General features: G+C 38.1%; 5 protein-coding genes and 2 long non-coding RNA genes across 8 annotated transcripts; 4 read left to right on the plus strand and 3 right to left on the minus strand.

The window, feature by feature from the left end:
• Positions 1–934: 934 nt before the first annotated feature.
• Positions 935–11,826, minus strand: uckl1b (uridine-cytidine kinase 1-like 1b). Of its 2 annotated transcripts, none has more exons than XM_087780790.1 (15): positions 11,525–11,826; positions 9,303–9,496; positions 8,421–8,527; positions 7,468–7,638; positions 7,165–7,236; positions 6,340–6,529; positions 6,140–6,201; positions 3,797–3,816; positions 2,404–2,502; positions 2,252–2,345; positions 1,905–1,967; positions 1,699–1,821; positions 1,528–1,635; positions 1,290–1,446; positions 935–1,231 (listed from the first exon to the last, which is right to left on the minus strand). In XM_087780790.1, exons 1-15 carry the CDS (start codon positions 11,590–11,592, stop codon positions 1,158–1,160), a joined length of 1,602 nt encoding a protein of 533 aa, XP_087636916.1. In that variant the 5' UTR covers positions 11,593–11,826; the 3' UTR covers positions 935–1,157. The 2 variants fall into 2 exon arrangements, with proteins under 2 accessions (XP_087636916.1, XP_087636917.1); XM_087780791.1 differs by lacking the exon at positions 3,797–3,816 and adding an exon at positions 5,355–5,371 and having other exon boundaries at positions 11,525–11,825.
• Positions 11,827–14,945: 3,119 nt separating this feature from the next.
• znf512b (zinc finger protein 512B) lies at positions 14,946–40,434 on the minus strand. Its single transcript, XM_087781147.1, has 16 exons — positions 39,760–40,434; positions 37,534–37,662; positions 29,506–29,585; positions 28,925–29,100; positions 26,474–26,739; positions 26,324–26,395; positions 25,199–25,336; positions 24,969–25,096; positions 23,024–23,116; positions 21,763–21,861; positions 21,257–21,391; positions 20,020–20,343; positions 19,842–19,943; positions 19,696–19,758; positions 19,534–19,632; positions 14,946–18,007 (listed from the first exon to the last, which is right to left on the minus strand). The coding sequence occupies exons 2-16, from the start codon at positions 37,658–37,660 to the stop codon at positions 17,696–17,698; spliced, it is 2,214 nt and encodes a 737-aa protein (XP_087637273.1). The 5' UTR covers positions 37,661–37,662; positions 39,760–40,434; the 3' UTR covers positions 14,946–17,695.
• A 3,385-nt stretch (positions 40,435–43,819) lies between these two features.
• Positions 43,820–96,207, minus strand: LOC148059728 (sterile alpha motif domain-containing protein 10-like). Its single transcript, XM_087780801.1, has 5 exons — positions 96,068–96,207; positions 69,655–69,839; positions 57,715–57,883; positions 51,391–51,531; positions 43,820–44,971 (listed from the first exon to the last, which is right to left on the minus strand). The coding sequence occupies exons 1-5, from the start codon at positions 96,078–96,080 to the stop codon at positions 44,949–44,951; spliced, it is 531 nt and encodes a 176-aa protein (XP_087636927.1). The 5' UTR covers positions 96,081–96,207; the 3' UTR covers positions 43,820–44,948.
• A 2,768-nt stretch (positions 96,208–98,975) lies between these two features.
• LOC148059729 (uncharacterized) lies at positions 98,976–99,403 on the plus strand. The gene is made up of 2 exons (XR_015709489.1): positions 98,976–99,013; positions 99,077–99,403. It is a non-coding gene; the product is annotated as an uncharacterized LOC148059729 (long non-coding RNA).
• Positions 99,404–104,511: 5,108 nt separating this feature from the next.
• Positions 104,512–111,671, plus strand: prpf6 (PRP6 pre-mRNA processing factor 6 homolog (S. cerevisiae)). The gene is made up of 21 exons (XM_087780952.1): positions 104,512–104,724; positions 105,508–105,670; positions 105,740–105,858; positions 105,933–106,011; positions 106,249–106,425; positions 106,709–106,837; positions 106,938–107,032; positions 107,113–107,269; positions 107,361–107,523; positions 108,166–108,284; positions 108,375–108,593; positions 108,712–108,834; positions 108,903–109,024; positions 109,118–109,256; positions 109,327–109,446; positions 109,893–110,069; positions 110,155–110,288; positions 110,397–110,488; positions 110,941–111,055; positions 111,144–111,270; positions 111,340–111,671. The coding sequence occupies exons 1-21, from the start codon at positions 104,537–104,539 to the stop codon at positions 111,490–111,492; spliced, it is 2,910 nt and encodes a 969-aa protein (XP_087637078.1). The 5' UTR covers positions 104,512–104,536; the 3' UTR covers positions 111,493–111,671.
• A 426-nt stretch (positions 111,672–112,097) lies between these two features.
• On the plus strand, positions 112,098–113,175 carry LOC148059731 (uncharacterized). Its single transcript, XR_015709368.1, has 5 exons — positions 112,098–112,177; positions 112,261–112,395; positions 112,471–112,521; positions 112,632–112,772; positions 112,885–113,175. It is a non-coding gene; the product is annotated as an uncharacterized LOC148059731 (long non-coding RNA).
• Positions 113,176–115,867: 2,692 nt separating this feature from the next.
• On the plus strand, positions 115,868–118,899 carry aar2 (AAR2 splicing factor). Its single transcript, XM_087780953.1, has 3 exons — positions 115,868–116,917; positions 116,975–117,204; positions 118,284–118,899. Exons 1-3 carry the CDS (start codon positions 116,152–116,154, stop codon positions 118,449–118,451), a joined length of 1,164 nt encoding a protein of 387 aa, XP_087637079.1. The 5' UTR covers positions 115,868–116,151; the 3' UTR covers positions 118,452–118,899.
• The last annotated feature ends 25,280 nt before the right edge of the window (positions 118,900–144,179 follow it).

Here is a 144,179-nt window from a genome sequence, read left to right on the forward strand (position 1 = left end):
TTATTTACACATCCCGCAAGAAAAAAACCTCAAATAAATCTTGAAAAAATGTAAAAACAGTTTGTCTGTTAAAGATTAAATCACACAAGTTACGGTTCTTACCTACACGTGTGACACTCCTGAGACCACCGGCAGGAAGAGAGTGAAGAAGCGAGAGATGCTCTGCCACAACTTTCCATCTCTCTCTCTCTCTCTCGCTCACTTCTACGAGCATCTTCCTGTTTTTTGGACGTCTCTGAACTTTCCACTGACTTCTTCAACCACAAAAGCAGCAGTTGATTCTCAGGAGCTCACAGTTAATTTGAACACTCGATTGTTCAAATTAATTAATTAGTTTGACTGGTCAGTAAAATCTCACCCTTAAAGTGTTACTGGATAGACATGAGTTACGGTCACTCTCTGAAAGACGACAGTATTCTTCCTGTTCTGCCATTTTTTTTAACAGTGAATGGAAAAATCGTTTTTTTCTTTACTGAATACATTTTATTAAATTCTGTGATTTATATTTTGTGTTACAATTAATAATATCTTCGAAAATTAGATGGTATGTTGGCGTTAAACCTTTAGCTAAAAGTATTTTGCAGATTTAAACTTGTCATTAAACTACATTTTAGAGTTAGAAAAAATACACACTCAGTGGAAATATTGCACTTTTATTCAAAAGCAACAGTGGCACACAAAACAACAACAGTGACAATCTTATTTTTGCAGGACAGCAGCTTAAATATGAACCTGAAGCATCAAGTTTGTACAAATAAAAGCAATAAATTATTATTATTATATGAACCAACTTCCAGGTGCGTTGATGGACAGAGGAGTGAAACTTTGAAACATGGACGAGTCACTCAGGCACCGACCGGAGCATCAGGCACTAACTTTTCTAATCGATACGCCGACGAGGCTAAACATTTGTGCAAATCGCCTTTTTTAAAAAAAAAACAATTTTCAGATCAATCTAGATCAAAAACTCAACAGTAGTAAGGCTGGCAAACATCCTTTCGATCTACATATAAAAATATCTTCTTCATCAAAACATAATCAGGTAAAAGGTGAATAATTTAACTGTACATTTACATTCCACGATTGGTCGCCCGTCTTTGGCCTGAAAGAGATCGTTCTCCATGTGGCGGGTTATTGGGGGGTTCACCGAGCAACGGTCAGTAGGCCATGTCGTCGTCGTCGCTCCAGTCGGGGGGCGCGTCCGTCCCGAAGTAGCGATCCCCAAAGTTCCCTGTCGAGGCAGAGTTAGCGAGGGGACATGGGTTCGGACGGACGGAAAGGAGTCTCACCGATGCCGGGGATGATGTGGAACAGATCGTTGACCTTCTTGTCGACGGCCGTGGTGATGATCTTGACCTGAGGGAAGGCGTACGCCACCGAGTGGACGCCCATCTCCGCCATCAGCAGAGACACCAGGAGGATCTTGTCCTCCTGCACGTCGTGGTCCTGGAAGGCGGATAAACAGGCTTTGTTGAGCGGCTCGGTAAGGTTTTTATAATGGAATGTGTACGATGTGTGATGCGTCACCAGCAGGACTCGCACGGCCATCATGGCGGCCGCTCCGGTGGACACGGTGCAGTCCATCAGAATCACGTGATCCTCGCTGATGTCTTTGGGAAGCCGCAGGTAGTGGAGCTGCAGAGAGAGAAAGCGTTTCAGTCTCGAGACTTAAACGGACATAAAAAGTCGTCCCCGTACCTCTGGCTCTCCCGTGTCCTGATTGGTCTGGATGAGGATCTTGCCGATGCGCACGTCTTTGCACACGGCCCTCAGCGCAGGCTCCATGGTCTCCCCGGCGCGCAGGATGGAGACTCCGGTGATCTGGGTAATAATAAAAGCAGGTTAATTGCATCAGCTTCCTGCGCCGATGACAGAGTTAAACCCAAAAGGAATCTTCGACTCACTCTCTTCCCGTGGAAGCTCCGGCCTTCGTAATCCTCCCCCTGTGGCGTCTTGACCGTGTGGACCTGATCACACCCAACCATAAATCAAGACGTTAAACCTGTTCGCGAGCGATAAAGTTTAAAAGTTGCGTTAATGGACCCGTGGGGGAAACTTTACGATCCGAGGGAATATTTAACACTCAATATTTTTACGAGGGAATACGAGTGGGTCGGATTAAAAAATGGTTAATAACTTTAATTAAACTTTTTTTTAATCGATCTTAATTAAAAATATAAAAAAGAGAAAGTATCAAGCTTTAAATTCAATCCCTAATTTTGATTCTCCATCACTACAGTTAATGTCGCACCTGTGAGGGGAGGAAGGAGAGCGCTCGCTCGATCAACAGTCGCATCAACCTCTTGGAGTAGAAGATGAACTCATCTCGGCTCGTCTCCTTGTTCCTGAGTCACAACACAAGTCGTCAGATTTCAACTTGCAAATAAGCCCATCTTGACCTACCTGATGATGGTGTGCATGCCCCGGACCTGGGGCGTGCTCTCCAGGACGCTGAGGGTCTGGGGGAGCGGCTGAGCCTGGTGGGCCGAGGCCAGGGCTGCCCTGTTACCGCGGCGACAAGCGGACACAAAAGGTGGGAGAGAGAGAGTAGAATTTAGAAAGATGACCAGGAGTGAGGAGGAATCTTCACTCCAGAGCAGTGTGTGAGAGCAGGATGAAAACCAAACACACACTTGATTAAAGTTCATGCAAAGTATCCGAGTGACCATCTCTGGGCGGGTGTTGAAAGTGGCATCACTGCTGTGAGACCATAAAGCAACGAAAAACCAATCCGTTCAGCACACAGTGACTGAAAAAACACACCTCAACTTAAAGTTGCTGATGGAAGTAAATCAGTGCTGTCAGAATATTGGGATTTACATTTGAAATGTTGAAGCATTAAATTATTTTTTAAATACAATTTAAATCCATAATTTCTATATAAAAAGGCCAAATTTGTTTTTGCTTTGTATAATTGAATTAAAATAATGGAATATTTTCAAAATAATTAATTTTTTTATACAGTGTTTGAAATTCTCACATCTAATAATTCAAAAATATTTCCTTCTCTAAAATTAACGTTTTTTTTTATTGTTGCCTTTTAAATTTGATATAAAATTATTGGTTTCACCAGACAATAACAAAAGAGCACTGAGAGCTACTAGAATCGAAATTTCAGCCAATCATGGTGGCACAATTGTACCATATTTTTAATGCATTTAAAAGGGCACCAAATAAAAAATATTGCATTTTGTTTTTTTTTTCTTGATAAGAATAACAAATATCAAACTATTTTCGTGTAAAAAAAAAACATTTAAAAATGTTTTTTGAATTTATTTTTTACATTTAATTATTACAAAAATATTCTACTTTTCAACCATCAAAATATTGAATTAAATACTTATCAAAAAATCCTAAAAAACAATTGCCATAATCAACAACACACTGATATACTTCCTTACAGCAGGTGACAAACACACCCGTCATCAGTGTGGACTGGTATCACTGTGTGCCGACCCAAAGAAACACCACAATGCAGATTAGGGCTGAAAGATTAATTGCTTTTGTGATAAAATAATCACATGTTTTTTATATTTATATAAGACTGCGATTTAACTTAATTTTATGCCGAGCAGAACAAGTAAGAGACGTAAACACTCTTAATGAAATAAACAGAATGCAGTGAATTATTTATTGTATCAGAGAAAAAAAAGAATAAAAAAGAGGGCATTGAAAAATAATCGCATATTTAATTGCAATATTTAGGAAAATAGTCACAATTATATTTTTGTTCAATAATCGTTCAGCCCTAATGCAGATGCAAAGAACAAAGAGGAATCGTAACAAATCTGCTCACATATCCCAGCGGAGCTTCCTCTACGGGGGGAGAATGAGGGACAATGACAGACAAAGAAGGATGGAGGGAAGCACATGAGAGGAAGAAAAAAATAAATAAATCATCAGCTGGATGAAGGGACGATACATGGTGCAAAGTGTGACAGATTCCACTAATGTAAGCAAACACAAGCTGTGGTTGCGATGGATGTGTGAACGTCACAGCGCGTGGGAGGTTCACACACTTCGCTGTCACTCTTTAACCATGAACAACACAGAAGTTGGTATTTCAGTTCACAGGCACTTCCTGTGTCTAAAGTCAGCCACCGAGCTCACTTCCTCTCTGACGCTTCGTGGAAAAGACTCAGCGTATTGGAAAGTTTGTGGCTACCTTTTTTTTTTTTTTTCTTCTTCTTGCCTTCTTTTATCGTCTTTCATTCGAGCTGCCACTGGAGGGGGGGGGGGGGTCAGTGACTCGACTATTTTTAGACACAGAAGGCGCGACGACAGAAAGAGAGGAACACCAACATCTGTCTCAGCCAGTGCTGACTTTACACTTCAATTCTCTCGCTCGGATTTTCAATATTTCTCCACGTCTTGAGTCAGAAGTCACAGTTCAGTGGGAATAAACTGACGGAGAAGTCAGTGGTTAGACGAGTATTGAGCATTTGATTTTTCACTGTTTTTTTTTTTTTTTCTTCTTTCCATTTTGGCGTCTGCATTTAAAGTATTTAGCTTTTATATCATATAAATAATAAAGTGGTCCATTGCAGTCTCACTGATTTTCTTCTTTTTCTTATTCTTATCAGATCAACCTCTACATCACCACAGAAACTAAAAAGGAGGCGCTAACTATCCACTTTACTTATGGTGCCAAAAAAGTTCTAAGTCAATATTGTAAATGGAACCATTTTCCATTCACGTGCTGTAATTATTCATAATTTAATGTAGTTTCCTGTTTTTTGAGCGTGTATAAAGTGTGCGAAAATGTGTAAAATGTTAGAGTGTTTGGAAAAGTTTTATAAAGAGGGCAAGGAGGCCCCAACATGCATTTCAATAGTTAAAATTATACGTGAAACATTTGTTTAATGTGTTGTTGTTTTTTTTACACGTAATCCCTGCGATAAACAAGGAACCACTGTATTGAAAGTATTTTCTATTAAAACTTGTTTTTTATTTTATTATTAAAATTTATTTCCCATCAAGTTAAGGCTCTTTATTGAGCTTGCCTTAAAGCCATAATGTAAACAGTGCATTTAGGTATCAATTAAAGAGATATTTGTATTTAAACACAGAAACAGTTTAAGTATAAACGTTCTTACTAGTAAACAAAATTTAACAATCTCTAGTTGATTTTTCATGACTATAATCTGAAGTGAAAAAGTGAACTGTGACTTGTATGAACCGTAAATCACCCGAGTGTATCGAGTCAGTAACGTTTACAGTCAGCATGTCAGTCCCAGGCAGACGTTGGTGTCGCTCACTCTTGTTTCTCTCCCTCCCGGTGAAGACAAAGGGGGAAACGGTGAAGATGATGAGGAGGAGAGAGAATTGAGACATGATGATGAAAACTACTCTACCTGACGCTGAGCTCACGCTGTGTGCCGTTTTGGGATGAAGGGGTAAAGGGGGGGGAGACAGAGTGGGAGAGCAATCCATCAGCATAATGTGTGTTAATAAAAGCACTTTAATCGGAGATGAGGCGGCTGTTAAGCTGCTTTCCCTGTTCGCTTTCTTTTTCCGGCTGAAACATTATGACCATCGGCAACCAATACACAGAGTATACCACTTTTCAAATAAACAAAAATGATTTAGGGTTAGGCGGGTGATTGTAATTTATACATTATTGGCTATAGATTAATTGTATTATCGCTGCTTCTCTTTTTTATTACAGTACACAGTACAAAGTTTTTGTTAAACACATACAGCATTTACTCTCCATCTTATATTAAGCAACAATACATAATATTTACAACTACTTATTAATGTTGTCCATGTTGTCCAAACAAGATAACATCCAAAAATAGTGGCAACAAAATTGTAAAACAGGATATGTTTGACTCAGAACAAAAACTAAACTAAGATGTTGAAACTCCATTTTCTCTGATTTTGAAATCATAAATATTATTATATTCTTTTAAATCTTTAAAAGTGTCGTAATATATTATTTAATCAATTAATCAATTTAAAGACACGGAGTCACAAGCCAAAGTGCGGTTCATTAGGCAACCACTGGAGGGAGCTGTTTAACGTACTGTAATAATTCACCTCCTCAAGAAAAAGTACAGTTTCAAACAGTAAATTAAACACTTAAACGAGGAGAAAAAACAAGTTAAGTTGAAGATGCAAGTGTGAAATCCCTCACCTCCTCAAGCTGACTATGGACGTGTTGCACAATCAAATCGATAGCCACCATGTTTCCACCACCTGAAGTCATGACAACAACATAGATTAAACAACATTAATCCAATAATAATGTGAGACATGAATCAACATTGGAGCTTCTTGTCAGTAGGGGTAAAAAAAAAGAAAAGCACATGGCATGCATCCACAGAATGTTCTCACCTCGGGGCACAACAATGTCTGCGAGTCGCATGGTAGGTTCGATGTACTGCTCGAAGGCAGGCTTGACAAACTTGTTGTACTGCTTGATGACTCCCTCGATCTCCCGGCCCCTCTCGGTGATGTCCCTCCGCAGCCGCCGCACCAGCCGGATGTCGGAGTCCGTGTCCACGAAGAGCTTCATGTCCAGCAACTGACACGGAAGATCAGGAATAAGTCAATCGTGGCGATTAGTCAAGTCTCTTGGAATCGGGCTGAATATCAAGATAAACATCGTCTGTTGAAAACAGTCTACTCTATTGACAGCCAAGAACAGATAAAATATGGTGAAACTGACACACCCGAAGCATCTCATAACAAGGATCACACCCTTTTTTCTCATACCTTCATCTAAATTACACACTGCATATCGTCGTAAACTTGTGGATAATTACTTAGATTTCTATGAAGTCTAACCAAAAGACATGTTAGGACGACTGCATAAACTCTTTATTTGATCCCAGACACCTCCAATGATAAATCAATTTAAGGATCGAAAGAAATGAATATATTGCTTTGAAAACAACATGATCTTCTCAATACATGATACAACAATACATGGATTTTTTTTATTTTTTTTAGTTAAAAGGGTAAAGAAAAGGAATAACATATCCTTTATTCTTTGTAAACTTAAATAATGTTAGGAATATATTTTTTCGGAACCAATATTATGAATCATTACATTTCATAAATAAAAATCATGTACTGTATATAGTTGAGATATTTCAGTGGACTTGATTTATATTCATACGGAGCCTCACAAAGAAAGACAAGATTTTTACAACATACCTTCAAGAGTTCTTTGTCTGCGAAAGCCATAATTCCCTCAAAGATGATAACACTGGCACCATAAACGGTTTTCTGTAGGAGACACATGCTTATTACCACCTTGAACACTGTTTTACTGATATTTTACAGTAGGACAGACAGTCTTAAAAATATATTGCTATTAAATGTTGCTGCAGAAAAGCTTTTTAAAAAAATAAACACAACATAAACTGAAGAGATATTTTGGATAAACATGTTGCACAAGTTTGTAGTGTAGAGTTGCTGATGGCTACACAAAGCCAGGCATTGTCAACGGAGACGTACCCATTCCTTTTGCCTTCCATGGGTCGTGAAGTCATAAACGGGGATTTTTACACTCTTCCCTTGTTTCAGTTTGCGCAGGGTGTGTGTCAGCAAGCCAAAGTCGAAGGCGTCGGGGTGGTCAAAGTTATAGTCGTTGCTCGCAGCCAGGGCCTGCTCTTCCACGGACAGCACCTGCGGAGACACCATCGATGATTCAAAGCTGCCACTTCCCCGGATGTAAACACAACCTTTTGCATAACCAAGAAGGAAGATTTCCCTATAGCGTGTTACATAACAAACACAGGCTTTGACTATTCAGTGGCGCTGAGATTCAAGAGCTGCTGAAGAGTCCTAAATTTAGGCGGGCATCATGTGCCGCTGTGACGTTGGGACCAGGTGGTGTGTGTGTGTGTGTGTGTGTGTGTGTGTGTGTGTGTGTGTGTGTGTGTGTGTGTGTGTGTGTCCTAAGGGTGGCCAAGCATTAAAACTCTAGACTTGGCATTTGGCGGGCTCAGAACAGCAACAACACCATCTGGAGTTACAACCGAACATGTGCTTTGAGCAAACAAAAAAAAAAAAAAAGACGTTCTAAACTTGAAACAGATGTATTTTAGGAAGGTTTGGGTCGTGACCGTCGGTTAAAAGTGTAACTTAGTGGTTGACTACAGTGTCATTAGTCGCTGGTAAATCCCTCCTACCCTGAGATAGTGACAGGATTATATAACCAGAGTGGGTGCAAAGAGTGATGGCAACAGCACTTCAGCTCTTTTCCCCCCCTCAACTTAGAAACTTTATTCAATCCCTTTATTTCCCTTAAGGCATCAAACTACTTTTAAAAAAATGTAATTTGTGTTCCTCAAAAACATTGAATTCTTGCCTGAGGCCACCAGGCTGGTGGAGACACGCCATAAAACAGAACAAGTTGCTCCTTGGATAGTTTTGAAATCAATCTAGCTCGGTAAAAAAACCCCAACCTTGTAGAAGGAGTCCATGGAGAGGAGAACCACCCATGGCACATCGAGAGCCTCGATGATTTTTCTTGCCACCGTCGTCTTCCCTGAGGCGCTGCCGCCGCACAATCCTGTGTGACGACAAGATTGTTTTTTGTAACCTTGTTGCTTTCATGAGCAAATAAACCCCGACGAGATAAATGTCAGCTTTATATTATCTCCTTGTCAAATAAGACAATCCAGTTTAAATGTAAATTTAAATAGTTACAACTGATCAACAGCTACACAAGGCCGGCTCTGAATTTGAATCTGCAATTGTCAGAAAAGATGAGTTAAACCTGGATTCTAATAAGAAATAGGACAGAGTTGAGAAGATATTTGAAGTTTGTATGGTAGAAATTCATCTTTGTTACATAAAAAAAACAAATAAATATGAGCCTAATAAATAAATGGATGAAATAGTAAGTGAATGCTACTTAATCATTTAAATATATATCAAATATAAAAGTTGTAAACTTGGTTTGAATTTAATTGCCAAGCAAAGACACATTTGAAACTAGATAACTAATATTTATATTCAACAAAAAACGTGTTTTAAATTGAGTTAAATGTGGAAACGGCAAACATCCCAGTGGCAGTTTTCAAATTTCAATGTTTTTTTTAGTCTTAATGTAACAGGAAGTCAACAAAGAGGGACATGAAGATATGACTCATGGACAAGGATGACCGTTTTTTAATCTTCAACTTTTCATTTACTCATAAGATAATGGAATATTAAACTGTTGAAAAATAATTTTAGGCAACTTAACTTTATCTTAAAGCCACTGCCAAGGTTTACGTTTTTAATGTATTTGTTAGATTTAAACAATAAAATTAAATATACAGGATCCAATTAAGGTTCCATACCGATGACAAAGGCTTCTTTGGATTGGGTTCCGTGTTCGTTGTACCAGGGAGGTCGGCCGGCGGTGTAGATGGTCCTTTTCGACGTCCGCAGCAGAGGAGGCTCGGACTTGCACTGGCTGGTGGTTCGTTTTCTGGGCGAGAGGCCCATAGTGACCGATGGAAGGAGGCGGTCCAGAGATCCATCGCCACCTCCACTGCAAAAACATACATATATAGATTAAGTATGTGAAAAACATCCCATGAAATTATCTACACACAAACAGGCAGAACCTTTTTATTTTAGGCTGCTTGTATATATAATTTTTTATAACCAATTTGTTTAAATTTTATTCCACTTTCAGTTGGATAAATAATAGGCTTTTGTCTTCATTACTTCAATTAAGATTTATAAATAATTGGTGATGAATCATCTTATTTAAAAATATGAATTGACATGAGTTAAGCTAGTTTGATTCCTTCATTTGCATGACAATCAACAACAAGTATTGAAGAGGGAAATATTATCCGTGCAAAGCAAGATCACCTCATCCATCACCCTGAGGTAATAAAACGTGATTCATAAAAGCCTGCAGCAAGTTCTGTAGCTATAAATTTTGATGAAAAGCAATTGTCTCGTCTCTTGTCAAAGGTTAACCCGTCAGGTGATTTTGTTCCCTCCATTTTTTTTTAACCACCAAGTGAGCTTTGGACAAGCGGCAACGAAAGACTGGTTCAGGTAGCAAAGTGCAGCAGATGTTAACCCGGCTAATAATCTCACTAGATAGCAGAACAACATGGTGAAACCCAACAAATTGTTTTGTCAGACAGCCTCGCAATTCAGCCAACGACTGCGATCAACAATGAAATGTCAACACAACTTTTAGGTGTCACCTCAGAACGGTGCATCCGTCACTCACGTCTCTATCGATTTAAATCCAAAATCTATTTACTTTACCTAAATGAAGCCAAGAGAAAACAGGATGATTACATTACGTGACAGGAATTACATCAGCGAGTTAAGGTCTACATGCAGAGCAGAAGCACAAAGGGGTCGTAAAAGGTCAAGGACAGCAAATGTGAGTAAATATGACCCCAGATCTTATCAGGCACGTTCATTTGCACCACTTTGAGACAAATGCCGCATCTCATTTGTTTGAGATTGTTAGTTAAAAAGAAACAATGAAACCCATTTGTGCTTTATTTTTAGATGCCTGATGGGAAAACCTCACACATAGATGGCATGAATAGAAACTTAAGAGACAATCAAAACTGAAAGTAACTCAACTCAATGGAGCTTATTTATAATTGTTTTGATATTATATTATATAAACTATTTGTATTGTTGTCAATAATATGATATGATAATACCTTCATTCTTCCGAATTTGAGATTTCATTACAGCCCGTCCAAGAGTAGACAAACAGACTTATAAACATAACAGGATCAACATTGTAATAAAATACGAAATAACGTTATCAATAAGCCTTTTTGCATGATCACTGCAAAAAAACAAACTTTTTCAATGCCTTAGGGTTTTTGTTTTTAAAAGAAAAAAATAATTCCTTCAGACATTCTTGACAATTTCACATTCAACACTTGCTATTTAATAAAAATGATTTAATAATAATTGGTAATTTTAATTGATAAAAACTATAGGTTTTTAATGAATACTACAACTTTTCATACGATAATAGCTCCAGGTTGCAATAAGAAATACTTTTTTTTTTTTTTCAACAACAATACACTCTCGTCCTGACATGAAACTGTACTTGTGTGCTAATAATCCCGAGGAGCGTCTTGAGGGCAACAGCAGATCACTTCTAATTCTGGCCACTGGTCAATTGCACGTCTGACGCAACCGGTCATACAACTATTGACCTGTAATTACAAAAATATTTGCATTCTTTGCACCCAGAAGAGAAACACCTGGTGGATTTCTCTCCCGGCTGGAGGGTGAATCTAGGTTCCAACTCACAAGCGAGTACTTGAAAACAACAACGAAAACAGACCCTAAATCGATTTAAAGTCAAATATGATATTAACAAGTGTGTTTCTGTACGTAGCAAAACAAACATTTTATACTCGCCCAGGTGCACATCTTAAAAACACGACAGTAAACACAAGACTGCTCGAAGCAGGAATTGCATAACAGTCAAGCACCTTCGTGAGTGCAAAGACGCCGAGCAGAACAACATACGCTGAATAATTGAACAGATAAACAAATAAAGAAAAAAAGCACTTACCCGCCATCAGATCTTAAATTCCAACATCCAGATATTCTAGCTCCTGAATACGCCGGTAGAGAACTCATAACTAGATAAGAACAGCTTGACCAAACTGACCAAGTTGTGTTTATATTTATATACACTTATCAGCTATGACTGACCAATGAACAGAGATAAACAAGTGGGCGCTATTGAGGGGAAACGCTTTGGAAATGAAACTTTAAACATCAGTTTAGCTTTCCATTTCCTTGACACTATGGAGCAACAGAGCGAGAGAGAGAGAGACTTGAGTGTAGCCTGGGAGAGTGTTCAATGTGAAACTAGTGCTGAGCTTTTCCCTCCTCTTTCACTCACTATCCAGCCCTCCCCTCAGCCAACAAATGTAAGAGGATAACCTACCCTCCAGATTATGTTCATTAGGTGGTATTAATAGCAGCAGGTTAGACCCAGGCCTGGTACACGCATAAACACACACGCCAAGCTCCGGTCATTTGTCTTTGACAGCCGGTGCCACGCAGTGGTCGAGACAGAAGCTGGTGACAGCTCGCGCCGACCTCCTGCAGCTTTCTGAATTTCTTCGGAATATCCATGTTTTTCCCTCTCATCGGGGACGAGTCACACATCGGTGTGTTCAACGCTTTACTCTGGAGGTGTCGCCGAAGCAAACAAACTCCCCTCCCTGACAGCGACAAACAGCGTGATGAAACCAAACACTGCTACGCCGGCAGACGCTCTGAGGGAACAGCCCTAAGCGGTGTAGATACACAAAACACGCAGCAGACTTGTTGAGTCACGGCAAGACATGATCGTTTCGCACGACATAGGTCGATCAAGAATGAATGCAATTTCTTTAGGAAAGGTAAAATAAAACGTGATATTCTATGATAGTTTCAGAGCCCTACGGTATTCTGAAAATTTCACCAAGAAGACAGCTGCAGAGCAAGTTTTGAAAGAGGATACCTAAGCTGTTTACTATGTCAGATATTTACTGATCCTGTGAGCGAGGAAGGTAGACAGAAACAGACCTGTACTACGTTTGCTTGCTGAACATAATATCTCTATTACATTTGTCTGTAATGTAATGTTGATCAACAATGTCTTAAAGTGATCGTTTAATGGTTGGGAATATTTTCTCTCAGAGTAATTTGTTCCTTTAATTATAGGCAAAAATGCAAGTCAATTTTCATGTAAACTCAAAATATACCGACTTATTTTCAAAACAATTCTTCATGTCGAGGCGTCAATACAAGATACACTTTACAACAAGTGAGATGGAGGTATTTGGATGTTTTAAAGTTTGTCTTTTTGGACGAAGACTATTGAGTACCAGTCGCTACGTTAAAATAAATATACATGTTTGCCTATAAAGCTAAAAAGGAAAAGGATACTTGAATTTTGGGTGAACTATCACTTTAAGTTAAAAAGATAAATATGATTTACTAGTTATTTATACTGAGAACTATCTTTATCTTGTAAATATTTTTAATTTGACTGGTGTTAAAGGTAAACATACTTTCTATACCGTGTGTAATAATAAATAAAATCTTGAATCGTAAGTGTTTGAATGACCTTATTTCAGGTTTCAGCTAACTAACTTGTAACACATTACTTTGACATGCCTCTAATTCCAAATATGAATGCTTAACTGTTTAAGAAAGTAGGTCAAAACTGACAATAAAGAACCCAATTGTATGCTGGGCACTTTTTTTTTGTCAACAAAGTTTTTGCTCAAAGATTTACCCATTGCTTTACTGTCAAAACCAAAATGCCAACACATGTCAAAAAAACCAAAAAACAACCGGAAGTAGTTCCTTGAATGAGAGGATCTTCAAGCAGAAGCAACAGCTCTCTCTAGTGTCGTAGGAAGGATAAGTGTTTCAGATGAAGGGATTATGATGGATATCTATCAATGTCAGTAAAAATGTGGATGCAAATAGCTTGTAAAACATATAGTATATCCAAACGTAACCACATGTTTCACTGTCAACGTTAAATATTTAGTGGAAAAGACCATATCAAAAGTTAGTTCATTTGCAATGTGACCTATTGTTTTTGTATTAATACAAAATCGGTTTAAAAGTGTTTAATATTTTGATATTTAAGGGTTTTTGATGGCATGTCATCGGCATGTTAGCTTAAAACACGGTGATGTTATTTTCGGGTTGAACCTCGTGGTAAGTATGGCAACTAGCTAACAGCCATATGGAACAAAACTGGGAAGATTCAATGTTTTTTCTACGTTTTTTTGTCACAGATGAATGGCTGTTGTTTTTTTTAAAGTGATGTTCATGATAAAAGATGATAAAAGCCGAGAGACAGCGTGGACGGCTCGTATTTCCGTAAAGATGCTTAAAACCGACAACTTGTCAATGACTATAGAGAAAGGCAACATATACCAAGGGTGGGTTATTAATTTTGAACTGTTTACCTGTGGCACACGGAGGACGTTTTGTCTTCTATGTCCATTTAGACAGCCTTAGTTCCTCGCTGCTTTAGCTAGCTGTTGACACTCAAGATGTTCGGAGCGAAGCCCGACGGCATGGTGGGAGTTGTAGTCCGATCAGCGTGCTGCGTGCTGGAGCCGACGTCTCGCTCAGAGACTACAATTTCCATAATTCAACATAATAGAATAGAATCCCTTGAATGAGTAACACTCAAAAAGTGTAACAAAAACGTTCAGGGTGTATACAATTTCACTCTGTGTATTTGTATCCGGTTTTGTCTAAATATAACATGTAATTATGATTTGGTTATTTCAAAATATAAATCGTTTTTAAGACTTTTGTCATTTCCCGTCCAAGAGTAGACAAACAGACTTATAAACCTGGGAACCTAGGATCAACATTGTAATAAAATACGAAATAACGTTATCAATAAGCCTTTTTGCATGATCACTGCAAAAAAAAGATATATATTTATATATATATATATATATATATAGGAAATGATAAAAGTCTTAAAAACGATTTATATTTTGAAATAACCAAATCATAATTACATGTATATATATATATATATATATATATATATATATATATATATATATATATATATAGGAAATGATAAGTCTTAAATCATAATAACATGTTATATTTAGACAAAACACAAAATACACAGAGTGAAATTGTATGTTGAATAGAATTTCACTCTGTGTATTTTGTCTAAATATAACATGTAATTATGATTTAACACTTTTTTGTATTCATCCTGAACGTTTTTCCTGAAGACTTCAGACATCATTTCCGAGAGAGAGAGAGAGAAAAAGAGAAAATAGTAAAAGTCTTAAAAACGATTTATATTTTGAAATAATATATATACAGTATATATATATATATAGTCTCTACTATAATGACATTAATAAAATTCATCTTATAAAAGTAACACATTTAAAGATTCCTCTGTAAAATTAACACCCCATAAAAGACACTCAACACAACAGTAGTCAACAAACCTTTATTAAGTTTTAGTTGAGGATTTACAACAATTGAGGAGGAAAAAAAAAAAAAAGAGTTTCATTTCAGACTCAACAGAGGTGCAGTGCGTCCAGAAACAACAAGGGTTTATTTCAGATATGGAAATGTGTTATACATTTTTTAGTCTCATGTCAGTTGTACATTATATTATAACCAGTTATAAGCTACAATATCATCTTCATAGAACTCTAGCACAGTTTCACAACAATGACTAGCAACAGGGACGGTTGCCTTTTTCCTGCTTTTTAAAGTGGGTAGCGTAAAATCACCCACCGTCTAGAAACGTTTTGAGTGGGAATTTCTAAAGACTAACCTGGATTTGGGAAAGCAAGAGAGGGAAGACATTTGAGTCGGCTGTTTCTCCAGATACAAAAGTCACAACACACACACGCACACACACAGTCTGGATAACTAGAAAGCTCCAAACAAAACACTCCTATTCCAAACCTATTTCAAGATATAAGAAGTGTAGTTAATACAGAAACAAACATGTATACATATGCCTTATTGTCCCATTTTCAAATAGATAATAATAAAGGACTCTGTCTTGATTTGTAGAACATAAAAAAAGAAATGTAATGGATGTGTATCATCAATATATTCAAACACAACAGTATATGTCGTCCAAAACTTTTCAAAAATCCTGTTATTTTACTTAAAAAAGGGTGTTTTGCAATCTATATAAAAAGCATTTTTAAAGCAAATGAAAAAGGGTTCGAGGGGGGGAAAAAAAGGAGAAGACACATTGATATATCAAAATATCAGCAAGCCAACAAACCAGCTAAACATGGTGTATTGCTATCATCTAAAAAGGTGTCGCGGTTTGCTAACGCCGCCGGATAAAAGTGTAGGAAGACGGATAGTAAAGGGTGTGATTAAATGGAAAATAACCCACTTCTCTAAAGCAGCGCTAACTATCATATTGCAACACCAAATCTGGTCAGGTAAACACAGTCGATGGGGCGTCCTATAAACCAGCTGCTGATGAACTGTGCCACAGCTTATAATGGAAAATTAACTTGTCATTTCTAACTCTCTATGAACACACACACACACTCACACACACACGCATATACACCCATGTTTAAACGACCCATATGGACGAATCAGTGCTTGTCTCGGTCGTCCCTACCACCTGGATAGAAAGGTCGTCACCCCTAAAACGAGTGACACATGCATAATCATCCCTCGTTTGGAAAATCTCTTTTTTTAGTCCATTTAAAATGGAGGAAATCAGAACATTTCATATTACAATAGAAAAAGCCACACATTTGATTTGAATCCCAGATTGATTTCATTGACATCAGTGCTTTGAATTGGCAAAGAGTCGGATGGACACGCACGGTCCTTAACGCAAGCGGGAGGACAAAAAGAACAACTTATTTGTTGAATTAATATCATGATTCTTAGGCAACATAATAAGAGATCGGCCCGTTCAATTCTAAGGCCATGGTTCTCATGAAGCCAGTGCAGGTGGCATCTTAAAACGTTCAAGTATCTTTTTAATATACATTTAAATTATATATACGTCTGATTTTTTTTTTACATTAAGTAATTTAAATAAATGTGTTTTTTTAATAGAGCACACCATAAAATCCAACCGATACTCAGATTGCATGATGATAGTACATGTTTTTTGAATAACAACCTGCTCTTTAATCACATAAAGTTTCTCACAATGATAGAATTGCCTGCACCCAGTTTTGATGAATTATCTTGAAGTGCAAAAATACAAAAGGGCAGGAAGCAGGCTTTGTGGTTAAAGTGCAAGACAACAACTTCCAATAGTTATAGTTAATATACAACTAAGAAGAGCAAATTATTTAAAGATGTATTTTTCTTTTTTTTCTTCAATAAAACATTTCTCTTCGTAACTTCTATAAAAGATAGCTTTTCATCCGCTTCCAAGCCAACATTTGGCGACTGTTTTTAAACGTTGATCATTCTTTGATTGTGCTGCAATGGTGCAACAAGCTTTTATAAATAATTTAGTTCAAGTTTCTCGCTAAACTGGGTAAAAACGCTTGATTATTTTTTCTTTACCACAATTGTTAGGTAAACCCAATTTAACAGTGGTATATTACATACATAACCAAAAAAGAAATATACAGAAAAACTCAAGGGTGCTTGCAAAAAAATGGGAAATAATGCCTCTGAAATGAAAGATTATGAAAAAAAAAACAGAATCAATACATGACATAGAATATTAGCTTATATGACATATAACATTAAAAGCCAAACAATTTAAAAAAAAAGCTTATTTAATCAGATCATTTGAAGCTAGTTTGCAAACCAATTAGGGTGTTAAAATGACGTTGCGCTGAGTATATAGATATATAGATATAGATTGTGGTTATGTACACAAAACAGTTTATCTGTGGACGTATATGAAAAACACTGGCTATTCTTAAATGATTTTGCCATGCCAACTGAATATTCTTCAAACACCTCTCGAACACAACATGTAGCTTGAAAACGAGGAATACAATCATCTGAAATACTACGTCTGCCGCTCTAATGTTTCCATGACTACTGAGCATGTGCTTCAAACGTGAAAGTAAAGTTTATGTTTTTAACTGTCGACACATGGGAACTGGGGGGGTGGGGGGGGGGATTTAAAACTAGGGGTGCAAATCTTCTTCAAGTCGTACTTGTCCTGTTGGATAGATGACACCCTGATGGTGTGACATTTAGGAATCTTTGTTCAAGAGGAGCGTTACTCCGCCAGCAACAACTTCTTGGGTTTGTTTCTTCTGTCAAGCATTGGATTACTGAGGCCGGAATTCTCCTCGTCCGTCAGCTCCTGCATGTGTGTCGGACTCGAGGAGCGACTCATGGTGGGGGAGGAGTTTTGGGAGGAGGCCGACTCCTCGGCGAGCGCGTGGGGAGGCTCGGCCACCGGACGGCGCTCTTTAGGTTTGCGTCCCCTCTTCTTACCGTTTCTCACCTCCGGTTCGAATCCGTTGTCCTCCGGGGATTTGGGTTTGCTACTGGACACCACCTCACTGGCTGCTGCCCTGAACCAGTTCTGAGACGATAGAGACAGTTAAGTGTTGCGGCTCGACCAACACTTTTCTTCATATAAATCTTTTACTTGGATATTAAATATTAATACTTTTTTTCTTGACTTAAAATAAAAGCCACATATTGGATTTCATCAGAATTTGATCTTTTTTTTAAATTATCAAATCTCAGAGGCAACACAAGGGATACCACAAACACATTTGCTTTTCTTGCCACCGGGTCACCTTGACCCTGAGATAACGCAGGGGTTAAAAACCTTCAATTTTTTAAATCTAATTCATAATTAAAATATTGATACATGCAAAAAGTATTCATACCCCTTTGGATTTTTCCACATTTTGTCACATTACACGCCACAAACATAAATATATCTTATTAAAATGTAATGTGCAAGACCAACACAAAGTGTCACACAATTGTGAAGTACATAGAAAATTATACATGATTTAAAAGCCCATTCTTCTTTGCAAAACAGCTCAAGCTCAGATTTGATGAAGAGCGTTTGTGAATGGCCCATTTCAGATCTTGCCACAGATTCTGGGAATTAATTGTGTGACACTTTGTGTTGGCCTTTCACATTAAATTCTAATAAGATATATTTATGTTTGTGGCGTGTAATGTGACAAAGTTCAAGGAGAATGAATACTTTTGCAAGTCATTGTTATAAAAGAGTGTTAAGACGTTAATGTTCCTTCCTCAATCGTGTCGAGTTTTTTTTTGTTTGTATTATTTTATTCTCTTCCTGTTTTATTTTGGTAGCAGGTTTGCTGGTGTCTGTCTTTCTTGATTGCCTTAATGTTTCTTTCAAGTGCCAATGCATCTGTTTGTTGTGTGTAGCTAAAAGTAACGAAACGTTTATAGTTCTAATTCCACGTTTTGTGAAAATCTTTTTTTTCCATTCTTGTAGTAATTTCATATTTTCCTATTATTTTGGTTTTGTTGTTTGATTCCTTTAATTTCCTTAATTCATCTTTTGTTCCACCAGTTTTATGTCACGACCTGTGAAGACTTGAAGACCTCTTTTAAACTAAAAGACTGTTCTTTTGCATCCTGACTCAGATTTAAACAAATGCAGTTCTAGTCATTTACATTCTGCTGTGTATCAGACTAGTCCCAAATTAACAGATTAAAACAACATATTATATCATTCACCAAACCAATTCATGTCCACTTCAAGGTGTGACTAACCATTTATTTAAACCTAAAAGACCAAACCTAGATATTTTCCGCAACAGAAGAGCCAACAATTTATATTAACACTATTTAAAAAACACTTAAAACGTATTTTATAGCATTATTTTACACACTTAATTACTCAATATTGACAGTAAACGTTTAAAAATCTCATGGTCAAGTGGCTTATTATGTCTTTTTAGTGATTGAACGAGGCTGAAAAAACTAGCGAGCAGAGATTATACAACAAGATAAAAAATACAACCTGATTCGTCAGATTATGAAATTCTATTAATCTTCTTTCACTTTACTGTCGAATGATCCTGTGATGTTTTCACATGAAGAACAATCACCTACCTGTGAGTGTGTCTTACTGATGTGGTATTTGACACCGCTCTCCGAGTTGAACGCCTTCTGGCAGATGAGACACGTGTACTTCCCCAGTTCTCCACCGCGCTGCAAAACACATCCCTTTAGTATCTCACCGTCATCATATCATTTCTCATCCTGTGTTCGTACCTGACTACAGTTGGCAAGGTGAGCTTTCAGTCCGGACACACTCGAGTAGACGGCTTCACAGTTCTGGACACACAATTGAAAATTCATAAAAATCCTGTTGAGATGTTTGGTCAAAAGGAACAAATGGGCATCTTCGGGATTCGTACTTCATTAGTGCAGCAAATGAAGCCTTTCTCCTTGACTTGGTTCTTCCAGCTTTCAATAAGCTCGGGGCTGAAGTTCGGGAGGCCTGGTCGAGTGTAGTTTAGCTAACGACGAGAGAAACATCTGTTAGTGTTTCTTCTTTTTTATGTTGTATAGTCTGCTGTGTGTGTTTATCCTCACCCTTTTGCTATCTGGCACCAGGTCATCCTTGTTTCGTCTCTTGGTGCCCCAGTCTTTGGCAAGTTCATCCTCCGCTATCTCCTGCAGGTGGAACACGGCGACCTGGGCCGAGCGTCGCCTCACTCTGCCGCTGGGAGTCCGTTCAAAGTCCTCTTGCAATCCCGAATTTTGTACAGGTCTTTCCTTCACTGGCTCGTTGTTGTCCTTCTCCGGGTCCTCCCTCCTGGGTTCTCTAGCTTTATGCTGCCTCGGTTGGTCGTGCCACTCTCTCCTCTCGTGCTGGACTACCTCCTTCTTTCCTGCAGATGGCGCCACCTCTGGCACCTGATAAGAGACCAATTTGGTCTTTAAACTCACACTTTTTGGGAGATAATATGAATAGAAAGGCTTTATTCATCCCCAGAGGGGAAACACACTCAGTGACACAGCAGTGCAAATGTCAGCTTTAAGAGTAAAGCTTATTGGAATGTGAATAAATATGTATGAATCGTCATATAGTTGAGTAATAAAAAAAACACCTTAGTGTTATAAATCATTTAATCAATTAATTGCACCTAAAATTAAATGATATAGTGTAGATCAGAATTAACACTGCACATCCCTCTGCCAAGGAGCTCATGACCTTATAGAAACACAGCGTTGTGAAAGTTAACTTGTTGTTGTTTCTTTTTTGTTTAAATTAAAATGCATTTAACAACATTTATTTGAACTTACGTATGAGTCGCAATCCAACAACCCTCACAGTTACAGTAACAGCTCCCTTAATGCTTTGCCGCCCAGCCAACCAATCACAGCTAATGGTCATTTTTGAAATACTAACATGGACATAGAATTTAAATGCACTATTGTTGGATTAGAATAGATTAGATCAACTTTATTGATCCCTCTGGAGGTCTCCTTCGGGAAATCATTTTTCCATCACAGCAACACAGACACTAGATTAATAATAAAAAAAAAGAAAGTGCAAGATGACACAATCTAAATCTAAAGATAAAGTTTTGAAATGGCGGGGAATTACTGTAGTTTTCTGCTTGTTCTGAATGAGATGGAGCAGTTACAAGCCATACAAGTGAATGATTAAAACTTTGCAAATAATTTGAGCAAATAATTATTTACTTGTCAAATTATTTCCTGCAAAATTCATTAAAATATATTCATTAGATTTTCTGTTACTTCGCAAATGGACAGTGATCACAGAGCCTCCTTGGCAGAGGTATAAACCAGACCATTGTCTCACCTTGTCTTTGCCAGTGTTGTTGTTGGTGTCAGTGACTTTATTGTTGACGGTCACGTTGCCGCTGATCGTAGCGGAGTGTTCTGTGTGTGCGTTGTAATCTCTCACGGCCTTGGAGTGATGGTTCTTCCCGGAGTGCTGGTGAAAAACAAAAAACTGGCCATCACGTCTTTTGCACATCATTTAGCTCGCCACATAAAAGATGTTACGAGAAACGGCGAGAGAAGTTGCAGCAAATTACACGGTAATGACGTGTTGGAGGGTTGTTTTGTTTAACACACAATGAGAGAAGGATATTGCTCATTTTCCAACGACGCCGTCTCATTTATTTTGTAGCTATTTCCTCTTTCTGTTTTTCTCCCCAAAGAACAGGGAGTGCTGGTTACAACAGTTGTGGCATTAAAATAAAACTTGGCGGATGAGAAGTCTATAAAGTAGTAGCACAGACGAAGCAACAAAAAAAATGGAGAGAATTGGGACGTTGGAAAAAGGAAAATAGGGGTAAATACCTCACTAGGACACTTTATTCGCCCCATCTGTTTGAGTGTTCGCCGTAGACGCTCTCTCTCGTCATGCTCGTCCACCACCTGGCTCTCACTCCCGGAGGGCTGGGGAAGGAAAAAAATATGTCACACGAGTCCCTGAAACTATAAGAAATCCACCATTGAACATGATGAAAATGTGTTTTTCCTTCTTCTGGTGATCACACTGTGTGCGATGACTAATTGCCTTCACAGCGAGGCTGTTACTCAAAGGCTTGTTTACGACGAACGCGCACGTTTTTCACTCAACTGGTGGCTGGTGCCAAACCCCGGCTCAGACCCGAACAACAGATGGCAGAGCTGCCAGCAAGACGAAAGAAGAGACGCCGAGCCTAAATGGGGATTCCCAAGAGGACGTATGTGCAGTGATGTGGAGACATGTATTTTACAGAAACATGTTTTGAGCACTTCGGCTTAAATGTGACGAGACAACAAGACACCGGCTTCCTTCTCTGTGAGGCCGCGGACAAGAGTGCAGCAGTGTGACAAAAGCCTCTGGGCAGCATCAAGGTCGAACTCAACAGGGCTACCCTTGTCCTTCTGTCAGCCTGTTATTCCAACACGACACTTGAGCTGCCGTGTTAACCGCAGAGACGATCACAAAGAAACAAATCTAAGTCGCTCCACTTATTAAACCACGATCTGAAGTCGACCTTTGTTGATCCGGCAGCAAAAACAACACTTGTTAATTCAAGTTTCTCATGTTTTCGGCGTTTCTTATCCACTTAGACGCCAATATCTTAACTGGAATAACATTTGAAAAATGGCTGGACGAGCACAGATGAATCTCAGTGACCACGTGGATTCACAGGGATCATCGCCTCTCGCTCAGAAACACACGTGCATCGTTCGACGAGCTCTCCTGCGAGGACGTTCATTAATATTTCATGATACATCTTGAAACAGGCTGCCCTGAATAATTCAGCAAAACTTCATAGCAGGACCGTCGTTCTAATGCCAGACCTCCGTGCTCATATCTCACCGAGGCTTTCCGCTGTCAAACTCTTGACAGTTGCGGTAAACGCGTGCCGAAATCACCGGCGGGTGTCGAGAACCATGATTGTTGACAGTGTTTGGAATCATATTTCTGAGAATTTACAGGAAAAAAAGGGGTTTTGTAGGTGACCAACAATCATGCAGTCATGTTTGTGTTTGACCTGCTCAGTTTATATTCCCAGCGTTTATGTCTACAGCTTAACCCCTGATTTAGTTCATTAGCTTAATCTACCTTGGTACTGTGTTCAGCCATGATGTGGTAGTTGAGTCCTGCTTTGGACCTGAACTGTTTCTGGCACTGCTGGCACTTCAGAGCATCTTGGAGCTGCAGATAGAAACAGAAAAAATGAACAAAAATAGCAGCGTATATTAGTTACGAGCACAGTCTGGATTAATTAAAAAAAAAAAAAGATACTGACACTAATAAATGTGCAGGTATTAACATACATTATAATAAGATAAACAGCGATATTTCAAATCAAAATAAATGTTGACACAAGCAAAAGGGATGGTGCTTAATGTTTTATGTTAGAAGCTTATTTATTGCTTATGACTGAATGAGTTTGTTTAATGAGAGACAACGTTTGGGCTGAAATTCTTCCAAATCCAATGAAAAAAATATTATTTTTTCAAAGAAAAATCAACTCAATGTGTTGCTTAACAACTCACACGTTATTTGTTCTCAACAAGAAGAGAACAAATTGTTGTTCTCTTTATTGGCAAAAACTGGAGGCAAAACAGGCCTTTTTAAAGGGTTTAAATCATTTTTTCTTTTGCTCATACCTTTTTCTATTATTTAATATCTCCTCCACAAATTCTTTTTAATAACATAGTTTCATATTGTCATTCTAATCATTTTAATTTTCCAAATTCAATATTTTATAATGTGTAGCCTTTTCAATGAAATGTAGAAATGTTGGTATAATAGTTCTTTATTGAAGTTATTAGGCTAAGAATTTAAAAATATAATATATATAAAATTGAAAAGGACACAAAGAAAAAAGAAAAAAAATTAAGATTATTTAATTTTGAATCAATTATAATTAAAAAAAAACGTATTTTTATTCAACTATTTGAATTCAACTTTTTAATATAAATATTATTGAATTTGAATCTTTTAAAACATACTAACTTTAACATTATAATGGCACTGATACACTTTAAACTATTCAATGAAATTATGTATCTAAATAATGAAACATTTTAGTCATCTGGGGAACTTACTGGAAATACTGTAAAATGAGTAAATGGGGATGATTGGATGGTGATATGTCAATCAATATAAATGACATTTTTCTAACCATCCAATGTTTCTCTCCAGAAAATCCCATTTAAAAAAAAAAAACATTAAAAAAAAAAAAAAAATTTAAACAAATTCTGAAGTGTATTCTTTTTTTAATTAGTTTCTAAAATCTAACTTATTTGTTTGGATTATTGTTCACAGATTTATCTTATTAGCTAAGATTTAAAACAACAGTCGTAAATGCACCGTATTTCCCCTTCTTCTTCCGATGTATAGAGACGGTGACGCTGAGTAACATAGCGCTAATGTCACAATTTTGTCTCTGCTTAACTGCCGAATGTAACTTTAATAGAGTCACACTGGCCGGGAGCCACTAAAACAACTGTCGGAACACGACTCTCTTGGGGCCCAGAAGCTATTGCCCCGCTCTCGCTGGCTCCACTGGCAGCGAAACTCACTATAATTTAGTGGCATTACCTTCTACTTCCTCTCTCATTTATTACTGTGAATTTAAAAATGAATGGAGCCAAAGCCCTGTGACATGGACCCACTCATTAAAACATCAGTTTTTTTTACGCTTGAAAAGCTACGTCATAAGTTTGGATGCCACAATCGTAAAACAGTGTAGGATCGCTCTTTCAAACGTCAACTGACAAACACTACCATTATATGCAGATATTCAAATGATTAATAACAACCATGGCTCAAGCGTGTTTCCATTATGGTAAATGTGGCTTCCAGACTCTGCTGCCAGGGCTCAGATTTACTCACGGCATGCGCTGTCACATTTTAAGCAGATTTTACATTCCTGTCTGCAGCCACGCACACATCTCTTCAAAAAATGTTGCGTAACAGTTTTTATATTACGAACCAGGATGTATAGTCTTGAGCATATTAAATAATGCAGCCGTGCCAGGGACCGACTCATACTGACCTTTTGACAGATCTCCATGTGGTTCTTTAGGCCCTGGATTGTTTTTCTGGTTACAATGGAACAGGTGGGACAAACCACCTCCCCTCTTTCTGAGATGGCTTTCTGCCACAGTGTGTCTGTGACGTTTCCTTTGGAACAATATGCACAAAAAAACCCCATCAGATTCAATAACCTTCACTTATAAAACATATATTTCAGAATGCAAGTTGGTTTCTTTTATAGCTACTCACCAGAACTGCTTGTCGAGGCGTAGTCTTTCTTAGAGGGCTGATTCTGGGCTGGTCTTCTCTGAGATGCTTCGTTAAAGTTACTCCCCTCTGCCTTCTTCAGACGGCCTGCTTTCAATTTCTCCTCCACCTTTGTCATCCCTGAAACACCATTACGTTGAGAGATATTCTACACAAGTTGGTGGAGAATACTTTTGTTAATTATTATTAAAACAGTGCCCCAAATAAAGTCCCCTTTTTTGCTACTTTAATTCTGAAATCTAGTTCATTATAACCACACCCATACTCTGGTGTGAATGGTCAGGCATCAGGGTTTGTCACCGCATGTCACTAATCCCGGATGTATCAGCCTCCAAGGGACTCATTGTATAAACAATGCGCGGCGTGATTAGAGCTGAAGTAGGAGTGAAGCCATTATGACATCATAATGGACTATGCTCTCGTAACCTCTCATTTGCCGATATTTCAGATGGGGGAGAACTTTATAAATGAATAACTTAAAATCATCATCAAGACTTCAACATTTCAAACATGTAAGTCAGTCAGGAAAATTAGGTTTTCACATTAGTTGCCCTTCAAAATAAAGATACATTCCAACTTAATAAATTATCTTTTAACATTAGTTATTTTCATAGTTGACATCAGAACAGCGCAAGCTCCTCTCACTACCCTTGCAAAAAAAAATCTAAAATTGACACACATGGTTCATGAAGTGGCGTTTATGTAAAAATAACGAATTAGATCAAATATTGAAGAATATAAATTCTAAACTATGCAAACATTCCAATAGAGATGTCTATCATGATCAAACAAACAAACAAGGAGAGGAATGGGTTAAAACTAACTAATACGAATTTAATATTTAAATTATATCATATAATATATTCATTTAATTATTATAAAAACATCACATTTTAATCAATAACCTAATAACTGTACTTCAGTTTGTTCTGAATAAAATATAGACACAAGTTTTAATACAGATAGATGAAGGAATAAAAGGTACAAAATTAATTATTGAAATGAACAGTCTCCATTGATTCATTTTTTTCATTGTTTTACTTGTCTTAGTCTGCAGGCTTCATCCAAGTGCCTTAATTATATAATGGGTTTGACAACAGGATTTACCTTTTAATCCGAATGTTCCGGAGATGGAAGGCTGCTCGCCAGTGAATTTCTTCGGTGTTTTCTGCTTCCTTCCTTGCTCAGAACAAAAACGACAGAAATCACAGTGTGAATGACGTGCATGCGAATTTAAAGGCAACATTGTCCTCTTACTGTGTCTCATCCGCTCCGGATCCTCGTCGGAGTACACAGGAGGAGGACTGCCTCCTTCGCTTTCGCTGCCTCCCGCGTCAGACGACGCACTGTGCGACTGCTGCGACTGAGACTGGGCCGACTGGTGGACGTGAGGCGAGGGTTGGTTGTGCAGTTTCCTCTCACTTTTGTGGTGGGTCAGCTCCCCGTTGTGAAAGGGTGTGAACGTCTCGTGGATCTTTTTCACTTTAAAAAACACAGGCGATGGAGGGCTGTGCTCCGACGGCCTGGAAACAGATTAAAATTTGCATTTACTCGCAACGTTTTTTGGAAATATTTGAAGCAAATGAGAGCTATATAAATAGAAGATTGATAAGCTTTAAGGAGGAATGACAAGAGATATAAAAAGTAATGGGACGGCCTCTTAAATTGTTAGATTTAAAGTCTCCCGTGGACGTAGCTGACATCTCTGTGGGAGGCCAGTCAACATCTGTGCAGGCAGGTGATCACAAAGATTTGCCGAAGGGATGAAACAGCTGTTACCTCCACGAATTTCGGTGAAACACATGTATAAATGCATTCGAGGAATTATAAAATCTGAGTATGTGTGCAGGTGAGTGCGACTGCGGCGGCGGCGAGAAGGTATCGATGACAAGCCGACCGGAACCGCGTACGAGATTTACCGTGTGCATGACAAGGCGAGCGTGTTAACGTGTCAGACGTTGAGGTTTCGCATGACAAGGTGACCGGGGAGCAGCGTGTGAAAGTAGTTTTTGCAAGAGACAGGATGTGAGGCAGTGAGTGTGCATGTCAAAGTGAGTGTCAGTTTTTGATCTTGAGCGTGCAGTGGATTAAATGAATCTGACAGTTTGTGTTTCTGATCATTTATGTACCTGGTAACTGAATGACTCAAAAGTCGGTTGATTAAATATTAAAAAAAAAAAAAGTAGTTAAAGAAGGAGATCGGAGGGTTGAGTATCGATGTTGCATTTGTTGCAAATATGTTTGTGGTGTTGTCAAGGTGACCCAGAGACAACACAAGGTAAACAAAAAAAGTAGTATCAATGATCATTTTCTCATTGTAACCTATAATGATGGCTGTGTTTAAGATAATGTAAGAGAAAAGAGATTATGGATGTCAACAATTGTACAGAGACCTCCACTTATGTAAAACTGAGGTTTAGGAATTTAATGGGAATTAGACAATAAAGACAGTGTTATAAAAAATAAAATCAGTTTGGGCTGTGAAAAACAGTGCTAAAAGATTATAGCCCCCTCTGGAACTGAGTTTCACACCCTTGCTATAAATTATCTGCAGGTTCATTTTAGACCTGAAAAATAACAATTGTATAATAGTTTTCAGTTTAATTATATCATGGAAGTTCAATGAAAACGTCTCATTAAACTTATTTCATGTTTGATTATTAATATGAAAAACATGTCAAGTTCATACTTGAAACATTCATGTTTATTGGGTTAAGATCCTTTTGACAGTGTTGGGAAAGGTCACTTTCAATGTTAACTAGTCCGAAGTTCAGTTTACCAATTTTAAAATGAACAAGTTAGGTTCATAGTTCTTAATTCAAAATGTTCAAGTTCACTGTCAAAGAATTAACTAGTTCATAGTTATTCTATCTATATGTTGCTAGGAGTACTTCTTTTTCCAAGTATCACCAAAGCTCATATTAAACCAAATTTAGCAACTATTGTATGTGTTTTAACGTTAAAATATGAGTTCGATTTCATTGTCATATCAAAATGTATTTAACAATTATTGTTAGTATTGTTAGTAAACCCAGGAATTGTCTAAACTGTTGTGGATAACAGTACAAAATATTCATGAATAACTATAGAATATAATAACTGAAATAAATATGAATAAAATACACTAAAATAAGTGCCTTGTACATTACAGTAGGCATACAAGACTTACTGTAAATAGCTGAAGAGTTCAATAACCTACATCTAATTTTGAACACTTTAGAACCAGGTTTACATCGGGGCAACATTTCTGTTTATTCAGTCACAGAAGCAGTGATGCGTTCGTGGTCCTGACTTGCAGATTTTTTTTTTTTTTAATTGGTGAAGAAAAAGCAAATAAACATACGTCTTTTTTCCATCCTTGTCAACCTCATCATAAAACTTGATTATAGAAATAATGATGGATACTTTGTCGAGTCGGTCGACTACATGCTCCTGCTTTGTTTTGATGACGCAAGCGGTTGTTCGCAGTTAGTGGCTGTTGTTGCCAGATTGGGTGTTTTCCCGCGATAATTTACAGTGTGTTTGTGAGTGTTTCTGCCTGGAAGTCTCTTTATAAATCTGGCAACCAACTGGACGTAGATGAATGGAGTGAGTGAGACGTTCAATGACACCAGAATGAACGCGTTCAAAGAAGTGTTCATCACACAAAACACACAACACACAACTGTTCAGTCTTCAGTACTTGTTCTAGTGCAGCTTTTTCCCCACCTTTTTTTGCCATTGGACTTCATCGCCTTCTTCTGTAACTTATGCTGCTCCTCCTTCGCCTCCAAACTGACTCGCTCGGGGTGATTCCATAGCTTGTGCTTCTCCAGGCGAACCTTTGTGTTGAACGTGGCCTCACAGTAAGGACACCCGACGCTCATCTTCTCGCTGACGGTTGCCTGAGAACCGACATAAAGATGACAAAAAGTAAAGAAAATGATGTCTGGAAGTTACATTTCCTACAAGTTGCAAATCAATTTGGAGTCGTCCCTGAAGTATGGAATAGAAATAGCCTCATTATAGGAAACATCATTTGGTCGCTCACCCCCTGGCAGCGTTAATAGTGGTACTTGACGCCGTGGATGCTGGGAAACTCTAACCAGCAGCCCGAACATGGACACTTAAATCTGGAGCGTCTCTTAAACTCTTTCTTCCCCAGTTCTATCATAATTGCCTGCTCAGGGGTGAGACAGAGAACTGAATAAATGCAGTGAATAATTAAAGCTGTGTTGTTAATTGTGCACATTCTCCGACTGCTCTGCTCGAAAGATAAACGCCTGCTTTCAACACCCACGGATACTCACAGGGATGCTGCGTAGTTCCTGCCCTTCATTTTTAGGCCGACCTTTCCTCCTTCCTTCTGCTGTGTCATCGCTCTCAGCACCTGAGAATTAAACAAATATTTAACATTAATAAAACCCCACTCATCTCCATTTGTGTCGAATAGTTCATTCATTTTTCAAACGAGAACCTTTTTTTTCAGATTGCTTTGCAAATGTACAACAATAAACCGTGTTCGAGCGAGCAGATCAGGGACAAAACATGTGTTAATAATTACAAAAAAACATGTTAAAGCCCATGCATGCATCACTTTCTTCTTCAATTTCTTATTGTAAATGTCAATTAAATTAAATTAAATTCAATAAATAGATAACAAGCATTTTTACCAGGGATATCCAAACAATTTTGAGGAGGGAAACCTTTGTCTTCTTGTCTTGACTACTTGTGTCTTTCAGAGCTTCAAAATAAAAGCTTGTTTAAATGTCGAACAAGTTCAACACGAACATGAGAACTTCTAGTGACTGACAGTCTATTTAAAAATTAAAAAAAAGTATTTATGAATAAGAACCGACTCTTAGCGGCTTCACTTTCTGGTGTTTTCTTTTCAATCATGATCTAGGCAGAAAAAGCTTCTTTGACATTTGAAAAGTTTCATTTTTCAATTTTAAAAATGTGTTGTTTTTTTTATATTCTCTGATTGAACAATAAAGTTTGGGCTGCATGGAATATACTAACGGGCTACAAATGGCCCATGGGCCGCACTTACAAACAAATGTTATTTCCCTGGATTCCTTGTATTCTTCTAAATTTTGAGCATTATAAATATTGTGAACAGCATCGAGCTCAATGGAACAACAAGTGGAATTTCAATAACTTGCATTTGACGGCAATCAAGTGCAAAGATTGACCAAGTTTAAAATGTTGGAGGATCCAGATTGTCATTAAAAAAAATCAACTCTCCAATTATCAAAATTTTCTGTGATATTTATTCATATTTCTTCATTTAATTTGAGTTACTTTGCTGCCAGAAGACAAAACACACCTTTCTAGGCAGAGGTAATACGTCTCCCAACTTGCATAAAGCGACCGAAATTGGATCAACGGTGGATTTATCAAACACGAAGGGTTATTGCATTTTTAAGCAAATAAAAAGATTAAAGAAAATATAAACTCCAACTATAATCTTGCAATCAGAAAATATGTATTCGGAGATTAGAGCAGGATTTGCAAGCAAGAGGGAGAGAAGAATGCATGCTTTAGATCTTCTGTTCAAGACTATACGAATCGACTTCTGACAACAAACTGCAAAGAGACTAGCTCAGCTCTCTTTTCTCTCCTCAGCTCCCTCCAACCTTTGCTGTCTGGCACACTTTCTATTCTCATTTCATGTTTACTGCCCACTGAATTCCACTCATTCACTTCCCTTGAATCCTCTTGAATGGTTTTATAAACATTTAGTCAGTGTGCACAACTATACTCCGACAATGTGCAGCGGAGGAAGTCGCGGTTGAAGAGGGGAGGGGGGGGTGAAACTAGGTGAGAGAATTGCAGAGGCGAATGATTTTCTTCCTCTGACCAAGCAGAATATAAAATGCTGCTGCTGCTGCTGCTGCTGCTGCTGGTGGGAACTACACAGCACTTGGCGCTACAGAGGACCGCCCGAGTTAAATTCACCCGGGATGACCAGACAGCAGCAGCAACGATACACCAGGAGAAGGTCACGCTCAGTCGTGATGGAAGATCCTTGTTTCTGAAGAATCATTCACAGAATACCTCTCTGTGCAGGCTCTCTAACTGGAAATCTTTTACCTTTGGTTCACTGAATATGTAAGCTAAGGTGCACTGAAACTTCACAAAGTGAGTTATAAATCACTTTCTTTGGACGCAAATATCTGAAAAAGCATGCGTTTAAAAACTAAAACTAGCTTTTTCACCATTTCATTATTGACCAAGTAGAAGTTATTTTTTAAGACTTAATTTTCCCACTTTTATTTGTCCTTTAATAAGTTTCCCATCCTTTAAAATAAATAATAAACTGAATACATTGCTTCTGTATTAGATGTACATGTTTTGGTCGTGTGTGGTTATTTCTTTGAACAAAATGTATGCAATACTTAAAATAAATCAATAAAGTTAATATCTATCTATATACACAAATAATACATAATACTTTTCTTTATTATATTCGCACCAACTTACAATTAACAAAATGTATTAATTTTGTTTTATGTAATATATAAATTATATACGGTTAAAATCAAATTATAATTGGATGCATTCAAATGTTTTACCTATTTCTTGTTACTCATTCCAAGTTGCATTGTAAGTTTTTCTTGGATAAGTTAATATTTTAAGACTTAATTTTCACACTTTTATTTGTCCTGTAAATATTTCCTTTCCCTTAAAATACAAAAATACATTGAATACATCACTTGTGTGTCAAATGTCCTTTTTTTGCTGCGTTTCTTGTCTAGTTCAAATGTAAACAACATAATGAATCATGAATTATTACAGTACATATATATATATATATAAAGTCTGTAAACAAAAATAATGCACACTTTTTTTCGCCAAAATATTGTGTCACAATTACCCTTTTTTAATACTAATAACTAGAAAAAATCTATATAATTTTTTTAATTTCTCTTATCATATTTCTTTCTTTTCTTTTGGGCTAAAAATATTTAAAAACCAAATAATGTAAAATGAGAAAAGAGAGAAGCTCAGGAGAATAATGCGTTTCAATATTGAATTGCCGAAAATGTAGACAACATTTACTAAATTGGTACTGAATTAAATCGAAACTGTACCTATTTGATTTGATATCTTATAATAAAATATCAAATCAAAATGTCTAAACATTCATGGGGGTCTTCTGCTCCCCTCATGCCCTCTTACCCTTGACCTCCCCGCTATAACCTGTACTCAGAGGTCATTAGTTTACATGACAATTTTCCTAAGACAGGAAGACACTATCCTGATGGCCACTAATGCATCTAAGCCGATGTGACCCGAGGTAGACGGAAATCAAAAGTGACAAAACAAAGCAATACCTGTGTTTGTGTGATTCGAGCTCCTTCATCCGAGCATATTAATATTCTTCAGGCTATGAAACATTTCTCTATGAGCTGTCTGAGCAGCAGCTGGTGAGGTGATGCAGTTGGCAGAGCATTTCTTGTAGCGAGGAGGAAATTGAACAAGCGTCTCAGAAAATAAGGATCTTGTAAACCAAAGGAGCCAATTAATGAATTCCGCTCTTGGGTAAGATATGTTTCTGTTGCCATGGGGATAAGAAGTTCTCCTTCCCCTTGTAGCAAGCGTAACTTGTGCACTAAAAAGCAACAGACACCACCGTACGGAGATGTCTTAAAAAACAACAGGTTAGCGCCAAAGAAGAAATCAAGCGCGAGGCATCGTTGTGCTTGTAAATGGAGAGCTTCTTCCCAGCGTGCTCCATGATGGGAAACAAAGCAGGCCCGTTGTGACAAGAAGCTCAAACAGCTGCTCGTCTAATGTCAGTGTGACTTGATCCCAGCTGTCTGCAACTGTTGCTGCACGCTGGCTAATGCCGACTAAGAAAGAGTGAAGACGAGAGGAGTCGAGGAGGGGAGAACTCGGGGCCGGCTGGCAGCTGCCTACTGATCTCAAATAACCTCTCCTAGCTACGCCTGCGATTGCTCCCCCTGAGTGCCAGGATATGCACACGGACACACACATACGTACACACACACATGCACACGCAACCAGAGAATACAGTCGTTTGTTTTCCTTGACAGACGCTCACACAGGAGCCTTTGTCTTTGTCTGCACAGCAGGGTACAGGCACACTGGGGCTTCAACAGACGACATGCAAACACAGTAACGCCACTTTGACTGACGCAACGGTGGAGATATCCCCCAATGAAAGACGAAGATACTGTAACGCCACTTTTATCGTGCACCGTTGCTCGCAGATCACATGACAAATAAGAGAAAACTTCCACTTCAAATCCCTGGAGAATGTGGTCAGGACTTGTCTCTTAACACACTGGAGTATATTTATTTTTTCTGTCATCTGTCAAGAGTTTGTTTTGAAATTCTGTTCACCAAAAGTGAGCTACACTCTATTAAAATTATCACAGATGAACTCATGCCTACGTTAAAAAAAAGAGACATCAATTGACCTTTGAACTGTGGGACAGAACTGAGGCCCTAAGAGGAAACTAGGTGCAACTAGTCAAGCACTGAGAAATACCTCCACCAAGAAGCTAATTTGACTTTATCGGGGGTTTTTTGCTTGTTTCTAACAAAGTAAGTAAGAAAATTATATTTTTCGAGCGCGTTTCCAGACCAGGGTCACAAAGCGCTTAAACAATCAAAACAAAACTCAATAAAATATATACTTGAAGATCATGATAACACCGAGAACAACACAGGAGTCTCAGAAAATCAAGGAAAAGTCTGCACGAATAAAAATGTCTTAAGATGTTTCTTGAAGGAGTCAGTAGATCCATCAAACACAGAGAACCGTGTGAGAAGCAGCGTTGAAAAGCCATACGAGTAAATGATGAAACCTCCAAAAGCAACCAAAGTACTTAAGTAACTATACAAAACCACTTCAACAAAAAACTTGTACATTGAGGGAACTAGTTTGCTGAGGTGCCGAGGGACATCCAGGGGGATTGTTCATGATATATTCATTTATTTTCGATGGAAAAGTTACTTGGCGGTCATGACGGTCAACAAAAGAAATTCTAAGGCTTGCTTGATATGTCTTTTCAAAAACCTGGTACATATCATTGCACAATGACGCAAGCAAAAACATCACCTCCTTGATGGGGTTAACAATCCGGGAAAAGGGGAAAGACATTGGTCTTTAAAACCTGTTGTGCTCCTAGATAATTTCAGGGTTATTGGGATCCTGGAAAGTCACAATTGAAATACAAGTACTTTGAATTTTTTTCATGCCAAACCTCTTCTAACAAAACTGGTGAGTCACTCTTTCTCTGCAAAACATGTCTCCATATCCTTGAATTAGTGTGCATGTTGCTAAAACGGAACTGTCATAGGGCATTAAATCCAAAATATGTAGCTTTCTACCTCATGCACAATTACTCACAACTCAATCTCCCTTATTTTCCAGTTTTCCTCTTTCCTCCGAAAGCTTGCCAAACACGGTGGTGATGAAACGACTGAGTGCAGATTAAGCTTGAAGCAAGTTGAATTCTAAAAGTGCCACGACAGATGTAGCCCCTTATTGATTCGCTCACGTTGATAATTTGCCCGTTTGAGCGATTTAAAACATGAAGGTGTCGCGAAGTGGAAAAGAAGAAGGAGACACTTGAAGTGTTAAGCGTGGATCGCTCATAAAAGCCGAGTGGGTGGAGTGAGTAGGGATTTGGATCATAGGCAGGTGACAGATAGTGAGGAGGAATTAAACATCAGTCACGGTGGAAATAAAACGTCTTTTACTTGATGGAATGAGTGTGGAGGGAAATAGAGAGATTTGGAGTTTAGGAATATGGACGAGGTTGAAAAATCAGTGTCACTTTAGGGTCACCAAGCCTTTAACTTGAAATAAAGCGAGTTCAAATACAAAAGAAATGTAACTTTTAAGAGAAATAACCAGTTTATCTGAAGCTTTACTGCCCATAGTCTTAAAAAAACTCCATTTAACTCCTCAAGTTATTTTATTGTCACTATCCCAGAACAAAATTCAATCTATAATTATCAAATATAGGCCACAAATTGAACTGCTCTGGCAAAAACACAATGAAAACACAGACTTAATAGTTTCCATTTGATTAAATAGGCAATAACATTTTAGTAATTATCTGTTTGAGTTACCGATGATACCATTCTGGCCGACTTATTGCCGTCTTTTTATTCCTAAGGAGTTTTTTTATAATTGAGTTTTAACAATGGAAAAGGAATTTCAACGTTCAAACTGCCATGATGAAAGAATGAGGGTTGACAAGCGACCGTGACAAAGACAGCAAATGTTTTGGTGTATGCAAATCAGAGGAGAACATTGTGTACAATTGGCATTAGCCTCAGTGCTGCAATCCTTCACAGAGATCCTGAGATTGATGTCTTTGTTTCCCCCAGTCTGAGCCCCGCAGCCCCCTGGGATAAGCGGACTAACACCAGACTCATTTTGATTAGCTCTGTCGCCGTTTTCTCGCATCATTTGCTACACAAGGCTCAAGTTAGTCACCGGTGAGTAATGAGCTGGGATACATTATTTAACAAAATGTGGAGGAAAATAATAGCCAGAGTTTGGAACACCGGGTCCAGATCTATTGTAAGAACGACTCGATAAGGTAACTGTATTACCCTGAACTGAAAGTGTTCTAGTAGTGAATGTATTTCACCGAATCAGAATCAGAACAGGAAGTGAGAGAGATAAGAGTTGAATGTTAGAAACGTATTCGTATGGTTAAACAAACTGGGTTTCACTTCCCTAAATCTAGAAAAGAAAACATCATAAACCTTGATCACTATCAATTGTCAATAACAGTTAAAGTAACCATAACTTACTTTCATAAAACCTATCCTCGTCCCACAGGGCAGAATAAAAAAAACACTTTTGACCACAAAGTAGAAATGAAACAACGGCCCCCCTTTTGACTTTTTTCCATTACCCAGCTTTCCATTTATAAGCAAAATAACTCATATATGGTCAAACAAATTTCCCTAAATCCTCAGTAAAAGTTTACAAGATGCTACAAGGACAAGGAAAAGATGATTACTTTCGACATTGTGAGGTTTTGAATTAACCATTGGATCCATTGATGAATTTCCTTTCGGTTTTTTTGGGCAAAATAAAAACAGTATTTCAAACTATCCTGAGCTTTGATGGTGTTTTTAAACAAGGCAGGATTCTTGTATCTTTAGTTAAATCCCAGGCTATTAGCCACTCAATCTTATTTTTTTAGTTTAATGTCTAATACGACGGTAATATTTTATTAAGTAGGATGCTAAGAAAAATCTTGGCATCTTTTCTTTTACCCAAAAATATTGTTCTCTGATTTCTTGGAATGAACTGGCCATCTGAATCCATGAGTCATGTTTTGCAAGGTTTACTTATGGAAAGAATATTTCGATAAATGTGTATTTATTTTTAGATTTTGTGACTTTCCGAGGGTAATGGAAACCCAGATTGTATCGAGAGAGAGAGGGAACTGCATCTTCCTTATTCACTATTACTGTGTGTGATATGCCAAAGGAAGCCATGACCGCAACCAACTGCAGTTTAACTAGATTAAAAAGGCAAAGGCAAAAGTGCTGCAAAAGGTTAAATAAATGTAGGATGACAGTGCTTTTTTATATATAAGTAATTAGATAATTGAGTATACCTTGCAACAATGGCTCACCGTAATACAAAAGGGTGACAAATTGGAACGCTGGCATTTATTTAAAAACTGGTTAAGACTCTTTAATGCGATTAATACTTAACATCAGCTCAGATGGTTTTAACTCCTGGTAATCTTGTTCTTGTTTCAGTTACGTTGAATGAGGTAAGATACCTCAGATGCCAAAGCCAACTCCCTTTAATGTGAAAATGATAACACGGCCCAGATGATAATATGGATCACACACTTGGCCAAATAGAAGATGAATTCAGGTTTTTTCCAACTCATTTTTCCAACTAAAATAAATAGCCGGCAAAACAACTGTAATTGAGGTTCAAGCAACAGTCAACAGCAACAAATCATCTTAATCCGACACTTTAATTAAATTTAACACCAACATTGAGCTGAAGTTTGAACTGCGCTGTTGCCAAAATAAGCACGGACGAACCCAAGTGAGAGCAAAGTTGACTTAGCCACAGCGCCAGAAGCGCTATTCTACGACATGACCCGTCTTGTAAATAAGAAAATGCATTATTTTTAGTATTATCTGCAGTAATGTGAGCATGAGAATATAAATATATCCTTCTTTTACAGTCGAGCTTACCTACACTTGTACAGTTTTGTCACCGGGATTTAATAATAATAATATCCGGAAAGTTATTAAACATATATAAGGTTATGGTTATTCCATGAAGGACTGCTTGTAAAACCACTTACTATTCTTGTTATTTCCCTGGCATGGCAGGGATCCTGGGTCCTGATGTTGTACATGCTTTGTCGTTCTGACCTTTGGCAACCCTGACGAGGAAAGCTTCCCAAGCCTGGGGCTACTTGGGTTCTCCATCACTGCAACAGAGGACAAAAGATGGATCACTTAAAAAAAAAAGAAGAAAAAAAAAAGATGTCATTAATTCTCCTTTATTGATTTAGAAACATAATTAGAAATAATCTACACTCGCATTGTCATCCTGTCTTCGCTATTCACTGATCCTATTAAGACTCGTATCTGAAAAGCACATCTGTGGCGCTAATGAGTGTGTGACCTTCCATGTTTCATTTAAAAAAATCAATGACCTCTTACACTTCAACGTCATGCTCTACACATGAAATACTACAGGAGTTGAACACAAAGACAGACCAAAATTGGATCTGGACTATCATTTTTGTCTCTCAAAGATTATATTCAGGCCATTGCTTTAATACTCATCACTCAAAGAAAGTCCAATTCAACTCAAAATCAAACAATAAATAAACTATTTTTTAGCTAATGCTGTTATTGGGATATTTGTTTATGTTACAATAATGTAAATACACAACACTAAATGACTCAATACACAAACTTGTAGAGAGAAAATCGGTGTGAAAAGATGGGGTCGACCGTTTCTTGGTCCGAAACTAGCGCCTTTGGCTAGTGCGTCTATTTTGGTTGAAGATTTTTGAAGGCAAATAAGTTTGGTTCGCTGCAGGTTCAACATCCAACAGGCTGCCAACAGGACTTCAGCAGCAAATTCCCGGGAGCAGCATCACATCACACAGATCGGTGTATTAAAAAATGCATTAGGGTATACAATATTGATGGTTCTGTGTTATTAATACTTTGCTGTCTGTACTCTATAAGGTCATGCCCCCAAAACAACTCTTTATGGTTTTACTGACTTTATAGTGCTCTTGTTACCAAAGAGTAAATATTTGATTCCTCCACAGTAGCATTACGGCTTAATAAAATGCCATGTATTACATTAGCATTAAAACAAGAAGGAACATTTGTGTGATTAGAAAGACCAGAAAACATATTTGCCCTTCATAGTCAAGAACTTCTTAGAAATAAAGGAGAGATCTGTGCGTCAGTGTAATTTGGGAATGTTCAAATTCCGTCCCAGGAGTATTTTGGGTCCTTAATAAGATTTCATAGAGCCCGCAGCTACTGACATCAAATTGTCTGTGGCTATTACTTTCTCTAATGAAAATATATTTTAACATCAGATCAGCACTTCTGTTCCAAGACCCTGTCAGTCCAATGGAAAACAATAATCCTGGTATCAGACACGTAAACAGGAGAGATTTGTAAGCAGCTTCAGTATCACAACAAGACTTTAAGGTTTAATTCACCCAAACTTCACTCATTTTCTATTCACCCTGATGTCGATTTAGGGTTGGGATTATTTTCTGGGTAATCTGTTTTCTTTTAGAGGCAAACATGTTTGTTCATTTTAATGTAGCGAGTTCAGTTGTCTTCCATCTTCAGCTTCGTTCATCCAATGTGCGCTTAAAAACATCCAAAAATCTCAATGGTAAGTCATTTTTATTTGTATAGCGCTTTTCTAGACAAGGGTCACAAAGCGCTTAAACAATCAAAACAATATTCAATAGTCTGTAACGTGCATTTGTATTGAAAGCTGGACATGAGGAATTGTACCGAAAAAAAATATAAACAATTCTATATTTTAAGATTGTTTTAGCGGAAAATTCCAAAGCATCATCCTAAACTTTGCACACTTACACGTGTGTTTCAATGAGGAAATACTTAAGTCATCAACTGAGAGACTATAAGAGGTATTTGGATGTTTTTAAGTTTGTATTTTTGGACAAATAGGAACCGAGCTCCAGTCACTACATTAAAATGAACATACATTTTTGCCTATAACTCTAAAAAGGGAACAGAGTATTCTGAAAAATGATCCCAACCCTTAGTTAACATTACTTTAAACTGTGTATTTTACCAGTTGAGACTGTGGGCCACATATAAGCCAACTAAGGGCCCCAAATGACCTGATGTTGGACTACCCTTGAGCAGTACACTTTGTTTAAAGTTATTACATGTTTACTTCCTGCAACACAAACTTAAACAATCCATCAGATGATACAATTTTATAGTACTAGTTTGTTTTTTATCACCTGGGAATACATTTTGTTTTTTTGTTGACGGCTCTCGACCACACCTACCTGAGCTGTCAGGCGCTCTCCGGGTGGCCCCGGGTCACCCACGTGTGCGACTGCAAGGTCAGGGGTCAAAGCACCTCTTCCTTTAGGGCGTACTTCCACAGACGCGGCGTTTACATGTCCATCACACCTGTCCCGTCGCGCTGGACCTTCTTTTTTTTTTTCGGGGGTGTGGATGAAACCGGACAGTCGTCTCCCGTCGTTCCCTTCTTTTTTTGGGGGGGTTTTTGCTCCGGGGCACCGCGATCCTTGGAGGAACCCAACAACCCTATAGCGAGAGGAGATAAACCACAGCGTCTGTCAGCAGATCTCCGGGACACTTTCGCTTTTTATTTATCCCCCGGTTTCCATTTTCCCCGGTGCTCCCTCCTCTCTCCGCATCAATATGTAAACCATGAGGCACTTCTTCTTCTTCTTCTTCTTCGTCTGCTCGCCCCCCCTCGACAACAACACAAAAAAAAATCCTAATAAATCCACAAAAAATCCCTGAGCAGAAATTGTCACAACACGGAATCGGTTTATAAAGGCAGTGAAGCAAAATGGCGACTTTATTACGAAGGAGGAGGAAAAAAAAAAAAAAAAAAAATCCTGGCGCTGCTGGAGCTGAAGGGAGGACACAAACATGTTGTAATGTCGACGCCTGTGAGACTTAATGGCGAAAGTAAAAAAAAAGACGGAAATGAAGGTTAAGAGTTGCGTGTTGCTTACCTCGGGTTAAATATAAACGGATATTATCTCGGCGCGGCCGTGTAGGGTATTACGGTAATGTGTGTTTGGTCATGCGCGTATCCACCTTTGACAGTTGCGGCCAAACAGTCTTCAGGGCAAAACTTGCAAACTCTCGCGTTATTATCTCGATTGGAATTATCGATCCGTGATCAATGATTATTGGGGGTCGGCGATGACCGCTGATAAAGTGCCGAGGTTCCCCCCCCCCTCCTTCCGACGTAACGGCGCGCGGTGCTGACGAGAACTACTTGGGGAGCTTGGATTCCTTGAAGCACCCTTCGCTGGATTCTTCATCCCCATCGCCCTCCATGGACAGGATTTTATCGAATCATTTTCGCTCAAGTTTTTTATCGTGAAACTATTGCTTATAATTCTCTAAAATAAAAATTTAAATAAAAAAGTAGAACCATCGATTCAATTAATTTAATGATAAATATTTATTTCAAAATGTAATATATAAGGCGTAAGACCTTTTTTTTAATGGTGTAAAATGACACAAATCACTATTTTCAAAATATATAATATATATTAAATACTATTGTGACCAATATTTGAATTCGTGATTTAAAAAAAAAATCTCCTTAAGGTGGAGGGGGGAAAAAAAATCAGATACCATGATGTAATCTTTGGTTATGAATAGTATCCGAAACAGCCAGTAGAGGGAAGCAGAAGCCAGCTTTTGATACTCAATTTAAATTTATTTACTTTATTATTTCTAATTAGAAACAAAAAAAAGCATTACCTGGTAATACACAATGTTATTCTCTTACAAATGTTTTAATATACATTTAAAAAAGTACGTTTAAGGTGCCTCTCAAAAACACTTATTATGTAAAAGCTAATTTCTGTATTTTTATTCATGCATATTTCCTTTTAAGTCTTAATAAAAATCCACTAAGGATAAACCTCTATTGATTTATAATATTTAGTTATAAATAGTTTTCAAAACTGCCAGTAGAGGGAAGCAGAAGCAGGTTTTGATAGTCAATTAAAAACATTAAGAATTTAATTTAATTTAATTACAAAGAACAACAAAACGTTATTATATCAAAACATTTTAAATAAACATTTAAAATAGAAGCTTAGAAAAACCTAATGGGTAAAATGCGCCTCTCAAAAAAAAAAAAGATAAATAAAAGCCAATTTCTATATATTTATTATGCATATTTCCCTCAATAAAAATATAAAAAAAGTTAAAGCTAGTTCCTCTATTCATCTTCCTGCATCACTGCTGGCAGGTACTGACCACTGCATACCTCATGTGTCCATCACTGGCTGAACTTTTAAAAAACCTTTGACCTAGTTATTGGCATCAGCCCTTTAGTTCATGTCAACGTCTTTCACTCTCTGACAGGTGTGTCAATCAAAAGCTGTCAAAGGTCTCTAGTGCGTCATCTCCCTTTCATCCACGTCCACCTACTTGCGTTAGTTTTCCACAGAGAGGCAGTGTTGTCCTTTGAAAATCCCAATTGCGTCAACCAATAATTCATATTTAATTTGTTTCAAATCAAAATCTCTGATAAGTATTTACATCATGAACCCCACTTCTCAAAATTACTACATGATTTATTTTTAACGTTTAACACACAAGGTTAGTTTTATGCCGCTTTAAATAATATATATTCCATCTTCAACCTTCCTGGTTTACTTATTTTTCAGTTTATTTTATACAAAACGACACTCATGGATGCTTATTGGTAAAAAGATGACTTCAATTTCATCATCCTGGCGGACTAATCTGATGAAAGTCTCGAGTAAATACTACTGAGCCAGGGAGGGAGGGAGGGAATACGTGCTCAGTTTCAAAATAAATAAATGTATTGTTAATAGAGACTGTTAGCAGTAATATGTCGCCATCTGTCCCGCAGTTCCATCAGGACTCGGTAATACTTAACAATAAAAGAGACAAATAATGAGAGCAAGTGAGGTGAATCATAATTCTTGGTGATTTTTGCATTTACCTGTTTTTGCACATGTATCAATATGACCTGTCATTAAAGAAAGGTGATTTTCCAATAGGATCCGTGCTCAATGACACTGGATTGAAGCAAACTTTGAGTTAAAAAACTGTTGATTTATCCTTCAGGATTTACCAAGCTGTCGATAGAAATCACTAGACCGCCTTCAATTTCCCAGATCCACTACACAATTCTGCACCAGTTGTGTGTGATTTTTTTTACTTCAAGCGTAAAAAAAAACAGACAACATCTCTTCACAACATAGTATTTTCATTCAATAATCAATAAGTTAGATTTAGGTTGTTACGGGAATGTTGTTGTTATTGTATGTTTTGTCATGAAAGAAACTCAAGAAGTATGTTATTACATAAAGTCTTAAACTTTATTTACATTGTTTTTTAAATCCTTTTTGAGCTCAATTATGTCTGAATGACATTTAAGCTATCCAGGAATCTTTGGAAGTTCATGGTTGATGATGAACCTGGTATTTATTTCTTTAATGGGTACAGAATTGGGGCTGTTTTTACTCAACAACAAAAAAATCACCTTAAAGTAGCACTATGTAGTATTTTGACTTGAATTATTTTTGGTCACATTTATTCTTTTTTTTCCTAAGCTTCATTTCTTCTCTTGGTCCCATATTTCCTTTTTAAGCCCCATGGGTGCGAACCCGGCCACAAGGCACTTGTCATCGAGTCCCGACCCCAGATCAGGGTCCAGGGGAGAGTCCCGTTGACACACATCTAGGTATACTTTTTTTCAATCATCATAAGTGTTTGCTAACTTTTGTGTGGTTCCTCCTCCAGGCCTTAGGTGACCAAACCTGAGATATAGAACCACAGAAAAGATCTGGGGTCATTGGGACACACAAACCCCAAAACAAAGCCTTTTTTCTGGGGAGTTTGTGAATGTTAACATGACCACCAAACTGCTTTACAGTTAAAGCAGGTCAAGGAAATTATTTTCCTATTAAGTACTGAGAAACCTTTTGAAGTTACAAGGAAGATAAGAGATAAAATGACATAAGACAATATATCTAGTTTTGTAAACAAATGCACATGCTGTGTGTGACAACGGCGCAAGGAGCCATGACATTGCAGTTGCAGTTACACAGTTACATGTCTCAAGGGAAGCCTGATAATATTTTCAATCTTACTTATCGCTGCTTTAATTCACTTGTAAGACATATTCAAAAACATTTCCCCACTTAAGGTGTAAACACGTCTACTGAAGCTCTCATTAAAAATGATATGGTTTTCATTTGTCTACTAAATACATAAATAAACAGGCATTCCCTTTCATAAAATGAGTTTAAAAAAAATGGACACAAGACTTACTGTTTAATCAATTTATTCTAAAAAGAAAAAGTCATTTTATTCCCAACAGAGCATCCCTATATCATGTCAATACTCCCATCAGGCCAACATACAGTAGTTATCTAAAAATAAAACATCCTTTTAACAGTCAATAGAATAACTCGAGACTAAAAAAGGTATGCACTCTATATACACACATCGGTCTTCGGTAAATTTAAGTTGCTGTCACAGTGATCTGATGTACAAAGTCACAGTGTCACAAATTGGTACTGGGTGCTGATTTATTTCGGCAAAATCTTGCATCTAACAAGGAAGATATTTAAGCACATAACCAGGAAGCAACAGTAAAACAACCACTTTAAAACCAACATTTCCCAAATTATCAGCAAATTCATTCATTTCTCATGGACTAGTTTTAAGCAGATCTACAGCTCTGACAAATTGTCATCGGTTTTTATGTTTTTCACGCAAACTTAGTTTGTAGTACTTGTCGGGCGACTGTGGACACGATGAGCAACATAAAACTCTCACTGGCTACGCTTCAAGCTTGACGGATAGAGCACAATATCAAGCTACTTTTACGCTGCGATCTGTATTACCTAATACTTTTTTTGAGTATTCGTCTTCCTGTGCATGCGGATGGTGTCGAAGAAAAGTCCTGAGAAGTAACAGCATCATGATGTGTGATAAATAAATGCTGCGTTGCATTAAAACCTGCTGGTGCAAGTTATACATTAGCAGACGATTAACACGGAATGGGTTCATTCCCACAAAAAAAAAACGTGAGTCACATTAAAGTACAGGAACATTTCCAAAAACGTTCTGCCACCATGCTGCTTCCTTTAAAACTAGAAATAAAATAAACCTAGAAAATGAAATATACAAAATGATTCAACAAATAGTATTTGTCATGTCATGTTATTGGTCGCTGTGCATAATAATCGCAACATCATCATTTTTATTTCTTTTGACTTCAACGAGGGCTCCCCAAGCTTTGGCAGGATCTCCATAATCCACGTTGGCTGATGGGAATCCTGTACAAGGGCTGGCATGTTGTCTTTTGGCTCATCCTGTCCCTTTATTTGATCCATTCAGATATCCGAAGACAGCAGCTACCAGAGACGACTCCCGGGGACATTTTGTTACAGGGAATAAGACAAAAGGGGGCTCCCACGTGGACCCCAGTCACCTAAGAGAAGTTTCCAAACGAGGCTGCGAAGAAAAGAGGAGAAAGAATGTCACTTAACAGATTAACAGTATTGTTTTGATTGTTAAAGCGCTTTGTGACCCTGGTCTCGAAAAGCGCTATATAAATAAATATTACTTACTTACTTACTTACTTAGATTTGTCCATCAAAAACTAAACACAACACTGAGTAAACTTCATTATGTTAATGTTACATCAGGGAGCAGTTAAGACTTCAAAGTGGGAAAAGTCTTTGAGCAATACGGGAAACAACTTCCTGTTAGTGCAGCCATCCATCCAAAAAGATAATAAAACACAGGATGTTTGAGTCATTTATTACCTCTGCCAAGGTGATAATATGATTGTGAGGTCCCGTCATCAACATTTCCTAAAAGATTTCTCATTATTTTACCAAAGAAGAAATGTTCTGAAGTACCATCTGGAGCCATGAATTATTTGAAGAATCACAATTTCACAGCGTAGAGGAAGTTGACAATGCCAGCTCTGGGCTGAGTATCAAACTATGCTTTGGTTTCTTTTGTGTGGCACCGACTGAAATTCTTTGGTATTAAGTCAGTAATTAGTATTTATAGAGCGCTTTTCTAGACCAGAGTCACAAAACGAAGGCGTAACATCCTTCGTCTTTCGGTGCAAAGTTTCAGAAGTATGATCAAAACTTGATAATGTGTTGATCCTTCTGAAGAAAGACTGTTAAGTGAAAAAAGCAAGAGTTCTATTGCACTGGAAAATAAGTATTTATTCAACATTATCAGTACCAGTATCGTAGATCTTCACTCGTTACCCAGCCCGAGTTCTTGCTCCTTGCTACCGAGTTTGTTTTTTTTAGTGATGGTTGGCATATTGACACCGGGTTAATTATAATGTTTGGCGCTTCATTCGTTGGTGTGTCATGTTCTTCAGAATCAATGATTCACAGCAAGAACTCTCTTCCCGCTCACGTATTTACCTAGAAAAGCCCTCAGGCTCGCCTTCAAACATGCATGTTTTCCCTTGAATAATACTGACAGAACATGACAACTGTTGGAATATGTTGAAATTCATCAAAATTCAAGACACACTACCAAGAGTAGAAAAATAAAACATTTTCAGCCCTGGTGCCTGTTTGTTCGTGGATAAAAGGCAACAATTACCATGAATAGCAGTGCGAGGGCGAGGTATTCAAATGATGTAACTCAAGTTAAAAGTATAACATTAACATTAGAAATGTCAGTGTAGGTTTGCACTCAAAGAGCGCTTTTAAAGTTTTCATTAAAGTTATCAATTATCATCAAAAGTCAGAGTTGGTTACTAGTTATGTTTCACTGAGATCAGAGAAAACAAATGCCTTTGTGTTATCCCTTGTGTTATCTCTGGGTCGAGGTTTAAGGAATAAAGATCATAATTATATCAAATATAATGTGCAACATTTTTCATAAGAAAAATAGAAACAATTGGAAAAATCACAACGCAAAAAAAATCCAGAAAACAAACCATAGATTTCGCTCAAAGATCTTGTTTGTCCCATCAACCAGTAATATTGAGGTCACTTTGTTTATCTTGACCTATATTCACTCTTCCACTGAACACCTGACAAAGACATGATCTCGTGAAAAACGAGGGCAGATTGAGGAGGTTTTATTTTAAAGAGCTCTTGGTTGACTACACCGTGTTATATGTGCTTTACAGAAAATCAATACAGACAGGGAGTGACATATTTTCCAAACAGAATATCCTCCTAAATAAGCTCCCGAAGGAGCTGTCACAGCTCGGCAGTGGCGAGTGAGGCAAAAGTATGCGCGGGTGAGAAATGAAACATTCCTCCTGAATTCCTTATGTCACATTGATTTTGATTTTTTCCATCCACAGCTGCTGCAGACCCTATGATGCGTTGCAAGCCCCGGCCTGAGGCCGGCCTATAGCAACCGTGACGACAACAGCTCCAGGTGTAGGGTCAAGGTTTCTTTTTATTTTTCACAGTCCACTGTATTTTTGCTAATTTCCAGCGGGGGCCACGGAGACGTGGCAGATGGTTCTTCAAACTGTTGCATGAAAATTCGATGCGACAGAGCAAAGCAGGTTGGGAATTTATTAGGATAAGAAGTCAAGAGTCAGAGAGGTACAGATCTGAAGCGCTTGCATTGAATAATAAGAGGCTTAAGGGGACAGTTGCATAAACGACAAGTAGAGATTCTAGGGACATTTTTTCTTACATGAAAAACAAGAATGGAGGAAATAAATAAACAACAGACTCTAGAATAATGTGATAGGAAGTGCACCAGCGAAGGTCATATCTCTGAACATACATTAGCATGAAACTTTGATGCTGGCTACAGAATATACAAGCGTGTTCTAGACAGGAAGGCTTTGTCGGGAATAACAAGGAATTGATTTTTAACTTCAACTCAAAAAGGGAGCTGTGAAGTGATTTTTTTCATAAATGTTTAATAACGTGTTTAGAATTGTATTTAAACTGATCCGACGTCTACTTTTTCTCAAGAGACTCAACTTTATTCAAGCATTTTACGGCTTTTTTCTTGCTGGTGATGGTTGAATCATCAATGATTCAGGATTCAAAGAGTCCCTAAACTTGTTAATACCCACTCCTGAGGAGTAAAACTCCTCTGGGATTTCATCGACTCACCAAAGGGAAGACATAAAACACAGCTCAAGCGTGGTTTGTGTACCATTCTGTCCGTTTATATCCTCCAGTGCGGAGATGTTTTTTCATGGTTGCTGTGGAAAATCTCTCCCACACGCAGAGACTATTCCATTTGTAATAGATTTTCTTAAACTCCTCCTTCATATCATGCGAACATAAAACAGATTATCAAGGAACGACATCAGGAGCTCCACAGTCACAACAGATAGGGTGTTCCCCCCCCCACTCCTTTTCGAATTTCTCTTTTTTTCATGACTTCCTCCACACACTATATCACACATTTTTACACTCCATCATCTATATTAAAATGTAATCCCATGGGCCTAAATCAGAGTAAAACTCCACATCAGATTTGACCTAATTCATATTACGATTCTCTTCTCAAACGTTAGCGTGCAATCAATATTTCATTTTCTGTTAAGGCTTTGGAGATGGATCAGACCTGACAGGCAATGTGACACGAGGCCCTCCTGCCAGAATAATAAATGCATTTTTAGAATCGTTCATGGAAAAAAAAAAAAAGCAATAAATGTGTATCAGATTGTGATGAAAACAGTGGAGCAAAACAGCCTCTACTTTTCAGAGCCAAGCCTGACAGGAACGCTTACGGGCACGACGTGTGACAAGTCCTTTTCCTCACTTCCTTCTCAATCCTTCTCATTTCTTTTTTTTTCTCTGACTTCTTCTCGATGGATTCTCCACTTGGAATTAAGTACAAAAAAGCAACTAATTGGATATTAATTGTGATAAGGTAAACGTGTCTTTATAACTCTATTCATTTATTCACTCATCAGGGTCGTGTTTTTTTTTTATTTATCCCAGCTGCTTAGGGCGAGAGGCAGGGGACACCCTGGACAGGCTGACACGGCATACGGGGACAAACAACCACTCACAAGTATTGAATGTATAAATAAGTGCGCAATTTAATTTCAATGTTTTCGGACTGTTTTGGGAAACTGGAGTAAACCTACGCGAGCACAGAAAGACATAAATAACGTAAGACATAACTTTTCACCGTGTACCTCATAACTTTCTTCACCTTTACCCTCCTCCAGTCACTGTTTCACCACCTCATCACATTACAAGTGTTCTGCACCAAATCAGGTCCTATTATCCTCCACGCTCCCCGTTCTCCAGCGGTCCCCTTCACCCCCCTAGGCTCCCCTCCAACCCTGCAGACCCGCAGGTGTTTCATTAGGCTGTTTCGCATTACCTTTTTCCCTCTCGCTCCGACTCAGAACCTGCTGAACTGGCAAATTAAATTTGCATGTCTCTATTAACAGGAGTGTCCGACAGCGCTCTAATTATTGTCCAATCACTTGACCATTACGGCGTGGCGGAGGTCCAGTTTTAATTCAGGTGTTCAGGTCTTTCTTTGATCAGAAACTTTTCAAGGAGAAAAGTACAAAACTTAAAAACTGTAAGACAGATATGGAATTTTATGGAACGTTTTCAAACCTTAGTTATAAATCCAGGTGTTTGTCATTTTGCATAGATTAGATTTATCTTGACCACCCCATTTATTTATTATAATTTTTCTCGTCTTAAAATGTCCTTAATTTCACTAATAGTTATACATTTGTTCCTTAATTTGATTTAAAACACAATTAAAAAACAGGGTTTTGGGATGGATAATTTTCATCATAAAATTGGTATTTAAAACTGCGGGTCAGTGATAAATTTGTTTTAAATGTTCAAGTTCAAGTTCAAATTAATTTATTGTCAAATATGCATGTGTTAAGACAAACAAAATGAATAACCAACAAAATGAAATAAATAATCAACAAACTTAAAAAATCACTAATAAACAGATGTATTTATTATATACATATACAGTATATATATATATATATATATATATATATATATATATATATACACACGTACATATTATTTATAACATAACAATATCAATATCAAGTTTTTATTTATCTTAAAATGAAAGTCAAGAAAAAAGCAGCAAATGACAACACAACATTTAAATATGTTACAAAAAATAAGTAGAAATATAATATATATATAATAGAATTAAGAGATTTAATACAGGAAATTGAACTTTAATTAAAAAAAATAAACATGACAGTATCAATTGCAATTTGAATAATGAAATTAATCAAAACTTGGTTTAAGTTGAATTAAAGTTTCTTACAACTTTTGCTATCTCATGGACTAATATCAAAGTCCACGCCAGTTATTCCCTAGGCTTTACTGAAACTAGTTTTTGTGTTATATTAAAAAATTTCCCATCTGGATGTTACTGACATGTATTTCCAAGTTGACCTCTTGGCAATAAGATGAATTATCTCCACCGGACCGACTGAACACTCGTGGATACAACTTCTTACAGTGTGACAGCTGCAGTAGCCAGAGTTCTGTCGGTGTGTCTGTACTAATGATGCACCGCCAGCAAGTCCAAAAACACCCAGATGGGCAGAACAGTACATCAGTTGTGGTTTGAAAATGTGCTAAAAAAGAGTGATGTAAAAAAAGAGATGTTAAGTCTGCCTCTGGTCCTTCTACTTCAAAAGTCAAAGAATCCTGCTCACGGAATCTGTGGAGAGTAAACACCTTCTGCTGCGGAATGTTTACTAAACGTGTTCTTCCTTACCCCACAAACGACGGTGCGCTATGGTCCGAAAGATCAGAGGAAAACGGACATGAAACGCACCGTTAATTATAGCATCACCCTCGCACACGCGCTCACATCAGAGCACACTGGACTGAGCGAGTGGCAATAATCGGCAAACCCATGCGGCTAATCACAATCTGTGTCTGAGGGCGATACAAGCGATTCGCTGCTCAGAGGAATTTGTAAGGAATGCAAACCTGAAGGCTTCATTAGCACGGAAAATACATTATCGAGATTTTTTTTTTTGAGTAATTAGGTATTTGTTTTAAACAAAATTGTCGAGTTCAAATATTGTATAACCAGAAGGTTATGCTAGATTGATACATTGAAAGTAGCAAAATGACAACAGTTGTTTTATATGCCAATGCAATAGTTGGCCTTTTAGCTTATTTATCTGGTTGTCATATTAACATACGTGCACACAAATCTTGAACTATTCAGGATAAATAACACTTCCTCATTGGTAGATTGTGCTGTACACGCATTAGTATGATCTTATTTAAAAGAAGCATTTCGACAATATGCTGCTATAGTTGCTATATTCATGGAATGTCTAGAAGATTAATGGTTGCATTTGTTCTTTCGGAATAAAAAACTAGCTTGTTCCAATGACGTTATACCTGGAAACCAATAAGTTGTTTCTTGAATTTTGATGAAAATTGATGTCCTTCCATTTTCCCTGTTTAAATATTCGCCTGTATTGGCTTCTGCGTCCCTATTTCAGTAGGAAGGCAAAAGCCAATACTTTTTTTTACTTCCATTGTTGGATTAGGTTTTTACATACATGTTGATCTAAGTCAGACTATGTCAATAGATATGTTTCTGAGCTGCAACAAGACCTGTGTCCGACCCTATTACTTATGCAAGAAAAAAATTCAGGAAGAAGTTTCAGGAAATCTTATCAAGGATATGTCCTTGAGGGTTCTCATAAATCCAGGTCATGGTTATCCAAGCGGTTCAAAGGTGAATCCACTGGACTGTTTAGTTTTGGGAAGACGTTTCACCTCTCATCCAAGAGTTTTCTTCAGTTCCAAGATCCCAGAAAACCACAAGGACCTGAAGACATTTCTCGGACGAGAGTGGAAACGTCTTCCCAGAACTCTACACAGTCCAGTTGACTCACCTTTGAACCACCATGATGCTCATCGAGGACTTACTTCTACTGAGGAGTTGAAGGTTCCGGACTTCTTCCCTGACCTGCAGCTGGAGAACTTGCTGTAGGACCTCCTGCCTCAGGGTGTCCTGGACGATTCCCATCCTGTGAAGCTTCTCCCCATTTAGGCGTAACAATGCCCGTCCTGCAAGACAGATCATAGTAGTTAGCGATTAACACAAAAATGATGGAGTCATGTTTGTGGTCAGCAGTTTGATGTTAAACACAAATGATGCACTTACTTATAACATCTCCCACTGGGGTCATAACCTACGTTTTTTGAGAATTAATAGACTACAATCCAAGACTTGTAGAAGTAAAAGGGCCAACATGAAGAATGAATGAAGAATTTGACCCTCAAATCTAAACTATTCAAGCGACTCGTCCTCATTTTCTTCCCGAGCAGAAGAGTTCTTCTGCGACCTCATCCAAGAGGTGAATCCTCTGAAACACTTGAGCATCTGCTCTGGCCCACTGCCTGCCAGACTATATAGGACAAGAGTGTTGAAAGTGGAGAGGGACTTTGCCAGGTCTCCACACTATTTATCAGCAAAAGGAGGAAAACCTTCCAATGAACCTGCAGCGATGATCTCCATATGGCTCTGGATCCGAGGCCCGGGGCCAACGCGACGGGAGACGAGCCAGGACCTGGCAGGGTCACGGCCGGATGATGTTGACGGATCTGAAGCACTCGATGACCTCGGACCACATTATAAGACTTGGAGCTGCAACTGTTGCAAACTGCTTTATTGAAACTGGATCTTATTCATATTCCTGATTGGTCCCTTGTTTCATAGTTCATCTAGTAACAGACATCTACTTACTAGTCTATCTCTAAGGACGATTAAGCAATATTTATATTATAATATACTATTTTCTGTACTCTATTGATTTGATTATAAACAGTCATGACTCCTGTACTGTACAAGAACTCGCCTAGAGAGTCTGTGAGTGTACAGTGTTATAATATAAGGTACTTCTTGAAGTTATCAGGAGGCTAAACAGGAAACTGACTCAACAAAGTTTTGTAAAGAAATGCCAATGCGGTAATGTGGCAACAGCGTAACAGAGAAACCATGAAATTGTTTATTTTCAACGCTACGTATTACTGCTTTAAAGTATGTAGCACATCATATATTTCCTTTTATTCTAATTAATTAATTAATTAATTTTTTTTAGTGGTTGAACTAGTGAATCTTAAGTAAACTTAAAATACATTTAATAAATGAATACAAAAAACTAATTTACTTTGGTAAACTTTGTATAACTGAGTCATGAAAATGATCCGATCCAAGAACAACACTTTTCCAGATCAAGACCAAGAATTCCAAGGAATGTCTCAAAAATATCAACAATATTTCAAATGGTTAACAATTTATCAAATTATATTGCTAGAATAATAGTATTGAATAAGAAAAATTAAAAGAAAGAAGGAGTTATTTGCCTAAGTACTTTTATAATATATTGTTTTTGTTTGGATTTTGAACTTCAAACTATTGCAGCCATTATGCAGATCTTCCTATATAAACTGAATATTTCAAAAAGACAAATCACTTTACCGCATCTTTTCTGTGAGAGCAAATGTCATTGAACAAGTTTAAACCCAAGGAAAACAAACAACCACACGTACGAAGACATATTACTGAAGGCGAGAGAGCTTTGTCCTTCAGTGCAGTCAGCAGTGGAATCCATCATATCTGAAGCAGCTCTGTGCGATGCCCAAATGATAATTACACTCATTACTCATGCATTTCTCTGTAAGATTCCATTCATTTCAATTTCCTGTCTTGACACCGGAACCATCCACTCAAATTAAATATGAGTATATTTATGAAACTAAGCAATATGCTTGTTTGATGAAGAAGAGGCGTTGCATTTAACGTTTAAGACTTATGGAAAGCACAATCCTCCGTTTTTGAATACTGGGAACATTCATTACATGGTTTTATTTGCACCATAAAGTGAGTTTAAAAGTTGTTGTAATGACTTGTCCCCACATGTAAATAAAATAAGGCTTGCCCCTCACTTGTGGCCTCTGATAAAATATTATTAGAAACTCGATGTGTCCTTCAGAAACCAACCGTGAAATAAGCCCATTGGAGTCAGGCCAGACTTTTAAATTCAGATTAAAACACATCACTGTCTATTAACCTTTATTTAGCAGCAAGGCTGCTTCAAAAAGTAGAGTTATGCACATAAAAAAGGAAATTTTGACAGATTTTTGTTGCTACCTGTTTGTATTTAAAAGGGAATGTGTCAAGGAAGGAAAATATAAAGCTAGAGATTTAATACATATTTTATGTTGTATCTTATCCCTGAATGACAGGAGTGTCTTCGTCTCTGCACTTTCCTTTTTACTTTTTTGTTGGTGAAACAAACTGTCAAATAAATTATTTAAGAAAGGATATTCTCTCTTCCTCTACGTGTCTGTTTCCTCTAATCTCTGCCCTTCAACATCACCGACAGGTCCAGCTAAGCGATTTATAAAGAAGGGATTTCTTGGCTTTAAAGTAACAAAAAAAAAGACTGCCTTGAGGCATCGCATGTTATTATTGCGTTAATAGATTCATGAACAGTACTGTCTGTTTGAAGAAACCAATCTATTAGATCTGAGGATCAGATTAAAAAAATAATAATAATAATGTTTTCTATTCTTGATGGAAGACAGGAGGTCTGGACTTGTTATGAATCCTGCGTCTGAGACCGTCTAATGCAGCTGACTCATCCGCTGCTGACTCACAAATCATCCACTGCTGATGCTTTTACATTCTTTCTCTCCACTTCCATTTTCCCAAACGCTGCTTTAGTCGGTCAAGTACGACGGATTCAGAAAATATATCCAGGCCAAGTGGGGTTTTAGAGCAAACACAACTTTGGATGACTCCGCAGAACCTGCTACTCTTTCTAGGATTCTTTTTAAGGGACAGAATAACATGGCGACTACACAATGTCTTACCATTTTCACTCGTATCGAATGCACAGAATCCTTGAAACCCCGAACATACCATTATGTTAATAAAATATAAACAATGAAGTAAATATTTGATACTCATTTTTTTCTGACAACTTCCACACATTTTTTCATTCTTAATTCCAATCCTTTTCAGCTATTATATCATTTTTAAATGTATACTATGTTTACGTTTTCTATTAGATAAGCGCCATGAAGTGCAATCTGAATATTTATTTTAGTTGCATTAACATAAAATTCATATTCCCGTTCTGTAAAAGGCGAAAAAATCATTTCAATCAAAGACATTTGTATCATTTGTATCACTTTGGACACACACAGAGAAACTTTGTAAACCCGTTTGAGAAGCAGGCATGTCACGCAGAGCTTCTGTGTGCGTGTCCATGGTGATGTACGAAATATTAGTCCAACATCCGACACACGAACAGAATCTTTATCCGGTAATAAGGTGAATATTATCTCTTGTAATGTTTCTTTTTAGCCAAAATACTTTGATGATTTTTAACGATTACATTTCTTTCCCCTGCAGGTGAAAGTATTATGAATAAAATAAAAACCGAAATATAAAACTAGTCTTTGTACATTTTATTTAAATATTTATTTCATATTTTGATATTTATATAGTGCTAAAAAGATGTCCCCAGTACACACTTAATTGTACAGACCAAGGAGAATTCACAATGTAGAACAAAAATGTCACAAAATTGTGAAGAACTGAAGTCATTTCAGAAGCCAAGCGAGGACATGGTCGACGTTGTCTTTCGACCTGATGGAATAATAGATTCAATAGCTTCTCTTAGCGAAACTTCATCCGCACTCCGCCGCCCACCCAAGAGACACATCCTTGATAAACCTGTTAGCTATCCTAATGGGCTGATGGATGAGTGTGTATGCAAGTGTGTGCACACGCTGTTAAAAAGGCTGTTTTACTTCTCCTGATCCCTCGCGACTCTCCTCTGTCTCTAACACACAACAGGGGGAGAAGATTGTTCTACTCCAGCACATTCAAATACAACATTCTTCCACCGCTCTTTCAACTATTGACGACCAGATGAAGACATTTTCGCTGATACATTTGCAGCATCTCCTCCGCATCCGTGCCGCGTTTCTTGCCCGGGAGCAGTACCGGTTTGTTCAGGAAGAGCCACTTCCCTCGCTTTGTTGGCGTGGGTGTTCAAAATGAGAGAAAGCAGATGAATGACGAGCGAATCGATTCCCCTCAGACAGACTTCATAAAGCTCTTTGTAATTCCCTGCAGATAGGGAAAGCGTCGCTGTCAAAGACAGAAAAAAAGGGGACGCAACAACAAAAGCTGCTTCAAAATAGAGAGATTGCGACTCTTAATTTAGTGCAGGAATAAGTTGCTTATTAGCAAAGTCCTTTGGAAAAAAAAACACAACAACAACCACCATGGTTAAGACGAAAATCATCCTCTAAAATTCAAGTTTTTCCAACATCCTGAGGATTCCAAAATGACATTTGTTAAATTGAATATCCTCATTTTTATAGTTTATACGTATTAACGGTTTACTAGCATGGTAAAAGATGCTATCCTAAATGACAGTTTTACTTCTTTAAAGCAAAGAAAATGCCAATTATTAACCTTCAAACCTCAGAAATAAATCAAGTAAAATTCATAGATGTTAGATTAATGATATGATTAACCTTAAATTATGTACAATTAGCCTGATAGTTGATCTCCATTCAGCGGACTACCAATTATGAGTAGTCAACAAGTACAAGTACAGTACCTTTTGTTCAGCCTATGAACCAGAACATTTTGACACCACTGATATAGATTTTTCCTTTGGTTTATCATGTTTCATTTACGTTTATGTAAACTTGAACGTAACAAGTCGTGTCTTGCTGTGACAAGAGTCACAAGCTAACATGACTATGAAGAAAATCGGGTGTTCTTTACCTGAATTTTTATATTTCTGTGTTTCCTTTTTTTATTGCACCACAGCCCCTAATATGGCAAACAAATATGGGGTTATTATTGTTTTTAAACAGGCAGAAATGCATGTGAACACTAACAAAAATGTACATCTAATTGTGTCGACCTCGGCAAATGCGTAACCAGATGAACGAATGCGTAAAATGTATTTATTTGTCAATTAGAAAGAATAATTACACATACATGAATGACTTTGGGAACCATCGGCGTAACCAATTAGCGAAGTAGCATCATCACATTTTTTAACAAAAGTCTGGTATTTGTATTTGTTTTTTTATAACTGTCTCTGCATGTTTGATTTGTTTTCCAACTCACTATCTTACATGCTAATATTAGGAAGATAATGGCCTGGATAGAAAGCTATAATAAAGACCAATTTATAATGAATTACATTTCATTTTGTTCCGTTTCATTAAATGACACCAGCATTCAAGTACTGCTTAACCTCGTTTTTAAGATTTAATCTGTCATGTACAACCAATAAAAGCATGAAACAAGTAGAGCTCTGATCTCCTGAGGCCGATTCTTCCACTATGCTATTACCGAGCGACTGAGCAGGACACAGTTACTTTTGGGTCACTGAACTCAGATGATTCCGACAGAGAATCAATTCACAGGCCAACTGTTGCCAAGATCTCTATCCATCTGTCTGTAAACTGGGGAAATGATTCATATCCGAAATTACATATGACCCTGCGATACGAGCCAGACGCCTCCAACAACAAGAGACAGGACCTGATAGAAATAAAAAATAAAAAAAACAAAAAACAGGTGGGAAAAGATCGTTAAAGTAACCTTCGAATTTCCAAATGTCATCCACAAAATCGTGCAAGAACTTTTTCACGTGTGACTCTTGAATCTTGAAACATAACTTTTGCTCTTTTCTTAAAAATAAAAATAGGACGAGCTCCTCCTATTATCACACATGAATGGCCTTTAAATCCCCTTAAGGGAGATTTGGTTGTAAACCTGGTTCCAGTTGGAAAGGCAAAGCTGTGGAAGCAGCCGTCTGAAAATAAAACATCTTGGTAAGCCTTTTGTGGCGCTGGTTTGTAACTTTTATGATCAATTTAAATGGATCGGGCGGAGGTCAAGAGATCCCATGGAAGTCATAAAAAAATCCCAAAGAGTTAAAAGTTAGTACCTCCTTTTTTTATTTCAACAGGAATTAAATCAGTCAACTGTGTGTGCTTATTTTTACATTCTTACGGCACAGTGATCTCTACTTAATAGTATGTGATATATCCATATAAATCACTAGTAATTACAATAAAATATCAGATTAAACGACATATTTTGCCTTAATAGTAAATCCAATAACTACCATTATATTTATTAGCAGACATCTCCCTTATGCCTTCATTGCTTTTTCATTTTTTGCTAACAAACTAGTCTCCTACCTGTGATGGCGTGATGAGAGAAGGCCTCCACGTAGGTCAGGTAGTTGTGAGGACAATGCTTCTTAAGCCACTTGCAGACGTCCTGCTGTGTCCAGAGCACCACTGGTTTAGAAAGACTGGATAACGTTGGGCTGGTGTGGTACACAGTGAAGGCTTCACCTGGTTGCAACTGAGACAAAAACAACAAAAACAAACATTTAAGTCACTTTAACAATATGAGTTTTGATGAATAAAAAGTCTTTTTCAGGTTTCTTTTTTTTAATGATCACACTTGTCACATCCTGTGTTTTGCGGACTTTTATTTTTCTTCCTATGTCCAATTCCTTGTTCCAGTCCGTGGTGTCAGATCGACCCACATTGTAGGCTAATGACGTAGTCCTCCTTATTGTTCTCTGATTATCTTTGGAATATCTCCCTGGTTCCCGTTTTCTTTATTTATCCCATGAGTGGGAAGTCTTCCACTGTTTTCTCACGAGTCTATGCCAGTGTTGACAGCTTTGTCATTCTCTTTTCCACGAATAAGACGCTCGGTATTTCCGATATCGTTTGCATGTTTTCCTCCCAGTCCCAGTGTCGCCATTTGTTCTTTCGTCCACTGCTTACTTTTAATCTTGTTCTCGAGTCAAAACATGGATTTGGGTCCACTAGTTCCAAGCAACAATATGGGTCTGATGACTTAACATTCATAGTGATGTATAGTTCATGTATAAAGGCATCATTTTTTGTCAAACATTTTTTGCAAAAATTAAAACAGGCAATTGTATCTATATCCACAACCAGTTAATACAAAACATTAGCTCCTTCAAACCTTTCCTATGTTTCTCTGTTTTATATTTATTCCATTTATTCCCGCTGGCTCTCTGCCAATCTTCCAAACACAAAAGCCTTTTGGCTCCTTTTCAACGCAAAGACAAAGAATAGCAGCCAAATGTTCCGCTCAATCACAAAATACATTTCATATGCAAAAATGTGATGCACACAGATGTACACAATTGTGTAGTTTAATAGTCCCTTTGGCTCTTCAAATAACATTGACAGGCGTCTTCATCAGCTTTAAAACGGTATATATCGTTTAATTGGCATTACTATAATCTTGCCAGCTGTTCTAATGAGATCTCCTCCTGTCACTCTCAAGAAAATTCTTGTCAAGAAAGTCAGGATTAAAAAGTAAAAAAAAAAAACTTGACAACATGGTAAACTGTTTCCTTATTATAATTCAGCAGTGACTGATAGATTGTAACAGCTAAATCTTACTGTGCCACATGTAAGCTTGAGTTGGAAGAAGGTGACGGTTCTGAACATTGTACAGATCCTCCTCTTGATGACATGATTGAAAAGTCCACAAAGGACTATTTAAAAGTAAATATAACTGGATTAATAGACGTTAGATGTGGTTTATATGATCAGACTCATTCTCGTGTCAACTGTACTCTTCCTGAAATGGACATCTTAGGATGAATTAAATAAATATATCCATCTAGTTACAGGAATATCCAGCACGGAGCTGAACAAAGGGCGTCCTGGGGGCGACAAGCAAGACTCTGCATGTATTCATGCTGTTTTCCTCTGGTCAGAGAAAATCAATAACCAAATTCTGTCAGGCTGAATAACCATCCTGCGGTTTTACAATTCACAGAAATTTCCATTGCAAAAACAACTTGTTTTTTTGTTTGTTATTTCAGGATTAAATATTCATTCCCAATTAATTTGTCTGTCTATCTTTTCCCAAAGCCAACAGTCATTATTTTGTTATAATAAATAAGCAGTAAATAATTTTTTTTTTTTTTTTCCCCCTTTAAAACAAACAAACAAACAAACTCAGACTTCTTTTCTCATCTTCTGTCCTCATAAGAGTAACTGTGAGCACATTTAACCGGACACTGCTGTAAAGTAAGGCTGTGTATTGGCAAGAATCTGGCGATTGATATGTATCTCGATACAGGGGCAACAAGACAATATATTGTGATACTGTGGGAACAATGATATATTTGTAGTATTGCTAGAGTACTTTCCATGAGTCTTGACAAAGGTTTAACTGCTTTAATTTGTTTAAAAATCAAAATATGCTTAAGAGTAATAAGCTTTAGAAGCTGCCTCAGTCAGGATACTCAACTGTATCCTCTCATCCTCAGTCATCGCCTGGAGGGATGGATGGATGGATGGATGGATGGATGGATGGATGGATGGATGGATGGATGGATGGATGGATGGATGGATGGATGGATGGATGGATGGATGGATGGATGGATGGATGGATGGATGGATGGATGATGGATGGATGGATGGATGGATGGATGGATGGATGGATGGATGGATGGATGGATGGATGGATGGATGGATGGATGGATGGATGGATGGATGGATGGATGATGGATGGATGGATGGATGGATGGATGGATGGATGGATAGATGGATGGATGGATGGATGGATGGATGGATGGATGGATGGATGGATGGATGGATGGATGGATGGATGGATGGATGGATGGATGATGGATGGATGGATGGATGGATGGATGGATGGATGGATGGATGGATGGATGGATGGATGGATGGATGGATGGATGGATGGATGGATGGATGGATGGATGGATGGATGGATGGATGGATGGATGGATGGATGGATGGATGGATGGATGGATAGTTGTTTAGTCAGTGTATGTATAAAATAACTCAGCTATTCTGCAGAATTACAGTTAACATTTTTCACATTTACTTCATCATCATTTCTTAGAAAAGGTTGAGAAATAGAAGTAAATAACATCTGAATTCTTACCTTCAGAAACCGTTTCATATTCTTGCCCCTAAATCGTGACTACATGGAATATTAATGTCTTTCAAAGTGAGTTATGACCGAACCAAATTGACGGGAAGCTGTGTTATTAATAGTCCTTCACCATCTTGGGATCACACTTTGATCAAAGTTCATAAAAAAAAACCAGCAAAGTAATTCAATTCCAGAGGTGAATAAAGTCGTAAAAAACTCCTAATAGAAGCCATAAAATACACTTATGATCCTCTGATGGATCATTTGCATGATATTGTCTAGGAAGGCTAGTTTTTCATTGGCTTCGCCTCTGATTAGTTCTGAGCGATAAACTTGGAGAAACTTCCCAGTGAGTAAAGAAAAACAGCCGACAGATCTAGGGGGAGAACAGAGAGATGTGGAGAATGAAGACGGGTGTGTGGGGTTACTCTTTCATGAATAATGGCCTTCATCATCAAGAAACCCTGCAGATGTAGGGAAGCAGCGATAGCACCACAGCATCCCTCCTCCTGCTTTTCTTCGCTCCCTTCTTTGCTTCTCTCTATGTTTTATAGCTATTCATCAGAGCGAATCTCCTCCGGCCGGTTCTCCTTCAGCCCTATTCACTCCTCCCGAGACCTACTTCTGTCCGGCAGGAGGAGCCGCCACATTCATTACGTTCAGAAGCAGAGCTGCAATGAGGAGCAGAAGTAGAAGTTGGAAGATAGAACAGAGAAATGAAAGGAATACATAATCACTAAAATAGTTTTAAAATTAAGTTGGATTTCGTTGTATTCTGTGGCTAAATTACCTCTTCTTTATCTTCTTGAATTCTCCCATCGTATTATCCCGTTTTTTGGACATTTACGTGCGATAATTTTTAGCGAACACCCGAGTGTTCCTGTTCAAGACGACGCGAAAGTGCGCGTGAAAACTGTCAACCTCGGTTAGCGTTTTTTTTGGAGCTCTGCCCTTGCTTGTCCCGGGGACTTTATAGGACAAACGGTTCGCAGACTCACAGCGGGAGGACAGAAACGCCAGATGGGATCTCGCAGCGCTCTCTCTTTAGCGCGAGACAAACATGTGGAGTGGACAAGGCGAGAGGGCGGAGACAGGAGAGTTCTCTTTTGCGTCGCAGCCCTAGAGACCATATAACTTTACACCTTCTAGAATGATCATGCAAAATTATTATGAGAGAAAAGTTCCCAAACCAAGTGAGCGTGCTCCTTTGATGACTATATTTAAAAATACATGTTTATATAATAGACAATGAAGCACAGAAATATGGCACCAATATCCGAGTTACTTTTTGGTCTGGTTTCCAACTGGTACTGAGCAGTGTTAATGGTTTTTAAAGAAAATATGGCAGTACAAAAAAAAGCCAAAATTCTTTGGCTTGGTTTTGGTCCAAAGAGTAATGAAGGGAAATAATTTTGTTTCTATCATATCCGAACTGGAAAAAAATGCCTTTATTATTTTGATGAGTCAGATTTTCTCTTTCTGGCCAAAGGGACTCTTAAAGCTTTGGAAAATGGATCTTTGCCTGATTCCTCAACATCAAGGACTTACTGACCCTCTTTCAGACTTAAACGTATACCCTGGCTCTTATTTATTTGTTCTCTTTTTCCTTTATCATTAAAAAAAACCTGTTTGTATTTTAAACTGTTTGTCTCAGGTTGTGGTTATTCTTTGTGTTTTTCGTCACAACTGTTGCATACAAACATGACTTTTATTAAAGAAAATTATTAAAGAAAAAAAAAGGCTTTTATTATTTATTTATATGCCATTGTATGGTCATTTTTAATTTATTGTGTTTAATTTTATTAATCCCTTTTTATTTCTTTTTTTATATTCTGTATTGTAACCACAACCAATTCCAGTATTCAATACTGCCAATACAATATATCACAGTCACAGTACAGATTGGAATCCGGTAGGATCTGGAATCCTGTTCGTACAGATTGGAATTCCATGATTCAGTCTATTTTCCAAAACATTTTGATGTAATCCGAATTTCTCCAATTAGAATTGGAGATTGTCCTGATAGAATTCCCATTTGTCCTTGGACAGATTGGAATTCCAATATTCAGATCCCAATACAGTAGTAGGATTCCAATCTCTCCTAGCACGGATTGGAATTCACTTATCTGGAATCCACCTAGGAGTTATGAGAAGAAATGGTCCTCCTCAACCCCGTCTGCACTCTCTTCTTTACTTCCCTTAATGTCCATTTTTTACTCCACAGCAACTACTTTCTTCTCTCTTCTAGTTCTTCTTGCGTCCCATATGCTTACTTCTCACTTCTCGCTGCCAGCCAGGAACACTAAATAGACTACAGTCCATCAGTTCTTCATCCAACCCCTGAAACAGATGCTCATTATTTGGCACCAGCACAAACTCCTCAAGGGATCATTTCTGGCTGTCTTTGTTTAAGTCTTTCTTATTTATGCATCTGTGAGTTCAGGGCAGTGTCGGTGTCAGTTGAAGTTCAGCTATTATGACCATTAGTGTGGAACCGGAACGTAATCTTTTTTTTTGTATTATTGCTGTGCCAGCCATGACAAATTACTAACAGCAATACCAGGAGCGGCTTATGGCTGTACATGAGTTCATACCATAGCTGCCTTCTAAAACAATTCTTTACATCACAGTTGCACCTCATTTTTCAACTTCATAGATAAATGGAAAACAAACATCGATGACGACCTTGTTTCTTGAAAAGTCAAATACGATATATAGAGATACTAGTCAGTATTTATAAAAGCCAAGAGATTCTTTTAATTTAAATGGAAAACCTAATATTTTCTCCATCCTTGAGCCCTATTTTAATAATACTATACATTTTAAAATCTGTGCAAACTTGCCTCCTGCAGTGCATTTGAGTTGTGTATTTGTCATAAAGAGCATGTAAGTGTGAAACTGTGGGACATAAACATTACTTTTAATGTGACAAAAACAAAAACAAACAAAGATATCATTCGAACTTACTTATAGTTGTAATTTTGATGATATTAAGGGCAATCTGATAAAAAAAAAATTGATTTATTTTATGTGTTTTTTTCTACACATGGGGACATGTCCATGTCATTGTTAAAAACGTTTGATTCTTAATTTGAATTACATGCATTATGTTATTCCCAATACTTCAATTAACAGTTTTGAATAAATCTTATCACACTTTTTCACCAAGCATTGCCAAAGTTACTAAAACAACCATCATAGTTCAGAGCTGTGCTAGTGTCTCAAATTTAAATCACACTTTCAGAAAAACATTTGAACTTTTTTGGGGTCATTTACTGTCTGGTTTTGGTTTGGTATTTTGTTTTTATACTGAAGCAGAAGAAGAAGTAATTATTGTATGTTTTCGCGGAGCGTTTTAAGTCTAACATTATCCTAATTAAATACAAAATGTACAAATAGACCAGAGTTTTAACTATAGCGTCAACCATGGTGGAGATTATGAGTGCACATCTTGGGAAAATGGAGGATAATCTAATCATCTTTCCTTGGAGACACAAACACTCGTCGACGAAAACTCCCACAAAAGCTTCTTCGTACACTGGATCTAGAAATAACAGAAGCACAAACTAATAACTGCATGCAGATTTGCTCACATCAGAGAGAAGTGGACTGCTCCCTCAATTGTTGAATAATGTATAAAGAGCTATTTTGCCATAAGGATAAGACTTAGCATGGAGGTTTAATTATCCAGCCGCAGTGCAATCACATGGAAACAGCTTCCCACAAGTCTTTTATTAGGAGTTTTATAGCCGTTAATGCTGATGCGGCATTCTTTCATGAATTATTGAGTAATCTTGTGAAGCATATGTACATCATAAAGCCCAACTGTGGTAAACTTTCCTGAAGGCAGCGGGGAGTCCAAACAAAAGTCCTCCGCGGGGGTGATCCACGCTCTGATGAGAGCGGTCAGAGTTGCAGGGGGAAAAAAAAAGAGGGTTGTTGTATCCTATGCCGTTTTAGGTCAGATACAGACGCTCCTAAAATAGACTTGTTCTGTCTTTGTTTGGCCTCTTTGTTGAGGTGCGCAGATGGGATTCAATTTTGTGCAAGAGCACGGAGCAGAAGTAAATAGAAGTCTGGCTCTCATGGATCTTCACCTGACGCCAGATTTTGTTAAAATGTGCTTTTTTCTTTCATGTCTTCTACAAAAAGAAAAATATCCTTTCTTTTATCAAATCTATATTTGTAAATGTTGATCTGGTGCCCAAAAAAAAACTAAAACATTTTTTCCTTTTTTTATCCTGTTGACTCTCTTTGCGGGATAGCAGGGGAGCTGCAGTGTATCCCAGATACTTCCCTGAAAGCCGAGGGACACCCTGGACAGAACACCAGTTATACTGAATCACAATTCAATGACTTAGTAAGTTATAACTGATAAATATATAATGACTTACATTCAGCTTTTATATAAAAAAAAACCCTATACAATAGGGGTTTGTACTGGAAATAATCTGCCGAAACTATGCATATCACGATACAGGGACAGCGATACAATATATAGTGATACCGAGTTTGTCGTATTTCCCGAGTACTTGATTCTGGCATTACAGAATTTTACAGACCGCTGTCTGCTATTTTCTTTAAACCAAAATATCTCCAAACATCATCTTTAAAAGCTCTTGGAGTCGACTGTAACCTCATCTCCTCAACCTCGCAGGATTTCATTGCTCCTTATACCTAATGACTGCTGCCATCTAGCGGCTAGAGGTTGAATTGTAACACAAAAATGAACACTGTATATTAACTTAGTTGTAAATAAAAAATATAATAATCTTTGCGCTTGATGGAGTCTACTGACTCCTTTAAGAAACATCGTTTTTATTTGTTCAGGCTTTTCCTTGATTTTCTGGAACTCCTGTTGTGTTATCAGTTTTATCTTGACCTTTAAAGTATATACTTTATTGAATATTGTTTTGATTGTTTAAGCGCTTTGTGACCCTGGTCTAGAAAAGCGCTATACAAATAAGAATTACTTACTAACTTACTTAATAATTTGATTTTAAACACTTTATAAAACCTTAAACTATTGAAAAAACAATTAAATATGATCAATACATTGCAATAAAACATACATTATACTCAAATCAAAAACATAAAACAAAGATTATTATCAAGACATATCAACAAACTTTAATTAAATTTAGATTTTAAACTTATGACCAAAGCATCTGTAAAAAAAACAACTTTTTTTCTTATGTTGTTTTTTGTGTTTGCTTGAGGGAGTGATCCTATTGGACTATAAAACAATTAAAAAAAATGTATATATAGAAAGTCAGATCAGCATAATCAAAATAAATCTGACATTGCCGTGTCCCTGTTTTCAATGTACAATAAAGCTGCCCATCTATCCACTGCAAGTGAGTGAATTCACCAGGAGCATGACTGGTACGAATGAATTCACAACCTGGCTCCGATATAAATAATGGTGCCTCTCTTGCTCTCAAGTCCACGGCACTCCACTTCCGTAAGCTTCCTTGAAGAAAAAAAAGCCGGCGTTACATCACGAGCAGTGGAGCAGAAGCTGCGCCACTATCTCCACTTACATAACCAACTCCCTCTGTGGTCGCATCTTGAACATATTTCAGGTGAGACCAAACGATGTTGCATACACGGAAAATCAATTAGTCTCCTCGCTTCCGCGGAGATTCTTCTGCTCCCGGCAACCGCTGACACTGATGCATTAACCTCTGTTGCTCTCGCTGATGTTAACACATCATCCAGCATATTGTTTGTGACATCAAAAAGTTGCTGAAGAAAATCTCGGCTTGACATGAGTGCAATGGCCCCATCATAGTAAGAGTATAACCCAAGTTTTTCCGCCCGAGTTCCTTTAACCCGATTTGCTCTTAACATGTTAAATTATTTGTTGATAATGAGTTATCTCACATGTATGATTCACATTTAGGTCAATTTGCAAGATGCTCCCGCTCCAATATCCATTATCATTAAAATTGGATGACTTCTCTAAATGTCTGGGAATAACCGTCCACCTGAGGATCCGCTCAATCCTGTCCTCCTCAATCCAAGCTGCTCCTCCATCACGTCACACCACAGTTTCTCGCAGCCTGGAGCCACCGCACTGTCCTCTCTCCTCACTTCACCCTGCCTCTTAAATCCTCTTCAATTAATATTAAGCTTCACTTTACATCTTGCTTCCTCGCTCTGGATTTAGCTCCACCTGGGGCAAGGACTCTGATGTGACATCGCAGGTTAGGTCCGTCTGCATTTTTTCAATCATCTGCTCGCTGAGATTTCGGACAGGGGGAAAACTTTATAAGGTAATAACTTCAAAACATGGTCGTGATGAGGGATTTGCTGCATCTTGGAGAGGAAGACACCAACCTTTGAAAAATGTAAGTCAGGAGTTTTTACATTAGTTGCCCTTTACAGTAACTGCTTTACAAGTTTTAGTTTCTAATGGCAAGGATCAGTGAGAAATTTAAAGTAAGTAAAACTAAAAAGTTTTATTATATATTCTCGAGTAATTTTCATAAAGTTTCATCGTTGTTGCACATGAACCTAGAAATAACAATTAAGTTCTATTAGTGTTGCGCAGTAGCGTATTTTAAACCCGCACATGTGCATTGTGACACACACATTATCGACATCGGCCAGGAGCAGCGTGATCTGATTGGTAAGTTATGTTGACAGATATATTCGGTCCATTTTGTTGTTTTTTGTTAAAAAAAAATATCGAGTTGTGTTTGCCATATTTTCCAAAAAGACAAGGCAGAACAATGTTAGTTTAAAGATGCTCAGCTTTTTGTAAGCATGACTTTTGATCCTGAAGGACGTTAAAATGTATTTGTTTTTTTCGTTTTAAGAAAAGAATATTCAGTAAAAAACCCATAGGTGTTGAATTAAACATTTCCCTCTATTTAAAAGCAATTGTTTCAATAATTATAAAAATAAAAAATAAAAACATTTAAGAACATATAGGAAATTTAAGCTGCAGTGAAATTAATAAAAAGTTCTTGCTAGCTAATGTTAGTTAAATATAGTCGATGAAAAAAATGTATTAAGAATAACCTTGAAAAGCCATTGGTTTTAGGTAAGATTTTTCAGTATAAGGCAATCAGAGTGTTTACCCTTGTATTATCTCAGAGTCAAGATGACCCGAAGGCCCGAAAAAGAGTGTGGTTGAGGTATCCCTTGTGCGGTCTCTGGGTCAAAGTGACAGCCTCCCTACCTTACAGAAATAAATAAAAGGTTTTCTGGCCTTCCGGTCACCTTGACCCTGAGATACCCTTTTGTTATTAATTAAAACGATAACAGTAGAGGGTAAAATTCAGAGACAATATTGGTAATAATCACTAAATAACCTGAGGTTTGCTAGTTAAAGTAAGTTATATCCGAAAGTAAAGTTTAATTGATAATACTTGAAGTATTTGAGAAGTTTTCTCCGGTAAATGTAAACGTATGACCCCATGCAAAGCAGCCAGGATTGGTGCAGTTTTCTGGGTTTCTGGGTCTATACCATTGGTCATACGCTAGAATATTCTAGCTTAGAATAGGTGCATGGCTTTAGGTCACAGAGGGTTGCGTAACATGAGCCTAAGAGTCCAGAGCCCGAGACATGGTCCTTTAAATCTGAATCAGAGACAATTTCACAGAAGACAAGTCACTTCTGGATTCAACAAGCCACTCCTGAAATCTGGGGCATATTTTAGAGTCCGTGGGAAGCCAGGACGGAGTGTCCCGCAGCTGGACACAACTACTGCAAAATGTCCCTGGAGGTCAAGAGAGTTGAGTTCATTCCTCGGTTCATTCACTGAAGATCCCAAAATAGATCTAAAATCGTGATAAAAATTATGCTAAAGCTAAAAAGTTTAGAAAAGAGTGAAACAAAAAATTTACTTATAAACATTTAAATGGGGAAAATGTTTAGAATTAAATATAGATAAAATAAAATTGGTCATTGTATATTGGAGAAAGTTCAAAGGAAATGTCATTTAAAAAAACAGAACAATCTTTACCCCCCCCCCAAACTTGGTATAATAGATTGTGCAGAATACAAGTTATCTACCAGCCCAACCCCCACTTACATAGTGAGCAGGGATTTGTTCCAGCCGTCTGTGACCGGGTTAAAGATTAGAGTGTAAAAAGGAAAGGCAAAGCAAAGCCTTATATCTCACAATAGCTAGAGCAATTAAATGATTGACAGTTTCATCTCTGTTGTTTTTTTACGCTTTTTGATGAATACGTTCAGAATGTTCAAAGACGAAATGATGAGAAATTATATAGAATATGCGTCAAAAACAAAATGGAGAGAATACTATTCAGGGTCTTAGATCCTTTGGTTTATTTCCCCCTGGTGCTCCTGTTTCCACCAACAGTATATGAACAAATAAAAGTGTTAAAAATAAAGTGTTTCCTAGCACAGAGGAAGTGTTGCTTTTGTACAAAACTATAATATGGTAATTTCTTTAATATTTCTAGAAATCATTTGTAAAAAAAACACCTTAGAAAGACAAAAGCTTCCAAATATATAATTTAATTTTGTGTTTTCGAGAAAATATGAACAGTAATTATCTATTTCAAAATGTGGTAATTTCTTTAGACAGTGCCAGGTATATATTTATTAAAATCATCACAAATTGTTATTGTTATTTACATTATACTTTGTAAAACACATGTGTCAGGGATTAATTCCTATTAATATGATTCGCACTGTTTTCTACCAGCTGCGATAGCATGAATATTATTGTCCGTTTATTTATTTTAAAATTTGGTTAAGACCACACTTTTTTATCATTTATAAAAATAAAAAAATATTACATTAAATATACTTTATTAATTCCTCTGGAGATCTCTTTTTGGGAAATTATGTTATTCAAATAAAAAAACATTGTGTAAGACACACATGGCAATAAAAAAAAAAATCAGTGAATGTGTTTCCTTAATTTGATCAGCTTCCTAACTTATTAAAATATAATATTCAATATCACAAATAATTTGTTTTGGTAAAAAAAAAGTTTAAGTAGAAGTTTATACATATCTTTTCATTGCTTATATTAGTTGAGTTTTGCATGATTATGAAAAAGTGCTAGTTTTACGATAACGGTAAAAGAAACAGCACATATTTATCTTTACAATGACATGTAAACATTGTGCATTAACACAAAGTTAAACTAAAAGTTGATGAGAGAAAGTTTGAGGCAACAAGGCTGTACCTGGATGCCCTCGGTGCCGGGCTGCTGCAGGAGCTTGACAGTGCGCGTGTGCGGCGTCTTCTGTCCGCGACCATCATGCCAGGTCAGGTTGCTGCCTCCGGAGCGACGCGGCAGCTGGTAGCTCAGCTCCTCGGCTGACATCGTGTGCTCCAGGGAGGCACGACAAAAACTGAAGCTGGATGCCGCTGACAGGAGAGAAAAAAAAACAAAAAAACAGACGCATGAGTCTCCACTTTGCAATGTTCACAGACGTTTTCTATTCACTATATTTTAAATCAAACCCCCCCCCTAAAAAAAAAAAAATTAAATTGAAAAAATCCTCAAGAAGATTAACAGGTCGAACCGCACTCCAGATTACAAGCATCTCTCACAAACAGATGGGTTTGTGCTGCTGGTTGAGCTGTTGTGTTACTCCAGCCTGAACTGCAATTAAGCTGAGAGCACATTCATAGAGCCGCCGCACATGTACCCGGAGTAGATTAGTCCTCGATTATTTAAATCCTACACCATTTGATATTTATCGTCTGCCCTTTTTCACCTGCTCCTCTTGCCTCGTGGGACCGGAACGCTCGCACTCGAGTCAGTGAAGCAGACATGCTGTCGTGTCGGGGGGGTCATGGCGCTGTACTCTGAGCAACACAGGGTTGTTTATAAGAAGAGACGTGTTCAACAAATCGTCAGAGGAATTCGGGCAAACACTGTTGGCATTTCTTAGCCGGATGTCACCAAGTTTTTGAGCCACAGATATGCTCGGAATCCTCTTCCCCCAACCTTAAAAAAAATATTTCATGAAAAAACTCTCTGGACTAAACTGGAGATAAAAGCGTATTCATCAGCCATGAAATCAGTTACAGCCTGAATCAGTTACATAAGAACGCACAAATCAGTTCATTTATTGTCTTTTCTTCACACTTTGTTCCACCACATTAACCACTGGGTTGTTTGAGTTCCCTGCACTCTGTTTGTTTTACTCCTTGGCAACATCGTGACACCTTACGAACCAAACCAGTCCAGGTCATCAGATTTGGGTTGCAATAGTTTTTTAATTTTTGTCTAAATTACTGATGGGCATATTTATGTTTGTATGTAAAAAAAAAGAATGTATTCCTTGTTGAAAAAGTTACGAAACATACTTTAAGCAGATGATTAAAAGCGGTGAAGTCAGCGCTAACCAAACATCTATTATTTAAGTGAGTCATTTATTTAGCAGTGAGGGTTGCGACCATTAAGCGTTGAACTACTCCCAGGGCGACGCTGCCTCCGGGCGTCAACTCACCTTGGAGAAAGGTGACCACTAGCAATTTGTGCAGCATTTTTTATATATATATAATAGTCTAGAGAGATGTGACTTTAGAGTTCAGAGTTTTGTATTTTGCGATTTAAAGACTTGTAGATCCCCCTTTAACCTCTTCTTCCATTGACAGACAACCTGCTGCCAGTGACCTACACTTTCTTCCTATTCTTCATTGTTACTGCGAGAGTGCAGTCATGTTTCCGGGCTAGTTATGTCTTATTTTGTTTGTTTGGTTTTGTTCCTTTCTTAAGGAGCTTTGAAACCCGGAACAAGCCGTCAAATTGGTCTCTTAGCGAGGTTCTGGCCAAGTTCTGATAGTGACCTTCTTCCATTGATTTTATTTTTGCTCTGGATTGTTCTCTGACTTTGTCAACTCTTTACTGTTCTCAGGTATGTTTTTAGTTTGGCTAGAGTGAGTCTCCAGCTGCACCCTGCCTTCTGTTCTTTTAGTAGGATTTTTATTTCAATCTTTACATTTGCCTTTAATGATTAATTTCAGGAGTTCGATTTTTTTATTTTTATTAAAGAGTACGACCTTATTTATATCTTTTGAGACTATCTTGGTCCTCCGACGTTAGATAGGTGGGTTAAAATGAGCTAACTCATCTTGGTTCCCTGAGTTTAAAAAAAAAAAGAGTAACCAGACCCAAGGCAGTCTTTTTTGGCCGGTGATCATCATGTTCCCTCCTGTGGAGCGACAATGATCGCATCGTTTACGTAACTAAATGAATGGCCACAGGGGGTTTCCAGCATATCGGCTCTTGCCTGGGTGTTCTTGGTCAAAAAAAGCTAAATGGCCAAATTCTCTGGGACTTCTAGTATTAAGAAAAATCAGACACGGCAATGTATAGATCAAAACCTGTGGCAGAATCCGGCCCACCAAGTCACTTAATGTGGCCTGCTCTAATGAGATTAATGTTGATATTGTGACCTATAAAGAATCGATCGAGCGCTAGCATAGTTTATCGATGTCAACAATTATACAGAGGCTTCTAATGACTGGAAAACTTATGGTGAAGGAAAGGAAATCCCTTGATGGGTGTTTGATGGAGGAGGACACACAGATATTCAAGATATATTGAGCCTCTAAGAATGAAAAATAATAGTGTTACAGAATATATAGCTGACTAAGGCTAAAGGCTTTGGGCCACTTGTGTGATTGAGTTTGACCTGGTCTGGTGCTGAACCTTGAAGAATCAAACTAAAGCTCTTCCCTCTAATCATTACAATGTCAAAAGCATCTCTGATCTACTGCACATTGTTATTAAAATATTCCTCCCTGTTCGGATTTTCGCCTCAAAATGTATTCCAGCCGTTCCCACGATGATGGAGGAAGGAAAATGGGGGGGAAACGCCCGTCAAAACTACTGAGGTGTAACTTTCACTGCCAATTTTATTGGTATTCTTCTTTTCCCCTCAGTTCTTTTGCTCTCCTCACTTCTACGCTTGTAGGATTCTGCGTCTAATTTAACCCTGTCTTCCGTGTCAGCTTTTTTTTTTTTTCTGTAGCTGACAGCTCTTGTGGTCGGGTGAACCAATCGCTGCTCTGATGCAATTACAGCTGGTCAAACAGCTGCTGGGAGGAATGACCACCCTGTTCGTGATGGACCAGTCCGTTTTGAAAGAGGAAAAAGAAAAAGAGTATTTCAGTGATGAATACATTCACCCTTTTCCTCTTATAGCTCCTCTTTTACTCATTTGCCCCTTGGCCCCGACTTAATGCAGGGAACTATGACCATAACTAATTCATTTGTTTATAATTGTTATTTTGCCTTCGGCTATGGGATAAAAGACAATAACATGCTCTGAGATAAGAAAAGAACAATCATGATTAGTCATACAATTTTAATCTTAAATTAATATTATCTCAATGCATTTTCATAGAAGGACCCTTGATTTTAAAGGCACCTTATTTCTGTATGAAAAGAAAAAAACGTACATTGTACAGGCGGGGTCACCTTTATGTTTACACATGTAAAATCATCACCCTGGATTTCGGCCAAACTGTCTCGTCCCAATACATCACCGGGTGACGTTATATTATCTCACACTGGACTTGTTCTTGAAACCAATCACGTCCGGTTATGAAAACGGGGGGAAAACAAGCGATGATGGAGTGTGAGTGCGGCCGAGAGGAATGACAGTGATAAACAAATGTTTTCTTTTTAGAACCAGACATGAAAGGCCACTGGTGGGGAATTCTTGATCGATGACACATAAACTTCGACACATGGTGTCTGGGTCGTTACTTTTGATGGGTGTTTTGCCACAATGAAGATTTACAATCATCAGTGATTACACAAAAAACTAAGATTATCACTAAATAGCATCACAACAATCGACTGCAAATGAAACTAACAAACCTTCACTTGAAAACGATAATAAAGAAAATCCTAGAAATTATATTTTGTACAAAGGTCACACACAGCTTTGTTCCTTCCAATGAATTCCAAAAATCCGGGGTACTTCCATATATAAAAGAAAGAAAAACATTTTTAATGATGTATGACCCTGAAATAAACAATTTCCTAAGGTTTGAATACTTTTTATACTCTTTATTGGATTGACTTCTACACCCAGTAACGGACAAAATGCACTCCATTTGACACATTTAACTTCCCATTAGCTAGATTGCCATAGATTATGTCAACTAAAGAAACAGGGTCTTTGGAATAGCCACAACATCGTGACAGGATTGGTATGTAAAAACTAAGGGACAGGTACAAATCATTTTATTTTTCCTTTTTTATCAAGATTAGAAAAGGGCGTAGCCTTATGAAAAAATAATATAGTTTAAATGTTAAGAATTGTATTAGGTGCTAGGAGGGACTTTCCGATGAAGGATAATGTTTCAATGTTATTGGTAAATATGACTAAAAAGTCTTTAGATTAGAATTTTCACAGACTTTAAATCACAGTTTTGGTCTTTTTTAACACATTTTCCCCAAAAACTTTAAAAAATGAACCAGAAAATAAGTAAAAATTAACTTTATTAATTTCCTGTAGAAGCCCTTATGTTCAAAACGTCATCAATGTTGTCACTTTGTTTATCGACAAAACACTTTGTATTCATTCGTTTCATTCATGTGAGTGAAAGGATAAAAGGACGTAATTTAAATTTCAGAATTGTTCCTGTGCTTGTAAATTCTTGCCAACATCAAGGGCATGGTTTCAGCAGGTGTTTGCGCTCGGTCGTGTGTGTGTGTGTGTGTGTGTGTGTGTGTGTGTGTGTGTCGGAGAGGCAGGTCAAAGGAACTGGGTTCAGTGAAGTGTAACATCACATCACCTCCTTCTGACAGAGCGACATATCTGCAGGGCTCTGCGGCGGCTAAATCTCGGAGGGATTCCTGTTTTGAAAAGGTAATTAAGCTGTTCAGTACCGCAGCCCGGAAGGTCGTTCTGAACCAAATCCCCCAACAGATTATAATGCCATTATTGACACTAAAAAAGGACACCCAAATTAGCCTCTGTGGACAGAATGATTGCCAAAATGTATGATTTTTTCCACAACCTTGACATTCCTTTGAGAAACCTGTTTATTGAAACTTTCCTACCACCAGGAACAAACAGATTTTATAGGTTTAAGACTTTTTGAAAAGATTAAATTAAGCTGTTTGCCTCAAACTCTGAAATCCTTTTATCTCAAAATGCCAGTAAAGAAAAATGCCACTGCCTCTACAATGCACGGTCCATATACCCCCCATCGTATGTTGTGTCTTATCTTAAACTCAGATTTAACAGTTACCCTCGGAATGAGCCATGAAATTACTTCATATCGAGGAGCCGGGAAGGGGATGAAACACAAGCTCTAAAAATAAACACAAAAAACCACAAGGAATCACCGATTTTGTGCATGATCCTCCGCGGTCTACTTATTTCTATGACAGGAGCGATTGTAACACAGGCTACGGTTCAGGTTTACCTTTCAAAAGCAATCACCTCCACTGGGCAGACACAGGCATAAACGCCGGACAATCAACAATGCTGGCCGATGGAACACAACACACACACGGGCCAGTGAAACGCCAGCCAAAACAGTGTGTATGAATGTGTGAAAGTTGCATTCTTGTGTGCATGAGACCCCGGTGCCAGCGTGCGCATCTTTGTAATCACTGTCCACTTTCATTTGGATCTAAATGGCTCTGTGAAGGCTGAATCCTGGAACCAGAATTCAAAGCAATTACAGGACAGTCTAGCCCAGCGGAAGCATTTGGGTTATTCTGCTGCTGGTCACATTAGAGGTCCATCTGCACAGCGGAGGAACCAATGCAGAGCAAATGCATCGAGTTAGAGGAAAATGTATCAGGAGAGACAGAAGCAAACGATCAATGAACGACTAGTATAGGTTTCTTAAAGAGGAAACGAATCTGGAAATTCAAATTTACTTTTTAGATTTAAGTAATGCTTGCATTTGTTCCAGATGTCTTTTAAGTAAATTAAATTATTTTCTTGTTATCGAAAAGATGTTATTTGAGCTAAAATTCTTTATTTAAACGTTAATTAATTGCTTGCACAAGACGCCATATAAAGACTCTTTCTGCACCACTTAGTGTCAAATCCTTAAATTATCTGTGTAGAAATTATTTATCCATTTTCAACATCTTCACACGTCCTAAAAAAGACAAGAGTGACAACTGGAGAAAAAGTACGTTCCTTTCTGGGAAAACTGTCATGATTTGATTTTGCTTTTATTTTGTTGTATTTCCTTTCTGTGGACAGTTTAACCGCACACCTGTAACTAATCTGCAATCAAAACTCCTGCTACTGCGAAAATAAGCTTCCTTGTTCCAGTCCGTGGTGTCAGATAATGTTTGCTTCATGGAAGAGCTGACTTCTGTCGTGCATTTGAGATTTTCAAGTTTTTTTGTGAGTGTTAATGCGATTGAAGTTTCCTACTTTACTGTTTTCTTTACTTGTTTTATCTACTTGTGTTGACAACTACACTTATTTTGGTTTATCTTACAATTTTCCTGATTTATTTTTTTGTCTGTTTAGGAATTATTGTTTTGATTTGTTTTGCGTGTTTACTCCTGGTTTTGTAGGGGTTTGAGGAGAAAAACAATAAATATTTTTTCCAATAATCCTGTGGTAAAAAACATTATTAACGTATGGGCTCAAGTCTTAAATCTCAACAAAAACAGTCATTATCGATCCCTAAATTAACTGCTATGGAAGAAATGATGTTAAGGGATGCCCAAGGAAGAGGGTTAATATCGAAAATATATGGTGAACTGGCTGGTCAGTCACCAGAATCATCAACGAGCAGACTTAATTCTTGGAGAGAAGACCTACAGGTCATTATATCAGATGGGGAATGGGAACGGGCCTGTACAAAAGCTCATGGTTGCAATACAATTGGCTAATGCGCACTTATATGACACCAGTCAAACTAAATAAATTTAACAGCACTGTACTTGATATTTGTATTAAGTGTTGAACTGAGAAAGGCACACTTTTTCACTGTTCAATGCTCCAAAATAGAAACATTCTAGAAGGAAATCAAACTAAGTCTCAAAGAAATGTTAGAAATTAAATTAAATTTGGAACCAAAACTTTTCCTATTAGGTTTGTACCCAGTTGGTCGTCCCATTCTATGGGAACACAGACGATTTATTGATATTGCTCTGTTGTTGGCAAAAAGAGTGGTTGCAGTTGCATGGAAGGAGATGGATAACCCAAAAATTGGTAGATTGATGTTAGAAATAACTAGAAAAAATCACATATGCTATTAAAGGTAAACAATAATGTTGAGATAGGTTCCTTACAAATAATGACATCTCTCACATGACGGAAGTACCTGAGGAAGATGCATCGTGACCTCATGTAGTTAATTTGGACAACATTCTTGTCTCAGCTGACTGCTATTAATTGTGAAAAAGTTGTGGATTATAACTGTTTTTCATATAATATATTCTCGGACCTCAATTTATTCGTGGAATTGTTATTTCACCCTCATTTTATTTTTATTTTTTTATGTTTTATGTTTTATGTTTTTTTTTGTTTTTTTTTCATCTTTTGTTTTGTATTATTATTTTTCTGTGTCCATTTAGATTATGTCTTTATCGTGAACCTGTATGTGTTTGTGTTGTAGTATATTAATGTGTGTGGTGTATATTAATGTTTAAAAAAGAATAAAAGAAATTGATGGAAAAAAAATATATATATATACTGTATATTGTACCGTATCGTGAGTTGAGTACATAGTATAAATCGTATCATTTGGAAACACTTTCTGTTCCACTTTTTTAGTTGTTTGTACTTCATTCATGTGTAATTAAATTGTTAATTTGTTTGTGTCGAGTCTCCTTGCCTCCAGTCACTGTTCTGCGTTTTGAAACAAGACTGTTATATTAGAGGTCATCGTAGAATAAGGAAAGTACCTCAAGCAATCACTGTACTACATTAAATGGTATGTAAAAACTACCTCAATTGTGACACATGAATTTGATACATTCGAGGGTTGTAAACTATGGCTCCATTTGGCACAACATTTGCTCTTTAGAAAGATGTTTGTGCCAACTTCCAGTCCTTTTTGAAAGCTTACTGAAATTATTTATTTTGTTTTTGCAGCTGTTATGTAAAGCTATGTAAATAAATGTTATCTTTGCTAACTCTGTAGTCATTTTAAAACCTTCCACTGGGTCATTTATTGTGTATAAGAAATGTAATAACGTAATAACGAACAATGTAAATAGACGCTGTCACACAGAACTATTAAATAGCCGCAAATATGTCGACCACAGTTTGTTTGAGGAAACACACAGACAGAAAGTGTGACAGTTTTTTTGGGTCATGTGAGTCCTCAGACAGAGACCACTCGCTGTCACATCGACTCAAGCTCTCGGCATGTGTCGGCCAAGAGAAAAGGACGACGGCGAAATGTGAACGGGGTGCTTAGTTACCGAGGGTCTGAGGCGGTCACGTCCTCCACAGATGAAGTAATAGAACTCAGGCTAAACGCAGGAGACACATTTGACAAGACAAAGAGCCAGAAACGGGGGGGAAAATAGACATTAAAAGTGACACCAGAATGGAACATTAATATTAATTGCGTCAGGAAACTGAGGGGAAGGAAAAGAGCTACTGGTGAGATGAGTTTATGATGATCAAGTGACTGTGTTTTCCACCCATCACAGACGAACTCGCATTTGATGACACACCGGGACAGATTAAATCTTCGTGACAATCGATAATCCCGAGTGAATGTCAGAGGGAAAGAGGGAAGGCAGAGGAGACGGATGACTAACGGGATTCGGAGATGTGATAAGATTTGATCTGACTAAGATAAGATCAATGTCAAACTCAGTCTGGATCTCTGCATTATGTTGCATCTCAACACTGTGACCCAAATTAAGAATGTATTTTGATAAACATAATTACTGTAATGTTTGATAATAAATTATGATATTGATTCATGTAAAGAGAAGTGATTTGGAACGTAAAAATAATAGAAAAAGCAAAGAAATGTTTAATAAAAGTTCCTATTTAATGTTATTGTCGTGATAATTAACCATAACATATCATCCTCATATCTCTACAAACACGCCATCGCTCGTTCTAATTAACTACATTTGGATATTCAATTTGTATCACAGATGGAAGAGAAAATCTAATAAAAAAAAAGATCGGTATTTTTTGCAAAGCGTTAACCCGGACAATCAAGGACATCCACTCGCCGTGCATTAGCATTAGCTTGCTTATTAGATTTTGAATTACACCGAACAAGTCAGCTCCAGCTAATCAGATGATCAATGAGTGCACACGCCCACTAAACTCACAATCTTCACAGGCCATTTACAGATTTATCAGATCCAACCGAATTAGGCTGGATTGCACTCTTGAATGTATCGAGGCAAGAGAGGAGATAGAGCATGAAAATGGGCAAATTACATAAAAAGGTCAAGCAGGCAGTGAAGAGCTCAGGGCTTGTTTCAAGAGTTATAATTCACATGACAGGGGTGTCCATGAGCAGGCGTTAAGAAAGGTTAAGACAAAGTTACATCCAGACTATTTGGTGATACGGAACATTTTTAAAAGGTCAAAAAGTGGAGAACTTTAAGATCAGGCACAGGAGCATATTGTTAAACTTTAACAATTAAGATAAAGGCACAGCATCTTATAAGATCAAACTTGTCTCTCCTGCTATATGAAGAAATTGTTTTCAATATTATTAAATTAAAGGTAATGAATGGTAAACGGTAATTTCATTATTGATGTATGATGGTAATGAAACTAATAAAATCCATGTTTTGGAACATATTAAGGCACATACAAGTAACTGTCTGTGACCAATGATGATGAGGGCTGCTTGATCATCAATTTTAAAATTATAACACAGTTATTTATATTGTAATTATGATGAATAATCCCGATTATACATGCTATTTGGGATACACTTCTTTATTTGTATTGCATTACAACAAAAACAATATGTAAACAATTTATAAATCATGTTCAATGATGAATAAAAGGCTCAAAAAAAGTTAAATAAAATAACTGACTGAATAAATAGGAAAGGTGAAATTTATGTATCTATACTATTAGACCTGAGTAACTATACTCTCATACTTGCGAGTTATTTGAAGCGGTATAATATAATATATAAAGTATTGACCATGAGGTGGCCCCCTAGTGGCTGGCTGACTTTTGAAAGAATGAGTGTTCGATTAATTTACAGCAAAGCAACATTTAGAATGTGATTATCGTAGACGATATAACATAATAAAAAATTACATTTTGATTAATTTAAATATGGCCCTAATTGTTAGTCTTCAAAAATGCATTGAAACAGTTGGTTGACTCAAAACAAATATGCCATATTTCCTGCAACTTTTTGTCGATTTCTGCTAAATAACCGATTTAATTAAAATGATTCCAGCTGCAGCTAAAATTTAAAAAAAAAACAAGGTTAGTTAAATATAACTTTAGAAGATACAAATATTTAATTTAAATTCCCAGCTGGAGATTAATAATTTATTTAAATATTTTAGAAACTCACTCTAGTTTAGCCCCTTAACTGCTTATGCAATACCTTCTATCATCCAAGAGAGAGCCATCAAAACTTGCCGAGGGCCACTCAAAACCAGATTATTTTTTAATAAAAGAAGCTGGATATCATCTTTAGAGGCTAAACTGTATGACGACTTGTGTTTTCAGCGTCGCACATAAACAAGCGTAGTGTAAATGGACCCCGCAGTTCACCGTGCGTCCCACATGTGGTCTGCAGATCAATGCTCCGATACAAGCTAGTTTGGCGCTCAATACTCTATTGAGTGTCCATGTGCTGCGACTGAGTCGCCTTGCTGATGAATTCATTCATTCATGTGAGCGGTGACGGAGCAATGTGACATATTGGAGTGGAAGAAACGGAACAAATTGGACATAAATATAACAAGTCAGTCGATGACGTAAGTATTTAAACAGAGAAACTTAAACACCCAAACTTTACTCATTTTCTACTCACCCTCATGTCGACTAAGGGTTGGGATTATTGTCAGAGTAATATGTTCCTTTTTGGAGTTATAGGCCAAAATGTTTGTTCATTTTAATGTAGCGACTCAAACTCAGTTGTATTTGCCTTTATATTCGTCCAAAAAATCAAACTTAAAAACGTCCAACTATCTCCAAACTGCTCGACTGTAACATCCATTATGTAGTGAAGCCTCGACAAGAGGAACCGTTTTGAAAAAACTTTTCCCTGACGTCTTTACTTCTACTTACTACTTCAAAACACATTTCAAATGTGATTGTGTTATTTTTGCTAGCACAACACCTTCCGCTAAAAACATCCTAAAATACACTTTAAGTTTTTCTGGAACAATTCCTCATGTTGAGGTTTTAATACAAGATGGACGTTACAGACAACAGTATAGAGTTATTTTTTAATGTTTTTGAGTGCGTAATATTGGACGCAGATGAAGCTCCGGTTGCTACTTTAGAATGAACATACCTTTTTTGTCCTATAACTCTACAAAAAGAATGGATTACTATGAAAATAATCCATTTTCTGAGTAGAAAATAAGTTAAATTTGGATTTTTGGTGAGCTAACCCTTTAACATCGAAGGTAAACCCAGGAACTGTGAGTCATGCTAGTTCTGTTTGAACTAGTCAACACGTCACTCTACAAATACCCATATAGATTCGCATGTTTCCCTAATACATGCGAGTAAATGGGAGTGTGCCTTTATCTTAAAAGCCGACAGAGGTTTGCGGCTTCCTAAAGGGCAACAGTGATTACAAACTGCTTCTGGTGGAAGTCAGCCAGAAACACATCTAAGAGACCCGGAGATCTAAAAAAGTGTGTTCCCTATCCTACATCCAAGAAAGCTTTAATCCTCCCCAGAGGTAAAAAAAAAAAAAAGAGGAAAAAGGTGGAAAGTAATTTGCAAAAGTTGTGGCACAAGGCCATGGCAACATAGCAGAACTGCTGAGGTGGCGAGCGGTTGTCTGCCCTTTATTTGGGATTCTGTAATCCAGAGAATTCACACGAATAAATGGCTATTTCATCTGTATTTCAAGCCATAAATAATGAGACATTTTTCCTCCAGATAACAAAAGGGGAAACTTGATTCCATTATCTCATCTCCAAGCACGTATCTTCCCTCCAAACAGCAAGAGTCCCGAGTGTTTGCCGTTTTCCTCACTTTCTGTCCGACAGTGAGATGCATGTTGTGAACACTCCCTTCATCCTCGTCTCCGCACGTCCCACCAATCTCACCAGGTCCCACTTCACGCTGGGCTGAATTGAGGGGGTCCGTCTCTCAGAGCTTAATTGCCGTATTATCAGCTCCCACTTCCTCACCGGGCACAGACAGACATGCCAATTACCAAATTCACATAACATTTACCAAGAATGTGCTGTCTGCCGGGCCGTTGTTTGTGAGGAAAGAACTGGGGATTAATTGGAAAAAGAAGTCAAGTAAGGAAGGATGTATATAGAGGATGCACACTTGATACTTAAATACTAGATCGTCATTAAAAAAATATATAATTTATGTACAAAAAAAGAACACTTCAATGAATAGCAGAAGCATCTCCACACACATTTTTTCCTTTTCACATGTTGAGTCACCCGGGTGGATAAAAGCGCCGACTAATCAGGCTAGTTTTGATGACTTTCCCACCAAAAACAAGTTGGCCATCATCTATGTAATTAGGTGATTTAAAAGTGGCTTTCATTTCCTGTGGAAAACAGCAACACTGGAACCCTTTTCTGCCACTTATTAACATCTTGTTTACGACTCTCGAAAACGTTCCCTTCTAATGACGCCAGATGTTTGGTAGACAGTGAAGTAGAGACTGCTCAGGGCTCTCCTTACACAACCACCAATTAATCAACCTTAATGTGTGCGCACGTGTGTGTGTGTGTGTGTGTGTGTGTGTGTGTGTGTGTGTGTGTGTGTGTGTGTGTGTGTGTGTGTGTGTCCTCCTGGGTCCTTCCACTGCCTACGTCTAATGGTGTGTGTGACTAAGTTCTCGGTGATTTTCCTCAAGCATCAATGCGGCCAAGTGGCTCTCGTCTCTACTTGTCACTGAACCTTTTCCTCATTACCACTGAGCCGTCAACATCAGGGGTCATTGACACTCATGCTCACTGGCTACGTTTCCATTGTCGTTTCTCCCAAAAAACAAAGGACACTACTGTGACGTCAATTTAAGGTATTTTATTATAGACATATAACTGTTATAAAATCTGTATATAAAACTCATCTTGCAAGACTTTCCTGTAGGAAAATAATTGAGAGTTTTACTGTCAGCAAAATGTTTTTCTTTGCGTTATTTTGCACTTTGTTCATTTTATTTTCACTTTGTTCTTGTTTTTATGCTGTGTACTGGAAACCAAAATTCCTGGAAGGAGATCTCCAGCGGGATTAATAAAGTATATTTAATCTAATCTCAAAAGAAAAAAAAGAAGAACGTTTCTACAATTGACGTTTCGTCAAAGTTGGATTTAAATCTGTTTCCAATCAAGGTTGTTTTAGGAAGTTACTTCCTGTTGGATGGACGACCATGATCCAGAGTGTTTTTCGTGTGTCAAACTCATTAACCAGGGGCTGGTTAGCTAAAGTTAAAAGATAATTAATTTTCATTTTGATATGGTGATCTTTAAATATGTCATTGTCGGTGTCAAATTAGAGTAAAACCAGAATTTGTTTGGTGAAGGAGAACAAATACAAAGATAATTAAGATAAATTAAGCATCAGAGAGTGAAAAGACAATGTCAAAATTAGACTCCAACTATTTGTTATGTAAATATATATAATTTTGCCCCTCAACTTTGACTACTAAAAGGTTTTGGCTGTTTGTGTGATGAGGTGAAACAACTTTTGAATCCTAGTTTTACGCTAATATAGAAGCTCAACCACCATTTTTAGGGTCATAGGCCCCAATAAATAAAGCTTGTGCGCATGATCTTCTAAATCTACAAAAAACTAAGACAGTTTCAAGAATTTGAGCAAGAGAGACTCCTTGAAACTAGGGCAGAAAGAATGGTTTAGTGGATTTCTTATTCTTCTTTTTTACTTTATTTTATTTTGTAAGTTATTCTTCTGTATTTCCCTCGGCAGGTTAATGACACCAAGCTGGAACCAATCTTCAATCAGCGCCCCCTACAGCTGCTGCTTAAGCTTCCGGGTTTCAGTCTACAGTGTGAGATATGCTAGTAAAGTTGAACTCAATATTGTTTCTTGTATAACTGACGGGTGATTTTGAGCTTTTCTACTATATTCCATGAGTGTTATTTTGATCATCCAGCTTGCTTCAAGTTTCTTCGCCATAGATTTCTTTTCCACCTTAAGCTGTTTTGACAGCTATGTTTGTTTGCTTATTCTTCTTTACTTCTTTTCGTTGATATTTTTTTTGTATTTGTCTGACATTTGTTTGCTACAGCTTGTGCTTTGAGTGCTCTCATCTCTTGTTTTGTATTGTTTGTTTGTACCACATTTTGTCTTGATTAAATCGGAGTAAACGTACTGTCGTTTCTGGTTGAGTCACTATGCACACTTGGGTCCTGTTATTTTGCTATAAAAGCTGTTAAAAAGAAAAGGCTGTAAGTAGCTGCACGGTTTGAAGAAACGCCTCAAGATTCAACAATAAAGTTCATAGACTTAATGATAGAGAAAAAAGAATTAAGTAGACCTTAAAACCGCAGATAAAATTATGTGATGAAAGATGCGAAAAAAGCGACTAAACTTGTGAAAACCGACAGAATATATGACAGTAATAAGTAAAGGAAAGAAAATAGAAACAGATCCACGTAATGGTTGTACACAATTGGAGAAACATGTGAATAATGAATGCTAATTTTAAAAAGCCTTAGTTTTTAGCTGGTGATGAATTGTCTTACATTTAACAACGCCTTCCTCTGTGTTTTCTGTCCAGCCCAATATGTTGTGACAACACGTAAGCGATGATGTGTCGGTCTGCAGCGCGCTTGTTGAATTGCCAAAGGTTTTTCCGCTCAGCATTGCAAGCTAAGGAAGTACAAGCGATCTGAAATGAAGCAAATATGGTTCATCCCTGGCAGCAGCCCTACTTAACTCTGACTGACAGCTCTGTAACCTTTGGTTGTCATTTTGACGACCGCCGTGTCTTCTTGAACAACAATTTGAGATGTACCGTAAAAGAAACACATTTGAGATGATGATGCATTACAGATGAGAACAGAAGTGTGATGGCAGATGCTTCATATTTCATAGAGACTGAAGAGGGTTGCAAAAATCTTGTGCTGCTTCTGCAGGTGGTTGTGCACAGAGAAAAGAAATTGCCCTGGTTTCTAAAGTTATTTTCCATCAAAAACATACCTATCTCTCATTGTGTATGTGTAGTCGAACGTATACAATCAAAATGTGAACAGTCTTTATATAAATGTAAAATTAATGATTTTTTGTAAGTGAGATGAGCATAAAAAGGGGAAGCACTATATGGACTTGTATGCTAAAAGCTTGGCTACTGTTACATAAAAATAAACATTACATTTCTTCGCTTTACTTGACGCTTTGCAGCCGTTATTATGTAAATAAGATTAATTATCGCAGTTTGGTTTTCTGATTAGCGTCACTAGCTGTGGTTCTTAAGATTGTGAGTTTGATGTGCGGGGCCTTCCTAATGTGTCGAGGCTCCCGGCCATTATAATCTTGCCATCTAAATGATCACGAGGCAGGATAATACCTGTATAATAAAGGAAATGGTTCCTCATTTTGAGTAAAGATAATTACCTCCATCAGGAAGCAGATGCTTTTGCCAGCGTTTATCGGTCTGTTGGTGAAAACTCTCGATAGGTGATTAGTGGATTTTAGAGAAAGTTTCCGGGATTGTTTACAATGGTGTTTTGCGGAATATCATGTGGAACTTAAGTAAGTAATTTAAGTAAGAAACTATATTTATATAGCGCTTTTCCAGACCAGGGTCACCAAAGTGCTTAAACAATCAAAACAATACTTAATAAAATATATACTAAAAAGGTCAAGATAACACAGAGAACATCACAGGATTTCGAGAAAATCAAGGAAAAGGCTGCACAAATAAGAATGACTTAAGATGTTTCTTGAAGGAGTCAGTAGATCCATCAAGCGCAAAGAGAGAGGAAGATCGTTCCAAAGCTTAGGAGCAACAGCCTGGAAGGATTTCTCTCCTCTGGTCCTGAACAGTGTTCAGGAACCATCAGTAGATTCTGATCCACTGACCTCAGAGCCCAAGCTGGGGCGTAAGTCTGGATCAGATCACTGATGTAAGGAGGAGCCTGACCATGAATAGATCTGTAAGTAAGAACAAGAAAGTTGATCCTGAAAGAAACGGGAAGCCAGTGAGGAGTTTTAAGGATCGGAGAAATGTGAGTTCTTCTACTAGAGCGGGTTAGAATTCTCGCTGCAGAGTTCTGAATCAACTGCAGGCGAGACAGCTCCTTCTTGTTAAGACATGAAAACACACTGTTACAATAGTCCAGACGAGAAGAAACAAACGCATGGATTACAAGCTCCAGATCATGTTCCGACAACATTTTCCTAAGTTTAGAGATTTTTCTCAGTTGAAGGAAACAGTTTCTGGTCAGTTTTCTGCAGTGTTGAACTAGAGACATGTCTTTGTCAAATACAACACCCAGGTTTCACAGGCTCAGTTTGACAGACTGACCTCACCCAAGTATTCAACCCTGGAACCTACTATGTAACTTATTGACTACAAACTGACTTCTTATACTGGGTTGTGCTAGATATATTCCACTCTCATATATCCATCTAAGTGACTTAAAAAAATTATTTTGTGTCTCAATTTCCTAGATAGTGACGTTTTAAGATGAGTTGAAGTCAACCAATCTCAGAGTAATTTAATTGGAATCAGTTTAAGCATGATCAACCACCATTTCCATCCTGTGACATTAATCTTACTTAGATTCAGCTTTTTGGATCAAAAGCCGGACGATCAGACACAAGCAAACGGTCGACGGAACGTCACATTAAGAAATCCATTTAAACAGATTATACTCCTCAACCATCACGCCCGTCATGGCGTGAGACACTTCCCGATGTGTGGCCTTCATAAATCTCTCTGAGAGTGTCTCGCAGGATCATCGTGTGTGGAGGGAAGATTGTTTTTTGGAGTTTGTAAATCAACCACGCTGAGGATTTTTCCATTAATAGAAGAGGAAGTCCTTAGAGACGCCACATAAGAGTGAAGGTAGCGAAGAAGACGCATAAATGAGTCAGTAAATCTATCCTCTCATGGGGAAACTATGTTTAACCAATGTTTGCAACAGCTTGACGACAATGAGGCTGCTTTGTCAACAAATAACAACATATATTCGAGGGCAAGTCATGTTGATTTAAGTGTCTCTTAAATGGATCTTGGAACTCTATTGTACTTATCAGTATGTGTTTGTTTGTACAAAACTTTCTTTTAATAAAAAATTACATTAGAAAATGCACTTAAGCCCCGCCGAATGAAAAACACTTTGTTTGTCCAAAAATAAAATCTTGTTTACCATAACTACTCTGCTGTGAATGGTCAAGCATCAAAGTTTGTCACCGCACGTCATCAATCCAGAAAGTTTCACCTACGAGGGACTTGTTGTATAAAAAAGCGTTATATACACGTTCCCTTTTCAGGCAAGTAAATCATGCTGATTATTATACATATTACGGAAAACTGATGTATTGTAATATAATCAAAAGGAAAACGCTAGAAAAAAATCCACCTACCAAACCAGGTTTTTAAAGTGAGACAATATTTTGGAATGGCAGAAAAGTATGTGTTAATTTTCAGTGGTCACTGGATAAACTGTGGCTTTTTTTTAACTTACTCAATGACTACAGTTTGACTACAGTACAACTATATAGAACTTAAGTTGCAACTGATTTCTTTAGAAATAAATTATGTTTGCGTTATCACGATCGTCAGTATATACAGTATATAGTATAAATCTTGTGCAACTTATCTTTGCCTTCTTTAAATAATATCTGTATAAAACAAAATTGTCATGGCTCTTAATTCTCTTTTAATTCTTGACTGCTAATTTTAACACAAGGCCTCTCTGTGGTTTGTGTCAAAACACATAAATTCCCTTTTGGACTCCACCTAATTAATACAAGAGAAGGGAACAAGTTGTGCCTTTGAGGAGAAAAAAAACACAAATTCACTTCCATCTGCATCCATTTATGAAAGTTAATAGATTAATAGTGAACGTGTAAGACCTTGTTTGCTCGAAAACAACATCTGGAACAGCAGCTTGAACAATTAAATCTCCATGGGTTACAACTTGTTTTTAAGGGTGTTTTTTCTTTCTGATGACAAGTGTGGAATAGATATCAAAAACATTGGAGCAACATAAAAATGAGTCTTTAATTTCAAAAAATAATTTCCACAAGGATTTCACAGCAATAAATATTGGTGGACGAGTTATTTACTATACTAGAATGCGGCAGCAAAGCAATCCAGGCAGGTCAGAGAATGGAATAGTGGATGCGAGTTCCAGGAAGTTAAAAGCTTTTTCTTCCCATCTCCGCTTTCAAGCTGGCACTCTTGACACTCTGACATGGTAAGTTGGCTATAACAAGTACATTCTGCTCGTAAAAAAAAAAAAAAAGCAACTGAAAAGTCCACATTACATTGAAATTATTTATTTATTTTCAGGAGCAGTGAAGCAGTTAAACATCGTCACGTAAAGATACTTGCTACACAAAAGCATGTGATAAAAACCTACCACCAGGGCCCCTATTTTAGGCCAACGTACCAAATTAAGATTGGCAATGTAATTGCTTTTTCCAGAGCCCGAACATGACCAGCGCGCTCGGAGGTTCTTTGTCTTGTTACCTGAAGCCAACAAGCCATTTGGTTCTTGTGGAAATTCTTAGGGGGGGGCGGAGAGCCGGGCCAACCAATTAATAGCAGACAGAAATCTCTAGACTGCCTCGCAAAAAAGGCGAGGCTTAATTAGGGTGTTTGTTTGGCCCTAATGGAGAGAAACGCAAATGTTGGACGGAGGTTTCTCCTTGAAAAACTACAAAGACATTCCCCCATAAAAGCAAGATGCATCCCATAACAATCTTGTGATTCTGAGTATATTTCACACGGATTTAAATGCTAAGTGTGTGTTACACAAGCGAGTAATGAGCATGATCACTGCTCATTATATTCCTTGAATATCAAAAATTACATTTCTCATATATTCTCCGTCTCTCCCTTGATCTTGACGGCGGAATTGAAGGCTAATTAAGGACGAGGAATTGGATAAGCGCCTATGCGCACTCGAAATGAATGAGCGGGTGAACGAGACGGAGCGGGAGAGGTCCGATTTAAGACAAGGGCACTGGATTAGAACAGCGAGCGCTTGTCACTTTTGTGTGGAACGACCGGACGTCGAGTTGAAATCCCGGCAGACTCCGGTTAATCCTTAAACGATTTTAAAAAAATGAAGGACGTACTTCTTCATACGAGCTGAAGATGTTTATCGACTTCCCTCACACAGGGTCGGCAGATTGGCGGGGGACACTCGGAAAAAAATCCATCCCATCGATAACCTCTGAGTAAATGTTTTTGCATCTGATCCAAGGATGTCGGAGTCCAATTGATCCAAGAGAGTCATTGAGGACTTCCAATGGTTCTTTTTAATTGAACTTTAGTCATTTTTTATTTCCTTCTACACCAGGGGTCGGGAACCCACGGCTCCTTCAGCCCTCTGATGCAGCTCACTGAGTTTTTTGAAAATAACTAAGTATAAATGTGGGAATTTGATTTAAATGTTTCATAGCTTTTTTCCAATGATGCTTGAAAAACAAGCAATTCTCTCCTTCACTTTAACTTTTATTGAACAAAAGCTGTCACAAGACGTATCTTTGCAGATATAAGAACAACATTAGTTCTTCACGATCATCACTTTACCTTTTATTTAATAAAAACTGTTACTGTAAGACGTAACGTTGCTGATATAAGAACAACATTAGTTCTTCACGATCATCACTTTACCTTTTATTTAATAAAAACTGTTACTGTAAGATGTAACGTCGCTGATATAAGAACAACATTAGTTCTTCATGATCATCACTTTACCTTTTATTTAATAAAAACTGTTACTGTAAGATGTAACGTCGCTGATATAAGAAAAACATTAGTTCTTCACGATCATCACTTTACCTTTTATTTAATAAAAACTGTTACTGTAAGACGTAACGTCGCTGATATAAGAACAACATTAGTTCTTCATGATCATCACTTTACCTTTTATTTAATAAAAACTGTTACTGTAAGATGTAACGTCGCTGATATAAGAACAACATTAGTTCTTCATGATCATCACTTTACCTTTTATTTAATAAAAACTGTTACTGTAAGACGTAACGTCGCTGATATAAGAAAAACATTAGTTCTTCATGATCATCACTTTACCTTTTATTTAATAAAAACTGTTACTGTAAGACGTAACGTCGCTGATATAAGAAAAACATTAGTTCTTCACGATCATCACTTTACCTTTTATTTAATAAAAACTGTTACTGTAAGATGTAACGTCGCTGATATAAGAACAACATTAGTTCTTCACGATCATCACTTTACCTTTTATTTAATAAAAACTGTTACTGTAAGATGTAACGTCGCTGATATAAGAACAACATTAGTTCTTCACGATCATCACTTTACCTTTTATTTAATAAAAACTGTTACTGTAAGACGTAACGTCGCTGATATAAGAACAACATTAGTTCTTCACGATCATCACTTTACCTTTTATTTAATAAAAACTGTTACTGTAAGATGTAACGTCGCTGATATAAGAACAACATTAGTTCTTCACGATCATCACTTTACCTTTTATTTAATAAAAACTGTTACTGTAAGATGTAACGTCGCTGATATAAGAACAACATTAGTTCTTCACGATCATCACTTTACCTTTGAATTAATAAAAACTGTTACTGTAAGACGTAACGTCGCTGATATAAGAACAACATTAGTTCTTCACGATCATCACTTTACCTTTTATTTAATAAAAACTGTTACTGTAAGACGTAACGTCGCTGATATAAGAACAACATTAGTTCTTCACGATCATCACTTTACCTTTTATTTAATAAAAACTGTTACTGTAAGATGTAACGTCGCTGATATAAGAACAACATTAGTTCTTCACGATCATCACTTTACCTTTTATTTAATAAAAACTGTTACTGTAAGACGTAACGTCGCTGATATAAGAACAACATTAGTTCTTCACGATCATCACTTTACCTTTTATTTAATAAAAACTGTTACTGTAAGATGTAACGTCGCTGATATAAGAACAACATTAGTTCTTCACGATCATCACTTTACCTTTTATTTAATAAAAACTGTTACTGTAAGATGTAACGTCGCTGATATAAGAACAACATTAGTTCTTCACGATCATCACTTTACCTTTGAATTAATAAAAACTGTTACTGTAAGACGTAACGTCGCTGATATAAGAACAACATTAGTTCTTCACGATCATCACTTTACCTTTTATTTAATAAAAACTGTTACTGTAAGACGTAACGTCGCTGATATAAGAACAACATTAGTTCTTCACGATCATCACTTTACCTTTTATTTAATAAAAACTGTTACTGTAAGATGTAACGTCGCTGATATAAGAACAACATTAGTTCTTCACGATCATCACTTTACCTTTTATTTAATAAAAACTGTTACTGTAAGACGTAACGTCGCTGATATAAGAACAACATTAGTTCTTCACGATCATCACTTTACCTTTTATTTAATAAAAACTGTTACTGTAAGATGTAACGTCGCTGATATAAGAACAACATTAGTTCTTCACGATCATCACTTTACCTTTTATTTAATAAAAACTGTTACTGTAAGATGTAACGTCGCTGATATAAGAACAACATTAGTTCTTCACGATCATCACTTTACCTTTGAATTAATAAAAACTGTTACTGTAAGACGTAACGTCGCTGATATAAGAACAACATTAGTTCTTCACGATCATCACTTTACCTTTTATTTAATAAAAACTGTTACTGTAAGACGTAACGTCGCTGATATAAGAACAACATTAGTTCTTCACGATCATCACTTTACCTTTTATTTAATAAAAACTGTTACTGTAAGATGTAACGTCGCTGATATAAGAACAACATTAGTTCTTCACGATCATCACTTTACCTTTTATTTAATAAAAACTGTTACTGTAAGACGTAACGTCGCTGATATAAGAACAACATTAGTTCTTCACGATCATCACTTTACCTTTTATTTAATAAAAACTGTTACTGTAAGATGTAACGTCGCTGATATAAGAACAACATTAGTTCTTCACGATCATCACTTTACCTTTTATTTAATAAAAACTGTTACTGTAAGATGTAACGTCGCTGATATAAGAACAACATTAGTTCTTCACGATCATCACTTTACCTTTTATTTAATAAAAACTGTTACTGTAAGACGTAACATCGCTGATATAAGAACAACATTAGTTCTTCACGATCATCACTTTACCTTTTATTTAATAAAAACTGTTACTGTAAGACGTAACGTCGCTGATATAAGAACAACATTAGTTCTTCACGATCATCACTTTACCTTTTATTTAATAAAAACTGTTACTGTAAGATGTAACGTCGCTGATATAAGAACAACATTAGTTCTTCACGATCATCACTTTACCTTTTATTTAATAAAAACTGTTACTGTAAGATGTAACGTCGCTGATATAAGAACAACATTAGTTCTTCACGATCATCACTTTACCTTTTATTTAATAAAAACTGTTACTGTAAGACGTAACGTCGCTGATATAAGAACAACATTAGTTCTTCACGATCATCACTTTACCTTTTATTTAATAAAAACTGTTACTGTAAGACGTAACGTCGCTGATATAAGAACAACATTAGTTCTTCACGATCATCACTTTACCTTTTATTTAATAAAAACTGTTACTGTAAGATGTAACGTCGCTGATATAAGAACAACATTAGTTCTTCACGATCATCACTTTACCTTTTATTTAATAAAAACTGTTACTGTAAGACGTAACGTCGCTGATATAAGAACAACATTAGTTCTTCACGATCATCACTTTACCTTTTATTTAATAAAAACTGTTACTGTAAGATGTAACGTCGCTGATATAAGAACAACATTAGTTCTTCACGATCATCACTTTACCTTTTATTTAATAAAAACTGTTACTGTAAGATGTAACGTCGCTGATATAAGAACAACATTAGTTCTTCACGATCATCACTTTACCTTTGAATTAATAAAAACTGTTACTGTAAGACGTAACGTCGCTGATATAAGAACAACATTAGTTCTTCACGATCATCACTTTACCTTTTATTTAATAAAAACTGTTACTGTAAGACGTAACGTCGCTGATATAAGAACAACATTAGTTCTTCACGATCATCACTTTACCTTTTATTTAATAAAAACTGTTACTGTAAGATGTAACGTCGCTGATATAAGAACAACATTAGTTCTTCACGATCATCACTTTACCTTTTATTTAATAAAAACTGTTACTGTAAGACGTAACGTCGCTGATATAAGAACAACATTAGTTCTTCACGATCATCACTTTACCTTTTATTTAATAAAAACTGTTACTGTAAGACGTAACGTCGCTGATATAAGAACAACATTAGTTCTTCACGATCATCAGCTCTGAACTCCTGACTCCTCCCTCACCTGTCTAAATCTTAAAAGGAACGGTAACACACACAGCAACAAGCGTTATAGTATTTAACTTCAGTTTGTTCCAAAATGTAATGTCAAATTTGTGTAGCCCCAAAAAAATCAAGACCTGGTGAACTATAATTTCTCTCAGCCTACATAGAAAATATGTTACATTTTAAGTCAGACAGTTACAAACGTGTAAATTATTATAAATTAAGTTTGATATCAAATTTCGTTTTTAATGTCCTTTCATTTTGTACCCTTCATTGTTGAAATTATAGTAATAATGGAAATGTAATAATGATGATACAATAATTATTAAGTACTGTATATTAATGTGTTAATAACATACTTACATAGGAAAGGGAAAATCAACCATGACTCAGTTAAACAACTGCAGTAAATATACAGTACAAAACATTGTTATGATAATTATCAATGCCTAAAGTGACGGTTCACCCAATATTCAAATTTCACATATTTTCCACTGTGTCGACAAATGGTTATATAAGAGATTTATGCTGATGGCCTGGCATCAAAACAAGCCTAAAATAAAGTATTTTTCTCACGTCGAAGCTTCTATACAAGATGGACGTTAAAGACGAGCAGTATGGAGGTATTTAGATGTTTTTAAGTGTCTTTTTTCATCAAACATCAAGAATTCAAAAAAGTTGTGTATAGTTTTCATTATGTGTCCCAGGTGTGTAAAACCATCATTATATTCTTCTTGGATTGACGCCTGCTTCTGTTTTGGAATTCTCCAGGCCAACGACAACATTAATGTTGCACAGAGATATTTTTACTCAAGCTTGGGGAAAAAGAAATACACAACAGGGTCAACTCTAAAGTTTATACAAGATTTGTGAACCGTTTCTCATCACATTTGGAAGTGTTGCAAGCTTTCCCAGACTGTGAGATGTGAGTTAGAGGTATTAAATCTTTTACTCCCTTTCAAGTTTATATGTATTAAATAAAGTTTGTATAGATCAGGATGCATTATCTGAGGAATGTGAAAAAATGAAGAATATTGTGTAATATGCGGTTTCTGATTAAATATTGAAACAAAAAAACAGCAACCGAACATTTCATGATAAAGAGAAAAAAAATGGCATATTTTATGGAGAATTCATTGCAACACTGTATAAAAAAGCCGTTTAAAATCGTGCCTGAAGCTGTGGGAATGCCAAATGGATGTTATCAGTGAAAGCATTTGTCAGTGTAACACCTTCGACAACCCACCGAGGTGTCGACTCCTCCCACTGTGCGTAATCGCAAACAAATGTTAACAGAGACTGAGTTCTCACAACGACACTTTCTCACGAAGTTAGTCACAATAAACATTCATGTTGAAATGGACACACAAACATTCTGCATTTTTTTACGCTTAAGTTATTCTTGATTTTAGGACAGACCGCACTTAAATAACAGTATTTCTCCACTAGCAAAAACTTGTAATAGTTTAAATGTGTGAAGGAATATACACATGGCTGCAGACTAATTAAAGTGGTGCATCGTCAGAGTGGCACAAATGCCCACGGCGGCGAGTAAATTAATGATGCTTAAATAAACTATGGATTAATTATAGATAGGCCAATGTGTCGCTATGCATATATGCATATCTAAACGTCGGTGATACCTTGGGCCTCTTAATGAAGCGCTAACCTGCAGGGTAGAGGTGGCTGAATGAATAACCCACCATGGCACGACACTGACGCGCTCACACATTATTGCCCTTCAGCCAGGAGAGGGTGAATTTAGGCTGCGCTAGAGTTTGTATGCCTCGAGCAAACACCAGCCAGCCAAGCTGAAGGAAGAATCGGGGACAGGACAACAATAACAATGGCTCCGCGGACACCGCAATACAAGTTTTGTTATGAGACGCCGCTTTTTGAGCTTGGAATTACTCTTTGACATGGGTTTGTGTTGAACAAGTTTATTAGATTCTATTCATTTTTGATTGGCGTGACGTCAGGTCACTGAATGCAAAAAAAACAAAGAGAGAATTCAACTTGGCATAAAATGCTATGACTGAATCTATAAGTCATAATGATGAATATATGGATCAACTATATTATAGTGAAAACAAACTTCTTTACTTACATAAACAATACAAACACTAACATATATAACATCTTAAAATAAAAAAATGATTTAATTAAAATTCCACTTATGTATACATGTATGTATATATGTGTGTGTGCATGTATAAGTGTTAACATTGTTGCATTTTTTATGTTAATTAATTATTTTTTGCATTGTTTTTGTACATTTTATTTCAATATTTTTTTGTATGTTGTTATTTTCAGGAGCAGTGAAGCAGTTAAAGTTAAACATCGTCCCATAAAGATACTTTCTACACAAAAAGAAAATGATATTGTTATATTCTATTTGGTGCTTGGTTCTGTTATTTTGTGTGTTGTGTTCTTATTTCCGTCTTTAATTCTGTACAAAAAAAATCATATGTTTGTGTTCACAACCCTAGCAATAAACGTTTATTGTAATTAAACAAGTATATTATGAATATACTTGGTTAATAATGCTGCTTATGATTCTATTAACAGTCCTGAACATTTATATTTTTGATCTGGAAACACCTAAAATGCATTTAAATGAAACTGAATCATTTAACTTGATAGAAAATCCTTTAACTATCCGATTTTGATAAATAAAAATAAATGAATAACTTGCTGCCGTTTTATACCAAAAAGGAAATACATGTTTAAATATCAAGGGATTCCATTTTAAAGCTGGTATGTGTTTACATTATCCTTCACAAGTTTGAAGGACTGGTTTTTATAATAAAGTGATTTCTTAATAAACAAAAATAGTTACAAATATGACTAACAGTTACTGATTTAATCATTAAACAAATAATTTCTGACGCTATCTTTTTAAGAGACTTGTCATAAAAAAGAAATAACGGGTCAAAAGAAGCCAAAATAAAGAAGCGCTCCTACCGTCCACAGCCATGGTGGGTCTGAGCGTGAATCTCTCCGTGGTGTCAACGCGAGTCTCCCATTCTCCAGTCAGACGCTTTTTTCAAAACCACTTCTACGAGAGCACGGAGAACATCCTCACTGGCCGCCAGAGATCAGGACTCGTAGATCGCTCTCTCGTTCCTCCCTCACAGCCATTTGTCGTCCGGGACGCGCCGCGAACCGGCTGATATGAAGCCGCTAAGCCCCGCCCCCCTCCTGCGATTCCAACCCGCACCTGACCGCCGGAGACAAAGGTCATCCTGCTCCGGCACCAGCTGTGACAGTCACAAGCGCACACACGCTTAAACCTAATGAATTATAGATGTGTTTAATGTTTTCTTTAAGAATCCTCCTCCATTCATCCTCTCGCCCCATCATTGGAATTTTAAACATTTTTTTAAAGTTATTATTTCCAAGTTCTACAATTTTTATTTCACATAAACATCCTTACTATTGGCTCTTGATATATCCGGATGCTTTTTTAATTAAATTATCTTTTAATCCTCATTTTAGTTGATGCAAGTTCCATGCTTCTACTCTAATTGATTGGTGCTTCACTATTATTGACACTATTATTGCCAAATATATTCCTCAGTTGAACGTAACAATGTGAAAGGTACGATTAATTAATTTAAAAAAAAACGATCGAGTTCATTCATTACTTATAGTGCTTTGGTGTGGAACGAGCCCATGATCGGCATACAGATGAAATTAGTTTATTTTTGTAAATTAAATGGTAAATCTTTCATTCCAGATAAACATGTTTATGACTGGAAAACACTCAATATTATCATTGTATAAAATAGAAAAGTGTGGACTTGGGGCCATATACTAGTTCATCCCTAAATATGACTATAGTCTTTTAAGTTTAAACTTCTAAAGGGAATATTAAAATGTATATATTGGCAAAAAAATATGAATTATATATCATGTTTACAAAGTAAAGCTTCATTTAATTAGGTTTTTATTTTTTCCATTATATTTACCTTTTCGCTCCTTTACTTTTGCTTGATGGCCCCTCACAACAGTCACTGTATGAAATGTGGCCCCTGGGGAAATGTAATGGAACACCTCTGATATAGGGTGTCCCAAGAATAAATGAAAATCCTCACATTTTCACAAAATGTATAGAAAAAAATGTAACTTTTGTTTTTGTTCTGTTATCAGGTTGAGTCACGCCGTTCCACTGTCAGAAAGAAGTCGTTTTGCGTCTTAGAATATAAATATTTCAACGTCTATGAATAATAAGACGTTTTTGTCAAACCCGTCTTCTTCAAGCTCTTGTTGGATGTCGACACAGAATTCTTGATGTTTCCTCTTGTCGTCTGCTTTTAAAGCCTGAACCAGCTGCAGACGCTGGAGTTTCTTTTTCAATCGTTTCCTCAGGAAACGAACACTAAACTGTCTTCAGAGGAGTTTGAGTTTCCAAAATGTGAATTCGTGTTTTGTTTTTTACAAAGTTGGTTTTCAGGTGTTGATGATGGTCTCCGGGTCACATTGACCCCGAGATCCCAAAAGGGATAAGCCAATTTAATAGAAAATCTTGGTCTGTTTCTATACAATAAAACTTTACGTTATTTCAACCAAAAAATGTCCCGAATTATCCATGTGCGAATAGATTTTTATCCATCACAGTTGACGTTGAATTCTCTCTTTAAGAAAATTACACTTTTTCTCACGTTAAAAAAACGGATAATAATAGGGATTTGGGGATTTTGATTGAAATCTAGTTCCACAATGAAGTAAAATGTGTCAATGTTAAAAAAGCTAAATTATTTCAGATTTAACAATGTGGTTTTAATAATCATATCCAACAACTTGAAATAAAATCTTAACTCTGGGAAACTGCAGATTCGAAAATCCATAAATCATGAGGCACCAAAATGACTTCTCCAACACCCCTGCTTTAAGGTTCTAAACCCCCATATACGAACATCCAAAAGTACATTTCATTCTTAGCACCATTGGTCTTTAAGGAGAAGCACGAGGGGGAGATTCTGCTGCTCAATGAACGGAAACGGTCGTCCCTCAGGTGGACACGGACGTCGGCTCCCATTCTGTCTCAAACAGCCAAGTTCGACTTCAAAGAGGAGAGTTTTGGGAGCAAGTTGTGAGCGTGTCTTTGTCGGTGAAATATTCCAACATCCTGAGCTAATTCAGTCTGCTGGAGCCATGATGCATTCTGAGAAAAAGAGACACGTTTCAGAGCGAGCAGGAGGAAAGTCCATCGGTCTGTGGTCGACCCTTCTTTGGGAATAACAATGGACAGACGAGTCCGAGTGAATTTAAGAGAAATGTGTTGCGGACACTTACCCACGCCCCCGGAGATGAAGCTGAATTTAGAAGCATGCTTCACACTCCGGGGGAACGCAAGTACATTTTGTCCTGCAAGAGATGGAGCAAGACGAAGCTCATATCTTTAATTCAGAGGCGGGTCACCGCGGTGAATAATGTATTGGACGGGGAGCGGGCGGAAATCAAGCAGCCAGACTTGCTGCACACGGGTCCGCAGGGGTGTCGGGGAAGATACAGCAGCTCCGACACGAGGCAATCTTGTTTGAACCGGCGAGATAAAACCTGAGAAATGGAGGCTCTGGGGAGGAGACGCTGTTTACTTTACACCTCCATCTCCACCCTTTCCCCCCCCACTCACTTATATGATGTAGGAGCCACAAATGACGAGTGGAGCTTCAGTTTCACCGAGGTATAAACATGAGGCGAGTATATAGAAGAATAGATCCATTGATCTGTTTCACACACAGAAGAAGAGGGAGAGAGGGCAGTTTCTTCCAGGCACAGAGAAGCTTTTGATGCCCCTCGAGTGCTTCGGCAGCTTTGCCAAAAGCCGGTGTCATGGTGTCATGTGCTGGTTGGCAGGGATTCGAACCGTGGTTAAATAGGAAGATTGGATTGAAAAAAAAAAAGGTATAGGAAATGATCAAGCTAATCTCGATTCTTGGAAAGAGAATGAAGCGATTGTATTTCCAGAGGGGCAACCGGAGTTCTCGTCCCCCATCCGAGAGACACAAGAGCTTGGGGTGGCCGTGAAGGAAGCTAATGAATTCCCACAGGAAGCTGGTTCATGGACACAAGAGCAGGCTCACAGAGCTCAGCCCCGGCAGCCTGTAGTCTGCAGCTCAAGTTATGGCTGTCGGATGCTATGACGAAACAAGCATGTCCATCACTCAAGGCACCACTAATACGGTTTATTTCTCCAAGCATTCCTAGAGGAGGTTGGTCACCTTCTTGTTTTGTTGACCTTGTTAATTTAAAAAATTGGGTTTTTGATCTCAATGAAATTAAATGTGCACAGAACTTTGAAGTTTCACTCTTTAAATTCACAACTCAATATAGAACCTTTAAACTAATGTATTTTCTATTTTATTCTCTGTAAGAACAAGAATTTGAATGAGATTGAAACAAAGTTTTATATTTTTACAAACAAAATATTTTTTAAATAATGTGATTAATGTATTACTGTCATAGGTAGTGGTTCCTAAATTGCATTCATCTGACTTTTCATGTTTGCACATCGCTTCTGGTAAGAAAATGTCTGTAAGTTTTTGTCGTGAAAGAAATTGTTAGTCACACCTTGACAATGATTCAGCAGAATATAAATGACTTGAACTGCATCTGTTCAAAAATAGTAAATTACTTTACGAAGCTCCCTTTTTCTTCTAAATCCATCTTTTTATCCGCCAGAATAATCAATTTCAGATTTTCTTTTAACGAAGTCGATGGCTTTTATCAGCTTTAAAAACTTTAGCAATTAATTATGGAATTATTAATTTATATATATATATATATATATATATATATATATATATATATATATATATATATATATATATATACAGTACTGTGCAAAAGTTTTAGGCACTTGTGAAAAAATGCTGAAAATTAAAAATGCTTTCAAAAATGGAAGTGTTAATTAAGTTTATTTTCATCAATGAACAAAATATCCTGAATGCAAAGAAGATAAATGTCAATCATATCAATATTTGGTGTGACCAGCTTTTGCCTTCAAACCAGCATCAATTATTCTAGGTACACACATAGTTTTTGAAGGAACTCCGCTGGTAGGTTGTTCCAAACATCTTGGAGAACTGACCACAGATCTTCTGTAGATGTTTCTCAAATCCTTCTGTCTTGTCATGTAATCCCATGACATCATCACTTCTTCTTCTTCTTCTTCTTTATGCTGAAAATATTTGTTAATGACATTGGTTGCATGCTTGGGGTCTTTGTCCTGCTGCAGAATACATTTTGGGCCAATCATATATGTCTCCCTGACGGTATTGATGATGGATAAGTATCTGCCTGTATTTCTCAGCATTGAGGAAACCATTAATGACCAAATCTCCAACTCCATTTGCAGAAATGCAGCCCCAAATTTGCAAAGAACCTCCACCATGTTTCACTGTTGCCTGTAGACACTCATTATTGTAGCACTCTCCAGCCCTTCGGCGAACAAACCTGCCTTCTACTACAGCCAAATATTTCCTTCATATTTCATCAGTCCAAACACCTGCTGCCATTTTTTCTGCAGCCCAGTTCTTATGCTTTCGTGCATAGTTAATAGTTAGTCGTCTTGTTTCCATGTCAGAGGAATGGCTTTTTGGCTGCGACTCTTCCTTGAAGACACTTCTGGCCAGACTTCTCCGGACAGTACATGGGTGTATCTGGGTCCCACTGGTTTGTGCCAGTTCTGAGATGATGGCACGACTGGACATCTTCCCATTTCGAAGGGAGATAAGCTTGATGTGTCTTTTATCTGCTGCACTTAGTTTGGCCGACAACTGCGTCTACGATCCTCAATGTTGCACGTTTCTTCAAAAGAGCTTGAACATCTTGAAACCCCAGTCTGCTTTGAAATCTTTGTCTGGGAGAAACCTTTCTAATGCAGTAGAACTACCTTGTGTGTTGTTGCTGTGCTCAGTCATATTTTTTGAAAGCATTCTTTATTTACAGCATTTTTTCACACCTGCCTTAAACTTTTGCACAGTACTGTATGTATGTATATATATATATATATTTGGCAACACTAATTCAAACACTGCATAGTTCATCATGACACGACACAAGTTTCACTTGGACTATTACTAAGACTATAATACTTGCACATCTATATCAAATATATACAAGAGTAAATGTTGTCTCAACAGGTAAAACCCATTGCCCAGGTAGATAAAATACCAAGCTGTAAAAAAAAATGGGGAATATAATAAAGAACCATCTTTACTGCGTTCTTATTTCAGTTTTTAACGGCTTGAACTTACGTTTCTGTTGAAGAATACAACAACTCACTAGCTTCAAAGCTAAAGTTAAAATTGAAATGATCGCACATAAATTCTTTAAGCCTTAAGTTCAATAAATGCTGACCGTGCGTAAAAGAAAAAGTCTCCTTTAATGATAAATTATTCATCTAAACCTGGAAGCACTGAAATTTGGAATTGACAAGATCAGCATCAAACGTAAAGTTGTTGCAGAATTCAGAGCTGAGTAAGAGTAACTAAAGTCAATTAAAATGTTTTGTTGAGTAAAAAACAAGTCATTGTTGTTGTATTTTAAGAGATGCCCAAAAGACTTCACTATGGATGCATCGGGCAACATAAACAGTTTAATCTGAACTAATGGAAGAACGATGAATTAGTAAAAGGACATCAGTAGTACTACATGTCTTTTTGTATTTATCTTATTCTGATTGTATCTCCCATTAACCGATCAACTCACCATTGAAATACATTCTAAATTTTAATTCTACTAATACAAGCCTCTATTTGGCTGGAGCAGAGAATTGCACTTCCAAGTTGACCCTGGATTGGATTCAACACTATGGTTCAGTAAATATATTTTATATAGTCAAAGATCATGGGGTAAGACAAGGGTTTAATTGTGTTTTATGCGAATGTTACGCTAAAGAAAATCCGAGTTCATTTACTAACCCTGTGGGAAATTTACAACTGAATACTTCTCGATGAGTAGAAAACCTGGACTGTACTGCATATTATTTTATCCTTCTATTTACGCCGGCCCTGTTCAAAACCCAATTTATTTTTCCTCACTTTCCACTGAACGCTCCGGTGTTATTGTCAATTCCTGTCAGGAGAGCGCGCCGCATGAAACTCTACGTGGGGGGGAAAACCGAGTCGTCAGGGAGTTGTTGTTTTTTCCCTCTACATTACAGTTTAGTCGTCACAGCAGTCAAATAAAAGACCAGGAGAGCAACATCTGTCAATAATCTAATTTAGCTCTCAGGAAATCCAATCGTGTTAGCATTGGACCTTCTCAGTCGAGGAATTAAAACCTTAAATCTGACTTTTAGTAAAGAAAGGAGAAATCGTTTTTCCTGAGATTCAAGGTGACCCAAGTATGAAACTGATTTTCTTCGCAGTGCGATTACTTGAATAAATTGACTCCGATATAAACGACCTTTGATACATATTCATCCTTGTAAAAGCTTTTAAAAAATATATTTATAACAACTTCACCTCAAACCACTTTTTTTTTGTCATTTGTGTTATTTTCTGCAGCCCAATTACTAGACTATCTTTATTCTAAATGTGTTGTCGCTGCCATTGATTAATTCAATTCCCGCAGAATGAGGGGCCCTTCTAGACACCTGCCTCATCTCTCTTGCTCAAGGACGACTTTTGTTGGCTTTCAAATCTTCCAAACTCATTTACAAGTACAAAGGAATAATTAAAAGTTTTCGAATAGATGCTTTTTTTTTCTTGAGACACTTGATTTCTTTTCTTATCCTCTGTGTTTTCATTTGGTTGGTGTAGACGTGGGAGAAGTGAACCTTTCACTTGATTAACTTGCTTTGCTTTGTGTTCGGCGCGTAAAATAAGTTATTTGTCTGTTTGCATGATTTACTTTGATTGAATACCTTGTTTGCGGCATAGAAAATACAATGAAAATGGAATTTAAATATAATGATGTCCACAGTTGAGGTTTTTTCATCATCTCTACTCAATTTCCATTACTTCAAGTATATCATAAATGAAAAAGTTGTCCTCCTTGATTCATTGCACATGCATTAATCTATTTTCCAGCCGTTTCCCTCCTCATGTTGAAGGCATGTCTTGTCAGGTATAAATACGAGTTAATGAAAGGCTACAAAAGTTATTGTGCTTGACATATTTACAGCAAATAAAGTGTCTGCCCTTCCCCCTCCATTCATGCCATATCATACGTCCTGAATAAACATGAATGGATGCATGCATCCATGCATAATAGCCTGGACATAAATAGGAAACGCATGAAGGCAACCTGCTTACACATATATATTTTAATTTACAGCTAGCTTTTCTTTTCTTTCAGAGAGAGATTTGTTATTTTATAGTTGTTTTCGATTCAGATACATGCAGGAAAAGTCCAAATTGAGGAGCTTCTATGAATATAGCAAAGCCAAGGACTTTATGGTAGCATATCAAAAGGAATTATGTAAGTTAATAAATGAAGATGATTGGGTGTGATGTGGTGATTTGACACTTTAATCATGACAGCACATTTCTAGTGGATCCTGAGGACCAATCTTCCAAATGTATTAGCAACAATCCATTACTGCTGGATTCATTATCGCTGGATAAAATGAGCTATTCAGTCCAGTCAGTGTTATATGTCTTTTAATGTGTACGGCAGTCATGAGAGCTCTTTACCCAGGAGTGAATTAATGTCTGCCCCGAGGCTGTGAAATTCAAGAAACATGCAGAGTCTCCCTCTGTCACGGATGTCTTGAATTAAGTAGACTAGTTGATAAATGGCCTCTTCAAGAATTCATCTATTGAATTATGTGTTAATGTAATCACATTCTACAGCAATAGAAGCTCTAAAGTCAAGTTGTTTTCAGCCTCAGAGTCTTTCCTATCGACCCTTTTCTCCTAATTTGCAATAATAATATAAATAACAATAATTATTCTTGTTGTTGTAAAAATAACAACAATAATAAAAACATCAGCAATAATAAAAACACCAGCAATAATAAAAACACCAATAATAAAAAACAACTCCAATAATTAAAGTAACTTTAATGATAAAAACAATTATAGTGGTAAAAACAACAATTTTAATTTATTATATAATTATTTTTATGTGCGTTGACTTCTCAAGGTAGATTGAAATTGCTTACCTTTTTTTTAATTTTTTATAACGGTTACAGGTGAAGAGCGACCCCTTGCGCTCATTATTTATAACATACGTCACTTGCAGAGCAAATGTCCCCGTATTTTATTTATAATTGTGGTTTTGCAGTTAAGTGAAAAAACATCAAATATGTATTAAAAGTATTTTGATCCGTCCATTATAATAATATCTTGATAAAATCAGATAAAAGTATGCGTTCGATAGGGGGCGCTGTTAGAAAAATAGACATGTATTTCCGGCCTGACCGGATGTGCTGCTGTTGTTGATCCGGTGTCGAGCGACCTCGTCGTTTGAGCAACGATGGCGAGTTCTGCGGGGAAACAAGCGCCTAAAGGTGCCCCTAAGTCGGGGCCAGGGGCTGGTGGGTCGGCCGGGGCGGGTGCCGGTCCACCCGCGATGCCCCTCGCCTCACCACTGATGGGGAAGAAGAAGAAACCGTTCCTGGGGATGCCGGCTCCTCTCGGCTACGTTCCCGGTCTTGGTCGAGGGTAAGCTAACTGTGTTAGCATTGTGCTAACTTCTGGTACATGAGCGTGAATGAATGAAACTCACAGCAGCAGCATCAGTTTATCTGAAAGTGTGTTGCAAGTTAGAACATGTTCGATTTATAATCCGCGGGTTACAGTTTAAATGTAGAGCATAACTACATCCAAAATATACTACATACATTTAATTTTTACCGTATTACTGAGATGCATTTTTACTGTTACTCCAACAATAATATACTCCTATATATTTATCTTCGCAGACCATTATATATATGTATGTTAAGTTAAACATTCTCACCTACCCATCTTTAATTATTCTCTTACAATATACTTCCATCTGGTCACTGGTCTCAATTGGTAGATACTCGTACTTTTTCGTTTTTCGAGACAATATATATATATATATATATATATCTTAGATAATTGACATGAGAGAGTTTATTCTGAAAGATGTACGATTACATTGTATTTGGTTAAAAATCTTAATATTTATACAACTAAGTAAATTGCTTTAGATGGACAGATGTACTGTTTATAAATGCAAATGTATCCTCGAGGAAGCCTGGTAAGGTGTCGTAAGAAATTTTGGAATATGCATTTAGTTATAAAGATAAACTTTATTGATCCAGTTTGAAGCCTGTGTACGTGATCTTAACCTTAAAAAAAATGAAATGCTTCTGTCATTACCTGCCTGTACTGAAAGTTGGTTTCACAAGATGGTGAACCCAGTCTTAAAACTTAACCTGATTTGAAGAAACCTCAAATGTACCTTCTTATATTTAGTGCTACTGGTTTCACCACCCGTTCTGATATCGGTCCCGCCCGAGATGCCAATGACCCAGTGGATGATCGACATGCCCCCCCTGGAAAAAGGACTGTTGGGGACCAAATGAAAAAAAGCCAAGAGGAAGATGAAGAAGATCTTAATGATACCAACTATGATGAGGTTTTTATTACACATTGGTGGCAGAATATTTCCCTTTGATCCTCCTTTCTAATAAATATATTTCTGTAGTTCAATGGCTATGCTGGTAGCTTGTTCTCTAGTGGACCCTATGAGAAAGATGATGAGGAAGCGGATGCTATATACTGCGCCCTGGACAAGAGGATGGATGAAAGACGCAAAGAAAGACGGTAAGCACTTTTGTCAATGTTTCATTTTGTAATACAGATATGAGTCAATGTATTGCATTTCTGTCATGGATTAGGGAGCTGAGAGAAAAGGAAGAAATTGAAAAATATCGTATGGAGCGACCCAAGATCCAGCAGCAGTTCTCCGATCTTAAGGTAAAATCTTTCACCAACACCTTTCACTTACACAAGTATTAGTATGTATCATTTAGCTTATATAAATTGAAACAACTGAACACAGTTATTTATACTTAAATGGTAGATCTTTTTTTTTATGTGTATGTTGGGTTTACTGACACAAAAGTTAGATATTTTCTCACATAATCCTGGTCTATAACTTTGAACAACCCAGAGCAAAACATTTCTTACTCTCAGTACTTTTTTTTTCTACAGAGGAAGTTGTCAGAGGTGTCGGAAGAGGAGTGGCTAAGTATTCCAGAGGTTGGGGACGCCAGAAATAAACGCCAGAGGAATCCACGCCATGAAAAACTCACCCCTGTCCCCGACAGTTTCTTCTCCAAACACCTCCAGACTGGAGAGAATCATGCATCTGTCGATCCACTGAAGGGGGTCAGTATCCACATCGATCCCCAAACATCAATGTGTGAAGATTTAATCCCTCACCTACTTTATATTTTATTTGATAAATATTCAAAATTATCAGGCACTTTTAAAGACTAGACGTAAGTGCCCTCCTGAAGCTCATTTCCCCCGAAAATTCCCGGAGATTTGATACCACCATTTAAACATTGTTTTGCCTGACAGCATTTCTTGTAACTGGTAACATTTAGTGTCATTTGATCCAAGTCTTGCGTGTGCCAAGCTTTTAATGAAATGTATTTTTTCTTCACAGCTTGGTGGTCTTAATACACCTTACCCTGGAAACATGACTCCTGGCTTGATGACACCAGGGTCAGGAGAACTGGACATGAGAAAGATTGGCCAGGCCCGAAACACACTCATGGATATGAGACTCAGTCAGGTAATCGATGTTTTAAGTGTCCAGGTTTCTTAATGCTCACAAAATAACATCAAGGCTAGAACCAAAGGTTGCTTGAAGTAACCCTGCTATTTTGTTTCAGGTGTCAGACTCTGTCAGTGGTCAAACAGTCGTGGATCCTAAAGGCTACTTGACAGACCTTAATTCTATGATCCCCACTCACGGAGGAGACATCAGGTAAAAGTTTATTTATTTGTGGATTTTTATCAGTGTTTGCCATTTGTTTAACATCCCACAAACCTCTCTACGCCATCCAGCGACATCAAGAAAGCTCGCCTGTTGCTAAAATCTGTGAGGGAAACAAATCCGCACCATCCACCAGCCTGGATCGCTTCTGCCAGACTAGAGGAGGTGACTGGGAAACTTCAGGTGGCCCGGAACCTTATCATGAAAGGAACAGAAATGTGTCCAAAGGTAACCTTAGTTTAAGATGACGATGTGGGTCTCATGAGTGACCGCAATGGTCTCTTCTTGAGTTGATGTTTTTTTTAAATCTGTGCTATAGAGTGAGGATGTTTGGTTGGAAGCTGCAAGACTTCAACCAGGTGACACAGCCAAAGCTGTGGTTGCTCAGGCAGTCCGGCATCTTCCACAATCCGTGCGGATCTACATCAGAGCAGCAGAGCTGGAGACTGACGTCCGGGCCAAGAAACGAGTTCTCAGGAAGGGTGGGTCACTAAAACATACTCGCAATAAATTCCCAGAGATGTGTTGTTTTTATATGTCAGATTGTTGTTTTTAAATGTCAGATTTACATCAGCCAAAGAAGCTTTCATTGCTCTAGTCCTTATTAGTAATTACTAGTAATCTAGTAATTTATTTCAGGGCTCAAGGTGTGTTGTCATCAGGTCTGGGCAGTTAGTTCACAATTATTTACATGGAACATTTCTGGTTGTGAAGGGGCAGACCGGGTGAAAATTGCTGCAGATTGGAGCGAGATTTACATCTTATTATTAAAAACTAGCATTTTTGTTGTCATCAAATAATTGCGAAGCTTCTCCGTTTTCTTACTGGTGGCTCCATCGTCTAAATTCTGTTCCTGTTGAGGGGCGAGGGTTAATCAGGATGTCTCCTCCAATGTTTTAAAATGAAAAAGTGTAGTGAATGAATAATTTTTTAATGTTGGTAAAATCTAAAAATAATGCTACTTTCTATAGTTTACCTCACACTTGGTTAAAAAAAACTAGCAATCTAAAAAAAACAACCACAAGTGATGTATATATATATATTTTTAGAAAACACACAACCTTCTGTACATAATGAGCAGAAATGCAAAAGTGAATGTTATTTATTTTGGACTTTCTTTGCAGCTTTGGAGAATGTGTCCAAGTCTGTGCGCCTGTGGAAGGCGGCGGTTGAGCTGGAGGAGCCTGAAGATGCAAGAATCATGCTGAGCCGAGCAGTCGAATGTTGCCCAACGAGCGTTGAGGTAACTGAGTCAAGTCTGAACATATATTCATCGTCACGCTGTTCACTTGCTCAAACCAAAAATCCATTATCTGCTCTTATCCAACCATAGCTTTGGCTAGCGTTAGCCCGACTGGAGACGTACGAAAACGCCAGACGTGTCCTCAACAAGGCTCGAGAAAACATTCCTACGGATCGCCACATTTGGATCACTGCAGCCAAGTTGGAGGAGGCCAACAGCAACACTCAGATGGTTGAAAAGATCATTGACAGAGCCATCTCCTCCCTCCGTGCCAACGGCGTGGAAATCAACAGAGAGCAGTGGATAACCGTGAGAAACCTTTTTATTTAAAGGATATATTATGTATAATATATGCCGACATAATCAAAACCATCCTCCTGTTCATCAATACCATGGTTGGTATTTTAACTAAGCTCGTGTTCTATAGGATGCGGAAGAATGTGACAAAGCCGGCAGCGTGGCGACTTGTCAGGCCGTGATCAGAGCCGTCATCGGGATCGGGATTGACGAGGAAGACCGAAAACACACCTGGATGGAGGATGCCGATAGTGTAAGTGTGACGTCGCTGAGTAAACCGGACGATGTTCTGACACTTATGATTTTTTTAATTTGTTTCAGTGTGTGTCTCATGGAGCTTTGGAGTGTGCTCGGGCGATCTATGCACATGCCCTGCAGGTGTTCCCCAGCAAGAAGAGCGTCTGGCTCAGAGCAGCCTACTTTGAAAAAAATCACGGCACCAGGTGATCATAAGATGTTTCCTGCGTTACCCCAAATACCCAGTTTTTTTTCCTATCCGGTTTCTATCTTCACCCATTTATCATTGAAACTTTCAGAGAGTCTCTAGAAGCCCTGCTTCAGAGGGCAGTCGCTCATTGTCCAAAGGCAGAAGTTCTGTGGCTGATGGGAGCGAAATCCAAGTGGTTGGCCGAAGACGTACCCGCAGCCAGAAGTATCCTCGCCCTGGCCTTCCAGGTGAGAAGCAAATTGGGTCATTTAAGACCACACAGTTGAATGATTCATCCTAAACTATTCTTCGTTTTAGGCAAATCCCAACAGTGAGGAAATCTGGTTGGCTGCTGTGAAGCTGGAGTCTGAGAATAATGAGTACGAGAGAGCCCGTCGGCTGCTGGCCAAGGCCCGGAGCAGTGCCCCTACAGCAAGAGTACGTGTGTGGTCACATCGTAATCTTTTAATTGCATTAGAAAAATCTAATAGGCTTTCCCTTTAGTCGTTAACATGTTTCTTTTTCATCTTGGCAAATATTTGAATATAATCGTTGCTATTGTTCCCCACACCTTTTTTTGCCGTTTACAAATTACATCCTGTTGAGACTTGCCTCATAAAAAAACCTTCTAGGAAATTTTTTGGCTTTGTTACCTGTTATCATGCCTCTAAATGGTTTGTTGATGTATCCAAGGCAGTCTTTGCCAGAATGATCAACAGAGCAGCTCAATTGAGGCCATAAATCAGAGGGTTTGTCTAATAAAAACAACATTCCATGATGTCATCATAAGTACTGGAAATCTAATCGCACTCAGAAGTGAAACTTCAGTGTGGGCTTTTTATTTATAAATAAACACGATAAGAAACCTGTTATACCCCCGGCAGGTGTTTATGAAGTCGGTGAAGCTGGAGTGGGTGTTGGGCAACATCGAGGCTGCTCAGGAGTTGTGCACTGAGGCCCTGAAACACTACGAAGACTTCCCTAAACTTTGGATGATGCGGGGCCAGATCGAGGAGCAAGGTGAAAACATGGAAAAATCAAGAGAAGCCTACAACCAGGGGGTGAGAATAAGTGCAACAGAAAATGACCAATAGATCCTATTGGTGATCATAGAATCGATCATTAAAACCTGTTTGATCGTTACAGTTGAAAAAGTGCCCTCAGTCTGTAGCACTTTGGCTGCTTCTGTCTCGTCTTGAAGAACGAGTGGGACAGCTGACGAGAGCTCGATCCATCCTGGAGAAGGCTCGACTCAAGAACCCCCAGTCCCCCGACCTCTGGTGAGAAAGTGCACTTGAACCTTTTATTTTATTTTAGAAATTACGTATTCATTAACTAATGCAGTTTCGTTTTGATCCCCGTCACTATATCTGTTGTTTCCCCATCAGGCTGGAGTCGGTCCGATTGGAATCCAGGGCAGGAATGAAGAACATTTCCAACACGCTGATGGCTAAAGCTCTGCAGGAATGTCCAAATTCAGGTGATGCATGATACGCAATTCGTTGGGGTGAAGAGGGCTAGTGTTTGTTGGTGTTAGACTGGTTATGGTTGTAATTCCTTTCTATTTTACCAAGAAAAAAACATTTTCAAACTTAAAAAAAACTTTATAATTATTACTTTAATTACTATTCTTATTCTATAGACTCAAGAATATCATCTTTCCATTCCAGCTAAACCAGTATAGTTTTATTTTGTTTATTAGTTTGTTGAAACTGCTGCAACAACTCATGTGACTTTATTATTTCCAGGTGATATTATGATGATATCGATCAAACTAACAGAAACTATCTTCTCCAAAAATGGACCATTTGTGATTCTTGAAATGTACTACTTAAAAACCCCCAAACTTGCAAAGGTTATAAGAGAGGACTGTTATTGTAAAAAAAAAAAAAATCTTGTGCAATACATTGAAATCTGTTCATCCTCCACAAGGCATCCTGTGGGCAGAAGCGGTGCTTCTGGAAGCTCGACCTCAGAGGAAGACCAAGAGCGTGGACGCGTTGAAAAAGTGTGAACATGATCCCCATGTTCTGCTTGCTGTTGCAAAGTATGATTTCAATTCTTCAATTTTATCAAAGGAATCAACTTTATTCTTTTTTCTTTTTTTTCATTGCTTTCAAAATCGTATCTTTCAGGTTGTTTTGGAGCGAGCGCAAGATCACCAAGGCCAGGGAGTGGTTCCTCCGGACAGTGAAGATCGATCCGGACCTCGGAGACGCCTGGTGTCTCTTCTACAAGTTTGAGTTGCAGCACGGCACTCCAGTAAGATTTGAGAGTGGTCTTGTGTATTTCTGTTAATGGCCACTAATGGACTGTGTCTGTCTCCATCAGGAGCAACAGGAAGAAGTACGGAAGCGCTGCGAGAATGCAGAACCTCGTCACGGGGAGCTGTGGTGCGCCGAGTCCAAACATGTCCTCCACTGGCAGAAGAAGACCGGCGAGATACTCTTACAGGTGGCCGGCAAGATCAAGAACACGTTCTAACTCAAGAATTCAAAAAATGAACTTACATCTGGTTTACAAGAACCTGTTATTTTTGTGCTGTTTTCAGTCCTTTATCTGCTCAATTGTGATGAAATGATTAAATCGGAGCGATCACGGATGACTTTGTCTTGAGCTACATCACGATCTGTTGTATTTCATTTCAACCTTTTTATTAAAAAAAACTTGTATAAAACATGTGTATTTTGTCATTGGATTCAAGCTTGTTAGTGGAGATACTTTCCTGAAGCTTTTCTCTATGTGAAATGAATCTTTGACACTGAAGAGTTCCTGCCCTGGAGTCAAAGCAAACTTTCTAACACACCCAACATTCTTTAGATATACAACAAAAAAAGACTAGAAGTGAAGGTTTATTTTGATGCTTGGAAGGGTTAAATATTTTGGATACCAGCCTCCCTCAAATGAACTTAAGTGAATCATTTCATTTGAGTTCACTCCAACGAAAACGTTTCTGATGATTGATCGCAGCGGTTTCTCCAGCGCTGGATGGAGTTTGGTGAAACGTCACACCAAGCTGCAGTCATCCGTGACGGTGCAACGGAAGATCAAACTGTCGCGCGCTTAACAAACACGGAGCAGATGACACCTGGAGACGAGCGAGGCTGGATCTACAACCTGCTGGAGAGAGATGACTTCACTCGTCCGCTGCGTTAAATCATGATCGATGGTGAGCTGAGTTCTGGTGCTTGCGCTCCTCGAATGCAATGTTCATTTTGGAATGACTTCTTTTATCACATGCGTTCTTAACAGTGTCAGATCGGAACTGTTCTTCGCTTTGCACTGTTGGTTGGGATCTTGGCAAACTCGTCCTGCAAAATGAGATGCGACTATAAAAAAATCCTGAAGTCATACCAAGCGATCACTATGGTTGAGCTTCAGAATCTGGTAAATACACCTTTTTTTTTCAACTATTAATACTATTTAATCAGAAACAAAAATACTTATTTTTTCTTGATCTAGAATTTGAGTTTACAGACCTTTAACAACAACGACACCTGTCCGTCAGGAAAGGTACAGCACTTACATTTATTATTAGTCTAACTTCCATATTTTCTTCAGTTTCAGTATTTAAGGCAAACTTTGAGAAGTAACTCTGGTGTGATCCTATCTTTGAACTGCAGGCTGGTCGAATCCTGAGGTCCATGTATGCTTTCATCCAGAGAACTCGGTGTAAGAACCAAGAGAGGAACAGGTCGGCCCTGGAAAAGCAACTAGAGAAGATGAAATTCCTTATTGCCTCGAACTGCAGCCAGGATTTTTCGGTAAGACAGCAAACAAATCAAACAACATGAATAAATATCCATGTAAAAAAACACAAAGTATTAACTTTAGTTAATAAAAATAGGTGATGTTATTGTTGTTGATGACTTACAGCAAAGAACAATTAAATGCTCACCGGTGGACAGATGGCGAGGGAAGAAGAGGAAGAGAAGATTAATCAAAGCCATCAATAAACTCATCGTCTGTTGGCAAAAACTTCAGAGTGTCTTTGTGCCTAAGTCTGTTTAGAGGATGGCAAATGACTATTAAAGAGCTTTGAATGTCTATTATTGTATAACTGTTTGCTACACTTGATTTAAAAATGTGATGTACAGATAAAACAATCAGTTTTCTTACCTAAATGTTGACCAATAAATGACTCCAACAAGGTTTGCTCTTTAAAGAATCTTTTAAAAAACAACAACTTTCCAATAAGTGAGTGAATCTTTGATGATCTGTTTGAGTTATTTGCTCTTTTTTAGTCAAATATGGTTCATTACTTATGCTTGAAATTCATAAAAGATAAGAAACTGTATGTCAAATAAATAAAATAAAAACATAAAGTGAATGTTTTTTCTTTAACGAAACTGAATATAAAGGTATGTTATCTTTGTAAGTTTTTTTGGCTCAGCTGGTCGAGTACAGTTGGAGTTCCGCATTTTTTGGGATGTAAAATTCACGTTAATATTTTTTTTTCCTGTATATTTTGAAGAATACAATCACATTCCAAAAAACAAACCAATTATTCAATATTTTTTTGATTGCAATTCAACCTGTTAAAGTCCAATGAATCGCTTGAAATGGTAGAAAGGTAAGTAGTGAAGTGAAGAGTTAAAAAAAAGAAAAAGGTAAGGTTACCCAAAACATTAAAATAATATTAATTTCAGAACTGCCTTTTTTAGGGAACAATAAATGGGATTACAACTTAAAGTTGTTCTGCAGCAACTGATAGATTTAAAATCCATTTTATTTCTAAATTGATTCCATGATTTTAAAAGATTTTTCTTTTTTTTACCTAAAACTTTTATTTTTGCTAATACTTTCTTTGAATACAATGAGACCTTAGTGTCATTTTCATTACAAAACTGGAAATAATTGGGAAGTTCTGACATGTTTGACAGGTGTAATGCCGAATTTGGTCCACTGCCGGATATTGTGCCGCCATGACGTCATGTTCAGTAAATGAAGTTTGAGTGAATCATGCATTCCAAACACCTAATTTGCATATTGCAAAAAGATGCACCAACAGGTCAGCGTTGAGGCGGAGCGGTTACATTTGAACTTTCATTGTTGAAAACTTGAAAACACCCTCATCTTACATAATATAATAGCGTTTGATCATTAGCCATCATGCGTCACGAGGAACTGCTTATTTTTATATTGCCTAAAGTCTGTTTTTTCTCAGCTCAACGACAAGTGTCTGAAGCAGACACACTCTTCATGGAAACCTTTACGGACGCAATCCTTCACTTTATTTAATATTACATTATTCACTTTTTCGTAACGACTAAATGGTCCAATCTTGGCTTGTTTTTTTTGCTTTTACTGGTGCATTCTCCATACATTATTGATTAAAAATTAAAATCCTTCCCAAACTATCATTTGACTATCAGGTGACTTGAAAACAATCATGGATAACCATGAATATGTGTTTCTGCACGTGTCCACTGTTAAATTAACCACGTTTTTGTGTTAAACCATGTCAAAAATAAATACAAAATAGCCATGCACGGGCGTATGGTTGACTTCCCAAACGCATGTTCTACATCATTTGGTGCTCCGGCCTCTAACCGCTTCGCTATTGGTTTATCCTCGAGGCCCTGCCTCGTCTCTGCGAAAAGCTTAATAATAACAATAATAATAATAATAATAATCTCTATTTATATAGTGCCTTTCTAGACCAGTTAATGAACTCGCCACCCAGCTGGACTCAGTCCACTTCCTATAAAGGCGGGAAATACCTGCCGCACTTCCTCGTTTACAACTCAGCAGAAAGCTCCTGACAGTGGAATGGAATGATGGCGAATGAATATTGAAGCTACTGATCGTTTGGTCTGCCGAACGCTTCCCTCAGCTCTTGACAGCGACGGGAAGCGTTCGAGGCTCGTCGACCAATGAGGTTAACAGGTTAACGCAATGTTGTCGCAAATAACATGGCATTCCAACGTGATGAGAAGAAGAAGGTTGTTGGGCCCTGATGAGTCCAAGCTTTAGCCTTGATGTTTCTGGAACTCCTGTGTTGTTCTCGGTTTTATCTTTATCTATCTTTGATCTTTAAAGATTTTATTGAGTATTGTTTTGATTGTTTAAGCGCTTTGTGACCCTGGTCTGGAAAAGCGCTCTATAAATATAAATTACTTACTTACTTACATTGTACATGATTTAAAATAATTTTCTTTAATTTCAGATGAAGTCAGAATACGTGGGAGGATTAGAACAGTTTCTTCTGTACAGTGGACACACATATTCATTGTTATCCATGATTGTATTGAGCTGAGGAAACAGATTTAGGGAACATAAAAATAAGCAGTTCTTCGTGTACTCGTGACACACGATGGTTTATGATCAAACGCTATTATCTTATGCAAGATTAGCGTGTTTTTGCACAATGGGAGTTCAAGTGTAACCGCTCCGCCTCAGAGTCTGACCTGGAGCAGCACCTTTCTGCAATATGCAAATAATTGTTTGGAATGCGTGATCTCACTCACACTTGATTTACTGAACGACAATCCCACTTTAAAACAACCAGCACTATTTAAGCGTAGAGGTTTATTCATAAAATCAAGGGTTAAATCGCAAAAACGAGCAACTATGAGTCCATTGAATTATAAAATTCGGTCACGTGACATTGTTTACATATACGTCACGTCATGGCGGTATAATATCCCGCAGTGGACCAAATTCCGGCATAACACCTGTAGTGCAGATTTATGCACCTGCATAAATAATATTTTAGAGGAAATAATAATAATTTCATACATCGACAAGACGTTTTAAACCGTCAATCGGACTTATCACCACTAGGTGGCGGCATCGTCAACACACAATTACTGCGGAAATAAAAAATAGTAGAAGAAGAGTTTGTTTCTTTCCGGATTTGAATCAGTGTGACACACGTGAGTTCGTCCAACGATACACAAACGACGCTTGGAAGGTTCGGTAATGTTTTGTTGAAAACCTTTACATTGAAAGACATTTTTGTACAAAGTTCGATGAATGATATGGAGCTGAACTTAACGCCCAGAGCGATAGTTTAAACGACATGGCAACGGTTTTGACAGCTAGCTTCGACTTTTCATTATAACCGAATTCAAGTAATACATATATAGAACCGCTACTATTTAAGTTAAAAGTTATATTTTGGAAGACGTTAAACGGATCATGGCCAGTGGCAGCAGCGTGGAAATGGATCCCGAAGTTGCTCGAAGGCTCTTTGAAGAAGGGGCCACGTTGGTGCTGATGGGGGTCCCCAAGGGAACCGAGCTCGGCATTGACTGCAAAAGTTGGCAGGTTGGTCCTCGTTTCAGGGGCGTGAAGATGATCCCACCCGGTCTGCACTTCCTCCACTACTGCTCCGTCAACCAACCGAACTGTGGCGGGGAGGTTGGCCCCAAGAGGGGCCTCTTCTTCACGCTGAAACCCAAAGAAATCCTGCTGGCGAACTGGGACCCGAAGGAAGAAGATCTGGACTTCTCTGCTTCCAAGAATGAGGAGGAGGTGGAAAGAATCCGGGCAAACCTCAAAGACCTGGACCCTTATTTGGGACCGTATCCCTATGAGGTGATGAGGAAGTGGGTCTCACTGACGGACCACTTGAATGAAGAAGTTGCGAACAACCTGCAGCCTCTTTCGGGAAGAGTGTGCGCCTTCAGCGACGTCATTCCGGAAATCCAGTACAGGCACACTAAGGACCGGGAGGACCAGCCCAGGAACGACACTGCCTGTCAGAGCATGAGAGAGGGACTGGACCGACTTCCTCGGATGAAGATTCGGGAAGGGACGGAGCTGCGCTTCTCCGTCATCCCTGAGAAGAACTACCCGTCTGGCGCCACCCCGGCCCAGATAACGCAGTGCAGCATGGACCTGAGTTACACCCTGGAGTTGGTGCTGGAGAAGAACCACCAGCTGCATCCACTCAACCTGCTCGGTAGGTCCTCTTAACAATCTTTGCAACTCTCAGCTAAAACGATTCTTCTCTGTCCAGGTGAACTGCAGTTCGCCTTCGTCTGCTTCATCATCGGTAATGTGTACGAAGGCTTCGAGCACTGGAAACGCCTGCTGACCATCCTGTGTCGGGCCGAGTCCTCCATGCACAAACGCAAGGATTTGTACCTGGGTCTCATCGCCGTGCTCTACCACCAACTTGGAGAAATCCCTGAGGACTTCTTTGTGGACATCGTTTCTCAGGACAACTTCCTCACCGCCACCCTGCAGGTCAACTGGATTTTTTTGTTGTCACTTAACCGTCATAGTTGCTGATCATATTTGCTAATGGTCTGATTTAAAAATTTATTGGATCACTAATCCTCCTAGAATATACTTGGGTGTATTCGCAAGAATCTTGTGATATAATATGTATCACGATACAGGGGCAACAATACCATATATTTCGATACTGTAGTAACATGGTTATATTTGTAGTATTGTCTGTATACTTGTCTCTGGTGCTGCAGAATTTACTGACCACGAGTCGTAATGAAGTCGTAATTGCTTTAATTTGTCTTGAAAATCGGCTTTAAAAGATTGCTAATGTCGACTGTATCCTCTTGTCCTCAGTCATGGACGATATCTCGCGGGATTGCATTGTTAATTTAGCTTCGGAGTACGTAATAACTATTGGCAAGTATCTGGCGATATCATACGTGTCACGATACAGGGGCAACGAAAAGATATATTGTGATACTGTAGGAACAAGGATATATTTGTAGTATTGCCTGAGTACTTGACTCTGGTAACAAAGTCGTTACTGCTTTCATTTGTTTTAAAACCAAAATGTGTTCAAACCACAGCTTTAAAAGCTGCTAGAGTTGACTGTATCCTCTCGTCCTCAGTCATTGCCAGGATCTCATATAGTTGCATTGTTCCTTAAGCTTCGGAGGGCGTGGTCACTGCTGCCATCTAGCTTTCGGAAGTTTAATTGCATGCAAATGTTAATTGTCAATTAAAAAAAAATCGAATTATTTTAAACACTTACTCAATATCATTATTGAAAACCAAATAACCTTATACAGTGCTTTCTAATATGCATACAGTATCGAGGAAAGAAATTGCAATATTTAAGTATAACGATATTTTGTCACACAGTATTACACACAGGAATCTAGCTTCTAAGTGTCAAACTCAATCTAGACTGTCATTAAACAATGTCAAACGTGTGTATGTATGTTTATATATATATATATACATATATAAATATATGTGTATATATATATATATATATAAACTTTTTAATGCTTCGAGCGCTACTCCAATTTAAAAGTATTTAAATACAAATTATTTATATTTTTATCCAGGATTTCTTCCAGTTCGTCGGTGGACCTGTTGTGGACAGTTCCCTCCGTAAGAGAGCGGAGAAATTCAAAGCTCACCTGACGAAGAAGTTTGGATGGGATTTCGATGCAGATCTGGACGACTGCGCTCCGGTGGTGGTGGAACTGCCCGAAGCTTTAGCTCAGGAATGACGACCGATACACAAATGTGTCTTAAGAAACAATAATGGTTAATTAATATCTACAACTTAAGGGTATGAAAATGAACAGCATCCGACTATTGTAGCCGGTCATGTGCCAAACCTCTAGTTATCGTCTGATATTTGATTAGTAAACTCAAGTCAGTCAGTTACAACCGATGATTGAACTGATAGTCAAAGTAAACATGGATTTAAAATGCTGTAAACAATTTTTTTGTTTTATACCTTGAAAAATGTTCTTAGAATTGCATTACATTAAAAAAAACGTTTTTAATTACGTAAATAAGTTGCTATCAATATCGTCTCTATGTGTTATAATAAACATGGTTTGTAAAAAATGCTTTTCTTAATGTATTTTACAAATTGATTAAAAACATAGTTAAATATTTAATTCATAGTAACCACCCTGAAAATTGAACTCTAGGCTTTATGCCTTTTTCTGTTTTCATAAATTGGAAGAAAAAAAAAATCAATCAGATATTTTCTTGATATTTCTACTTTGTTTCGTCTTCCATTTCACACAGCTATGAACTGTCTACATTCTTTTATATTGTTTATTTTTTACTTACTCAAGCTTTATTGTTTGCCAAATGTATATAAAATTATAATTGGATGGAAAGAAACAATAATTTTGTATTGTTTCGTTCAGTATTTTCCTTCTTATTTAAATATTTATGACCTGTTCTCATTGTTTTATTCATTAGTTTTATTTTGTTCCGTTTGTCAAACAAACGAACTCAATATAAAATGCGGCACTTTTGAGAATGTACTTGTTTCGTCACTTGAGGGCGCCATAAACTTTCTAATTCGATCTCCACGCAGATTATTGTCTCTCGAGCTCTAATCAATTTTGTGTTCTCATTTAATTCCCAATTCATATTTCTTTTCTGCTGTCTTCTGTCCACCTCTCTGCGTTCCAATGAATCCTCTTGAAAACCAGAGAACTGCTTTGAACTCATCTACCCTGAATCTATCCCGTCTGGTCCAGTTGATCTGGATCCAAATGCCAACACAAGGAACCTTTTTTTTATTTTTCCTCCTCCTGCGAGACAGATGAATCGTGTCATGGCGATCTTCTAGAAGACACAACACAAGAGTTGTGCTGCTGCCTTTGTCTCTACAACACGGTTGTCAAGCAGCAATAATTGAAGTGTCGAGCACACATGAACAGTCCAGAACCCAGTCTGGAGATTCTTTCTTTTCTTGAATTAACCGAGTAGATGCACTTCAGTTAACTTTAATTTATGGATACAAAGCTGCTCAAAACACGCCACAGACAAACATTCGCCTATAATATTGTTAAAATGACACACAAGATGAGTTTTTCCAATTGTTTTTAACGTTGTCATCTTAATAATTGCCAAGAAAATCTTTTTCTGACGTGAGGAAAAGGTAATTTAAATGAAAAAGCAGGAGAGTATTTTTGTAATATATTTTACTTATGTTATGCATCATTTTAATAATTCAACTTGTGTAAAATTGTTTAAAATAAGGATTCATGTTATAAGTAATTTATGTGCAGCTTGATTGCTCTTGTGAAAAATGTAAATAAAATATAGATTAATATTTACAGAAACGACACTTTTGACTTCAGTTTTGATCAAGGTCATGTAGAATGTTTGATTTTTTAATTATTTGTGTTGTTCATTACTAGTTCAACTTTAAATCTAAACTTTTGAGAGTATTTATTTCTCCTCAGTCAGATTTAGAAAAAGTTAAAATGTATACTAATTACAATAAAATAATAATTTTAACACATTTTGCTTGATATATTTATATTTCTTTCCTAACTCTTATGTTGTTGTTTTTTTTGCAGTTTTAACATAATATCTAGGCTTTTTCCTTCTTTATTTTTTCTTCATGGCCCCTTATAGCGTTCAATGTATAGCATGTGATCCCTGAGGAAATTTTATTGATCATTTCAAAAAAACTTTTTGACACATTATTACTCTATCAAGATCGTCCTTTGTTTCCAAAATGTTTCCAGTGTAGCAAATACATGAACTTAAACACTCAAAACAGGGATGTATACGATTAATTCTGCATCAGCTCTTTGACTCACACGACCTGATCTTATTAACGTAACCTCTTGCTTCCTGTCTCTACTTCACTTCCCAAAGTCCTACCTCATCCCACCGAAAACAGTGAGTCCCGGCAGCTCGATTACCCGGAGGCTTGAGCAGAAGTTTTCTCTTACAAATTGACGTGCGTCAACGTGAGCTGTGGTCCGACGCGAGACCACCGATCCCCCGGTCCTGTTATTACTCTGCCCGTGTGTGCAATTACGTGGAGATAATGGCTTCGGAAACTGCGGTCGAAACTTATCAACCCGACGAGAACACCAAATCCGCGAGCGAAATCCTGCGTGTTTGTCGGAGAGGTTGGTCAGAGGAACGACACTGCTGGGACGTCTCTGGTGTTCTCGTCCAACCCGACTGCTGGAATCGCAGCGTGCCGAGGACTCATTATGTTGTCCAACTTTTTGTTTCTGCATGCAGATATGACCAGAGTGGTTTGGGTTTACTCCAAGGTGCAAATTGCGGCACAGCAGAGAGATAATGGCTTTGATCCCCGTGCACCCTTTCACCTCTGCTGAACCCCGCGAGCGTGTCACTGATATGGCTGCCATCTTGCTTTCATCTCGATTTATTTTTATTTGCAGCTATTGCCCTGGGAACTGCGGGCGCGTTTGTAAAACAGTCAATTGTGCAGAACTTCCAGGCCCTTGATGTTCCTGTCAGTCACGGTGAAGAATTTTCTCTCCATTAGATGCGAGCTGGTCATTTTCATGGAGCTCATGAGCTACTGACCCTTGCCAGAGTAAACACTGGCCCCTCTGTTTCTCTCCAAGTCACTCATCGGCTGCTCGCCTCCATGTTTGTCTCAGCGCAGAGACAAACATGGAGGCGAGCAGATGGAACCTGGAGATCCTGAACGTTTCCTGTTTTAATAGACGAAGAAAACACTAACTGTCCGATGACACCAGTGTGTTAATGAGTGTCCATCAGCGAAGCATGATGATCCTGGACCGGCTCATCCATCCATCTTATCATGTATAGATTCACCCATATGCCTATCCATTCATCCAACCATTAATTCATCTATGCATTTATCCAACCATTAATCCATCTATTGCCCATGTATAGATTTACCCATATGCCCATCCATTCATCCAGCCATTAATCCATCTATCCATCTATCCAACCATTAATCCATCTATCCATCTATCCAACCATCCATCCATCCATCCATCCATCCTATGCCCATGTATAGATTCACCCATATGCCCATCCATTCATCCAACCAGTAATCCATCTATCAATCTATCTAACATCCATCCATCCATCCATTGCCCATGTATAGATTTACCCATATGCCCATCCATTCATCCAGCCATTAATCCATCTATCCATCTATCCAACCATCCATCCATCCATCCATCCTATGCCCATGTATAGATTCACCCATATGCCCATCCATTCATCCAACCATTAATCCATCTATCCATTCATCCAAACATTAATCCATCTATCCATTCATCCAACCATTAATCCATCTATCCACCCATATGCCCATCCGTATAACCTTCTATACATCCATCTATTCATCCATGCATTCTGCATCCATCCGCAAAGCCATTCATGTATTCATCCATCCTTTCATCAATCTATCCAGGCATCTATTGATTCATGCATGCATCCATCCATCTATTTATTAATGAATCTATTCATCCATTCATTTATTCATCAATTCATGCATCTATCTATCCATCCATTCACGCATCCATCTACCCACCTACCAGTCCTTTATGCATTCATCTATCCAGACATCCATGTATTCATGCATCCTGCCATCCATTCATCTATCTATCCATTCATGTATCCACCCAGCCACCCATTCATTAATCCATTTATCTATCCAGGCACCTATCCATCCATGCATCAATCCATCGACCAACCCACCCTTTCCATTCATGCATCCACCCATCCATTGTAGCATTTATCTATCCATTCATTTTAGTATTATCTATCCACCCATCCATCCAACCATTTATGAATCTATTCATTCATTCATGCATTCATGAATGTATATCCCATTCATGCATTCATCTATCCATCTATTGATGCGTTTATCTATCCATCCATCCACCCAACTATCCACGAATCCATCCACCAATTCATGCACTCATCTATTTATCTTCTCATTCATGCATTCATCTATATATCCAATCATGCATCTACCAAACCATTTTTGCATTATTCTATCCATTAATTCATGTATTTATCTATCCATCTATTCATCCATCCACCCACCCTTTCATATATTCATCTATTTATCCCTTCATCTATCCAGTCATCCTTAACCATGTGTAACTTTATATAATCAATCTGCTTCACATCTCTTTCTAATAAATAAATCCTGCAGGTTTCCCTTCATGAGCAGGAACTTACATAATCATTAACACGTCAAACGAGTCCATGTTGTACCATAATTCCTTGCGGGGGCCGATAAAATCTTTGTGTCTTGAAATCTGTTTTGCTGAAGTGAACACTTGTTATTTATTGAATAAATAATCACTGACAGATCAGAAGAACTGTTGCTTTTTCCCCCCGGAATGACTGCGTGGACAAGCTAAGCTAGCAAGTGTAGCATTCCATTTCAACTATCCTACAATAAACATTTGTGTTGACAAATAAAAAACACCTTTTCAGCACATTCCTGACTGATCAAAAGTGGACATGTTTCCACACCACAGGCGAAGCAGAGTGCATGAACAATATGTTCTGTTATAGCGATCTGTCAAAGTGATTAGAGTCAGGAGCTAAAAACAGGGACCTTTGGAGGTCTGGAGTCAGCGGGCATGCGTCTGTCAGCGTGTCTGCCTTTCTGATCATGTGAAACTCGACAGCTGGCCAATAAATGTCCGAGGCTGAAAAACTGAAGCGCTGAAATGTGATTAACACACATACAGTGGAGCTCAAACATACACACACACACACAGAAAATAGCAGCAGCAAAAACTGATACTGTGATAACCTCCACGGCGGTGTCGCCATGTGGCCACGGAGCTCATAAAAACGTCTGCGCCTGAGCTGTACGTCTTTCTGGAGAGCTTAACCAAACACTGGATGAGTCATACTAATTCGAGCTTAGTTTTGAGAAGCCACCGCAGAAAGGATGCTGGCCCCCTTTACTTCCAGGCTTGGGTCCATCAGATATCCGACCCCCATCTGCCCATCTCACGACTGACATCCACTCTCGGTGTGTGATCCTTGGCAGTTGAACCCGGAGCATGAACTGTGGAAGACCCTCTTCCAGCAGAGAGGATGTGAATAACAATGACCCCACACACATGTCAGCGCCAGCAGACAAACACGGGCTGAAATACTTGCTACTCAATTTCAGTGTAGAAAACATAGAGGGGGAAGTGGACCCTTCCTGGTAGCCCCACACCCACGGGACCGACCCAGTGAATGGCAGATTCTTGGCCCGGGTTTGCAGATAGAATCTCTCATCGGTTTCCGTCCTGGATCTATCGGTGATACCAGAACACAATTGTTAGAGCAGACCTTACCAACGCACGTCTGGTGGTCGGGCCTCCGCCCTGGGGAGCTGGTTTAGCACGACCTACAGGAACAGCGGCGCAGGTGCAGGGATACACATTTGTGGGTCATTAGTGGTGCGTGCGTTTCAAGACAGACCCTTATGTAGACCCTGCATCCGCTAGGAACCAGACGTCATGTTCACATGTATCCAGATGGTGGAGACCCCTTTTCAAAGACCTGGTCACAACAATCAGGATCCCCCAAGATGATCTGGACGAAGGGCGTTTTCCTGGAGGAGATTTCTTACACACAGCTGCTGAAATCCACAGGTCCCATATCAGGGAAAGAATCTACACTCTCAATCCCCCTTTGAATAATTCATGGTGCGATGTATTATTCTTTGAATGTACTACTGGAGCTCCACTGAACACGTGTAAAACGATAGTTTCACTTCAACCTTGACTTTATTGGTTTGTTTTTTTGGAAGTTTTGCTTTTCTTTTAGACTCTTGCAGAGTTGCAAGTACTGCGTGGAAAAATATATTTCTAAATTCTGTCCTGTTGATGTCATGCAATCTTAAAAAGGGGAACTTCAATGTCACCTGAAGAGACGTGTTGGTATCCACTGTTTAACTACCAAAAACAAAAACCAGGTTCGGGCGAGTCTAAAGTAAACGTGTTTCTAGTCCAAGTGAAGAGCACAACAGAAGTTAAAGCCACTTTGTCAAAATCATAGACTGTGATAAGGTTTTGTAGCAACATGGCAGTCACAGCCATCTTGAAAATGCAGCGTTTAGCCAGACTTAGAGGTAGGATGAGGATGAAGATTGGCCGTTTAGACCTGTCCAATTTGAAGCTTAAAAAGCAGAGAACCACAGAGAACATTAAAACAGTCCATGGTAAGTAACAGGATATGAGCCTAGCCTTAATGCAAAAAGGCTTATAAGCGCTCTTGTCATCAAAATGGACATTTTAAATGCCGTAAAGTATTTTTTCTAGCTGGGTATGAACGTGACTTCCTGTCTTTCTTCAACAACCCTAGAGTTGGCCTTGTATTCCACATTGACTTAACTTAAAAAAAGCAATTGATACACAATTTTCTTTCTCCTTGACGCAAAAACTTAAGACATAATTAAAAATATATATTTTCAAAAGGCAAAACTGTAGTCTCTATGAGTACCATAATTGGGGGCCCTTAAAATTGGTGGGTATCATTTGGCATTACTAGTTGCACTACTTGTACTTTAGTAGTAGTTGGTTTAAGTTGGCTGAAACTGTTCTCTGAATTCCCTTCAAAAGAGTAGGTCAAAGTAGGTCTAAAGTAAGTTGAAAATCAAAACCAATGTGTCAATGTCTCCTGCTATACTCTGGGTTCAGAAGCAAGTCATAAGAAACGATTGAAGCCATGACGCTGCCATCCCATTGTCATATTGTATTGCCACCATTTGTTGCACGGAATTGATTTTACTTTGAATCAGTCTCTTTCAATGCTATTATTGATGTTGTCGCTTATGGTATGAACGGACCTTGAGGTTCCTGATGTTTCCTTCTACATGACCCATGAGCAAACGAACTAATCTTCTTTATAGAAGCTAGAAAGTGATTAACGTGGTTCAAGAATATAATTTAAAAAGTAATTGAAAAATATCCTACAAAGATAAATGAGACAAAACTCCATTTAGGTGGTTCTAGTGTTAAGGGGATGGTTGAGTGAGTGGGTGGGGGGTTGAGGTGGATTTGAACTAGATGCTGTGGCCACCTTGAAAACCCTCTATGGTTCCTATATTAAAGATTCTACTGCAGAAGATCCTTTTTTTTTTAAAACTTATTTTGAATCTTCCTGAAAGCTATTACATCTAAAGCAGAAAAGGTGAACACAGTCCAGGTGTCATTGCTGTGTAGGCATCCAGGCGCTACAACAAGTTTTATTTATGGCTGCACATAAATGATCGTAAACATGCCCCCCCAACTAGTTTTCACTCCATTACAACTTCCCACATCCCTCCAAGGCCCGTGCAGGTGTGTAGTCTTTTCACATTTATCATGCCTCACGTCATTTTGAAAGGCCAAGAAAAAAAAAAACTTTCACAAGCCACAACAAAAATCCCCCGTTGAATCTCTTTCAAACGACACTAAATCTTCAGCCTTCTTGCAACATCTCCCTGCCTACTGTTTTCCACTCCCACCAGTTCTCTGTTTGGGGTCCCACTTGAGTTACGAGACTGTTCTCCACACATAGCTCTCGACTCTGCATCTTGCGCCCTGACAACTACAGTCATTGTTAATCACTAACAGACCCTGAAGCAACATCCATCCTCATCAGGTTATATTTATTACAGAAATTAGGAAGGGCCAGACGGGTTCACAGGTTTTTTTCTTTCTAGTCTTTTGCTCCCGAATTGTTGCTGGCACGAATCCCAGACTCGTCTCCGAACCGGAGCTTAAACCGTCTCCTCTCCGGTCGTCCCGTTGTCACCGCGGCAATTAAATCAGTCTAATTGGACGGGCTTCTGTCAATGCGTGTGAGCAATTTTGGGTCCATGTCGTGGCTGGTCTTTCTGGAGCCAGGTGGACATGTGTTTGGCTCACAACTGACCGCTTTTTTTTTTTATCCATGCTAAACCTCAGTCAATAAACACAGGGATCCGTAAAGCCGGGGATTAATGCACACGCAAAAACGCTGGCGCGTGATTCGAGGAATCATGTCGCATGCAAACTTGAATATGTGGTTTGGCTTCTTGTTGGATGCGGAGCTTTGAGGAGGTTTTAACCATTATGATGGGATAAAGACCCTGTTGTCTGCCTGTCTAAGCTGAGCACCCACAACTGTTACGCTCCACATTCAAGGCAGATCATGCTTGTTCGGAGGCATTGTTGGAAACAATAGTGTTTGGACTTGAATGTTCTTGTTTATAGATCCAAAAATCCAAGCCAGATTTAACATACACATCTTAATGCCATTTGTCACATCCATAAACCTCACTGTTGTCTTCCTTCTGACCTTTTATTCCCCTGATTCCTAACACTCTTTTTACACCTGTTCAAACATTCTAGTACCCCACATATTTCCCCTTTCTCATTGATAAACTAATTTTTGATCTTATCTCATTGTCTTCAACAACGTACCTACCTTTTGGTAAAAAGTATTTGAAGTATTTCAAAAAAGCTCAATGAAAACACACTTACAAGTCGAATAGCATGATGTACTCCAGATTTCCAGAGGGTTATGAGGCTCCTGTCCCCCCCCAAAATGGAATAAAAACACAATTGAGGCCTCATAATCCCTCCTTACACTCTTTATAACCCTCCTATACTGTCATTGATCAGGTTTCCCAGATTCAATAATTCTTAAGGAGGTAAAACGGCTCTTAAGAATGGTTCTGCAATGAAGGAGCCCGAAGATACAAGTGTTTTCCAGATGCTTTTTTAACTGCCTTCTTATGTGAACCTTAAGATCAGATGCTTCAAGTGTGTGTTTTGTGTTATCCCTTGTGTTGTCTCCGGTACGAGTTGAACGACCTCCCTGGCTTCCATCAACACATGTGAAGTGGTGGTGGTTGTTCACCTTGACCCAGACACAACACAAGGGATACAACAAACACATTTGTTTTCGGGCCTTGTAGTGGTGGTGGTTGTTCACTTTGACTCTGAGACAACAGGGTTACTAGCGCTCGAAAGAAGGTTGTAGCACTTAAGAGCTTCTTAACCAATCGGGGACCAAACATTTTCCACATTCTCACAGAGGTTTTTCAAAACCTACCTCATTTTTAAAAACCTGAAAATTGTACTGATTACTCTCAGTTTAGTTTTAAATTTCATGAAGGGTCAGTGAAGGTGTCATGAGACCGATCGGCTCTTATCAGATGAGTTTGAGGAATTGTGTGTCGGTTTCCTGGGATAAAAGGAAATGAGAACAGCTTATCTGGGTTTTGTTTTGCAGCATCCTGTGCATCATTTATCAAACAAAGTTATGAAAACCGTCTCAGTGCCTTGTTAGTCGGGAATGCTATGATATATTTAAATATGCAGTACTGTGTAACACAGAAAAAAAACACAGAAAGTGAAACGTCACATGGTGAGGGATCACTGTATAAATTGTATTTAGTGAAAAACACAATTATTTCTTCAGAAGTAATTCGCCCTCTGGCTCAGCTCTCATATAATAATTTCAACTATCGTTTTAGCAGTAAAAAAAAAAAAAGATTGAGTGAATGATTAAAAATGTACAATAACAATGAGAGAAAGTTAAATTTTAAGATAATATTTGTACACTTTGTGTTTATAAGCAAACGCCAAGTTACTGTAGCAACACGCTTTTTGTTTCAATATCATTTGACCACACGCCCAGACTTCAATAAATGGATCTCTGGTGAGTAGGTTGGGTCTGGAAGTTGACATGGGAACCTTTTAAATGGTCGCTAAACTTATTTTATGAAGTGTGCAGACATCGCCGTAATAAATCATTTCCAGTAAAAAAAACAAGGACTTTGGCTCCAAACACTATCTGAGATACGTGTTTGTGTCAAAGTGTCAGCGGCTTGTATGGGTTCTGGGTAATTGTTGGTCTTCCTTCACTCAAACAAAATCACTAACAACTAGCAGAAGCCGATCTTTCCTCGGGGTGTCACTGAACATGGCAGATGATTTTTTCATCCGACAGGCGGACGGCCCTCCCACCACGACCTTCACAGAGGAACTACTTTGTTTGTTTTCATGGTCAAAACATCACTTTTGGAATCTACTTTTATGTTGGGTTCATCATCATCAGCGCGGCCGTCATGTGGTTCTGTTGCCGATGTTTACCGCTCCGATTTATGGCTTGTAAACAAAGATTGGCGTCGTTCCTGGTGTGGACCGACCAGCGTTTTTTTTTTCCCCCTCTGGGCCGTCTACGTCCCTAACGTTACCACGGAAGTCCAGCTGGCTAATGAAAGTCAGGCGCTAAATGCCCACAGGAACGCATGCTTACAATCTATTAAGGTGTTTAGAAGCGAGGTCTGCTGCTTGTTTGTGCGTGTGGATCGTGATATAAACAGCTAATGCGGCAACACCAGAAGATGAAGCTGGATAGAATGTTTTCATCTCCGTGTGTTGTTGTTGGAAAGTACGAAAAGTTGGAATAATAAAGCTCTTAATCCGAGAAGTATCTGACGGATTAGTCAATAATGGGGGCGATTCACACCAAACGGTGGAACAGTTACTGTGGTGAATCAAAATAGTTGAAAATAAAAATGTTGGTCTCAGGAGAAGTTCCTTTTTTTTCCCACCATTGCGTAAGCCAACAAATTCCAAAATTTAATCTAATCAGAGTTGCTGAAACCGCCAGTTATCGGAGATCTTGCTCAAGTAGCAGCAACACCAAATACCCCCAAATTCAATGTCCTGGCTAAATAAAGCACCAACTTGTGATTTAAAACGTTGAATTTGAAGGGTTTGATAACACTCCTGCCTCGGCACGCATTGCTTGCCTGAAGCGACATATTAGAGTTCTATTTATCTGGCATTTCAAAGAAAGATGTAGGATTTACTACCCCGAGGGGGGTTTCAGACTACATCCCACGTCTCACTCCCTTCAGCCTGAGAAATCCCACCTACGAACACAAATAAACTGGTCTCTGTCTCTTGAATTAAGTTGACCGGAGAGGTAGACTATGTCTGGGATTTCCTTGGTAGATTTTCAGGCTGTTATCAGTCCAGTGGATGTGCGTTTTATTCCCTCTTCATATGAGCCATTCACAGCCAGTAGGTTCTTACTGACCTTCTTCCTTGGTTCTTCTTGTGAATTTTACTACTGGCCTATGGAAAGGGTGGACGATGAGTAGAGCCGACTGAAAAGGGAGATATATGTGATGCAAATGGACAGTCAATGAACAGATAATAGTCAGGGTTTTTTTTGCCCTTGTGTAAAAGGCAGGAAATGACGGTCTGGTAGAAACAATCCAGGGGGAAGTAAATTAATTAAAGTGAGCTTTTGATAAAGCTGGCCAGAGTGAGCACTGAAGGGTAAAACTGACTTGGGCCTTTTTTTTAGCTGGTGGTGCAAAGGTTTTCTACTTATAATGTTTGTCATTTGTTGGGCCCACCCATTTAAACTCAATCTTCAAGGGAGTTACAAAAATGCAAAAGAATCGCAACTTAAACTTTCCTGACTCACTCACGTTTCAAATTTTGAATCTTCTTCTCCAAGATGCTGTAAGTCCCTCATCATGACCATGTTTTAAACGTATTACTTTATAATGTTCTCCCCTGTCTGGAATCTCAGCAAACGAGAGGTTACTAGAGCAGAGGTCCGTTATGACACAATAATAGGCTTCACTTCTCCTCCAGCCAGCTGTCATCACGCCCTGCTTTTTTTATACAACGAGTCCCTTGAAGGTGTCGACTTCTGGGATTGATGACGCGCGGTGACACACCTCGATGCCTGACCAATCATGGCACAGTGGGCGTGGTTATGGTTTAACAAGATTTCATCTCCAGATAAGCAAAGTGCTTTCAGTGGGCGGGGCTTAAGCACATTTTCTAATGTAAATATTTCAATGAAAAGAGAGTTTTGTACAAACAGACACTGATGATACAATAGAGGTTTAAGATCTATTTTAAACACACTTAAATCAACATATTAGTTCCTCTTTAAGATACTAGCTTGCAGCTTAATTTATGCCAAGACGTCTTCAGACTTTTCAGCGAACAATTTCGGACACATGGATCGAATACGTTATGTCAGAACAAATCGAGGCCTCGAAGACAAACTCCATCTTCATAAGAATCTATTGACACATGCTTGTTTTTGATGTTGCCATGAAAAATGTATTTGTTTAGCGATTATGCATGTATGAGCAGCTGGATGGAAAAGCACTATTTTGCCAGGTGGAATGTCGGATCCGCGCTGGGAGATCCGTGCCTGTATCCTCTGTGTCGTTTTCTCAAAAGGATGAGGTTCCGTCCAAAGTACACATCTGATCTGAGCGTGCGGCAAGCCGCCGCCAGCTGGCTTGAAAGGAGCGCTGGCCATGTGTTGAGTTTACATTCAGGGATGAAAAATGAAGATCTCTTTTATAGCTTCGTTAGATTCTGCTCTCACAGCTTCCAGTCTGCGTCTCATCCTGCAGCCCCTCCAACACCAGGGGCTTCCAGGAGTCCTGGGTGGACAAAGAGCCGTGTTGAGAGGGAAACACGTGTGGAGATGTAAGGGATGAGACAAATAAAAGAGTGACAGGACTCCTTAGATGAAGATGATAGACCTTGTTCTATGATCCGATCCACGATTGGATGAAGTTTCCTCCAACAAAACTACATCAGACTTAATGAATTACTATTAAATTACCGACAGTTGTGAGATTATGTATTAACGTGAAAAAGTGTTTTTGATACCCTTTGTGTTGTCTCTGGGTCAAGGTGACCCGGTGGCCTGAAAACAAATGTGTTTTTGGTGTCCCTTGTGTTGTCTCTGGGTCAATTTGTTACCAAATGAAATGTCTTTTTGGTATCCCTTGTGTTGTCTCTGTGTCAAGGTGACCCAGTGGCCTGAAAACAAATGTGTTTTTGGTATCTTTTGTGCTGTCTCTGGGTCAAGGTGGCCGATATCATATTAAAAACATGTCTACCCTACAATATTGACCACCATTGTGCCTTTTCCAAGCAGCCAGTTGGGTTCAGCATTTTTAAAGTTTCATACATTAAGAAATTCATCTTAATCATGTTTTAGATAATTTATATAATAAATCGTTTTTTTTTCTGACCAATAAAAACTAACTTTAAGGGGGCCTAGCAGGTGCTGAAAATGGCCACTGATTGCTTCTCCACCTCCTCATTGGACGTCGGTCCGACTCGCCTCATTACCGAACACCTGTGTTTTCACTCACCTGAAGACCATCATCTGGTCGCTGCAGGCCTTAAACAGCCTCGGCCGCTTCCTGCCAGACTGTTTGCCAGACCTCACCTTGTTCTGCTCACTTTAAATCTGCTTTTTTTACAGCACAAAACCTCAACAATGAGGTGTTCGGCTTTTTCACTTGCAAAGTATAAACAATCCTTCTGGAGTGAAGTCTGAAAAAACATCCATTGACGTGAGTATTATTCTTCTTTATTCTAATATTTACCCAAAATACTCCTCACAAAAGAGGCATTCAAGTGGCAAGAATCTTCCTTATTCAACAGTTAAATCCACCATTAAATGAATGTATTTTTCTTCCTCACTACGTCAGACAAACTCCACACCCAGTAAACTGAACTGAGAAGCTAACATTCCAGAAATTCCACCATTCTATTCTCATTTTCCTGACTGCGTTTCACTGTAAAGTTCCTTTAAAAAAAATATTGATAGCAGAATAGCACGTATTTTTCAATTACAATGTTCATTTCTTCTGACGCTTGTCATTAAAGCTGCAGAGTAAGTCGTCACACTCAACCCTTTAAGCTATTCACACAAACATTTCACACGCCCGGGGGGGACCCCCCTGAGCCCCACTGCAAGGACGCTGAACCGAAAAGTGTTTAGAGATAAAAAAAAAAAAAAATTCTACTTGAGGGAGTTGAGGAACGCTTTGTTGCACTGAGGTATCTTCTTATTGGGGTGAACTTCCCCCCTCATGCTGTTTTCAGGATTGATTCAAATGAATTCCTGAATAGATGGACGGGGAATTTTATTAGTCACGGTGCTGCTCGCATTGATACGAAACTCTGGTTTATTTGGTCTGAAACTCTAACCTAATCTAATCTTTAATAATCTCTGCTTTAATGACCACGTCCAAGTCTCCATTCTATCCATCTAACATCCTTTTTCCTCGGAAGTTAACTTTTTGACGTCAAATGTGACGTGTTGTATGAGAAATTAAATGACCTTGTGTGAAGCAGTATGAGTAGTTTTCGTAAAGATGTAATAAAAAGTAAAAATAATAATGAATAGCAATAATATATAATGTATGAATACATCTAATATCAATAGATATTAACTGGATAAGTCAATTGTGTATGTTCTTCAATTGTAAAGTTACTACCTTGGCGGTACTATTGTCCACGGTTTTCTTGTCAATAATGATGGTGATGCGTTTTTTTTTTCCCCTGTATGTCTTTGTGTTGTTGTGAAGTTCCGAAATTTTATTTGATTCCCTCGATGTGGCCAATGAGGTGATGTGTTTATTTTAGATTATCTTTGTAATTTTTAGAAGAATGCGTTTGTTTATATGTCCTTTATTTCTTTTTGAATAACATTTTTATGGCCAAGTATTCACAAAACCATTGAGTTCTTAATTTCAAAGTCGAGGGACGTCACACCTTGTCAAATATTAGCTGTTTTTTTTTAATCGCCAGTCAATAAAAGGCATTATGACATCAAAGCCATCCTTCAAATCACGGCTCAATAAGAAGTAGCAGCAGAAGAAACAGGTATACATTCACCCCACACCGAACACACTCGCTCACACGTGTTGGTCTGGCACATGTTCTGTGATTGCAGCGGCAGATATCCTTCATTTCCTGTCCAGCTACAGATATTTGTTTGTTCTAAAAATTCCAGGATTAGAAGCCAATTTTATTACCCTGGGTTGGATTGGACCGAATGATTTTGACGGAACATAAATCACCCATGATGGTTTATTATTTACACGATAACTTCAATAATCTTTTGTTGATGACATGCTCGGCGCAATCTGAGCTTGTATCACGACGTCATCAATATTCAAAGTATAACTGGAGTGAAAGTCTCGTGCGTGTATTTTTTTGAAAAGATGCCATGTAATAGGCATGAAGGTATTTGGCATGATTAATGGGCTCAGTTGATGGGGGGAGCTTTGGGTCATGGGACCTGGATGGGGGTCAAGGACGAGGGCACAGGGTTCATTGTGTTGTTCCTCCACACTCGTTTTATAGTTGCCTTTGACGTCAATGAACCTGTTGTGGGGTTTTTTAAGGCAATTCAGTGGAGGTTTTTGTTTGACACTTTGGTCTGTTCGTCACAAAATTCACCCTAAAAAATTGTCTTTGACAGAACCATTCTTGGTCATTGTATGAAACCAAGTCATTTCGACTTGAAAAAAAAACTATTTTTGGTCATTTGTGTCCTTTTATTGTCATTTACATGGAGCAGATAATACAAGCATTACCACCCCGTAACAAACAAGATTATTTGAGACATAATGCATGAATTAAAAAAAAAAAAATCTGCAATGGTTTCATGTCAGTAAATTTATATTAATTTAAATTGGGAATTTTGGATTCTAATATCCACAGCTTCTGTTACGGGGTGCTACATTTTACCCCAGAATGACTAACTTTATAAACAAGCTGAGGCCAAAGTGAACTATGCCATCCTACAAAGAGTTCTGTCAGTTTAAACAAAGTTTATTCATTTTTGATTAGTTTAACATCATAATTTTACAGCCAAATAAGTTGTCTGTTCTGTTTTGATTTGACTTGTGGCATTTACAAAGTTTAATTGATTTAATTAATTTTAAATTGTCTTTTTTTCCATCCTAGCTGTAAAACAAGCAAGTTACTATTCTTTTAAAATTCCCTTTACCCGTCAGTTGGGTTAAAGTTTGTCGGACACACTCATGCTACAGTAGAACCAGACATAATAGCTTTACCATTCCTTACGCTAGAAGACACTTCCTGTTAGCCGGGGGGGTGGGGGTCAATTTAAACGCCCTTGACGTGTACAAAAAACATGCGTTCCTACTCCAACTACCCATGTTCATCACTGCTGGCAGTTGTAGCTTGTGTTACTATAAAGAAATCACCCTTCAGCCCAGCTAACGGATTACAGAGCTCAGAACGACAACGGTTCACACAAGAAGCCAGATGAACAACATGTGGGGCCTTCAGCTTCCATTGCAATCAAGGTGTCTGATGTCTTATACAGTCTGCAGACTCTTTGTTTGCTCGACACCTCGTGATATCCAGGATTATGCTCCAGAACTGGAATCCAAAAGTTTCATCTTTCACACTTCAGATCGTTGATTTATTGACACCGGCCCTGATAACATTCCAGACTATATTATGGCAACGCTCTTGTTGCACTTTGTCAAAGCCCGAGCGAGAGACTCGGAGGCTCCGCTGAAAGTTATCTGGGTGCACGTGTGCGTGCTCTGAATGCTTGGAGGTTAATGCCAAGTGCACGTCGTACAGTAAGCTATGTGCAGTTTAGCAGCTGTTATGTGTTTGGTATGTGTTGGAACCTTCAAGCATGTCCCGTATAACCTTCAGTGGTGGTTGAAAAACGGCTCAGGAGATGCGGCAGCTAATCCTGTAATGACATTTTGGATGAGCAGTCTGTCTGCCCGTGTTAGGACTCACTCATTCATAACAAACATGAACAAGGCCATAGGACTATAGAATCAGCTATTATGTTAAAAAATGGAAAATGCAAAATTTGACGGTGAAAAACTAGTTTTAGGGGAAATTGATTTACACGTGTGTCAGCTTGCTCCTTGTTGGACTTGATTTATTTCTCCTGAAGATTGAAAAAAATCATTGCAATTTTTCCCTTAAGTCTAACCTCCCAGCGAAAAAAACCCCTCTCCTGGCACACCTAGCGTGGTACCTTCCAGCCCACCTGTCATCATCCTTTAATCTAAAGTGAGCATGAAGCCGCTCTTCAAGCACTTAAGTGTTTTTCCAGTGTTCTCTTCCAGCCGTCAACATGTCTGTGCTGTTTCGTCTCATCACCTACACATTCCACTTCCTGTCTGTCTACGTCAACAGGAACTCGTCTCCAACAAATTTTAGCTCTCAGATGTCTGCTTTAAATAAGCTGTCGTGAAAATGGAACAATCCTTCTTTCCTTCAACTATCACCAACATGCTCTCTGAAGCTACACGTGTCGGATAAACACACTTTCTCTGGAACCAAACGACTAAACCTAGATCGTTTTTCCTGTCCATTAAAGAAGCAATGATTGTATTGTTTATCTTATTTGATAGAAAAATAAAAATCAATATATTTAACAAATCTCTCAAGATAATAAAGAAGAGATAATGGTTGATCCCATCTGGATTCAGGACAGTTTTGAAGGATTTATCATTTACTTGTATGGCTTCAAACCAGTGCGGCTCATATGCTGATGTAACAGATGTGATAAATAGGCATTTGTCCATTTTTGTTTTTTAAATTTTATTTCAGGGAAAATGATAAAGCAAAAATCTTTTTGGCACAGATTGGTCCAAAAATCCCCAGTTCAGTTTTCGAAAAACTGTAAAGGCGAGTTTGGAGGAGCCAGTGGAAGTCCTTTTAAAACACTGGAAAGTAAACGTAGAAAGATTTAAATAAAACAAAACAATAACATAAAATATTCACGTTCACAAATGAATACAAAAAAAGAATACAAACAAAAACTAACAAAATGAACAAAGTAAATTAATTAAATAAAATGACATTTCTAACTTCCTTACACTAAGCTTAAAAACAATAACATCCCAAAACTTTACTTGTAAATAAACGGAGCATACAATTTAATCAGTAAAATAAGAACAAGCTTGTGTCTGTCGTGCCAAATTATGTGACTATTCTTTCTACAGAAGCAAGTCAGGGATCCTTTACTATCTGGGGGTTTAGATGTTAGGCCCTTCCTGCTGGAATTATGATCACCGTTTCCAGAAACTTTTTTTTTTTTTTCTCTAAGCCGAAACATTTTGGAAAGTCGTTTTCACTGTTTTGATTGTGACATGTGGAGGTTCATATCGTCTCAGCGTGTTTGCACTTTATATGTGTATTGTATGCAACATATTAAGAAAGAATGAAATGTAACAATGTACTTTTTGTGACACTGTGTGTCAGTGTCCTGTCTTGACGGTGGGGTCAGGACTGCAGACCTCGATCTGATACCTGAAATGGGCATCTGTAGCACATTCCATCTCCCTCTCATCTTGTGTGGTTTCGTGTAGGTATTCTTTTTACCATTTTACCTTTCATCCAGAACTTTTTCTGCCCTATAAATAAAGAAGTGAAAGCATGAAGCATTAGTCCTGCCAACTCTGTAATTCTTACGTCTTAGCTCAGTTTTTTTTTTTACCCATTTTCTCGTATATTAATACATGTGCTGCAGATGTGTCTGGTTAAGTGTTCAGGGAATAAACCATGTTAGTCTGTTTTAATATCCAGCCCTTCTGTGATCTCTGTAGGCAACATTTTACAGGTGATCACTCTGCTCCAGTTCATAAAAGCAAACCCACACACGGAGAAAAAATTCTCCCCTTTCCAGCACAGAGATATTTGTCAAACGGCGACCAGGAAAATGACTCACGTGCAGGAATCTCTCAGGAGTGGAGAGAGAAAAAAAGACTCACAATGGAGTCTTTTACTACGGACACGGGAACCAGTTCATCTGAAGTACAGCGAAGGGGCAGAAATCCAACAATATGAAAAGAAAAAAAGGTTTTATACCCGTCAGTCAGCGCTGAAAGAAGGGAAGAAACTATAAAAATAAGAGAACAGTCCATGGAACATGAAATCATGGAAAGTAGAAAACGATGAAGCAGAGTTATCTCTTTTGCATTTTTTCATAAAGAAAATTATATTAAAAAAACAAGATTAAAACTATAAAGATGACAAACATTAGTTGCATTACTTCACTTTTATTTCTACACTTACTGACTTGACTGCTCCAGGAAATGACATTTTCTTGCATCCATTTCCCACCATAACTACGAGATAATTGCTAGCTTTCTAACCCTAACGTCTTCTCCATACGTAGCATGATGGGAACTAGAGGATGGTCAGCCCCGCAACAATGTGACCGTGTGAACACATGTATGTCCCGACACATAAGGAATACATATACACACTATAGGGGCTCTACGCTCCAATGCCCCACTGATCCGGTGTCTGAGGCTATAAAATGTGATTATTGTGGGTGAAATAAAGAACCTTTCCCGTCTCTTTATGATCCTCGCCGGACAAATCAGGGTTAAAGAGAGACGATAAACAGCGCTGAGAGATAGCTGCCGGCTAACGTCGCACCAGTGGGGGGTAAAGCTGCTCTAACTTATTCCATACTATAGCACACTGGGCCCTCTTCTTCCTCCCGTGTCCTGGAGGGGGAAAAAAAACAAATAATCCCATCACATATCGAGCTGATCAGGTCATATTCATCTCCTCAGCCGGTCACACATGGCCATGAGTTGAGCAAACAATCAAACAACCCCACCCCACCAACCCCCCCCTTCTATTCCTCGAGCTCCCTTACTGCCGCGATGACATTCCCGGCATACCTGCGCCCTAGACTGACAGAGGAGCTTGCACAGGTCACAGGATCGCGGCGGGGAGTGTGCATGTTAACTTAAATCTTAAATCCCTGTTACTGCCAATTAATTACTGCATTTATGTGAATAGGAATATAGCGACGGCCATATTTCCTGGAGAAGCTCAACCTCGTTCTGTTTACCTTTGACTTTCACCTGAGGCGAGCTCCGCAGGTACCAACCTCCTCTGACAGTCTAATAAGCGTGAACAATAACGTGCAATTGGTTGCAGTCGGATTAGCTCGACTCCGGCTAATAAGGCGTGCAATGCACAGAGTGGCTCGGCGAGGTTGGGGGATGATACTTGCACTTTGATGTTAAAATAACAAGGTCCGGTAGGATGACCAAGTGCACTAATTAGATTGATGGAGGCATGACCTTTTTGAGGAATCCTTCCCAGCGGGCGTCGCAATAAACTCTTGTACCAGCCCCACATGTGGGACTGAAGCTTGTGTACTATTTCTACGCAAAAACTCTTTGAATCTACACGGACCTACAAAATGGAACCCTTTCTGTTTCCTGTTGAGTGTCTCCTGATACCATCTTCATACACATTTAGTTCATAAGATCAAAGGAACGTTGTAGAGCAGAAATGATGTGCAACTTCCAACCCTTAATGTCCTTAAAATCTATATTGTCTAATATATTAAGATATATGAACTATCCAACCATTCCTTAGATATATGCCAAATGGATGGTTGGATAAACTAATTAATCCCTGTGGAGCATTTGTGAAATTGGGATTCCAGTTCACAGCAGATTAGTAGATTCATAAAAACAAGAAAAAAGTGAAAGGGAATGACAAAGTGCAGATCAAAGAAAATTATACAAAGATTAACATAGAATACATCATACTTTCACTCTGCTCCTGCCCCCAAACTCAGAATTCTACAGCCTAATAGCATGAGGAATGAATGAATGAGACATACTGGATAATTATAGCTGTCAATCTGAGGAGGACCGCTGTATGTTATCCATCATTTAGTTGGGTCCTCATGTGGCTGTAGAGTCCAATTTGGGCCTTGAGCCTCTGGCCACAGTGTTCTCATTGGATCATGGTCATGCTCTTTATGGGGCTGACTTCCCGTTCCTTCTTGGCTCTCCTTGTGTAGGAGCTTTCCGGGCTTCTTCACATGTGATCGCCATCTTTTGCAACTTCTTCCCAGGTGTCAATTTTGATGTTGAAGGCCTTCAAAGATGCTTTTAGACAGTTTCTGTAGTGCTTTTTCTGGCAACTACGCATGCTGTACCTTCTTTAAGTTCATCATAGTACAGTCTCTTGGGCAGTCGATGGTCTGGCATATACAGACCACATGTCCTGACCATCTTAGCTATCCTAGCCCACAGAATTATTTACCTGCTTGTAGCTTTGTATATGCAGAGTTCAAGTATTTTGACAAAGGCTGTCAAAGAAGGGGGCTACCCAAGGGCCCTAAGAAATTTGGGCTAGGGAAATTTGCATCAGTTACCAAGTAGCATGTAGTTGGATAGTAAGCACAAAATGGAAAGGTTTCTGACAGTAAAATAATAATACAAACAGTTGAAGATCCTGTTGCAATGAAAGCGAAGATCCCGTGATCATCTAAAATTCAACAATATGAGGCAGATTTACAGCTTAACAGTATAATGGGAAGTATTTACTCAAAGTGTTTTAAAAATTATAAATATGGAAAGGTTAAAGTAAAATTTAGGAAATACTATCCGTGTTTTGCAAAGGTGGTCACTGACTATAGGCTAATGGTTGTTTGGCATGGTGAAGTTTGGGAACCCCTTGACCTGCTACCAATATAAGAACCAAAATTATACATACAAATTACTTAATGACAAACCATGATGTTATTAGATCGATTTTTCGGTCTGTTATTAGCTTAATGTGATCTATATTACTAGAGCTAGCCTCTACGTACAAGTTATTTACTGGAATGCCAAGGTAGCTTTAGAAATATCTGAACCTGTTAAAATTAACATGCATGTAAATTAATAAACGTAAATTAAAATCTAGTTCATGTTAAATGTCGAGTGACCAAGGTCAATGGTTCATCTACTTTTCCTCATTTCTACCATCAACAAATGACTTCCATATTGCATTTTGCAGTCACACATGTTTGTATCACATTGTTTTTACCTGCTAGCAAAAAAACTCTCAGTGGGAGAGCACAGCACGCAACGACGATTATTCGATCCTTCCTCTGGTTTAATGGAATCTCCGCTGGCGATGTTCTGGTGGAGAAAACAGTTGTGTTCAATTAGGCCCAAAACAAATCATCAGGATTGGACCAGATTCTTTTTATGCCCCTAAGTCCAGAGCATTTCTTTATAGCGAGTGAACCCGATCATAAGTGAACCCGATCACCCCATTTTTATTTTTTTAAATGTTCCTACTCAGGAAAATTAATTATGATCCAAAACTGTTCATGAATGTCATTTCAGTGAACCGTTTTTTTTATTGTGGTCGAGGCAATTGGCTGCTTTACCGACTGAGATGTTGATAGATTGCAGCTCCCAAAGTGTTTACTGTTGTGGAGTAGATTCCAAGATTATTACAAAGAACCGAGTGGAAACCAGCCTCTGGTGAGCACCGCGTTTGTGATCGCGATCCAATTTCTTGTTTCTATCTGGTGGCCATCACATCCCTCTGCTTGTATATTTGTCTGTTCTTGTAGCAAGTAAAAAAAAAAACCTGACCCTCCTGGCATGAAAATATGGATGATTTCGCAACACATATTCACAAGGGACCTTAAATACTTTCCAACAAAGGTATAATCAAGATCTGGCTGATAAGACGCAAGTTTCGCTGATTGCTCTAATTTATTTCATGTACAATTACAGCTCCCTAAATGAAATTAGAAGATCGTGACTTCAACTGGAATCATTTGAATCCAGTACAGAAATTGGATTCAATGTGGGCACCAATAGTGAACTTCATTAGAAGACGGGTGTCAGGGGAGGACCCGGAGTTGTTAGCACTGATTGGAAAGGCGGGAATAATTCCCTTTTCCTTCCTCACTTAGAAGATCCATCTGCTTGTGATTAAAGGCTCTGAAAAAAATATTCTACCCTGTGAATCTTTTTATTTTGATGTTGGATGAGTTTTGTTATGATGATAGGGTTTCGCAATCCGCGCTTTGGGCTACAGATTCCATTCAATGAGTAACCGTATCTGTGTGTGTGTCCTCAACTCTCGTCCATTTGGCAGTTTCGTAAAGAAGCCAGTCCAGCGGCGCAGCTTGAGATTCCATCAGTGGCTCCGATGTTTACTACGCTTGACCTTCACACAATTGTGCCGTGATGACAAAAAAGGGTACGCCACATGTATATCCGAACAAGCATGCAAATCAAGTTTACACATCAAAGAGGAGGGATTTGTTTTCACTGTGGGAGAGATGTTTAATGCCGTTTCAATCTGAGCGTGCAGCGCCACATATGGGAGGGAACCACCTTCTTTAAATGTTCAGATCAGAAAACTGATGTTGGTATCACGGTGAAAACAAGCTTTTTTTAACTGAAAACTAAGGGAGGAGTTGTCCACGTCATCCTCCTTAAGACCACTGTCTCCAGACAGTCCTGTTGCCTTCCCACAACAGAGCATGTTCGACTGAAACCACAATACCCGGGAGGACAATTCTCTTCTACACAGAAGAAGAAAAATGGTACAATCCCAAACATAAAAATGTATCACAGCAAGCTAACAGAAGAAATAGGTGAGATCCATCAGTGTCTTCTTCAGATGAGAGCGAGAAACATTGGTGGATCTGGGAGCAGTAAAGGGCAATCTCGGCTCCAAAACAAGTTTACTGAGTGTGTAGACCTTCACCTCATACAGATGAAGTGTCAGCCATTTCCTGCACTGCCCTTAACTTTTCACATTCAATTTGCTGTGGTTTAAAAAGGGTCAAGAAACGATAGAGGAAGCAAAACAGGGTCGTACAATCCTGATTCTTGTGCCAGTCCTTGAATAGAATATTGCATCGTCTTAGTAAAACATCTTCAATTTGGTTATATTCTCCTTTTTAACATCAATTGGGTAACAATCTTAAACTATCATAAGGATTATTTAACCATCTTAATGCCACACATGCGAGTTGGGATGTAATCTCTTTGCAATGGAGAAGAGCTCACTAACACAAATTCATACTGATTTGTGACCAATATTTTAGAGAAAAGGCCCCCTTTGTTCAGTTCAGTTTATTTTAAAAGGAGTGTGTTTATAGAACGTGTTTTAGACTAGGGCTGCACAATAATCGAAATAAGTGTGACATTCGATATTGGTGTCTAGAATTGGCGGAACGATATATATGTGATATTTTTTCTAAAAGAAATTCTAACTAAACACAAAAACAACAAATACACAAATCAGTGTGCTGGTTCTGGACAATAGCGAAGCGGCATCTGCGACCACACACATTTGTGCCCCATTGGTCGAAGTGTGCATTAAAAAATGCTTGATTTATATAATAAATAAATATAAATTATTGCACATGTTTTTGATATGCATATCGCAAGTGCCAATGTCACAATATCGATTTTATTTTTTCCCGATATATTGTGCAGCCCTATTGTAGACCCTTGTATTCCACTCATGGGAAGCTAGGGCAAAAACTGTTTTTATTTTTGTAGAGTGTTCTTAAAGAGGTTAGATACCTATTGGCAAACATGTATTCCTGTGGCAACAAACATGTATTCCTGTGGCAAAAAGTTCGGTTTAGCCGCCAGGATTGTGTATTCAATTGAAAGCAGTGCCCGGGCCCTTTGAGTTGGTTCAACTACACAGAAATCCTACTGTGCATGTATCAGATTAATCAAAACGACAATGGCACCAACAGTTGCGACTCTCTATCATCTCCTCAAAGTTTTCAGTCACTAATTCATGTAAAAAGGTGATGGAAGGGTATGTTCTATTGAAACACCCTTCGCTCTAATCTTTACTCCGCATCTCCAGAGGCCCGTCGCTCTCCCCTTCATTTACACATTCGATCTTGCCAAAATATTTCCATTATCTATTTTATCTTGACAAAAAAAGACATTTGCTACATAATCGTTTTCCCTTTCCTCCTTTTTAAGCTGTTTCCACTGAGGAAATAAATCATCACCGTTTATGTTGAATTAGTCAAAGATGTCCCAAATGTTTTTTTCCGAACCCTCTCTCCACGATTCGCTTCTTTCCGCAAAACAACAGGTTTGTGGTTAAAGGCAAGAAAAAAGGCGTTGCTGTCCAGGGCCTTACATAATGTTAGTCCAAAGTGAATCCTGTTATGTCGTCTTCCAAATAACAATTTAAGGTTTAATTCCTGAATCTGTTTAATGTGACTCATTTCCTCCCGGTTAGTCCGACACTATTTCCACCATGTGTTTCTCGAGGCTGCCAGGGTGATTGAATTCTGATGTTCCTCATTTGACATTGTTGTTGAGTACTTTATTATCAAATTAAACTTCATTTCTATTGTCTTTTGTTTTGTAGATTGTAGATTTTTACCCCTCCTTTATATTGAAATGTTTCCCCGAGTTAAATCGTTCCCACAGAAGTTTAGGATTGAGCCTGAAATTTGATGAGTCATCAAATTAATATTGGCAGTGATGTTTTCCTTTCATGGTCGAGGGAATTTTACCAAACCCTGATGCATCAATTATCAGCCTCCTTGATAACTTGAGTAGCGTAAAGACGCGTTTTACTTGATGTTCAAAGCCAGCTGTTGCTTCCCTCACATGGAAGTCATTCCGAATGGGAAGGTGGACAATGAGATGCTGTGCAATTTGTTTGGCCGACGGCCTCTGTTTGAGGAAAAAGAAAAAAAAAGTTGTGTGGCTTCTTCTGCCGAGAATTTGGTGATCATTGCTTCAATTCCAGCTTTTTTTTTTAATGTTTGGCCAGGACTTATGTAAGAGTCTGGCCTGGCGGCAGCTGTTACATCAGCAGCGCCAGTTTCGTCCTAAAGGTGGACGC

Source organism: Callionymus lyra, chromosome 19 (genome assembly GCF_982586985.1).
Source record: "Callionymus lyra chromosome 19, fCalLyr1.hap1.1, whole genome shotgun sequence".
Classification (NCBI taxonomy): domain Eukaryota; kingdom Metazoa; phylum Chordata; class Actinopteri; order Syngnathiformes; family Callionymidae; genus Callionymus; species Callionymus lyra.

What these genes read in the sequence shown, in the direction of transcription:
- uckl1b (XM_087780790.1), bottom strand. Translation starts at nt 11,592, where the DNA reads ATGAGTTCTCTACCGGCGTATTCAGGAGCTAGAATATCTGGATGTTGG. An exon ending in ATGGAAGGCAAAAGGAATGG is followed by an intron (nt 7,237 to 7,467) that starts GTACGTCTCCGT and finishes TGTCTCCTACAG; the next exon opens with AAAACCGTTTATGGTGCCAG. An exon ending in GGCATGCACACCATCATCAG is followed by an intron (nt 2,346 to 2,403) that starts GTAGGTCAAGAT and finishes GTTGTGACTCAG; the next exon opens with GAACAAGGAGACGAGCCGAG.
- znf512b (XM_087781147.1), bottom strand. Translation starts at nt 37,660, where the DNA reads ATGGAGAACCCAAGTAGCCCCAGGCTTGGGAAGCTTTCCTCGTCAGGG. An exon ending in AAGTCCAATGGCAAAAAAAG is followed by an intron (nt 26,740 to 28,924) that starts GTGGGGAAAAAG and finishes ATCTGTTTCCAG; the next exon opens with GCCGTCGGAGCACAGCCCTC. An exon ending in ACAACACTGGCAAAGACAAG is followed by an intron (nt 20,344 to 21,256) that starts GTGAGACAATGG and finishes GTCTCTTATCAG; the next exon opens with GTGCCAGAGGTGGCGCCATC.
- LOC148059728 (XM_087780801.1), bottom strand. An exon ending in CCGGCACCGAGGGCATCCAG is followed by an intron (nt 57,884 to 69,654) that starts GTACAGCCTTGT and finishes TTTTTGTCTCAG; the next exon opens with TTGCAACCAGGTGAAGCCTT. An exon ending in CCTTCAACTCCTCAGTAGAA is followed by an intron (nt 44,972 to 51,390) that starts GTAAGTCCTCGA and finishes TTTTCTTCGCAG; the next exon opens with CCTCGTTTGGAAACTTCTCT.
- prpf6 (XM_087780952.1), top strand. Translation starts at nt 104,537, where the DNA reads ATGGCGAGTTCTGCGGGGAAACAAGCGCCTAAAGGTGCCCCTAAGTCG. An exon ending in ACAGAGAGCAGTGGATAACC is followed by an intron (nt 108,594 to 108,711) that starts GTGAGAAACCTT and finishes CGTGTTCTATAG; the next exon opens with GATGCGGAAGAATGTGACAA. An exon ending in GCAGTGCCCCTACAGCAAGA is followed by an intron (nt 109,447 to 109,892) that starts GTACGTGTGTGG and finishes TACCCCCGGCAG; the next exon opens with GTGTTTATGAAGTCGGTGAA.
- aar2 (XM_087780953.1), top strand. Translation starts at nt 116,152, where the DNA reads ATGGCCAGTGGCAGCAGCGTGGAAATGGATCCCGAAGTTGCTCGAAGG. An exon ending in GCATCCACTCAACCTGCTCG is followed by an intron (nt 116,918 to 116,974) that starts GTAGGTCCTCTT and finishes TTCTCTGTCCAG; the next exon opens with GTGAACTGCAGTTCGCCTTC. An exon ending in TCCTCACCGCCACCCTGCAG is followed by an intron (nt 117,205 to 118,283) that starts GTCAACTGGATT and finishes ATTTTTATCCAG; the next exon opens with GATTTCTTCCAGTTCGTCGG.